General features: G+C 38.3%; 2 protein-coding genes across 2 annotated transcripts in view; one reads left to right on the forward strand and one right to left on the reverse strand.

Moving 5' to 3' along the window:
* The first annotated feature begins 57,970 nt into the window (after positions 1–57,970).
* On the forward strand, positions 57,971–118,446 carry vwc2l (von Willebrand factor C domain containing 2 like). The gene is made up of 4 exons (XM_053234541.1): positions 57,971–58,666; positions 64,199–64,599; positions 88,773–88,902; positions 106,376–118,446. Exons 2-4 carry the CDS (start codon positions 64,216–64,218, stop codon positions 106,522–106,524), a joined length of 663 nt encoding a protein of 220 aa, XP_053090516.1. The 5' UTR covers positions 57,971–58,666; positions 64,199–64,215; the 3' UTR covers positions 106,525–118,446.
* Positions 118,447–124,647: 6,201 nt separating this feature from the next.
* bard1 (BRCA1 associated RING domain 1) overlaps positions 124,648–144,179 on the reverse strand; it is a 37,900-nt gene continuing 18,368 nt past the window's right edge. Inside the window, exons 7-11 of the mRNA XM_053234523.1 lie at positions 141,786–141,912; positions 140,924–141,056; positions 138,691–138,783; positions 128,330–128,427; positions 124,648–126,058 (exon numbers count right to left, since the gene is read on the reverse strand). Of these exons, the coding sequence (XP_053090498.1) occupies positions 125,723–126,058; positions 128,330–128,427; positions 138,691–138,783; positions 140,924–141,056; positions 141,786–141,912 (787 nt within the window). The 3' untranslated portion in view covers positions 124,648–125,722. The remainder of the gene's footprint in view (positions 126,059–128,329; positions 128,428–138,690; positions 138,784–140,923; positions 141,057–141,785; positions 141,913–144,179) is intronic.

The raw sequence follows: 144,179 nt of genomic DNA on the forward strand, positions 1-144,179 counted from the left end.
CAGCATTAAAGCTACACTGTAAGCACAGAGGGATGGAGGTGAGAGCCGGTGAGGTAGCTGCTGGAGTTCACTGCGAAAGAAAAGTGTCATTTTTCCCTATTATAATAATAATAATAATAATAATACATTTTATTTATAAAGCACTTTACATTTTAAAGAAAATCTCAAAGTGCTACAAAAAACAGCAATTAAAACCAGCTGCCAACTGAGATTAGCACAGAAATTTAAACTATATTAAAACACTTTTTTAAAAAGGTACGTTTTTAAACCCCTTTTAAAACCATCAGTCATTTGTGGAGCCCTCAGATGTTCAGGGAGGGTGTTCCACAGGCGAGGAGCAGCGGCGCAAAAGGCTCGATCCCCAATGGTGCGGGTATTAGTCCTAGGGGGGAGGAGACGATGAGTGTTTGTGGAGCGGAGGGGACGTGCTGAAATCTGTGGGGTGAGGAGTTCTTTAAGGTAAGTGGGGGCGTTGCCATAGATGCACTGATGTGTGAGGAGGGAGACCTTGTATTCAATCTGAGCGGAAATGGGAAGCCAGTGTAATGATTGAAGAATTGGTGTGATGTGATATATTATATTATTAATATGTTATTTTAATGATTTTCAGTGAAACTGTCCTAAAGATATTTTACGGGTTCATTATTCCATAAAATATTCATTATTCATTATTAATATGGAAAAATTAATAAATCTTAAAGATTGTTTGAGAGTAGACTGTGCCATAAATGATTAGATAACAAATTCTACTGCTGTGACGTTCACCTGAAATTCACGAGTGCGTCACACTTACTTTAATTGTCACAATTAATTTAATTATACAGATTAAAAAAAATATGATTTTGTATATTTCCTCATCCCACTGAAATTAATTTCTGCTTATGCCACTGCCAGCACAACTCATAACGTGCTTCTGTGTTTTTTTAGGCACGAGTGTGACTCACATCAAGTGCAGCACGCACGTGTTAAACTACATTTCAGACCATGATTAAGCCACCTACTGTTCAGATGGAGGAAAAATGCTATTGCCCATTAATGTGATTAATGCATTAATGTGAGCTTATGCGTGCAATGACAGTCGCTACACTATGGATCTGCTGTGAAATCTGGATAGTGTGGAAAAAGTTGAGCAGTAGTGTACTACAGGCCATTTCAGTGTCATTTTTTCCAGGTTCACACGGGCCAAATGAAGTGAAATGGCACATGTGGATTAAAGGATGTACAGCTCTGTACATAGCTATACATATACATAGCTCTGTATAATCACAATCTGCCTGTTTGTTTATTCCATTTTATATTGTTTTAATGAATTTGAGAAGGAACAATAAGTTTGATAATTTTACGCTAGAGCTTGGCAGCTCTTTTAAACGGTTAAGGACCTTGGTGTAATCGTAGATGCTGGTCAGCAGGGTGCATTTTTACTTCATGTTGCACAGCTGGTATGAATTTAAACAGTGATGAAATAGAAGCATACGTGCAACTAAAAGACGCTTCATAAAAGGTTTCAGTGTAAATGAGTCTGACTGCTGAGTTGTTTGTTCTTATTTGTTATGGTTAATTTAATGAAGTCACCTATTAGAGCTAAAAATGCTACTGTTTCAATAGATATCAAATGTCAAACACACGTCAGTGCAGTGTGTTAATTTATGACCACGAAGATAGCAACAAATAGCAATAATAATAATAATAATAATAATAATAATAATAATAATAATAATAATGGCATTTGTCCAGCCAAAATAGCAACATGTCAGTGTTATCCAGCAAATTATGATTGTGTAATTAAATAAAATGAAAATTTTGTAAACAAAATTAACAGTGCTATATTTAATGTTTGGGTGAATCATATATTTTTAAAAAAAATCAGTCATAGTGGAACATAAATCTTCCATTTCTAAAATCCCGAGCAAGCAGTCCTTCTCTGGGATGTATTAATATTAAGCTCATATTCTCATAGCAAACTGTATAAATTGGTGTATTTGTTAGAAGGAAACTGAGCTTCTCATTTAGTTTGCTGTGGAAGCTGAAGTTAAAGCTGAACTGTTCGAAATTAAAATTTGCCTTTCTTAATTTGTCTATTCATCATGTAAACATCTCAGATATGTATCTGTCACTGACTCCTGAACCTCATATATGACAAAGGAACGCTGCTTCTCGGGAGAAATATGACTCAATAGCTTTATCCATTTATATTTTGTGGCAATAGCTCAGAGTAACGTTGTCTGAATCAGATAACCTGCAACATTTATCATCTAGTGTCTCCTTAAATAGCAGGCATCCAGACCAATTCAATACACTGGACCAGGTGTCGCAGTATAACGTGACATATAATGGGAAATATTTGCTCAGGTTTCATAGCTAAGATGACTACGATGATAATTTTGTCATCTCATCTAATCACATTTGTGCAGAAACGAGCACAAAGGAATGATGGATCTTAATTTGAGCACAAATGATAAATCAGATTCAACTGTGTGTACACAAGCTAGTCTCTTATTTTACATATTATATGCATATGAAACACCATTTCCCTTCATATACTGTACATCTCATTTACATGAAATATGCCATTATTTTTGCCAATAAAATAGAATTTATCAGGATACAGTCATATCTAAGGAAGACGTTCCATTTTAAGGTAAAGTGAAAAGGAAAAAATAAATACAGTGAAGTTAGAGGTGAAAGGTTATCATGAAAGTAATCAGATATAACGGTTTATATGTGCATTATTCTTCTATTTATCAGATTATTGAAAAGATTACCAACTAATCAGTAGTATATTCTGATCTGGCAAATGCAGACTCGATGCTAGATATGCGAAAGCTAACTAAACTTCCTAAACTTAATATAATTATGATAATATTTAACTGAAAATCATGATGTTAAAATGCTTAACTTTACACACTTTACAGTTAAACATGTTTAGATATGTATTTATGATTAAGGAAACATATGGTGGAATTTGCGTACACATGTTTTAGGATTTAATTTGACCGTACATAACTTTGTTGAATAACAGCCATTGTCCAAGGTCTTTGTGTCACAGTGTGTCTATCAGAGATGGGTGGAGACTGTATCTAGTAAAGCTTTAATGTGTTTAGTGGACGCTTTATTGTAGCCCTTAGAATAATGTTCATGAAGGTTGTTAAGATGTTCAGATTTCTGCTTAAAATCTCCAATGTTATGATAGAAATGAAGAATGACCTTATTTAACCTCTAATTTTATTCCAGTCCTCAAAACACACATTAATGTTTATCACTATTTTTCACAACAAAGCAGTTCAATGCAGGACCGTTGTGTGTGTTGCACCGAGCCTGCCTGCCATGATGGAAAAGCAGTTTACAGACCCTTAAATTAAAGTTAATCAAATCAGGATTGTAATTGGATCAATCTGGACTATAATTAGTAGATCCAGTTTGTTAATCACTCAAAAGAACATGCACTCCTTGGCCTCATTAGCCGTATACCCTAGCCTTGGAGATAATTCAATAGCTGTGATTTATAGCAATGTTTAACTTTTATTGCTAACATAGAACTCCATAAACACGGGGAGACAAAAGCAGAAAAACAGTGAAACGCTACTCACTAAGAATCTTAACACGAGCCCTCCTTTAGGACATTGTGTAAGGATGCTTTTATGTCTGACCAAGAAATATTAACTGGTGGCCCCAGTATGTTAATTCACTGCCATGTCTTATTAACAAATAAAAACGTCACCTCAGCAGCTCCGTAAATATGCCTTTCTGTCCTTAGAGACTACAAGATAATAAATTAGCTGTCAAATTTAATGAAAAAAAAAAAGACTTGACATGAAATAGGACTACTGTATGAAGATGTAGCTAGCAAGCCCAGTGGTGACAATTTCATCAGTTTATGCAAATCAGGCTAGCTAGATTTTTTTTTTCTGCTACAACATTATGTGATTTTCTCAGCTTGCTCTGGAATTACTTCAGAGAATGTTATAACATGAACAAAAAACCCTGACGGCAATAATCTCTGCAACTTCAAAGTTGAAGTATCATGAATTACGCCCTGTTGAACATGGAACAAGAGGAGATGTAATTATTATTAAAAGGAATCAGATACTGTAACAATTAAGGAGAGTTATAAGGTTTAAAATTGCTATGGAAGGAGAAGAAGAAAGCCTATATTGTCACATACAAATGCAGAGGAGTAAAGTTCTTTTCCTAGCTTGTTAGTAAGCTGGGGTTACAGCAGAGGCAACCCTGGAGCAGAGAGTGGGTTAAGGGCTTTGCTCAATGGCCCAAAACTGGCAGCTTGACAGAACCGAGATTTACTCTCACGACTTTCTGATCAGTAGTCCGGGGCTTTGCCCATTGAACCACCACTGCCTGAAGTGAACAAAAGTGTTTAATGCGAGCTGCTTCGAAAACTTTTCATAACATGAAACATAACATGTGTCCTACGCAGGTTACTACGTGCTAGATAGGCTACCTTAATAGCTTTTAAGACCATTGGTGTACAGACGTGGTGGTATAATATTTGAAACATTATTATATGTTGTTTTTAATCCTGAATACATTATTCTTATAACCTCAATATTTTTGATCCTCTTTTATTCTTTTATTCTGTATACTTTATTCTTGAAAATTCCCACCAATTCAAAGCTGACAGATCTGACTGTAAATTATTATTATTATTATTATTATTATTATTATTATTATTATTACAGGATTTCCAAAGCAGCTCACAGAAGCTCAGAAACATAATTTCCCAAGTTTTTCCTCAAGACAAAAGAATTTCGCACACTGTAGAGTTAAAATTTGGTCACATAAACCAATGACCTTCGCCACCATGCTCTTCCACCTAAATTAACCCCTTGTTAATTTAGGAGACTTTATTAGAGCGCAGCTAATTTCTCGATTCTGGTTGGTCAGAAGATTGAATTGATTAATTCTCTGTAACAGCAGCTCTGATAGTTTATATGTCGGTTTATATGAACATGCTTATTCTAATATGTTATCATTTCTATAGTAACGGCTCATTCATCTGGACTTATATGGAGGTTTTCTGAAAGAATATTTATGGAAGGAGTCTCCAGTGTCAGTGCTTTGTAACACTCTGTAACATTACAGTTCCACAACATTAAATCTAACTATATATAGGTTAAAAAAATATTATGTGCTGTTATATACATGGAATAAAACACTTCAGGATGTGCTTTTACAGGAAAATAATCAAGTTTGGTGTGGAAGCAGTAACTCTGCTTCATCACACCACCCCATCTTTAATTATTTTACTATAATATCCACCCCATCTTTGATTATTTTACTATAACAGCACAACATGGAGTGCTTTATAAGATAATTAAATACAGTTTTCAATGAATGGTCCCGTTTTCCCTCTAGTTTTCTTCCATTGAGTCCTGGCATTTATTTTGTCATCAGTAACATATAGACTCGAGCTCTACTCATTATGCTGTGAATGAACTTCTTTGGGGGTGTGTGAGCCGAACAAGGCTGGAAGAGGTCTGGGATTAGGAGAATTGAGAGGCGATAAGTGTTAGAGGTGACTTTCTAAAAGGCTTTTCACGCTGTGAGCAGCAGAATCTCACACATTAAAACCCTGGAGTCCCACACGGGCCTGTCGCTTTCTCCAGCAGAGTCACAAGAGTGGTTTATGTTGTTTGTTTTTTTTCCTCCCTACGCGCTTCCTCCAGACTCAGACTTTATACTTCATCCACATCAAAATAAAAAACACTCGATGCAGGAGGTTCTTTCTGTATACATAGTGCCCTCCATATTTCTGTTTACAAATCCGATCTTATCAGTTAGTGAAAATATGTATGAAAATATGTAAATTCTGTTTATGTAAATTGGAGAGTCGGAAAAAGCATTTCACTGCACGTCGCACTGTAGATGGTTGTGTGCATGACCAATAAAATTAGATCTGAATTGATTTGAAAGGGACTCTCCTTTTTTATGAAAAAATCACTTATGTAACTTAACGTATCTAATTAGAAGTGAAAAACATGAAAATGCATCTTAAGCTGCTTTCCCATGAGATTGCCCATCTGACATCATACAGAATGTATGGATATATGATCAGATGTGGGGAAAAAAATGTGAGAAAATCTCATCTGAAAAATTAAAACACATGCCCTACATGTGGAAAATGACCATATCAGAATAAATGAATTACGTGTAAAAATCACATAAAATAAACAGATCATTATAAAAAATCACATGTGAAATAAATTAAACTTGGAAAAAAAATCATGTGGAAAAAATCATGTGGAAAAATGCATGAAAACAAGCGAATGATGTGGTAAAAGAATCATTAAAACATCATTACATGTGTAAATAAAATAAATGAGTTATAAATAAATTATTTCATGTAAAACAAATGAATGATGTGGAAAAACATTTGCATGTTAAAAATTAATTGAAAATAAAAATAGATGTTGAATAAAAAAGTATCATGTGTTATGTGAAAAAAAATCATGTTTGAATTTTTGAATTATTCGAAACAATGTGAAAATAAATGAATCATGTGGAAAAATCGTGTTAAATAAATGAAAAAGTGAAAATGAATGAGTAATGTGAAAAAATCACGTGAAAATAGATAAATCATGTGGGGGGAAAAAATCACAGTTGAGAAATAAAAGTACACTGAAAAATTAAGATGTAATATAATATAAGATGAAATGTAATGAAAATAAATGTATTGTTAGGGGGAAAAAAACACACGTGGAAATGAATCAAATGAATCAATGGTGCTTTGCCCCATTTATTTTACTCTAATTTATGAAAAGCTTTGTTATCTAATCACATCATAGTGTAAAGTGGGATCGCATGAGCAGTTTTCAAAGCAGATAAAGCTGTCTAGTTTAAATGCAACATGAACCAATAGGAAAAGGTCCAGGAAGTGAGGTCATGAGACTAAGCACCATGGTCATTATTTTAATCCAGTTTTGATTCTGGTGCAGCAATCAGAGTTCACACGTGTGTGTAATGTCTGTGTAATGCCCCGTGTTGTGCTTCAAACAGCTGGGTTTGTTCCTCACAGCTGTGCAGAGAAGGAAGAGAAGAGGAGGCGAAAGGAAAGTTGAGAGAATGAATGCAGAGGAGAGGAGAGGAAGGAAAAGAGGAGGAATGGAATAACAAGGAAAGGAGAGGAGAGAAAAGAAATGGAGAGGAGTGGAATGAAGAGGAAAGGAGAGAAAATGAATGTAGAGGAGAGGAGAGGAGAGAAGAGAAGTGGAAAGAACTGGAGAGGAATGGAAAGCATGGAAAAGACAAGGAATGGAGAGGAAAGGAATGGAACTGAATGGAATGGAGAGGAATGCAGGAAGAACGGAAGAAGAAAGGAAAAGAATGAAATAGAAACAAAAAGACTTGAAAGGAGAGGAATGAGAGGAAAGGAAAGAAATGGAGAGGAGTGAAAAGAAGAGGAAAGAAAGGGATAGGTATGGAATGGAATAAACTAGAACGGAGAGAAAAGGAGAGGAACGCAAACGAAATTAAAGGAAAGAAATATACGATATAAAAAAACGATAGAAAGATAATGAGAGAAGAAAGGAATGGAATGGCAAGCGTGTAACAGGAAAAGGAGAAGTAAGGAAAGGAAAAGCAGAGGAAGGGAATCTTAAGAAGCAGCAGCCTGTGACACTCTTTTGCATCTACACTAATCCTGACTCCATAAGCTCTTTTTTTTTTGGCATACATTGCTCTTTTCTGTTCTCCTTCTGCACAACAAGACTCTCTCGTTCCTCCCTGAGTGCTTTCTCTTCGTGTGATTCGATTACTGCCAGCTCACTGATCACAGAAGAATGCGAGGGAGTGAGTGACTCAGGGGCTAACTTTCAAAGCAATCAAATCAAATCAAAATGAAATCAGTCGTAGAGATTTGATTTTGAACACAGCCGCTGTCACAGGACACAGCCGAGTCGGAGGAGACTGGCAGCACTGAAAACAAGATGCTACTTGCGTTTTCTTTGGTGCTTACGCTGACGTGAGCTTTGGGAAAAAAGGACCAGTGGGTGCAGATGAAGATCAGGAGGGGTGCGTAAACAAACGAGCTGCTGCTGTCAGGAAACCTGTACTATTTAACACACTTTTTGCAAAAACCTCAGTGAAGATTCTTTCATTGCTGGCAATAATAGTCTTTTATATTTCAAATAATAACAAAAACAACATTTCTTTAATTTCTTTATTAATCTTATATATCTATATGACTTAAACAACTTTACATGTAATCAGACTTTCTATCAGACTTTCACTCTCACAGCCAGGGAACGAAAAAAAAAGAACAAATTTTTAATCATAAATGTGAAGAAAGTCTAAATCATTCCGGAGAGAAAACATTATTTTTAAAAAAGAAAACTGCTCAACCGGTTAATAATGTTGTTCTTCTGTTCCAGTGTGTTTTCAAGAAAGTATAGCCTAAATATAAACATTTTCCCAATAGGCCTAATTTCCTGTCCAGAACGCATCACTTCCTGCACATCTGGCAACATCTGATGACAGATAGTGGTTTTCGAAGATGGGACAATGACACAATCCGTGCAGGGTATCTGTGGGTTTGAGATCATGAAATTTAAGGCAAAATAAAAGAAAAATTAATATCAAATTCACAATTTAAAAAAGGTTTTAAAAACGCACATTAAATAATTAATCAGTCGGTTTATAAAACTGAAGATACCAAAAATCAATACTACCAAATCAAGACCGCTAAGGCTAGCTGGATGCCACTGGACATGTTTTTTTTTTTATTATAATGTACACATATGTATTTTCTTTTTCTTTTTTTTTTTTTAAAATGTACTACATTTATTATGGATATAGAACATGCACACAGAACATACAGTATGTTTAATATTTCAAATAACTGCATTAAAATACAGGTGAACTACTTAAAATGCAAAGCATCGTGTAAACCAACATATTGAGTGTTAAGATTTAATTAAATTTAATTAGATTTAATTAAATAAAATTTTAAAAGAACGATCCCTATAATAATCCCTATAATTTTAAAGAATCTTAGCTTGGACTCGGTTGTTTTTTTTTTTTTTTTTTAGACTCTCGTCAAACATGACCACAAACACTCCCTTGTTTACTGCCCTGACAAGTGGTTTTTTTTTTGTTTTTTTTTGAGTCGGGGAGCATTGCTTTAAAAACTGAGTCGCTGTTGTCGTTAGAAGTGCATGAGTGATTATTCGCCACTGTCCCTGATACCCAGATAACCTCCGCTTTCAGTGTTGGTGTAGAGGTGCAGATTGATTGAGTGTCAAATGATTGCTGGATGGAAGTTGTTGCAGTTTCAGTAGTAACACTGCAAGCTGGGTCGGCTTCCTGGGAGCAATAGGGAGCGATAGGATTCTGCCGATGAGCTCGCACATATTGCCTGTGCTTCTCTCCTTGCCTGTGCGATTCCACGGCATTAACACCCACAGAGCCAAGTTTAAAGCATTTCTTACAAATGCTACAGCAGGCTTCCAAACCATTTCCCAGTACTGGTTTTAACCAATTTGAGAATTGATTATTTTCGAGCCACTTGCTTTTAAATTGACATTTCCCCATTACTTCACGTCACCTCAGCACATCCTGTACAGCTCTAGCAGCTCTGTTAGCATGCAAACCAGTTACCATAATAATCACCAACCAATCAGAAACACATTTGCTGTTTCAAGCATCTCCTCTGTTTGCGCTTCAAAATTTAAGACCGCAGTGAATGATTTTTAAGACTTTCCCCCCATTATTTATGATATTTAAGACTTTTTATGGCCTTAAATTTATTTGTTGAAAGTGAATTTAATGCTTTTCCAGGCTTTTCGAGGACCCCCGGATACCCTGCTGTGTAGAAAGTAATTTTTTTCTTCTTCAAAGTAGACAGATGCTCTGAAAATGTTAAAAATAAATACATATTTCTGGATATATTCAGTGTTTGGTTTTATTTATACCCTAGGCTTCCTATAAGCAGAGTAGGCGAATAAAATCTTTATTGTTCACATCCGTGTGATTGTCATATTGGTTGAGAATTTAGTACGAGAGTAAAACTTCTTAGTACTTAAGAGCTTGTCGTTTAGCTAGAGAATATACTAGTTACTGTAGGTTAGGTGCTGTTTAGGACTTTCTAATGCACCAGTACATGCTGGCAGGTCTGCTATTAATCAGACACTCACAGTTAGAGCTAACTATATATATAATATAAGCTCTGGTTAAAGGGGAAAAGGTTGTTCTGCTGTAATCTCATAGCAGGTGAATTTACAGGCTTTTCTCAAAGATATGTGCATTTTCAAGCCCAGTGGTTGTAAGTCAGCCTGAAAACTCTAGGTAAAATGTCTGCCTGCTAGCAGATACAGATCAGCGAATGAAAAAAAAATCACAGAGACATACTGAACACAATTAGTTCAATACTCGATTGTTAGCTAAAACAGCTTTGCAACTGGCTAACAACACAAATTCCATAATGAGGATAAATCAGATGGCTATCATTCACTAGCTTCCGAAATAATATTAAAGAGCAAGTAAAGGACGTGTGCAGCAAGAGAGAAAGCTAAAAATCCTTCACACCTGAACCCTTTTAATTGTATAATACTGAGCTCCACTGACTGGCTGCCAGCTCTTGCCTGTCACCATGTTGTCACTTCTTTCACGCCTAAATTTGGGGTATGTTGACGCTTGATATATCTGAGCTGGCATATGGTATATGCAAGCACATTTCCTGCCAATTCCAACCCAAATCTCATGACACAGTGCTGACTGTGTATTACTATTACAAGACTGTCAGAATTTGACAGGAAGAAGGAGGTTCTCGATTTTATCGATTCCACTTGCCTCGAAAACCTGCAGACTAGCACAGACTCGGCTGGACTCTGAATCGTGGTAAAAAGAAAAAAATCTAAATCAAAATAAAATCAAATAAAACATGGCTTATCGGAGTTATCTTAGCTGTAGTGTGCCTTGTGATTTTATTCTTGCATAATTACAAAAATCCAGATGTAAATTTAGATCCCTGAACAAGCCAGAGATGACAGTAGCAAGGAAAAACTCCCTGAGAGGACATGAGGAAGGAACCACACTCACAAGGGAACAAGCTGGGCTAAGCGTGTTGAAAAAAGTTCAGTATGAAGATTCGGCTTTATTCAGAGTCGGCAACTTAAGTTCAAAAGTTACATCACGAGTCACACAGGGGAAGTTACACATACTCAGAGCTGGGTTGTGCACACACTTAAGTTGATTTTCTGCGTATTTCATTCAGATTATGCAAATTATCTGCATGTAATTCATGCCTTCAAGGTTTCCAGATTTTTCCTGAGTAGAATTGTCCTCAGACGGGGTTTTTCAGTTGTGTCTAGGCAACCGCCTTTAAACACAAATACTCGCCTTTAAACCTTAAAAGAAAAATCAGGGGCTAAAAAATGCGGACTGAAGAAGGAAATTGTTTCTTTACTGCCAAATGTAATATGATGTAACATAAAAGCAAGAGACTATTTAAATGAATAAATATTAAATTAATTTCTTAATTTAAAAAAACACTCAAATGATGATATATGAATGAGAAAATGACTAGCATTTAAATAAACATGTTGATTGTAATATATTGCCTACATACTGTATTGTTACATGAATAGTCTGAGATGTAATTATCACATTAATTGCTGCAAATTTTGATTTAATTTTAAAAAATTATTTTGATCCAGCACATTCTAATATTTTACATTAATTTAATATATCTTACACGACCAGTTAATTGTGTTCACAAGTTATTGAAGCCATGCGATACTACATCAAGGTCATGAAATTGTAATGTGTGCACAGGATGTATCACAATTTTAATTCATTATTTTGTGTCATATGTATGTATTTAATGTCAGCCTTGAATGGCATTTCATATTTCTTTACTGTATGTACAGCCAAAAACACACATTTCATGATGATATACATTGAACGGTCAGTCAGTGGTGCTGTCAAACTCTCCCCACTCCGCCCCATTGTGTAACCTTCATCTAAATTCTGACTACCAGAAGAGGTCTGAATACCAATGTGTGCAGTTTCAGTGTTAGATCCTCATCCCGGTCCTGGAAGATTTAACACCAGTACACAGGAAGTATGCACAGCATGTAGCGCTTTATTCTGCAGGCCCGCCGAGTGCTAACAGAGACAAACACACACACTAGGCTTGATTACATACATTTGACCATCCAGTTTGGCTCTGACCCACTGAGTCACTGTTTCTGTCCAGGCTACAAATAAGATCGTTAGTGTGATTCATGCAGTCAGACCCTCTGCTGCTCTGAGTCACACATGACTAACTACCGCCTGATCCTCACGTAATGAAGACTCATTGCTTTGTGACGCCTCGCATGAGATACAATCGAGTCTCCATTATTGCTTACATAAATTTGTTATTCAACATTTTCTCATGGTTCAATTTTCACCGGCAAGTAGAGCATCTGGAATGCTGTTCTTCTTTCTTTTTTTTTTTACCCATAGGAGGCACTTTTATGGACCGTCATTAAGCTTCGTGGAGGGATACGGTCCAGGGCAAATGATGAATCACACTGAAAGTCCTACTTGTTGAAAGTAGAACTCTGTTAAACAGTTCATGGTTTCTTGCTTGTCCAAAAATGGATAATGGTGGCAGAAAGACCACTGAAGTCTGAAGTTTTACTAAATCTTCACTGCTGACAGTTCTAATAGATAAGATTTAAAGGCTGGATTCAGCATTCAGTGTGTGTGTAGTGAGGATTTAATACCAAAATTGTGCATTCACACTCAGATGTAACTACAAACAATTCGTAAGTTGGACATGTGTTGCACATACAAGGCATAGTTTTCTGAAAACAGATGCATGTGCTTAAGTTATGCTTGAGCAATTTTTTTTAATGGTTAACATTATGAATGATCTTAAAGTGAGCTCTAAGCATGGCAGATGAGTGCTTGGTCAGCTTATCCTTCAAACCATGGGCACGTTCTCTTTACAGGACAGTGCATAGATTAACAGAAACATTAGCTTTATTTTATTAATTCAACAACTCACAATAGTGAATTAAAAGTGTGATAAAATCGCCTACATCCCATACATACACTTTTTATGATTCCTTGTCCTTGATTTAGTATCTCATGCTTTCATTAAGTTGTGCATGGAGTAACATCAGAGCAGTTGCAATAATAAGATGTGCTGGATCGAGTGCTCTTCTATGTTGAATAATGAGTGTGGAAGCCATATTGTTAAATTAAATGAAATCAATTAAACCAGTGATTAATGTGATAATTATAACTAGGACTATCTACGCACCAAGGTATAATCTACCTCTTTTGGAAGGTGGGAGGAAGAACCTGAAGAATCTGGAGAACCTGGAGGAAACTACAAATTAGAATTATCAGTATGCTTTCATTAGCTATTCCTTCACACCATAGAAACTGAAGTGACTTCTTTCACACTCATTTATATTTAAAATAACTACATAAATTATAGTGTATGTAGTTTACATATAGATAATGTAGCTTGTTTTTTAAAGCTGTGAAAGAAACATAAATCTTCACCTAGACATCAACCCTGAGTGCTTTAAAAGGAGGCATCTGGTTAATTATCCTGCAACTGCTATGCCATGTGTGATAGCTAGCAGTTTAATGCATGGGTTGCAGCAATCAAATACACACAAAGCTCAATTTTAGCTTAAATTTGTCACATCTTGCAAAGACTATATCCCTGGAAATGTGAAAAAATATATGTACATTAGTGACGTGTGTAACAACAAAAATGTTCAACAAATTGATTTAAAGGATGAACATTTCCCAGGGATAAATCAAGAAATATATACTGTATATGGGTGACAGATTTGTAGTGTCAAAACAATTTTTAATGTTAGAAAGTACATTAAAACAAAAGGAAATTCATCTTTATTTTGAATTTTGATAAGAAAGTTTGGCCTTAAAATAACATTAAAATGCCTATCACTTACGCAATTTACTCAAAAACCAAAGTGAATTTACAGGTGCTATGAATATTCTGAAACACCACGAAATTTAGTATATGCAGTGGCTTGCATAAGTATTCGCCCCCTTTGCACTCTTCCACATTTTCTAGTGATACAACCTGGAACTGAAATGGACTTAATTGGGATTATATGTCATGAAAATAACCCAAAATATTGTCTACAAATAAAAGTCATAAAAGTTTCTCCTTGGCACAAAGCACTGCATTTGGTGGAAACCTGCCACTGCCTCACTGTGATGCATGGTGGTGGTAGCATCATGTTGATTAGTTACCTCTCTAGTAGGAGGCAGATGGCCTCCTCTCTGCAAAGTCACAGTTGTCCCATATTCTTTCCATACTTTCCATACCAAAATTATTTAATGCAACTCTGCAGGGAGGTCCAAGTTTGGGATATTTTTGTTATATAACCAAACCCTGATTGATCATTTCCAGAACTTTGTCTAGGATTTGTTTTGATCGCTCCTTGCTGTTCTTGATGCTGTTTGTTTAGGAATGTTCTCTAAAAAAACTCTGGGTTCTTCCAGGAACAAATGTATTTATACTGAGGTCACATGACACTTTAATTACACAAAGTTGGACTAATTATATGACTTCTGATGACACCAGAACTAATTTGGGGATTTCACAGCAAAGGAGGTGAATACTTCTTCAAATTATATGACTTTAGTTCAATAACAAGTGCTTTTCACACCAGTATCAGTCTTCATTAGGCAAAGTTTTATTGCATTTAATCAAATTAGCCTTCCAAATAAGACTTACAGAATTATAGCGCAACAAGTTTAGCTCTTTTTGGTTTTTCACCGCCGTCTTTGCTAAACTAGTTGTGATGCTGCTCTCTCCTTGCTTTGTCTGACATGCTTTGATACTTCTGCTAGTCCACAGCACCTTTCAAAAAAGAAGAATTGCTCCAAGAATCCTAATTTTCTCCATGTCTCTGCTGAGAAACAGTTTTGACTCCAAGGGCATTGCTTGAAACCAACTCAAGCTTGAAGGCAAATTAGCCCATTGCAAAGAGCACGCTGTTCCTCATTTTCCATAAAGGCTCCCAACAACAAACAAACAAAGCAATTTGATTAAAATTCATTCATTCATTAAATATGCTCATTTTATCTACAGGTAAAAGGCATGATGAAGGAATGGATTGTGTGGAAAATGATTAAATATTTAAAGAAGATTATCAAGGTAATTCACTGGAATGTGCCATGTTTTTGGGGGTCACTAATTTCACTGGTGTTCATATTAGACGGAGCAGTGTTGTCTTCAGCTCCTTCAGTAATAAGACAGTCCCTTCCTGTCTCACCTCCACCCCTCCGTGTCCAATAATGAGACTGTCAGTTTGATTTAGGTGACCCGGGGCTGAGATCTCAGATTCATATTAATTCATAAATCAGAGACCCTGAAAAGCAAATTGATGTGTTAGCAGCGCTGTGGGTTTCATTGCCCGGGGTTTAGTTTGCTCTCTGAGGATTGTATGATGAGACAGAAATGTCCTTGGGCATGTTGTTGGTTTATCTAAGATACATTTACAGTAGCAATAGGAAGTTTGAATCCATTTAATTTGATTTGATTCATCTGTCTAGTTCAATGAAATGAATCTCTCATTTTACTGATTCACTTTTCCCAGATGCATCTGTGTGGCTGTGGGTTTACATAATTTTACAACATTATATGCAAATAGTAAAATTATAGCCCAATTATGTGGTTTTAAGCTTATACGTATAAGCATCCCACAGATGCTCGACCGGATTGAGATCTGGGGAATTTGGAGGCCAAGTCGACACCTTGAACTCTTTATCCTCTTCCTCAAATCACATCAGTGAGCCTTGGGTGCCCATGACCCTGTCTCCGGTTCACCGGTTGTCCTTCCTTGGACCACTTTTGGTAGGTACTAACCACTGCATACCGGGAACACACAAGACCTGCTGTTTTGGAGATGCTCTGACCCAGTCGTTTAACCATTACAATTTGGCCCTTGTCAAGGTCGCTCAGATCCTTACGCTTGCCCATTGATTGTTAACTTGCTGTCTAATATATCCCGCCCCTTGACAGCTGCCACTGTAACGAGATAATCCATGTTATTCACTTCACCTTAAGTGGTTTTAATGTTATGGCTGATCGGTGCATGTTTTTAGACGACTGTATGATAGACCTGTGTACACACTGACAATGCTCCAAGCAAAGGGTTCATGATCTCTTAATAGAAATGTAACACTGTATTGTACAGCTTTGGATATGACCTTAAAGCTTTGATTAGTTTCTCTTTTGTCTTCTTCAACATTGTCATGAATGACTGAAGCCCCTCCCAGACCATCTTCTATGATCTGACGCACATATACATCTGTATAAATTCCATCAAAGTCAGCTGAAATTTTTCAATGGAAGATGAAGCGTAATCTTTTATACATGAGTTGGTGCATGCTATCTGGAGTTTTTGACCAAAATCAGAAAGTCATTGTTGATGTCTAGCTGTCTGACTGCGCAGATTTTACTTGTCCTGTTCAGATAATGCAGAAAAATTGCTTTGTTAAGAATTATTCACTGTGTGCAGATGTTTCATGTTGTAACATCTCTGTAAGAAATAAGAGAAAGACACCTCCAGAGCATGTGTATTTCATATACTCATTTATAAAAATAAAAAAAAAATCATTAAGATGGATGACCATCTTGAGTTCATTATTATCTAAGACAGATGACTTATGAGTTCCTAAAGACTCCTAAAGTTGTGTTTAAGTGTTGTGCTGTGTTATGTCTGGTACAATATAAATAGGAATTAAATATTAGATTTGCACAAAAGAAATTTAGGGGCGTCAGTAATGATGACATGTTTTTAAGAAAATAAATAAAACACTACATAGCACTTACATAAACCCTTCATGACAAATGACTTCAATCTTCATAATCATTTCTACAAGCTTATTCCAACAGATGTTGGCGGTCCTGAAGAATGCTTTTGTCAGCTTTTATGTGTTAAATGATATACTTGAGTGAACTCACAGGTTTAAGTTTGTTATATTTTCTGGCTTGACTGTGAGTGAGGGGCAGCATGCAAAATTAAGGTGAACACACTGTACATAAATCTGTTATTATGGGTGCGTGATATTGTCAAGTTTTCACAACTGTGACATAAAAAAAGCAGCAGATTCAGGCATTGTGTCAACATTGTGTCAACTGTAACAAACTTCAACAAATGGGCAAGGAGGAGGCGGGAACCGACTGAACACAAATGTAAACTTTAAGCATAAACAGAACGTAAAACACAAACGTAAGGCAAACATAAAACACACATGCATATCTCTCTCTCTCTCTCTCTCTCTCTCTCTCTCTCTCTCTCTCTCTCGCTCCTTCAGGCATTTCCAGCCACTTCTTTATCACTCTCTCCCACTGATTAGACAACTCAGTGCCAGCCGTGTGTCCTCACAGCCTGGCCCCTCCCTCCTTCTCGTCACAATGACCTCAAACTTGTTATAAGGTTTTATAAATCTGTATGTATGTGTATGTACCATAATATAGTGTAACCCTATGAACACCATTTATTCAGCTGTACTGTTCCCTATGAACATCACTTATGCAGCTGTACTGTTAACCCTATAAACACTACTTATCCAGCTGTACTGTAGCCCTATGAATGGCATTTATACAGCTGTACTGTAGCCCTATGAATGCATTTATACAGCTGTACTGTAGCCCTATGAATGCATTTATACAGCTGTACTGTAGCCCTATGAATGGCATTTATGCAGCTGTACTGTAGCCCTATGAATGCATTTATGCAGCTGTACTGTAGCCCTATGAAGGCATTTATGCAGCTGTACTGTAGCGCTATGAATGCATTTATGCAGCTGTACTGTAGCCCTATGAATGGCATTTATGCAGCTGGACTGTAGCCCTATGAATGCATTTATACAGCTGTACTGTAGCCCTATGAATGCATTTATACAGCTGTACTGTAGCCCTATGAATGCATTTATGCAGCTGTACTGTAGCCCTATGAATGCATTTATACAGCTGTACTGTAGCCCTATGAATGGCATTTATGCAGCTGTACTGTAGCCCTATGAATGCATTTATGCAGCTGTACTGTAGCCCTATGAAGGCATTTATGCAGCTGTACTGTAGCGCTATGAATGCATTTATGCAGCTGTACTGTAGCCCTATGAATGGCATTTATGCAGCTGGACTGTAGCCCTATGAATGCATTTATACAGCTGTACTGTAGCCCTATGAATGCATTTATACAGCTGTACTGTAGCCCTATGAATGGCATTTATGCAGCTGTACTGTAGCCCTATGAATGCATTTATGCAGCTGTACTGTAGCCCTATGAATGCATTTATACAGCTGTACTGTAGCCCTATGAATGGAATTTATGCAGCTGTACTGTAGCCCTATGAATGCATTTATGCAGCTGTACTGTAGCCCTATGAATGCATTTATACAGCTGTACTGTAGCCCTATGAATGGCATTTATACAGCTGTACTGTAGCCCTATGAATGGCATTTATGCAGCTGCACTGTAGCTCTATGAATGGCATTTTTACAGCTGTACTGTAGCCCTATGAATGGCATTTATACAGCTGTACTGTAGCCCTATGAATGCATTTATACAGCTGTACTGTAGCCCTATGAATGCATTTATACAGCTGTACTGTAGCCCTATGAATGCATTTATACAGCTGGACTGTAGCCCTATGAATGCATTTATACAGCTGTACTGTAGCCCTATGAATGCATTTATACAGCTGTACTGTAGCCCTATGAATGCATATATATAGCTGGACTGTAGCCCTATGAATGGCATTTATACAGCTGTACTGTAGCCCTATGAATGCATTTATACAGCTGTACTGTAGCCCTATGAATGCATTTATACAGCTGTACTGTAGCCCTATGAATGCATTTATACAGCTGGACTGTAGCCCTATGAATGCATTTATACAGCTGTACTGTAGCCCTATGAATGCATTTATACAGCTGTACTGTAGCCCTATGAATGCATATATATAGCTGGACTGTAGCCCTATGAATGCATTTATACAGCTGTACTGTAGCCCTATAAATGCATTTATACAGCTGGACTGTAGCCCTATGAATGCATTTATACAGCTGTACTGTAGCCCTATGAATGCATTTATACAGCTGTACTGTAGCCCTATGAATGCATTTATACAGCTGTACTGTAGCCCTATGAATGCATTTATACAGCTGTACTGTAGCCCTATGAATGCATATATATAGCTGGACTGTAGCCCTATGAATGGCATTTATGCAGCTGTACTGTAGCCCTATGAATGGAATTTATGCAGCTGTACTGTAGCCCTATGAATGGCATTTATGCAGCTGTACTGTAGCCCTATGAATGGAATTTATGCAGCTGTACTGTAGCCCTATGAATGGCATTTATGCAGCTGTACTGTAGCCCTATGAATGGAATTTATGCAGCTGTACTGTAGCCCTATGAATGCATTTATGCAGCTGGACTGTAGCCCTATGAATGCATTTATACAGCTGTACTGTAGCCCTATGAATGGAATTTATGCAGCTGTACTGTAGCCCTATGAATGGCATTTTTACAGCTGTACTGTAGCCCTATGAATGGAATTTATGCAGCTGTACTGTAGCCCTATGAATGGAATTTATGCAGCTGTACTGTAGCCCTATGAATGGCATTTATGCAGCTGGACTGTAGCCCTATGAATGGCATTTATACAGCTATACTGTAGCCCTATGAATGGCATTTATACAGCTATACTGTAGCCCTATGAATGCATTTATACAGCTGTACTGTAGCCCTATGAATGCATTTATACAGCTGTACTGTAGCCCGATGAATGGCATTTATACAGCTGTACTGTAGCCCTATGAATGCATTTATACAGCTGTACTGTAGCCCTATGAATGCATTTATACAGCTGTACTGTAGCCCTATAAATGCATTTATACAGCTGTACTGTAGCCCTATGAATGCATTTATACAGCTGTACTGTAGCCCTATAAATGCATTTATACAGCTGTACTGTAGCCCTATGAATGCATTTATACAGCTGTACTGTAGCCCTATAAATGCATTTATACAGCTGTACTGTAGCCCTATGAATGGCATTTATGCAGCTGTACTGTAGCCCTATGAATGCATTTATACAGCTGTACTGTAGCCCTATGAATGCATTTATGCAGCTGTACTGTAGCCCTATGAATGGCATTTATGCAGCTGTACTGTAGCCCTATGAATGCATTTATGCAGCTGGACTGTAGCCCTATGAATGCATTTATACAGCTGTACTGTAGCCCTATGAATGGAATTTATGCAGCTGTACTGTAGCCCTATGAATGCATTTATACAGCTGTACTGTAGCCCTATGAATGCATTTATGCAGCTGGACTGTAGCCCTATGAATGGCATTTATGCAGCTGGACTGTAGCCCTATGAATGCATTTATGCAGCTGTACTGTAGCCCTATGAATGGCATTTATGCAGCTGTACTGTAGCCCTATGAATGCATTTATGCAGCTGTACTGTAGCCCTATGAATGGCATTTATACAGCTGTACTGTATGGCAGATGCCTTTATCCAGAGCAACTTACATTTGTCTCATTTTATACAACTGAGCAGCTGAGGGTTTAGGGTCTTGTAGTGGAAGCTTAGTGGTGCTTGGATTCAAACTCATGACTGTCTGTTCAGGAGTCCAGCATTTTATAATCACTGAGCTACAACTGCTCTGTAACCCTATGAACACCACTTATGCAAACTCTTCACCCTCCTGCCGTCTGGCAAACAGTACCGAAGCATTCGGGCCCTCACGGCCAGACTGTGCAACAGTTTCTTCCCCCAAGCTTTCAGACTGCTCAATATTTAGAGACTGAACTGACAACACACACACACACACACACACACATACTCAACTGAACACCATCCCACTCCCTTTGCAATTTTTGCACATTTCTATATTTACTACCTGCATTTTTTTTAAATAAAAATATTGTATATAACTTCTTGTCATTACTATACTCTCTACCTGGCTGCTACCCCAGTAACTGCTATGTCCCTATATATTATAAGTTTATCTGCTGAATACTATGCCAGTTGTTATGTTTACATTCACAGCAAACTATTATATTGTTATTCTTTTGCACTACCTGTTGTATCTGACACTTTCATACTAGAATTGTGTACTGGTCAGAGATGCACTATCTCTTCCTGTGCCTCCTGTATTGTCTTGTTTTAGTAGCCGTTGTACTGTCTTGCTGTTTGCAAATGTCTGAAAATGCACTTTATGTAGTAAAGTGTAGTCTCTTGTAGTTCTGGGTTGTTTTATTTAGCACCATGGTCCTAGGGGAATGTTGATTCATTTCACTTGTACTGTACTAGCTATATATGGCTGAAATGACAATAAAGCTACTTGACTTGACTTGTTCTTACTTCTGATGAAACCGCAGTGTTTTGATGGTCATCTAGAAAGATTTACAACAATTTTGGTGACTCCGGTGGGACAGTGATGTTCTCCGTCCTTGCACTGTGACAACCCAGATGACAGACAACATCAAGACCTAGCTGATCTGATCCAGTGATCCTGTTCCTATGGTCTGGACAAACATATTCCAGGACGGATGAGTGAGTGAGTCATCCTGTCAAAGAACTTGCTAGATGACAGAATCAATTTGATGATAAAATAAGAGCTCCACTGATAGGAGTTCAGTCGAAGTTTCTTGGTATGGAATGAGTTAGCGCTGTTTTATACAGTAATGCAACGAGTAATCAGGATCCTAAGGGTGTTGAAGAGTCTTCCACACTAGTTTGTGAGTCATCCTTGCCTTTTTCTGATAATCTCTGTTTTGAGAGGGAGCTAGGACAAATGTTAGATAATATGTGTGGAAAAAAAAGGCTAAGTTATGTAAAGAGCTAGGTATTCCAGAACAAACAAAGTGGAGTAGAGAGCAAAGTTTTTCTGCTTTGGATAAATGCATCAAGCGTAAAGACCTTGAGGCAGAGGTGCAGGTGTTCAAGCAGTGGCATGCTTTCCTAATACAAGAGAGGAATGAGAAAAAGTGTGAGCATGATGAGATGGCCGCTAAGCTGGGGCAGGAATGTGCAAACTATAAATGCACCTCTATCTTCACAAAAAAAAAATAAAAAAAAGTGAGCAGTCTCAACGCTCCATTAACTCCCTCCAAGCCAATTCAGCTGTAGCCGTCTCTTAAAAACCTTAACCGCCGATCAAAGACACGGTCTTCAGATTTGATGGTGATGATTCAGATGACCATGGCTTAGATCCTGCAGCCACTGGAGTAGCCCTGATGGTGATTAAAGAGGTAAAGTAAAAAAGGACGAGGAGGCAAAAGCAACAAGAAAATATCAGAGTCCTGAGCAAGTAGATCGCATGGCAAAAGATTTTAAAGATCCCAGAGAATTGGACATGGGTCCATTCCTGACTCAGACGACACGTAAAATTCAGTTATACAATTTGCATCCTTTGGATATTATTTCCATATACTCTCTGATGTTCTTGGAAGCCACGTTTCCATCAGTCAAAGGGCTGAAGGTTTAACCCTTGTGTTGGTGCTGCTGCTGGCGGAGTATTGAGGGTTCAGCCTGACTTTGGATCTCCCTGACAATGGTCACAGCTGGTTGTGATCTAAGAAGACACTTTCTCCTCTCTATTTGAGGCTTCACAAGGGCCTGACCCAGCTGTTCCAACAAAATTCTCCTTTGATTCAATTTGCCACTGTTCCAATCACTATTAATTTCACACCAAATGACAAAAGCATTGTAAATGCTTACATTAATGATGTTGAAAAAAAATACCATCCAGCAGGAAATACTGCCCTATCAGTATGTGTATTCCAATTCCTTGCTGTTGCTTCACCTTTGGAAATGTATATTCCTGCCAGAATTAGCAGCCCAATGTAGGTTTGCACGAGTGCCACATCTATATCTTTTCATGTTTCTTCACACACCTACCTCTTCTCTATATTTGTCGTCTCCAGAATGATGTCTCTTATTGGAGGTGTGGTATAACTCAAAAGCTGATTTGAGGCGTGTAACACGGCTGGCAGCATATCTGCTGGGGCCTGGAGGCATGTTGATTGTATTTTTCACACTAAGTCTGCCCTATCTCTCAGGTGGAGATACAGACCATGACAATTTTCCATTTTTAGATGAGAAGGTATCTGATCTACATAACCGAGAAACAGGTTCTTGATGGGTTTGAAATGCTTTAGAAGGGTCAACCTAAAAAAAAATCACTCTCAGAAGAGGATCCCTCATAATCAGTGTCCTCTACACTGTCATCAATCTCAGATTGATCACTTTCCTGATCAATTTCACTGCTACGAAGGTACATTTCCAGAACCTTAGCAATAGAAGATTTCTTTCTGCTTGTCATTTTCACAGTAGAGAGAGTACAAGCAGAAAGAGAAATGATTCACAAGGGCTAAGGATGACTGCGGGTTACTAGACATGGGGATTTGAATTTAATTTATTTTAATTTAAGATCAATTCAATTTAATGTGATTTCTGTAAGTTTCTTTGTTCTCTCAAGATCACTCATGATGCACACGTTTGTTCTTTGGCTCATGATGTTTTGTCCTTGCTTATGGTTTTCTCCTATCTTAGCCTTGGGCATCATCTATATGGTCTAGCATGTGTCCTCTTGCACACACACAACTGTATAAAAGGCAGCTGTTTCCAGTTTTTGTTTAGACTATAGAATGCCCAGGCTGTCTTCATACATGCAATAAACCATCTCTTTTATTATAACCTGGTTCCTGGTCTCCTGGTTCTTCAGTCATCTTACTACTGATGAAACTGCAGTGGTTTGATGGTCATCCAGAAAGATTTACAACACCACTTCTGCAGCTGTACTGAAGACCTATGAATACAACTCATGCAGATGTACTGTAACCCTATGAACACCACTTATGCAGCTGTACTGTAGCTCTATGAACACTACTCATGGAGCTGTATTGAAGCCCTATGAACACCACTTATGCTGTTGAACTGTGATCCTATGAATACCATTTATGCAGATGTACAGTAACCCTATGAGTACCACTTATTCTGTTGTACTGTGACCCTATGAACACCATTTATGCAGATGTACTGTAGCCCTGTGAAGTCCTATTAACACCCTTGACCTCAGAACAGGCATCTGTTGCAATAAATGTATATCTTGGTTTATGTCAGTTCTCAAAAAGGCTTATGAAGGTGTTCTGAAGCTCTATAATCACCACTTGCCCTGAAAATTTACAAAAGTGGTATTTATGATGGCTAGCACGTGTAATAAAACTTATATGTTCATGCAGGTTTATGTCAGTTGTCATAAAGGGCTGATATAGGTAGGTGTACTGTAGCTATATGAACACCACTTCACCTCAAAATAAGCCTTGATCTTGACATAAGGCTTTATAAATGTTATATAAAGGTTTCTGTCAGTTGTCATAAAGGGCTTATGTAGGTGTTCTGTAGCCCTAACGCCATTACTATTAGTAAAATATTACTAAATAATTTTATCTTCAGAAAAACAGTTGATTTCTCGCACATCTTCAGTGCAAGATTAATCTAACCAACAAAGCCATTTTTCATAGTCGTGTTATTTCTTTTTTGCTCATCTTTACCACAAGTGCCAATAATTCTGGAGGGATTCTGGCAGCTGAGGGCATTTTCTCCAGCCTGATCAATCACGCTTAAAGCGACTCATCACAATCGCTCTGACAGGCCTGTCCCATCTGCTCGTTAACATTGCTCCGCTCTGACATTTGTGAGAACAGGCGACTGTTTGCCTCCGTCGTCCTTCAGAAAGAAACATGACGGGGCACTTTAGCAGAGGGATGGAGCGAGTCAGTGCCAGAGTTATGCAGCATGTGATGGATGCAGTGTGAAATGCTGAATGTCCTGCCAGGCTCCGGGACGACTGCAGAGAACACACCAGCATGACGTCAGATCACACATCCGCTCCAATCCAGCTACTAGTGTTGATAAACTGATTCATTTATCAGAAATCAATTAACTTTTATAAACCTTCATAAACATTTCTACAAGCTTAGACCAACAGGTGTCAGCTGCCAGAAAGAGTGCTTTTGTTTCATGTTATATGTTCATATCATGTTATAATGCATTCATAAGGTGCTGTATGCATTGCTATAGTTATTTCTGGAAACGCATTGCACTTTTTAGCTATCCGTATTATGCATTATGAATTGTTAACATCATAAGTAGTGTTTATAACATGTTATATCATCAAGCCTCACGTTGCAAAGTGTGTTATGAGAAGATATAATGTGTTATAAGCACTACATATAATGCATTCTTCTAACAATTTAGGAATGCTACAAACTGTAAAGCCTTTTTATAAATAATTATAACAATGTGTATAATGCCTTGTGAATGCATTACAACATTTTATATATACACCCTTCATGGTATATTTAGTGTAATGGAAGTGCCATAGCTTGCCAAGTGAGAGTTAACCTGGGACATTAAAGGTGAGCATTTCCAAAATTCTCTTTCACGCTTGCATATGAACATACATAACTCTGTTATTAAGGGTACATGATATGGCTATAGGTTTTCACAACAAAGCTTTGACATACAAAAATAATAATAATACTCAGCGGATTCAGGGGCTGTCCTCGTGACTACAAAAGTGAGGAAAGTGGTGTTTATAGCAGTCTGCTGAAATGAGCCTTTATCATGCAGGCTTATGTCAGTTGCCAGAAAGGTCTTATGTAGGTCTTGTGTAACTCTATGAACACTATTTGACCTCAGAATTAATGAGCATAGTCTTTAGGGCTGGTTTTTCTATTAGATTTCATCATTTGTGATCTTCTGTGTGAGAGAAGGGCCACTGCATTATTACTGACAATAAATAAATAAATAAACAAACAAACAAATAAATAAGCAAGGAAGCAAGAGGATCATGTATTTAAAAGACAAATAGATGTGTTTAATTAACAAATGATTCAGTGTTTTTGAATGAGTCACTAAGGTGAAATAGCATCAGTAAATTCTATGCACCGAGTCATTGCTTTTGCGAAGTCATAGCTTCACAACCGCAAACCGCAAAAATGGAACATGAGAGCCAAGTCTGTCTTACATTTCCATAAACGACGTCTTGATTATCAAACATATACAGTTCGCAATATATGTTCATCTGTCTGTGATTTTAAAAATCTATGAATTATAATTGTAAATATTTGTAATATTTAATATTGTAATATTTTGAATTAGATCTATGAATTATATCATATAATTATATATTATATATAACTGTATGCATGCCAGATCTGATATGGCTCCTTGAGTCAGTGAATCAGTTCTGTCAAGACTGAGATTCACTCCTCTCTTATTCAGCGAATCGGCTGAATCAACAGTTTCAGTGAATCAGTTATGTCAGTGAATTCAATGAATCATTCAATCAGAGCTGGAGATTTCCAGCGATTCCAAGCATTATTCTTCTAAGCACAGACATACAAGCACATTATAAAATAACACAAAATTCACAATGAATTTTAGCTATTTTAAACTACTCACACTTTTTGTAGATTGCTTTAAATGGCGACATGATCAGACTGCACATTTGGGCAAAAAAATCTGAAGGAATCAAACAACTCATGTCACTGAAAAGACTCAAAAATTTCATTTCTAATGACAGAGGTTTGGGTCATAATGACTTTGGAATGCATATTCAAATGAGCACAGGAGATTTGAGAAGGACAAGAAAAAACTTAAATCAGTCTATGCAGGTGTCAAAAATCTTGTTATACACAAAAACTATGAACCATTTATCTAATAAAGGTGTATTTAATGTAGCTTAGCATAATTAAGACAATTCTGCAAGTCCATTCTCTAAATTACAGTAACATAATTTGCAATGGTGAAGGGAAAGCATGGGCTTTTTACATTTATGTTAAAAGTTAGAAAAGTTAAAGTTAGTGGGGTTAGCTTTCACACTTCATGCATTCACACACATTTTTCTTGTAGATAATATTTTTTCTCAAAGTAACTGGAATGTACAGTAGGAAGGAACAGATTCCCTAAAATGCCCTTAAAAGATACTTGAACAGTGTAATCAAATTTATTTATTAATTAGTTAGTTAGTTAGTTAGTTAGTTGTAGTGCAAGATGTATTTTATTACTTTCAATCCGTAATATGTGAAATTGAAATATGCATTATGATACAATTAGCTAGCTAATTTTACTGTAATTGCTTTCCACATATCAGGAACTTCAGGATGTCATTTATATAAGATTCGTCTAAAATTAATTTCCTCTTCTGGGTTGGTGTAGATGACTAAGCGACGAGTCACGACGAGTCCCCACACTCGACTTACTGCCCTGATGTTGACTCATCAATCCCTCTGTCTTATTTTTGCATTTCTGAAGTCTTTGATTCTCTTTTGCTCACTTTTGTTGTGGAATAAACGGTGTGTGCTGTGAGTGGCAGTGTCGTTGTTTTGCTAGCGTATGTTACTGTACTGTACACCTGTCCAACTAGATGAGCCTCTGTGTCTCCTCTTCCGTGGAGCAGCGAGAGGGTCTGCAGTGAGAGATCTGCCATACACCAGATCTGCATTGTCCATATTCATTACACTAAACACAGCTAAGCCGTTACATTTGTGCAAGACATATCCATATCAGTATTTGGATTTAAACCCAATGTGGGCGTGGCCTGAACCAGAAGGTTTGAATTAAATTCAGAATGCATTATAAGGACAATCACCAATTCCAAAGAAGTTCAGCCCATAAGGCATTATGTTTAGCCATAGATACAGATTTTTTTTTTCAAACAAGTAACAAATTAAGTTTATTAAATCAACTTTTTTATTGTTTTGATTTTGTATCATTTAGTATGATTTCTTAATATGGTATTAATCTTTTATTAAAGAAAAAAATCAATGTGCAGCTGGATTTCTTTGGTATTAGTGATATAATGTGTTATTAGTGATATCACTGTACTTATAATGCATCATGTTGACAATTCCTACTGCATAATAGAGATAGCTATAAAGTGTAATGCAGTTTCATAAATAATTATAACATGTATAGTGCCTTTTGAGTGCATTATAACATGATATGAATGTATTTATAGTTCATTATGAATATGACCTTCACAGAAAGCATTACCATTGTATTTCTAACAAATTTATTAGCTCCTATTTCCCAAAATATAAACAAAGAAATAGCCACATTTAAACCATCACCACCCTGACCAGGCAGTTACTAAAGATGAATGAATGAACGAATGAATGAATGTTTGAACCATTGTTTGTCTTGTGAGTTTCATATCTAACCATTCGTTCATGGTAAAAACTTCTTTATGATTCAGAGAAGTAAGACACTATATATAGATCCATCTGCAGAGCAATTGATTCAAGAAATATAAACAATACCAACCTACAGAACAAAATGGTGTTCTGTGTTAGAAATTCTGCAACAATGAGTCAGGAACCAGGAGACTGGTGTTGATCTTCAGACTCTGATGTTTATAGCAAGCAGATTGAACATTCTTAGTACATGTAGGAGACAGAGGAGAAGGGACGGGGTAATGGAGAATGGACGCCTGAGTCTGGGAGAACCATCACCTCTGACGTGTTCAGTCAAAGTGACATATTGTACCAAAACACAAGAAATCAGAAATACAGCATCTTTAGAAACAACCTAGGCATAACTGCTCATGAATAATATGAAATAGAATTAATGACTGAACATTAGTTTAGCAATTGATCATACAGTCTGAGACAAATAAGTAGAAGCAAGTATTTCCTTCATCAGAGACTTGGGCCAAACCAGGAAACCAGGCTAGAAAAAGACAGTACTCTATGTTTGTTAATGCTTCACCAAGACTAAAGAACACTAAAGGACTAAAGGACGGTATATAACAAAAAGCCAGTCTCAGCTATAACACAAAACACTTGAACATAATGAGACTATAAATTATAGATTATGCACACTGGTCACGTGATTGTGTTCTTTACCAAAACGGGAATCATCTGCAGTTGTGAAGTGACTGATAGCCCAGTACCTCTGGACAGCAATAACTGACACATGCCACTTTAAAACTGTTAAGAAGACTAGCTTTCAAATGACACCAGCCCCTCATCTCTCAGATCTACAGTGCCTATGATAGAGGCCGCAGAAGAGAGTCATTTTAACCGATTTTGGAGCTCTATTTCGTAAAATGACGCCTCAGGTGCTGCCACAGAGCTCATTATGTCTCAATCATTTTCAAATTCCCCAGTTTATAGACTTTGTTCATTCAGTTGATCAAATTGTTAGAAACCCGGACCACAGGAGCCTGGGAGCTCAGTTTTTCCACAGCGTGTACACTGCCAGCTGTCTATTGTACACATACAGGCATAGGTTAATGTTTCCTGTTTGGGAAATCAACCAATGACAAGACTAGGCGGCAGAGGCAAGACTCTGTGTAAGCACAACCCACATGGAGAAAAAGTTCAAAAACAAAATGAGGGGAATACCTTTCGTTTGTGCGATTTTTTTTGTTTCATCTCATGGGATCTTAGTCCAGTGGACACCTCTAGTCTCAAACAGAATCAATCTTTAAAACAAAATCAATATTCTTAACTGTTCATTCTAAATAATGTTTTCAAGTTCAGTTACATCTTTGTCAGTCTTTTCTCTGTACATGTACATTATGGAATTTGCAAGTACAAACCACTTTGATTGCCTTGAGGATTTAATGCGAATATACATACAGAAAGAAGAAAGAGCCTTGAGAACTTGAGCTGAAGTTCATGGTTGCTTCTGTGTTGCACTAAAAGGTTGAACTCAAGAGGATTCAAGGAGAGAGAGCAGCTTTTCACTGAAACTTCACCTACCACTCAGAGAAAGGCTGCAAATGGCATGATTTATATACAGTCAGGAGCAATGTATTCTCGTCCACCTTAACCTACTTTAGAGTGAGTATTTTGTTCACTGGGAAATTCAGAGAAATGTAGTTTACTAACATCTACTCAACAATAAAATGAGTGGAACATAGGACACTGTGTGAACATTTATGATAGCAGTGGAAGGGATCAAGCCATTTAAATTTTGTCCCAAACCAAACACACTATTTGCATAGAAGGTCACGTTAACACCATCATCAGTCCACTGTGGGCGTGTCCCAAACCACACACACTATTCGCACAGAAGGTCACGTTAACACCATCATCAGTCCACTGTGGGCGTGTCCCAAACCACACACACTATTTGCATAGAAGGTCACGTTAACACCATCATCGGTCCACTGTGGGCGTGTCCCAAACCACACACACTATACGCATAGAAGGTCACATTAACACCACTGTCGGTCCACTGTGGGCGTGTCCCAAACCACACACTATTCGCATAGAAGGTCACATTAACACCACTGTCGGTCCACTGTGGGCGCGTCCCAAACCACACACACTATTTGCATAGAAGGTCACGTTAACACCATCATCGGTCCACTGTGGGCGTGTCCCAAACCACACACACTATTCGCATAGAAGGTCACGTTAACACCATCATCGGTCCACTGTGGGCGTGTCCCAAACCACACACACTATACGCTTAGAAGGTCACGTTAACACCATCATCGGTCCACTGTGGGCGTGTCCCAAACCCCACACACTATACGCTTAGAAGGTCACGTTAACACCATCATCGGTCCACTGTGGGCGTGTCCCAAACCACACACACACTATTCGCACAGAAGGTCACATTAACACCACTGTCGGTCCACTGTGGGCGTGTCCCAAACCACACACACTATTCGCATAGAAGATCACGTTAACACCATCATCAGTCCACTGTGGGCGTGTCCCAAACCACACACACTATTCGCATAGAAGGTCACGTTAACACCATCATCGGTCCACTGTGGGCGTGTCCCAAACCACACACTATACGCTTAGAAGGTCACGTTAATACCATCATCGGTCCACTCTGGGCGTGTCCCAAACCACACACTATACGCTTAGAAGGTCACGTTAATACCATCATCGGTCCACTGTGGGCGTGTCCCAATCCACACACACTATTCGCTTAGAAGGTCACGTTAATACCATCATCAGTCCACTGTGGGCGTGTCCCAAACCACACACACACTATTCGCACAGAAGGTCACATTAACACCATCATCGGTCCACTGTGGGCGTGTCCCAAACCACACACACTATTCGCATAGAAGGTCACGTTAACACCATCATCGGTCCACTGTGGGTGTGTCCCAAACCACACACACTATACGCTTAGAAGGTCACGTTAACACCATCATCGGTCCACTGTGGGCGTGTCCCAAACCCCACACACTATACGCTTAGAAGGTCACGTTAACACCATCATCGGTCCACTGTGGGCGTGTCCCAAACCACACACACACTATTCGCACAGAAGGTCACATTAACACCACTGTCGGTCCACTGTGGGTGTGTCCCAAACCACACACACTATTCGCATAGAAGATCACGTTAACACCATCATCAGTCCACTGTGGGCGTGTCCCAAACCACACACACTATTCGCATAGAAGGTCACGTTAACACCATCATCGGTCCACTGTGGGCGTGTCCCAAACCACACACTATACGCTTAGAAGGTCACGTTAATACCATCATCGGTCCACTCTGGGCGTGTCCCAAACCACACACTATACGCTTAGAAGGTCACGTTAATACCATCATCGGTCCACTGTGGGCGTGTCCCAATCCACACACACTATTCGCTTAGAAGGTCACGTTAATACCATCATCGGTCCACTGTGGGCGTGTCCCAAACCACACACACACTATTCGCACAGAAGGTCACGTTAACACCATCATCGGTCCACTGTGGGCGTGTCCCAAACCACACACTATACGCTTAGAAGGTCACGTTAATACCATCATCGGTCCACTGTGGGCGTGTCCCAATCCACACACACTATTCGCTTAGAAGGTCACGTTAATACCATCATCGGTCCACTGTGGGCGTGTCCCAAACCACACACTATTCACTTCGAAGGTCACGTTAACACCATCATCGGTCCACTGTGGGCATGACAGTCAAAAAAAAAAAAACACAAGGCCTTTGACATGATTTAAGCCTCAGCCTGGATACACAGGATTTAACACTCACTTTATGAACATGACGTGCTGGAACAAATCCATTTCATTTCCCTACTCCTCCTCCTCTCAGGGTTTTTTTTCCCCCGCTGGTATCATGATGTACGTTCAAGAGTAGATGAAGTAGATGATGAAAGTTGAAGCTATAAAGATGCAGCTTTAGCGCTGGTGTCTTAGAGGGCATCAAATCTCTGACTGCCAGAGAGACAGAAGTAGAATTGGGCCATAAAGATATATAGATATGTTCCACTGTTGTGATTACAAATAAAAAGCCATACAGTAAATCACAAAGATGGCTCAATGCTACTCAAGCTGACTAGAAATGATAACAGCTCCAGATAAAAGGTCATTTTATTTCAGAATACTGCAGCACAGGAACACAGAGAGATGTGTGGAGCACCAATAGGAGTTTCTCCAGTGCCTTTAAAGGAGAGTGAAGCATTTTATTATGTAACCTTCGATAACCTTGCGAAAGAGGGAGAGCAAGAAGTTCAAGAGGATGAACACACGAGGAGATGTAGATGTATATCATACCAGTAAATAGTGTTGGGGAAAGGACAGGGAGAAAACAGATGCATTTTTTAAATTTCCTTTCATAATGGTGACTGGAATTGCCAAGACTGAGCGTGTCAGGTGAAATGTACAGATGTAGCAATTGCCACTCCATTGACCTGAGCTTGGAATGTAGTAGGCTTTGTGAATTTTAGAATACATATTTGTAAAATGCAGCATTTATAAAATTTGAGATGCATATTTGATCTAAACTGGGCAGCTGAAGACTGAATAATGACTAGTAATAGTAATGATAATGAATAATGAATAGACTACAAATACAGACAGATCACAACAAATAAAACAAAATTAAAATTGATAAATTAGAAAAATTCTAAATGCAAGAGTGAAAATACATGTTCTTCATTTTGATTTGAAAATGGAAACTGATGAGGCACTCCTGATATCGAAGGGTAGACCGTTCCACACGTGGTGCAGAAACCCTTTAACCATGAATAGATAGATAGATAGATAGATAGATAGATAGATAGATAGATAGATAGATAGATGGGTTGTCTCATGGGTTGATAGGATGATCCACGAATGGATGGATGGATAGATAGTCTTAGATAGATGGATAAATTCATAGATACATAGATAGATAGATAGATAGATAGATAGATAGATAGATAGATGGGTTGATTCATGGGTTGATAGGATGAATAGATGGATGGATGCATAGATAGATTCATAGATAGATGGATAAATTCACAGGTAGATAGATAGATACCAGGCAGGCAGTCGGTAAAAGGATAATATTATGGCTCATGAGAATTTCTGAACAGATTAGCCGATGTGTAACACTTTATAGGCCTTATATACTTTAGATTTATCTGAATTATCAGCAATATATAAACAGTACTAAAGGAAATGGACATGATTCAGAGAGATGGACAGATGAAATCATGAATCTTCAGTGAATCACGAATCTAAACACTGATTCAGATTCTTTTTTATTCCTGAGGAAGTCAGACAGAGAGTTCAAGCGAGTGATGAAGCTAAATGGGTGAACATTTTGCATGCTGCCTGAGGAAGTGTGTGTGTGTGTGTGAGTGAGAGAGTGAGAGACAGAGAGAGAGAGAGGGAGACTTAGCCTTTCGGCCTGAGGGCTGATGGATGAGGAGATTTATGAGAGAAAGTAAATATGCATCACATTAGCAGCACATCGATAAATCTCTGGCCAACTTCAGAGATAGGTGTAAAAATTTACTCCCCGACTTTAGAAAAGCGTCTCCCTGCGTGGGAAGAACGTTCATTACCTGCTCTGTGGAAAAAGACGTCCCGCAGGTACATCATAGGCCATGAGCAGACCCTCTAATTTGTAGCTCGTTAGCACCACTTTTACACTTCACATTCTTGCACTTGCAGAAAGAGTCTGTTGTGTGTGTGCGTGTGTGTGTGTGTGTTGCTGATAATCCCATTTTGTAGAATAACACACCCTGGACTGAGGGATGATGTATGTAGCAGAGAGGGGAAGAGTGACAGTAGGTTTTGGATCAGGTCTCTCCTGAGAGGAAGGTCTGGTTCTGTTAGTCAAGCAAAGTGTCCCTCAGAGACTCAAAAAAGCACAGCACAGGAACACCGAGAGATGTGTGGAGCACCAATGGGAGTTTCTCCAGCGACTGTAAAGGAGAGCAATGTATTATATTATGTGACCTTCAATAACCTTGTGAAAGAGGGAGAGCAAAAACGTCAAGAGGAGGAACACAGGAGGAGATATGGATGTAGACCTTACCAGTAAATAGTGTTGGGAATGCTTTCTCATATGCAGTGTGTTCGAATGGTGTGTTTTCAGCCTCACTGTGGTTCCTTACGCAGGTGTGAACACAACAGTCATACTCAGGACCGAGATCGTCTGAGCGAGCGTCGCAAGTGAACACTAGTGCAATGAGAAAACGATTTGACTCTGAATCAACTCACCTGCAGGAAGCGAATCAGACACGGTGCCAAAGGACAGAGCTGTAGCACTGCAGAAACGCCATATGCTCTAGAGCTTTGGAGCAACACACAAAAATAATCTCTGGATGTGATATGCAAAATATTTCAAACTACTTTTTTTTATATAATTATCTAATCATTTATGGAGCACCGGCTTAGAGTTCCATGTGCCTGGGTGAGTTTTTGTGATTTCTACACTCACTTGATAAAGGCTTGTTTATGTTTTCAACCATTGCTGTATTTTTGACCAATGAAGGAAAGAGTTTTACAAGGACGTTTTGAGCCATATACGTCACTCAGATAATGGTGTTTGCTTTTTGTTTTATTTACTTACATGTAGTATGAAACCAAACCAAATGTCAAACAATCCAAAAGAATCAATTTTGCTCTGATTCGGACTTGACAAATGGACTAATGTGGATGTGTACAGCTCACCCAGAGAATCAGGGACATGTGGAAAGAGAAGGGTTAATCTGTAACAGAGAGAACTTTTCAGTCATAAAGGAGGGAAAAAGTGACTATTTAATGTGGTAATATGTAACAAACACCTGACTAAAATTTCCTCATGAATCAATTTTTACTGTCACATGTCAATTTTTACATGAGAAGTGATTCTACAGAAATGCATTCTTAGTTCAAAAGCTATTTAGCACTCCAGGACAGGCTGTTATAGGAAAATAATCAACGACATGGTGGTGTGATGAAGTAGAGCTACTGTTACCACACCAAAGTTGATTATTTTCCTATAACAGCACATCCTGAAGTGTTTTACTCCTTTTATACCACAGCAGTTTCTCAGCACTTACATTTTTCATCTTTATTAAAGAGTTGTTTATAATTATGTTTAATGGTGTAATGTTACTTCCTGTTCTCACTTATGTTCTAGCAGTCGTTCCTGTTCTTTTTTCCTCTTTTTTGAAGTTAAAGAGACCAAAAAACACAGCTTGTCATGTTACTGAGAAATCATAACAAGTAAACTCCTCTGTTCTGAAGATGCCAGAAAACAAGTGCGTTCATATAAACCTGTGATTTGAAGCCGCACTGCTGTCAGAGTTCAACACCTTCTGACCAATCAGAATCCAGAATTCAACAGCGCTGTAGGATAAAATATTGTAGATTTAGGAGCGTCCTGATTTGGTTAGGAATATCTGAACACTCATCATGATCATGAGTCATTATCTATAAGTCAGTGCATGTGGCATTTAAGCGACCGGTAATAAGGTCTATTTGGTCCTCTGTAAGAGCTGCAGGCTGAACGTTGATGCACAGGTGATGAGCCTGTGTCATTTAGAGGCTGCAGTCAGTGTCGAAGAAAGCGAGATGCCAAATTAGAACTGACAGGTCCTGGATGACCTTTGACCCTTGTCCTTTATTTATTTATTTATTTATTTTTGTAATTCCTCCACCTCTCACCTACCTGCTGAGAAACACTCAGCTGTATCATCCTGTTCAGAGACTCACACTTGCGGATGGAGCTTTTTCTTTTCCGATGGAGGGTTGAGTGAAAGCTGCTTTGATTCTCAGCTACACTGGATTCACATCAACAAGACCATGTCCGCATGATGCTTAGGGAAGGTTCCTTTAATACTGAAAATGCTTCTCTCAAACGGGAACATCAAAACACAACACGCGAGCTCATCGTCATGTTTATTTCTCGCCACCCCTCAGGGTTTAATGTGACACACAGTTTGCATGGAGTGTGTTTTGCCCGCGGCTGGCTTTATTTTCAGATTTTTCAGCCATCATCGTGCAACAACCTGACGGGCCGGGCAGAGATAAACCTCCCACTACTCGAAGCTCATCTTCTTTTCCATTCACACCCACTTTTTTGACAGCTGGGTCTGAAATCAAAACAAGGAGCTTGTTCTGTGAAGCCAAACAGTGAGTTTACAGAAAAAGCTTTCGTAAAAAAAAAAAAAAAAAAAAAAAATTCACACTGCGTCAGTCTCAGTCAGAACCTTCTAACAAAATAGATGTTGGCAAAGTGAAGAAAACCTGAACGTGCTATTTACACTAAACTGAAATAGTAAGATGACAAAGTGTAAACTCGTCTGTCCTAAAGACATGAAGTTTTATCTAAGGAGACGTTTATTTAATGTTTATGGAAGGAGTCTCCAGTGTCAGCGCTATGTAACAGTCAGAGGTAAAGCTCTAACTTTAACTTTTCCGACATCTTCAGAACAGAAGAGTTTACGTTTTATGGTTTCTTGGTAACATGACAAGCTGTTTTGTGTTTTTGTCTTATTAACTTTAAGAGAGAGAAAAAGAGAGGCTGGTGATGGAATAAAGTTCTGTTTATAGCTGCTATAACATAAGTGAGAACTTGTTTCAGATGTTTTAGATATTAAACGACAGTTAAATGTAACTATAAATGGATAAAAAGTAAGACATCATTCTTTTGTTGTACATTGTTGTGGTATGAGAGGAGTAAAACACTTTAGTATGAAAATAATAACATTGAACTAGTAACTCCACTTCATCTCACCATTGATTATTTTCCTACATCGGCACAACCCCATGTGTTTTATTCCTTACACGTTCCATTGAATACTTCAGTAGAAGTCATTAAGTCTATATAAGAAATGATTTCCATTTCCAGCCAATTACAATCCCCGATCTAAGCCTCGTCCAGGTTTAATTGCATTGACAGATTATTTAGTTCAGGTTGTTCACCTTGTAAAAAGAATGTGATCTACAGAGATACGAGTACGTGCTCTGGGTTTATTTTTATACTCTGGATGATGAGAACAGCTCACTTAATTGGTCACTCTGTCATGTTGTTAATTTCCATTTCTTTCTTTTCATGACCTTGCCTGTATACAGAGTATAAGGCTATAAGGTTCTGCAAATACAAGCTTTTTGTGTGAATTTCAGGTAAGCTTGTACAGAATATTTAATCTCGGATTCGTATATATATATATTTGAATTTGTTTAGGATGCATAATGTTTTCATTTTTGGTCACATTCATACTGCTTTCATGACGTTTTCTTTTAAAATCACTCCATGTGCTTTTGTTTCCAGCTCTGTCCTGTCACTGGTTGACTACCCTATTGTGGTCACCTGTTCTGTGTTCTGTGTTGATTAGTTTGTCTGTTTATGCACTGTTGTTTCCATTCATTATTGCGAATCATGTGTGTTGCTTTGCCTTATTTCCTGTTCCTGTTTCTTCCAGTTTTCCAACTCGTTCCTGGTATTGTTTATGATCATGGATTGTCCTGTTCTGGTGTTGCCTTCCTGTTTATTGACCCCAGCTACGGACACTGACTGTGAATTTTGGATTGCTCGTAATAAAACACATGCTGAGAATATGCACTCGCACACAGAGAGAGGAAGAAGAGTGGATGCAAACTGAGGGCAAATTTCAAAATGGCTCAGCAGGGATGGTGAACAGAGCTCGTGTTATGAGAAGTTCATTGTGAGGGCCAAGATGGTTCCGATTATTGGAATTTGTCTTTAGTAACCCTACATGCTTTCTGAGTGACGTATTAAATAAATGAGTATTGTTAAAGTAAAATTTAGCACCCAGATGTTACCCAGCTGATACATCATGTGACTGATTCCATGATTGGGGTACCAATTAGCTCCTAAAACTCTTAAACATCAAACTTATTTACTTATCATTAAAATTAGAAAACAGTATGGTATTTAACCATTAAAAATGTATTCACCTCTCTCAAACAACAAGACCTTGTTTTTTTGTAAAGTAACTAAAAGGCTGCATTTTGTTCTTCCGTGAGAACCAGGCTTGAATTTTTAGCATTGAGTTAGCAAATAGTCAAAATGTGGTTTACTAGCATCCACGATGACATTAAGGACATTTTAATGATTTACTTAAAATGATTATTTTTAATTAATAATTTACTTTCAGTCTATAATTTGTCATACTTTCAAAGTGGCTTAATCAGCCAATGTCACAATACCACTGAAACTAAAGAAAAACGAATGAGAACTTACTTTTCTTCTTCCTATGATCTTTCAGAAATTCAGATGACGCAACTATCTGTTGAACATGTGACTGCTGCAGATGATGATGTTTAATGACGATTAATGAGGATAATTATGATAATTGCTGCTGCTTATATTTATAATAATTAATTCAGGGTGATGTTTATGATGATAAAGTTGATAAATGTTGATGAACGATGGCAAAAGTGGATGATGATGGTGATGATGATGCTTTGTATCTGCACAGATTTTGTCTGAACTGAAAAAAAATGGCTTCATATCATGTAAAAATATCTTGAATATAGTCAGATTTATATACTATTTCCTGTTATAAGATTACAATAAACCAAATATGATTATTAAATCTATTTCTAATTTCAAGCCTGAAATAATCTTGTCCTATATGCTTAATAATCCTGTATTTGATTTATAATAATCTCATAATAAAAGTGTTAGATAGATTTGCTCATATTCAAGATATGTTCACTTGCTTAGGTATCTTTTTTTGTTGTTGTTGCAGTGTGTTCTCTTATACACTGGATTTGTAACAGAGCAATGACAATGCGGTTAAAGTCCAGACTTCTGACATTAATTAAATGTTTTGTACAGCCATTATGAGGAAAGTGTGGAGCTATTTTTAAACGCAGTCCTCCTCAGGGGGCAGTGAGTTATTGGTCGCTGGGCTGCTCAGTTCTTTCTTGTGACATTGCATCATTAACGCTTGCACAAATGAGGTACCAACAGGTCTAGAGTTATTTATAAGTTTGGCCTTCAAAAGTTTTTCGACATGATTAATGCACATAAAGCAGGTTACCATGAGAGGAAAAATTACAATACACCAATCAGAGACAGAGCAATAACATAAAAAAATTAAGCATATCAAAATGAGATACATGAGACATACAGTGATTAAGAAATAAAGAATTTCCTCCTCAGTAATGGATGACCAAAAAAAAAAAAAAACACCACTTCCTGCCATGAACAGAAACTGCAGCACAGAATGAACGGTTATGGTTTGCATAAAAAGGTTTTATAAACGCATATACATGTCCTGGAGATATATGACACAAAGGGTAACCTTGCAGAGTGAAAAGCACAGCACCAATCCTGGGAACCATGGGGCTACAGGTAGAATTATTGCCACCCTGCGATTGTATAAACATTAAAACAATGGGCATAATCTATCATGTGGTGTGTAAATGCTTTTGCAAGCCAAACCAACCTAAAAATTCCCACCAAATTCTCAAACATTTCTCATGTTCTTTGTACTCCTGTGAATATGTTGACAAATGCTAATCATCCATAAATTATCAAGCCCACTTATGGCACAGCTGATTTACTCTTAGTGACGGCCACAAAACTTCATAAAAGCTCACAGAGAGCTAAAAACAACAAAACGGTGAAAACGAGTTCCAGTAATGCAGCTCAGCTACCACAGACACACACTCGCGCCTCCTTTTATAGGGCGCCATTACTTTTGTCCTAATTGAATTGCTTGTTTTGTTTGTGTTCGTTTATGGATTTGTTTTAGAATCACTTTCTTTCAGGTCAGTTCCATAAAATGTTCATTCCATTAGTGTGAAATAAACTCGACAGCGTTATCCATATATAAAATCACCGTAACTCAATTATACGATATACGACAATTATATGATTTGAACCCAATCAATCGAGGTTCACTTTAGTGAGTCTCTTTATATGTAAATTTACACAAACTCAGGAGCGAAATGTAGGATACAACATTTTTTTCCGAGCTAACTGGATTTTCATGAAAACCACGTTTCTGGTGTAAACGCGCCTGCAAATGACTTACGAATAAATTCATTCGGATCCAGTTTGATAAACAAGGTCCACTACTCTGACAGCTGGAAAAGAATTCGCACAAGATTATTTCAAATGTAACGTTAAAATTTTTACAAAAAAGCACAGTATGTGTAAAAAATATTAACACTGCTAAAGAATATTTATATAAATGAAAACAAATTGTTCTCCAGAAACTCTGTTGCCATTGAAAATACCATTAGACACAGTCAGGGGCGTTTGTGTGTTTGTGTGTGTGTTGGTTTTTTATTATTAGGCATTATCACTTTCTGGCCAGTGGTATATGGGAGGGGAAAGCAAGGCACACACAGCAGGGGAACTGTAGGACACCAAAAAAAAAAAAAAGGTTTAAGCCAATATCACTGACAATTTTTAGGTGATTATACTGCTGTTTACATCAAGCAAGAAGAGGTATTTGGCTAGAAATTTTTGAAAATGTGTTTGCACTAGGTGAGTGAAAGCTTAAATATTCATAAACATGGTGGTGAATCATTATTGATACAAGCCGCCATCTCATGAAAGTGGTTAGGTTCGATAATAGCTTTTCATGAATGAGGCCGTTTTACAGAACAAAGTGTTCAATAGACAAAATGTCCTTACAGTTTCTTTTTATTTTTTACACCACAGCGCTGTTAAAGTCTCAATTATGATTAGTCAGAAGGTGTTGATTAATTTTCAATAATAGCAGCTGGGACACTAATGTAGGTTCATATGAATACGCTCGCCATAAACATTGATTCAGTGAAGTTTTCTGTAAGGGGATGTTTATTTATCATTTATGAAAGGGGTCTCCAGTGTCAGCAGTAAAGCTGTAACTTTTGTAAGTTTCTTCAAGACATCTTCAGGACAGAGGAGTTTATGCTTTACAGCTTCTCATCTCAGTAAAATGCTTCGTGTTTTGACATATTAAGTTCAAATGCAGACATTCTACACCTAACTAACTTAACTAGTAACTACTAATGGATAAAAATGCACAGTGTGTTGTTCTATAATAAATTTTTAAAAATCTAATCATTGGCAAATTGTTGTGGTATAAGAGGAATAAAACAAGTCAATATGCCTTCAGTTCGAGTCTCAGGTCCGGCAGGGATTGTAGGTGGGGGGAGTGAATGACCAGCGCTCTCTTCCACCCTCAATACCACGACTGAGGTGAGACCCTTGAGCAAGGCACCAAACCCCCAACTGCTCCCCGGGCGCCGCAGCAAAAAAGGCTGCCCACTGCTCCAGGTGTGTGTTCACTATTGTGTGTGTGCACTTGGATGGGTTAAATGCAGAGCACAAATTCCGAGTATGGGTCACCATACTTGGCTTCACTTCACTTCATCCAATTTTTACATATACTTGATGTTTATGCCTAAGTATACATAGTAAACAGTGTTTTTTTTAACTGAACTGAGATGGCAACCAAACTGGGGCCCCACCCTGGAGCCAGGCCTGGGGGGGGGAGCTTGTGAGCGAGCGCCTGGTGGTCAGGACCTTACCCATGGCGTTTGGCAGAGGCCCCTGTCTGCGATATCTTCAACTCTCACCTCCAGCAGAGCTTCTCCTGCATTCTGAGGATGGAAGCTGGAGACACTGAACCTGAATTGGTGATGTTCCAGACCTCCATTGCTGAGGAAGCTTAACGAAGCTGTGGCTGTAAGGTGGCTGTAAGGCAGTAGTCCCCGAGCCCGTTGGTGGTAAAGGGATCCATCAGGCTGAAGAAGGAGGCCTTTCAAGCTTCAGAAGCAGCTGACAGATACCGGCAGGCCAAAGGGTGTGCAGCAAGGGCAGTTGCGGAAGCAAAAACTCGGGTCTGGGAGGAGTTCAGTTAGTCCATGGAAAATGACTTTCATTCAGCTTGGAAGAGATTCTGGCAAACCATCAGGTGACTCAGGAGGGGGAAGCAGGGACTTGCCCACGCTCTTTACAGCTGGAATGGAGAACTGTTGACCTCAACTGGGAACATAGTCAGAATGTGGAATAAGTACTTCGAGGACTTCCTGAAGGCATGCCTTCCATTGAGGAGGACTTGGAGGAGGACATGCCCATCACTAGGACTGAGGTCACTGAGGTAACACTCCTCAGCCTCCCTGGGAAAGTCTATGCCAGGGTACTGGAGAGGAGGGTCTGGACATTAGTTGAACCTTGGATTCACGAGGAGCAATGCGGATTCCATCCTGGCTGTGGAACAATGGACCAGCTCTTTGCCCTTAAAAGGATAATGGAGGGCTCATGGGAGTTTGCCCATCCAGTCTACATGTGTTCTGTGGACTTGGAAAAGTCATATGACTGTGTCTCTTGTGGGATCCTGTGGAGGGTGCTTCGGGAGGATGGGGTGCCAGACCTGTTATTATGGGCCATTAGGTCCCTGTATAACCAGAGCTAGAGCCTGGTTTGTATTACCAACGTCAGGTCAGACTTGTTCCTGGTGCACATTGGGCTCCACCAGGGCTGCCCTTTGTCACTGATTCTGTTCAATTTTCTTGCACAGAATTTCCTGGTGCAGCCAAGGGGTGGAGAGGGTACAGTCTGGTGACCTCAGGATCGAATCATTGTTATTTGCAGAAGATGTGGTCCTGTTGGCTTCATCTAGCAGTGACCTCCAGTGTGCTCTGGGGCGGTTTGTAGCTGAGTGTGAAGCAGCTGGAATGAGGGTCAGTATCTCCAAATCTGAGGCCATGGTTCTCAGCCAGAAAAGGGTGGATTGTTTCCTTCAGGTCAGAAATGAGATATTGCCCCAAGCAGAGGAGTTTAAGTATCTCTGGGTCTTGTTCACGAATGAGGGTTAGAGTGGAGTGGGAGATTGACAGATGGATCGATGCAGCATCAGCAGTTATGTAGATGTTGTACTGGTCTGTCATGGTGAAGAGAGAGCTGAGCTGAAAGGCGAAGCTATCAATTTACTGGTGAATCTACATCCCAATCCTCACCTATGGTCACGAGCTTTGAGTAGTGCCCGAAAGAAGAGGTCACAGATACAAGCAGTGGAAATGAGCTTCCTTCACGGGATGGCTGGGCTCAGCCTTAAAGCCTTAAAGATAGGGTGAGGGCTCAAAAGGAGCCAGTTAAGGTGGTTCGGGTATCTGGCTAGATGCCTCCTGGACGCCTCCCTGGGGAGGTGTCTTGGGCATGTCCAATGGGGAGAAGACCCTGGGGCAGACCAACGACTAGATGGAGAGATTATATCACAGATTATATTATACCCATGGAGGAGCTCGAGAAGGTGGTTAGGGAGAAAATGGATGGATGAATGGATGGATGGATGAAGACAGCAACCAAATCATTCATGGAGAAAAAAAAAATACAGAGCATTAAAAAGCCACTATAAAGATCTATTTTTATTTTTGCATATTATGTAATTGAACATGGCCACAACCTACTACATTAAGGTCATATATTAATACTTAAAATATATTTTTGAGTAGGAATGCTCTTTCATGCCAGTGAGGCTGCAGGTCGATGTTTTTACTTTCCACTCCAGCGTTTGATGATTTCGACCTTTATGTATGAGTCTTATACATTCATTTATTCAGTTATTCAGTTATCTTCAGTCAGCGCTTTATCCTGGTCAGAGTATAATGAGATGCCAGTCCATAGCAGGGCACCTCCAACACACACACTTAAAGAAGTCAATTTATGTCTCCACACAGACAGTAACCTGAGCTCAGAATCGACCTGCAGACCCCATCTGTGACACATCAGCTCAAACGTCATACTACATTCCAAACTAATGGGTTTCTATACATTTCACAACATCACAAACCAATCCTGTGACAAGATTCACCAACTGAGTGTAAGCTCAGAGTGTAAAATCAGGGCTAATCCAAACTAGCATTGGCCACAGAGGAGTTACATTAAGGCTAATAATCGTAGGTTTGCTTTTACATAGCAGAATTGCTTCAGGAACCGTAGAGTGATTGTACAATTTTTTTGCTAACTGTAGTTCTGCACATTTACAAAAAAAAATAAATAAACAAACTAGGCAAATATGATGATATAATATTGATGTTGATTATAATAAATGGTCATAATGCACTTTTTTGTAATTGAGTATTGACATTTTTTTTATAATGAAAATATATTAGTTAAAAATTGGTTAAAACCAAGTGATTAAAGTTTTGGAAAGTTTTGAATCTTTAACACCATATAATGTTACATTTTTTTTATAATTTTTAAATAATTTATTTTGTTGACTTTTGAATAAAAGTATCAACTTCTTTTTTACTTTTATATACAGTATAACACTATAATGGCAGTTTATTAGCAAACCTTCCTATACTATATATCATGATGCATATCATGTATCGTAGAAACGTCTTGAAGTAGCTTGATATGACATTTTTGTCACATTGCTCAGCCCTAGAACAAAGTAACACTAACTCTAACATTCTTCCCCACTATTGCTATGAAGTTTTCTTAACCAGTAGTCACCAGATTGTAGTATTTGTTTGTTCAAATGAGTGCTGAGCGCAATATCAAGCATTCTGTGCATGCTAATCATGTATTATTGTGGAAGATGGAGAACCCTGAGGTTTCTAATATAACCAAAAGGCGTTTTGCAACGGAATGAGAAATTGAAGAGGATTTTTTTCCCTAGTCACAAGGTGATATTTGAGGACAAAAACAACACAAAAATAACTTCAAATAATCTGTTTTCCCCAAGTGTGTTTGTGAGAGTAGCTGATAATAAACAGCATACAGAGTAGTTTTTTGCTCCTGATTTTTTTAGTCCAATGTGCTATTTGGGAAGAAATACTTTCTGCTTTTTGCCAACCCATAACTACACTCCTCTGTCTGAGTTTAAAATGGTGAAATTAAGCTGTCACTCTGGTAGCAGTCTGACAGCCTGTAGGCTAAATGAGGAACGCTGATGTGGCATGAAGACGGTTCTCTCTCTGACAGTCCTCTGCAGTGGTGGAAAGAAATCAAAACACACTGACTTGAGTGAAAGTGCTGCGACTGTCGTAATGCTTCACTTGAGTAAACGTAAAAGTAGTGTTCAGGAAAATTACTCAGCTAAGAGCTTGTAAGTCGTCCGGTGACAAACTACTTGCATAATTACTTTACAAATTACTTTTAATACATGTTTGACACAACTAATTTGAAAATGTTTTATTTTATCTTCTTTTATTGAGCTATGCTAAATTACACAACTCTATTGTCAACAGAATATAGAGGAAACATTAGCTGGCTAGCTAACCTAGCCAAATGCTATTGGGGTTTCTGTCGCTTGCTAGGTTTGTTTCCTACTTTTCAGGCCAAAAGTTTACATATACCTAGTTTAAATTCAATGTACCACAACTCCACACAATGCATGCTACCACATGTTTCCTGTCTTAAATCAGTTAGAGTATCTACTTCCACTATTTCCATAAGAGATCCTTTCAAAATAATAGCTAAGATATGTAGCTTCTACGTATTTAATATATCAGATTTTCAGTTTACATACACTTTGTTAGTATTTGGTTGCATTGCTTATCGTGAATGAAACTCTTGTTGTAGCTTTCCAAAAGCATCTCATGATACTTTGCTAGAATCTTTGCTCATTCCTCGTGTCAGAACTGGTGTAACTCAGTCAGGTTTGTGGGCCTCCTCGCTCACACATGCTTGTTCATTTCAGTCCACAAATTTTCTCCAGGATTCAGGTCAGAGCTTTGTGATGCCACTCTAACTCTTTCCCTTTGTTGTCTTTAAGCCATTTTGTTACATCTTTGGAGGTATGCTTAGGATCACTGTCCTGCTGAAGACCCAGTTGTGACTTTCTGGCTGATGCCCTGAGGTGTTGCTTAAGTATTTTCTGAAGTGCAGTGCTTTTTCCAGCAAAACACCCCCACAATATCATGCTGCCATCCCCCATGCTTCACAGTTGGGATTAAAAGCTTCATCCTTTTTCCTCCATGCACAGCACTGATCATTATGGCCAAACTAATTTATTTTTGTTTTTGTTTAATTTGACCAGAGAACACTCCCCAAAAGGCTTGTAATCACCTGCAAACCTTCTAATATTGTTTATGCCAGTCTTGGAGTAGGGGCTTCTTTCTTGTATGATAGCCTTTCAGTATAAAACTTGGTGAGTTTTATATTTACATACAACTGTTTGTACAGATGCTAATATTGTTTGGAAATTGCCCCTAAGGAGGAACCGGACTTGTGGATGTCCACATTTTTTTTTTCGGCGGTCTTGGCTAAGTTGCTTGGATATATTCCACGATATCAATGGCAAAAAGGCACTGACTCTAAAGGTAGGCCCTTAAGTACAGTCACATGTGCACTCCCAATTAACTTCTAATTATGACAATTGGCCAATCAGAAGCCTCTAAAAATCATAACAATTTCTGGAATCTTCCAGACTGTTTAAAAAGAAAGTCAACTTGATGTATGTAAACCTTTGACCCACTGAGATGGTGAATTAAAGCTGAAATAAATCTCTCTCTATTCGACTGTTTTAAAATGAGCTCTGATGTGAACAGCAGAGTGCCCTGATTGACCATGTACGGTAACATGAAACTTGTGGAGTTGTGGAAAATTGCTAATCAGGAATGAGGGATGGAGGATGCTCGTCTGTCTCCACTTGTCTCAGACATTGCTCCAAAGCATGTGGCGCCCAACATGTAGACTTTCAACTGGTTTTTATTATGATTGGTTCTTGAAATGTATTTAAAATTCACACATAATGTCTTTTAATTGGCTTGCAGTCTTTCAGGGATACATGTTGAATATTTTATTTAATTAATTATACTCAAAAAAGGACCAGTAGAGTGAACCATGCACTCAACTACAGTAACTAGAGTACATGTAGTTTGGTACTTTCCACTCTCGGCCCTCAGCGAGTTAAACTGAGGTCTGTAGAAGGCCAGTGATGTCTGAAGAAGGCCAGTGATTTTCAATCCTTTGAATTCTGACACATAAGAGCCCAATTTGAGCTCATTTGTCAGGATGGAGGATGAGGAGCTGCCTTTTATCCAGTGAATTGTGTGAATATTTGAGGGAATGTCCAATTTACAGAGGCAGGCTATTATTTCTCTGCTACAGCACACGATCATCTTTGAACCCTGAGAATTTATTGTAATGTACTGACAGTGTTTACAGCCTACAGTTTTCCCTTTTTTTTTATCTTTTTTCTATTTATATATTTAGTTATTTGGTTAACTCATAGTGTAATGCACCATTACAAATCCAAGTTGAAATATATTTGTGCACTTCCATATGCTTCTTTTTATTTCTTTTTGTTGTCACTGGTGTTTTTTAATAATGATTTTCATGATTCTTCTTCAAAATCACATGTATACATTCTGTTATGAAGAACAAAAAACGGAATATTGTGATTCTGAAAACTATGTTATTGTATGTAAACTGACAATTTCTAATGATGTAATGTTCATTTAAGATATATTTTAATTCAACATGCATTACATAAGTAGAGGTTGTTGGACTAGGCTTTGAATATGTTATATTCTACCTTAGATTTGTAATTTTTTACAAATCTAAGGTAGAATATATTTGTAATTTGTATATTAAATATATTTGTAATTTGTAATTCTACCTTAGATTTGTAGTTTTTTCATTAAAGCTGCCTGCTAATGGCTTTATGCTAATTAGGCTGCATGCTAATGGTTTGTCATGTTACCGGGAAACCACAAAGAAGCATAAACTCCCCTGAGAACTTAAAGTTTCAGCTTTACCTCTGACTGTTACAAAGTGCTGACACTGGAGACTCCTTCCTTAAATGTTAAATACACGTGTCTGTACAGAAAACACCATATCAACAATTACACTTTTTTTTTTTTTTAAAGGTGGAAAGTGCGTGTGTTTAAAGGTGGTGTTCTAGACACTACTGAAAAACTCCGTCTTGGATGCTTCTACTCTGGAAAAATCAGGCAACCTTGGAGGCATGAACTACACACAGATGATTTTAATAATCTGAATGCTACATCCTGAAAAATCACCTTAAGCAGGTGTGTAACCCAACTCTGAATACACATAACTTTCCCTGTTTAAATAATGACAGAATTTCTGACACAAGTCACCAACTCTGAATGCATCCCGATGTGGTCCTTCATCGAGCAGGTTATCGCTGGATCCTATCCTCATATGCTCCAATGTGGGTAAAATTCATGAGGTTTAACTTAAGCTTCCAGCTGAAGCATTTTGACAGTGATGTTAAAATTTAATGTGCTGGCTCGTCAGGAAAGTCAAGATCAAAACAGCATTAAAAAACAAACACATCTGTCTTTCTTGGAATGAGTTTGGAATCCCTGTGCCAAATGATATGTAAAATACTTTTTTTTTTTTGGTGAATTATGAGTTATCTGAGAGAGGCTTTCGGAAAGGCTTTTGATGTCTCTTCCTGTGGAGATGCCTCTGTAGCCGAAGAGTCTTTTTTCATGGGGAAAGAGAAAAACATATAAAGCACCTAAAATGTTCTGCCTGCTCTATAATTCATGGTCTTACTTAATATTTCAGATAGATAGATAGATAGATAGATAGATAGATAAACAGATAATGGATAATTTAGCAGCAAAACAAGTTACATAAAATTACTGCATTAACAATTGCAGTAATAAAATAAACCAAATATTAATTTAAAAAAACAAGTAAACAAAAAAGACAACAAAAAATGGTCTTGGAGTAGTATCTAAAATTGCTATATGCTGGAGGAAAATCGGAAATCAAAAATATATAAAATAAGAAATCAAATAAATTCTATAGAATAAATTTTATTCTAAATTTTAGAAATTATAAAACAAGAATAAAAACTCGGTAGCAGTAGAACCATTAGCAATTCACTAACACTTAATTAGGATAGTATAGAAATAAAACACTCTATGTCATGCTATTATAGAAAAATAATCAAGGACATGGTGGTGTGATGAAGTGGAGTTACTGTAACCACCCCATAGTCCACACTTTCCTATAACATCATGTCCTGAAGTGTTTTATTCCTCTTATACCACAGCCATTTGCCAATGATTACGACTTTATTTTTATTAAAGAATGTCATCCTTTTTCATCTGTTTATAGTAATAGTTAATGTTGTAAAATAAGTTAGATTATTTAAGTTACTTACAATATAGCAGCTATTCCCATCACCAGTCTCTCTCTTTTTTAATAAGACAAAAAAAAACTCCTCTGCCCTGAAGATGCCAGAAAAACTGAAGTTACACTGACACTGGAGACTCCTTCCATAAATATTAAACAAACAATTACAGACGTTTTTAATCTGTTTATAATTAGTGAAGCATCTGCTATATACGTTCCTGTGAATGAGCTGTTAATATAGAAACAATAATGTATTGGATCAAGCGCATAAATATAAACCTGTGATTTTTTAGCTGCATTACTGTCAAAGCTTCTGTTGCAGAAAATGAATCAACACCTTCTGACCAATCAGAATCGAGAACTCAACAGCACTGTAGTACACTGTAAAGTTTAAAATAAGACTACATACTGTATTCTGCAAATTAATACAAATACATCATATACAGTACATAGTTCATAAGATCAGGTTCATCATGCTGATGATGAAGCAGCTTTACAGAAATTGAGGCCCTTCATCATGATAGAAGAAGGCATTCCTCATTAAATCCTCCTTAACTTGCTTCTACTAAGCGTCAGCTAATGTTACAAGAAACGATAAAAAAAAGATATGCATGATCTGCTTCCTCGTCACGGTTGCTGCACTCGTGGTCATCAGCATCTCAGTGAAAAACAAACTGCACGCCTTCACAGCATGGTTTGCTAAGCTGATGGGCATGAGCTCATGTCCTGGTGTTGAGATTCTCGTAATGAGGAAGGCTGTGACCCCAGACAGACGTGAAACGCAAGGAGACCGAGGCCAATTAGACTCGCATCATTTTCAACAAAATGACATGCTCTGGAACCAGAGCGTGAGGAAACACAACCTCATTACACAGAGACTGTGTCATGAACCTAACACTCGATGTGGCTGAAAGTAAGTGACTGCTGCCTCAGGAAGAAGCCATAATGTCTGCATCTGTGCTACGATGACTGCTCATGAATTAGCCAATGTATAAGCACAGATTTTAATCCTGTCACTAATGAGGCATGCTGGGAACTTCAGTGTAAACACTACTCCTAATTTTAAACACAGCAGTGCTGACACACAAGCCAGGATGGTTGTGAGTGTTTGATGATGATATTGGATTTGCCTTTCTTAATTGTTGCATTTATTTTATTTTTTATAAATACGTCCTGAATTTGCATCCATCACATGCCATATTTCTGATCTGCAGAGGTATGTAGATCCTTTTAGCTCCACTTTTGTGTTGGAGTTGCTGGGATTTATTTGATAAGCCGAACCTTCTTCAGACTCAAATGCTTCTTCGAGCGCAGCCGCCTCTGCAAAAGCTCCTTCTCTCTTTTCTTCTTGCACTTCTGACTCCGCTTTCAGTAGCTTTCTCTACTTCACGATTCTCTCTCTCTGTACTTTGATTTCTATCGCTTTTTTAGAAAAACTTTAAAAAACATATCTTAGACCATTTTCCCCTCCTGCTCTATTAAAAACATCCTCAGACTTGCTCCAAATGCAATCTGTTGCCAACTTGCGGTGAAACAATACGGCTGTAATTACTCCAGGAACATTCAGAGAGCGTAACTTGAATTTCAGAGTATTCATTCGTTCATCTTCTGTAAACTGGCCCTAGAATGCTCTGTTTAATTCATGCACTTGCCTTTTAGCTGGACAAAAATTGGACAGACAACTCAGATGTTTTTTATATGATTATTTATTTATCAATGAATTAAGCTCAGCTGTATTCAGAATAGTGATGAGTTAATACTGAAAATGTGCACATCAGTATTCAGAACTCAGATGATTTTTTTCACCCTTGCTTAATCTTCCCACTTTCTGCCTCTGCACTTCTAGTTCAGCGTGCATGTGCTACATCAAGTGCTATTTTATCAACTGTTGAATAATGAGGTGATATTGATCAATTAAGACACATTTGTAGTGATCAGATTTACTTTTACAGTGCTTTATTTGAATGCTTGCTATCTTCCCATTTTTATACATATACAGTATAATCATATTAGTCTTCCTTTTAAAAAGAAAAAAAAAAACCTTTTGATTTTATAACACATTGCACTTGACAGCAAATAAATGAATAAATAAATAACCACCACCTACTTTTTTCTATCCCCTGATTTTTTTTCAGTTTTAAAGGTAAGTGCTTGTGTCTAGGCCGTGGTCGAGGCGGTATTGATAAACCCCGCCTCGGATGCTTCTACTCAAGACAACCACAGAAACATGAACTACACTCAGGTGATTTTAATTTTAATTTTACTGGAAAATCTGCTTAAGTACCTGTGTAACCCGACTCTGAATACAAGGAACTTTCCCACCTCACTAACTCCGAAAACAGTCCTTTATTTTTTTGCTATTATGATGTAGCATGAAAGCAAAAGCTAATATAATGAAGCAATAAGCTACCAGAGGGTGTGTGTTACACTAACTTTATCATGTTCTTCAGCATGATGTTACATGGACTAAAACCCCATACAGATGATCATATCACTGTTACACACACACACACACACACACACACACACACAAGTGGCTTACTGCTTTTATAAAATGCCAACAAAAACAATACGATAATATCCAGGGTTTGATAAATAATTCAATTTATTATGAATAATATTTGCAATAAACAATTTTTCTGCCCTGCAATGTAGTCTGTTAAGAGTACACTTTTTTTGCTAAGCAACGTAAAAAGCAAAGTTTGGGTTATTCTATGGACAGAACAATGTCTTCAGTTTTATTGGTTTAAAACTTGGTGCATTAATACTTGTGTGAATATATCAAGGATTGTACAATGGCTGTAAAACACAGCTCAGCCAATCAGAGTTTAAAACCCGAAATGCTTCTAAATTTACAGTGACAATAACTGAAATCGAATAATTACAAATATTTAGAGGTTGATTATCAGGTGTAGTCATATGGATAATAAACAAAGGGGATCATAGCAAGGATTTTGCTATTATTCAATGACATTGGCTTCATCCCACATTAATTAACTACCAGATGATAAAATAGCACTTGATGCAACAAATGCTCTTTATGCCTGATGAAATAATCATATTTTCTGGTCTAAGCGGAAGAAAGTTTGACTGTAGAGGTGAAAAATGTTGCTGTTGCGATTTGCAGCAGAATTGACTAGACAGTCCATGAAAAGATACTTATTTTATTTATTAGTTCTTGCACCAACATAAACCAAATTGTGCATGCAATTTTAATAATGTGGCCATGAGGTCCTAAAAGCGGTAATGAAATGCTAAAGTGGTTTAATGGTTTAATGGTCAAGCTGCTCAAGTTTGTCCATCTTCTGTAAGTTTTTATAGTTTACGTGTTACGTTGAAGTTTTTAAGTGTTTTTCCGAAAGATTATCGTGCCATGGTCCTCAAGAGATGAATTGTGTCTGATTAAGATATGTCTCTGAGCTCATCCATGCTCTTAAAAATTCTTTCAAACAGCGATTCATACAAGAATGATTTATAAGATTCAGCCTCAAGTTCAAGATCAGAATCAGTTCTTGGAAAGGCTGTAATTACATCTGAGGGCTGAATACCATTGTGTACAGTACAGTTTCAGAGTTAAATCCTAACTACGCACTTATCTCTACTCTGATTACGGCCCTGTGAGAACTACATCAATTTGAATTTATTTGAGCATATTATTTAATATCACAGTCTATTATATTATCAATTACCAGCACCCAATTAATACATTTGTAAAAAGGAACTGAGAGGTAATATCTCATCTTTAATTTTGCAAATGTCTGCTAACAGGTCTACTGCATCTTTAGGGGTATTTTAATTTTAATTCAGGCATTTTTGTGGCACAGTCTCTCTCTCTCTCTCACACACACACACACACACACACACACACACACACGCTTATACCTGCTGATTCATTCTTTGCTCATTTTTCAGGAGCCTGAAACGAGCGTCTATCGCTTTGTCAATATCTGTTCAGGCGATTTGATTGTTTGTTTGGTCCCGGCCTTAATTCATAAAGTAGATCTTTAAAAACTCACTGTATTTTTTCCCCAGGAAGAAATCTAAGTATTTAAAGCAGCCCAGAAACCTCACCTAACTGAATACAGATTAAGGGAAATTAAAGACTACGTATAGGATCATGAAGCACACGTCAGCGAGTCATTGGCCTACGTATGTTTCATATGTTATGAGCTCTGGTGCTCTGTCCTCACATCACATGGAAAATATATTACAATCTAGCATCTCTATTTTCTCTCCACATGTTTAACCTCAAGATGACTGCATGTTGTGCTAGCAGGAGAGTTATATGTATACATTGGCTTTTATTTTGCTCAGTTCCTTCAATGTTTCCACAAACCTCCATGTTCTTGATTCTGAAAAGGTCATGTCATCTGTGTATGCTAATTAATTCACATAATAAAAATAGTTCTACCACCAACCAAATCAGGCTTAGCTGATGTGTGTAGTGCAGCAGGTGGCTGTAGCACAGGTAAGTAAAGTAATTCACACCATAATAAAGATCAAGTTTAAACAAAGCTACACATCAAATGAAAACTTTTTCATTTTGTTGAAATTGTTTTGCTAAAGTCAACAAGGAGTATTTTCTTTTCCGTTTGTTGAATCTACTTGTTCGGTGGCCAACTACAAATAAAAAACTAATAGCCTGGACATGAAATCTGCTGGACCCAGGCACCTGGGCTACTGATTTGTCAAGTTCTGTACTAGATGTAAGTCAGTTTGTCCAAGACAACAGCTAAATCTTTAACACTTGCCAAATCCCAATAATATGCCAAATCCTGTGGCTATGCAGATCCTACAAGATGTTGGTAAAGGGGCAAAGAATCCAAGGAACATCCGTTGATGCCTGATATACCTCATGTATCTGCATTTGGCTCCTCCTATGCCTATTATAAACTACTTTTGATAAGATCAGTCAAGTCTTACAGGTGATATGTTGATGCTCATCTCTACTCATCCTTCAGTCCAGATCACACCTCAGTCTCAACATCTTACCTTACAGATCATCGCCTCTGACTTAGCTTTTCGTCATCCTGGCAAGGCCGTCAATCAAAAACGGTTGATGTCAAACTTGGTTCATTAGCAACATTACCATCAAGGACCCCTGGGGTAACAGTTCTGTTATGTTCTCTGGACTGAAGGATGGGTAGAGCTGAGTATTATCAATATATCAGGGAATAAGGATAATCTTGCGAATCTTGATGGCTGAGCCCAACACTGTGGAGTACATCAGGAAGAGGAGAGGATCCAGCACAGATACTTGAGGTACATCCAGGGTGTATTCCCGGCTGGTGCCCAGTATTCCTGGAATAGCCTCCAGATCCATTGTGACCCTGACCTTATAGGTGTAGTATTACTTAATCTAGTTGTTCCATCGGTTCTTGATTCAAGTGTCTTTTACTTGCTTCTAGTTCCTTGGTGGATCCTCAGTTCTGCAATACCTGTATCACTGCAACGGCTAGACACTTGGATTGTCAATTCTTTTAAATGAAACTGTCTGCAAAATGAATAAATGTAAATGTAATCATTCGATCCTGGATCTGCATTGTTCTTTGCCTTCAAAGACCCAATTTAAGCCTTTTCTTTTAAAAATCAGAGTTAGTCTATTTTTTTTCCCAATTATCTCCTGTACTATTATTCACTGCTCCATAAAAAGGAACCTTACATTTCCTCCAAATGCAGTAACGCAGTGGCCCCTATGGGCCGCCCTCTCTAAATCAACTTCTTTTAATTTCTCTGCTTTCACTCATTGTTCCACACATGGTCTGTGTGCACGGCATGTTCAAACTGATTGATCATGGTCTTTAAATTTTATCTAAGTGTTATTAAAGTATCTCTGCTCATAGGGATTGGATTTTTTTGTTCCAGAAGCATTTCGTCCTTTTTTTGTTCTTTAACCAAAGCGCAAAACTGGGATGAATGGTGCACAAGTGCACAAGTACAAGTTTCCAGCAGAGTACGCACTTCTGTAGCTGTGTGTTCTCCTCGGTGGTTTCCCAAAGACAGGAAAGACTCCCTCATTCAGGCTGCACTGTTGGCCGGGTTGCCAGATTTCACACTGCTGCTTCTCTACCTACAGCTGGTACTGAAGAGACATTTCTTTTTCAACAAATGAAATATTGAACAATGAACTTTTCACAGCATATTAAAATCAATACAGAGGGAATAAACAGTCAGTAATTAACCATACAGATGAAAATAAACCATCACAATAAATGTCAAAATTTTAAAAAATATTATTTCTTTCTTCATAAAAAGACATCAGTATGAGGTTTCATTTTTGGCGTCAGATTATTTACTGTTAACAAATGTCTTAAAGAGGATCATTCCCGATTTTTTTGACACTGAGCACAAGAACACCACCAAAGTTTGTAAGAAAAATACACAGAATGGAATGAAGAAGTGAAAAGTGAGGCTGTGGCTGATTTCTTTTTAGCCCAGAGTGTACTGTAGATTCAATCAGCCTATCAGTGACAGTCATGTCAGGTGATTATGCAGAGTGACACGCCCCCATTTGCGGTGATATTTTTCACACATCCAAAATATTTCATCAGCAGTGATTGAGAAGGTGTGTATAAATCTATAAAGTCTTTATACATTATGAATTCTTGTAAAAGAATTCTTTGTTTTTAGATTGTGGTCTTAAAACGCATAATGCGACGTGTTCACCAGCAGCAGATTTAGTGCTTCTGTGACCAAAGACAGCCGACGTCAAATTTCTGGCAGTGTGAGAAACGTTTGATTAAAATCTCAGAGTCTGAGCGCTACCACGATGCTTATCTAAATGCCACCAATAGGAAGACGGAATAGGATGATGGCAAACTTATGGAGCTGCTACAAAAAATACGGTGGTTGCCATGGTGAAACATAAAAGTGACAGGATTCAAAGAACAGCAGTTTGTTGAATTGTGGCGTCTTTAATTTCTCATCACAGAGCAAAGAGGGACACGGCATAAAAAGAAATAGCGGAATTACAGCTTCCAGAAAGCTAATTAGCAAGCAAATGCTCTGTTTATATGTAATGAGTTTATTTACAATTGACAATGTGAAATTATTTCATGCTTCCCAGTTAAAGAGATACAAATTCATGCTGTTTCGCTGTGCACGAGCCTGGATCATGCTGACTGATGACGTAATCATTTTCTTTAATCTCATGCCTATTGTTAGCAGATCTTCATCATATATAAGTCAGAGTTTGGGAGATTTGAATAACTCCAGGTAGTAGTATATCTATATAAAATTGTATATAAAATAAAAATAATTGCATTATATCCTGTGGGAAATGAGGTTTTTGTTAGTATAAAGACACTCCAGGAAGAGCTCACTGTTTTCTAAAAGGAAACTGAGTCAAACTTAGAACAATAAACATCATTTAGCATCGTTTCAAAGGAAGAGTCGGAGAAACAGGGGTTTTTCAGTTGAGTTATTGAGTTTCTCACAGCTACACGTATAGCTTATATACATGTCAGGATCAAGTGCATCTTTTGAGTGGCCACGCCCCCTCAAAATAACAAGTGTTCAGAATGAAGGACAGAACATCCATCCATTTTCCGTACCGCTTTTCCTACACAGGGTCAAGGGGGGAATCCTGGAGCCTGTCCCAGGAAACTCAGGGCACAAGGCGGGGGACGCCCTGGCACAATCGCACACACACTCACACACTGCAGACAATTTGGAAATTCCAGTCAGCGTACAATGCATGTCTTTGGACTGGGGAGGAAACTGGAAGAAACCTCCAAAGCATGGGCAGAACATGCAAACTCCACGGACACAGGGAGGAGGTGGGATTCAAACCCCCTAAACATGCTGTGTGTGTGTAGTATGTGTAGGATTTTTAGTGTGATGGAGACACTCCCTACTCTGCGATTCATATAGAGATCACTGATTCCATATGAATTACAAAAGTCCTCTGGCAACATTACCAAACAGACATGTCCGGAAGTTTTATCCTGTAGTATATACACTATATGGCCAAAAGTATGTGGACACCTGACTTTAACACCGATATGTGGTTCTTCCCCAAACTGTTACCACAAAGTTGAATACACACAATTGTCTAGAATGTCTTTGTATGCTGCAGATTTCCCTTCACTGGAACTAAGAAGCACAAACCTGTTCCAGCATGACAATGCCCCTGTGCACAAAGCGAGCTCCATGAAGACATGGTGTGTGAAGGTTGGTGTAGAAGAACTCGAGTGGCCTGCACAGAGCCCTGACCTCAACTCCACTGAACACCTTCAGGATGCTTTGAACTGATGAATGCACACCAGACCTTCATACAGACATAACATCAGTGCCCGACCTCACCAATGCTCTTGCGGGTGAATGAACCCAAATCCCCACAGCCACGCTCCAAAATGTAGTGATGTAGCTTCCCAGAAGAGTGGAGCTCATTAAAAAAACAGCAAAGTGGCGACCAACTCCATGTTAATGCTTATGATATGTGGTGGTCAGGTGTCCACATACTTTTGGCCATATAGTGTGTAGAAGGTACAATATATTTCACATCAGACACATAAAAGAACAGTCTTTATTTAAGAAAAAAAAAAAAGCCCTGACATGACATATACATGACACACAGCCAGTCGTGTGAATAGGGTTTGAGGAAACACTTGAGCAAGGAGTGTGTTATTTAAGCCAATCTGGCAACCCAGGCTGCTGGGCTACAGTGCTGAATTGAAGCACAGAGTGATGAGATGAAACTCTCCATCATCAGCACGGTGTCTGAGCGCTGCGCGCGGCATCTCCACTGCACAGCCAACTTTATCTCTTGTTTCTGATCAGAGGAAGCGGAATGACTGCATCCGCTTCCCGAGTGCACGAGCCGGTGCAGAGCGGCAGACATGAGACCTTTCTCCTCTTCTGGGAAGAAGGTGATTGAAATTCCGCGGATGGATGGCGAGCTAATCGGAAAACACCACAGGGAAGTCTGACATCTTTTTTTTTTTTTTTCTTAAACACGCACGTTATTCTGGATCTTTTTGGCTGTTTTTTTTTATTATTGTTATTATTATTATCCCTTCATTTTTTTCTCTCTGCGATATGAAGACGGAAAGGAGGAATAATGTTTATGCGGAACGTGTTCGTGGATCTTTCCTCATCCTCCTCATCCTCATCCTCATCCTCCTCATCCAGGTCGATGTGAACCGGCTACATGGAGCATGAGCACTAATCCTTCCTGATTTTATTTCCAGCTTTTTTTTTTTCTTTCTTTCCTTTCTTTTTTTTTTTTTTTTTTTAAAAAAAACCCAAGACGGATTATTTCGGAATTGGGATTTTCTTTGAAACTCCACTGAGGAGCATCAGGAAGGTGTTTCCGACAAAGTGGAAGCAGACATCTCAACCTGGTGAGTTCAGAAGAAATCAGAATAATAATAATAATAATAATAATAATAATAATAATAATAATAATAATAATAATAATTCACATTGTTAACGCGACTGTGGAATAAAATGAACCCGAAGTTAATCACACTGCCACCATGACGCGCTGTGAGGCTGCCTGAGAGCTTCACTGCTCATTATTACTCCTTATTATTGTTGTTTATTGTTATTGTTTATTATTATTATTATTATTATTATTAGAATTGTTTTTAAATGTGAGGCAAATGAACAGATGTGTCCAGATGTGTTCAGGTGGCTGGTGGTATAGATGGTGAAAATCCTCTCCAGCAGCTGTACGGCATTTTTCCGCGAGCTGCTGGAGTTTAGAGAGAATTTCCATCTCTCTCTCTCTCTCTCTCTCTCTCTCTCTCTCTCACACACACACACACACACACTTCCGTCTCTCTCACATATTTCCATCTCTCTCTCTCTCTCACACACACACACACATTCTCACACACACACTTCCGTCTCTCTCACATATTTTCATCTCTCTCTCTGTCTCTCTCTCCCTCTCTCTCTCTCTCTCTCTCTCTCTCTCACACACACACACACACACATTTCGGTCTCACACACATTTCCATCTCTCCCTCTCTCTCACACACACACACACACACCCACACACATTTCGGTCTCACACACATTTCCATCTCTCCCTCTCTCTCACACACACACACATTTCGGTCTCACACACATTTCCATCTCTCCCTCTCTCTCACACACACAAACACACACACACATTTCCGTCTCTCCCTCTCTCTCACACACACACACACACACACACTCACACATTTCCGTCTCTCCCTCTCTCTCACACACACAAACACACGCACATTTCCGTCTCCCTCTCTCTCTCTCTCTCTCTCTCTCAAACACACACACACACTCTCTATCTCTCTCTCTCTCTCACACATACACACACACACACACACACACACACACACACACACACTCACACATTTCTGGCTGTGGTGTGTGTTTGTGATCCTCTACAGAGCAACATGTTGCTGCGCAATGCGTGCTCAAAGCTGCGAGACACGGCGGTGCTCACGGTCTATCCTCTTTTCATCTCTCCCTCCATCTCTCTGCCTCACCCTTCCCTTCTTCATCCGTCCATTTCCCAATATCTCTCTCCTCCTCCTCCTCTTCTCTCTCTCCATCTCTGTCTTTCGCTCTTGACATCTTCTTCTGTCTCATCTCTCCTAATCCCACCTTCTCTACAGACTCTTCCTTGTCTTCTGTCTCTCCAGTTCTTCACATTCCTTTTTAATCTCTCCATTTCTCGATATCTCTCCCACTCTGCATCCTCACCTCCTCCTCTTCTTCTTCTTCTTCTTCTCTCTCTCTTTCTTGTCTTCTGTCTCTCCAGTTCTTCACATTCCTTTTTAATCTCTCCATTTCTCGATATCTCTCCCACTCTGCATCCTCACCTCTCCTCCTCCTCTTCTTCTTCTTCTTCTCCTCTCTCTCTTTCTTGTCTTCTGTCTCTCCAGTTCTTCACATTCCTTTTTAATCTCTCCATTTCTCTCTGTCTTTCTGTCTCTCCCTATCCTTATTAATCTCTCCATTTCTCAATATCTCTCCCACTCTACATCATCACCTCTCTTCCTACTCTTCTTCTTCTTCTTCTTCTTCTTCTTCTTCTTCTCTCTCATCCTTGTCTTGTCTCTTCAGTTCTCCACATTCTTTTTTAATCTCTCCATTTCTCTCTGTCCTTCTGTCACTCTCCTTTCCTTATCCTTTCCTCTCTGTCTTCACTTCCTCCTCCATCTCTCCTTATCCTTCTCAATCTCTCCATTTCTCGAATATCTCTCTCTCACTCTGCCTTCCTGAACCTACTCTTTCTCTCTCTGTCTCTCTCTCTCCATCTCTGCCTTTTGCTCTTATCTTCTCCCATCCCTCTTCAGTCTCTTTCTTGTATTCTGTCTCTCCAGTTCTTTTCTTCACATTCTTCCCCTTATTCTTTTTTAATCTCTCTGTCATACCACCTCTCTCTTCATCTCTCTTTCACAGCTCTACCTCTTTATCTGTGTCTCCATCTCTGTTTCTTGATTTCTCCATCGCTCTTTCTTGATTTTACTCTTTTTTCATCTCTCTTTCTCTCTCCTTCCTTTTTTCTTGAGGTCATTTCATTTCTCCCTCTGTCTCTCAATTTTTGTCCTGTTCACCCCTTCTCACCCTCTCCTTTTCTTTCTATCTTTTAATTTCTCTTTCTTTCTCCCTCCATCTCTTTCTCTTTATCTCTTTTTTCCTCCCTGTTTCTCTCTTAATCACTCCTTCTCTGTCATTCTCTTTGACAGCTCTCCCTCCCTCTTGATTTCACATCTCTCTATCACTCTGTCTTCTGCTCCCTATTGCTCTTTGTCTCTATCACTCTTTCTCAGGGTCTCCTTCTCCATTTCTTTTTTGATCTCTCTATTTTTCTTATTCTCTTTGTCTCCTCTATGACCATATTTCTCCATCTTCCTCTCGTGATTTCACTCCTTCCTCATCTCTCTTTCTCAGTCTCCATTATATTTTCTTCGTTTCTCTATTTCTCTTTCTGTCTCTCTGTCTCAATCTCCCTTTCTTTTATCTTTCCATCTCTCCCTCTCTCTTTCTTCATATCTCCCTATTTCTCTTTCAGCCTCCCTCTCTGTTCCTTTCTATTTCTTTTCATCTCCCTCCTTCTCTTCATTTTTTTTCACTCCTTCTTCTCCTCTCTGTCTTTCTGTCTATCTCCTCCTCCCTGACTTTCTTGTCATCTCTCCATCTCATTCTAATCCCTCTCCTGATATCTTCCTCTGTCTTTCTTTCTCATTCTCTCTCTCCATCTCTCTGTCGTTCCATCCTAATATCTCCCTCTGTCTCACCATCTCCCTCTTGAATTCACATCTCTACCTCTCTTTCTCTCTCTTTCTCATCAAACTCTCATTCTTCATCTCTCAATTTCTCTCTCTTGCTCTCTGGCTCCCTCTCCATTTCTTTGTTAATCTCTCCATTTCCCCATCCATCTCATACCTTCCTCTGTCTTATCATTTTGTCTTCTCTCTCTCTCTCTCTCTCTCTCTCTCTCTCTATCTTTATATCTCTCTCTGTCTCACCACCTCTCTCTTAATTTCACACTGTGACGTCTCTAGCTCTCAGTTTCTCAATCACTCTCTCTTTCTCTGCCTCCATCATCCCTTCTTTTTTTGATCTTTCCCTTTCTGTCTTCCTCTTTCAATGGACACAGTCTCTATCCTCTCTCACTCCCTCTTTCTCTCTGTCTTTCTGTTTTGATTTTCTGAACTTCTGTCTCCTTCTTTTGGTCTTTCTCCCATTTAATCTGTCTTACTCTCTCTCTCTCTCTTTCTCTCTCTCTCTCCATCTCTCTCTCCATCTCTGTCAGTGTATCTTGGTATCTCCCTCTGTCTCACCATTTCATGATTTCTCACCTTGTTCATCACTCTTTCTTTTTCTGTCTCTCTCTCGCATTTCTGTCTCTCCCTTTCTCTCAGCCTCTATTATGCTATTTCTTTCTCTAGATCACCATTTTCTCACACCCTCTCTCTCTCTCTCTCTCTCTCTCTCTCTCTCTCTCTCTCCCACTGAGAGAAAATAAACCCCCATTATTCATGGTGAACACAGTAGCTCTCTCCTCATTTAGCCTCATATTCAGGAGGATTATAGATATTATAGATATTATTAGTCTGATTGTTTAATACGTGACCTTTTCATAGATAGCATGGACAAAGTAACTCTACTGTAAAATCACACTTCTATTAATAATAAACTAACAATGGTTTGAGAAATATATATACTTAGATATACATGCTTATATAAACTTTGCTTTAAGCATTTTATGGTGTAGAGTGGGGATCTTTGGGTAATGTTTTTCTTACTGGCTCCAAAATAATTTGGGATGTATGGAAAATACATTTTTGAAAAAAAAAAGGTAAGCCTCATGTTAATTTCTTGCTTATGAATATAAAACAAAAATAAGCAGCAGGGGTGTCCCAATCCCATTTCTTTCCATTTTGATACTGATATATTTTTGTGCCTTATCTTACAATCGACTCACCTTCTATCATGGGTGACGATATTATCCAAGTATCCAAGATACTGATGCTCCCCGACGTTTACGCGCAAGAGTTTCCCAAAAATATTCACTACTAAATCCGCCTCTTCCTAAATGGAAGAAAGTACTGATATTTATTAATGTCTGCATGTTGGATATCACAGTTTATACCACGGCGCTGTTGAATTCTGGATTCTGATTGGTCAGAAGGTGCAGCTGCAAATCACAAGTCGTTCTAATACATTATCGTTTCTATAGTAACAGCTCATTCACAGGGTCTTGTACAGCAGATGATCCACATCATCTAAGACTAATAATAAACTGATTACAAATGTTAAATCACAAAGAGGATGTATATTATGATAAATAATGTGCAAGGAGATGTTTATTTAACATTTATGGAAGGAGTCTCCAGTGTCAGTGCTTGTAACCAACAAAGTTATTATTTTACATTTTAAATATATTTTAAATATTTTACACATTTAAATTTTACATTTTCTGACATCTTCAGGACAGAGGAGTTTTAGCCTAGCATTTTTTTTGTTTATTAACTTCAAGAGAGAGAAGAAGGAGAGACAATGAGTCTATATAGTGTTAGTGATGGACATTTCACAACATTAAATTTAACTCTGTTCACCTTGTTTCTATCACATTAAAATGACCTGAGCATGACCTCTGGAGTATGAACCTGATATTAACCGCTTCAGATCTTGCGCGCATCTTAAGGACGACATCACCACGACATCAACTGGTAGATGGAAGAGAAAAGGACGTCCACTACTTGGGTGTTAGAGACCTAATCCTAACTGAGCTTTACCGTGCTGTCACATGCAAAATAGCATAACTTTTCTAAATTGTTTTCTGGACAGTCTGCAAAATTAAATGCAACTATAAATGGATAAAAATGTATGACTTGACATTCTTTAATAAATAAAATATTGTCATTGTTGGCCAATTGCTGTGGTATAAGAAGAATAAAACGATTCAGGACATGTTGTTATTGGAAAATAATCCACTTCAGGGTTGTAACAGTAACTTCACTTTATCACACCACATTATTGCTTGGATTGGTTGGATCTTCATGCAAAGTCGTAGGAAATGGAACAAACTCTAACAATGCTCGTAAGCTTTTTTTACAGTAACCTTCATAACTTTGTAGTGTGACAAGAGTTTTGACAACTTGCGTCTTATACTTGGGTACAATATTCTCCATTTCACATCAGCCAGAAAATATGTCAGTGTCAAAAAAGTACAAATCCAATATTTCAGGCCAATCTCTGCTCAATATATACCAATATACCAATACTCAGTATCAGTGATAACCAGTTACATATCCCAGTACTTGTACAGTTAGGCTCATAATTATTATGTTAGCCTCAACACCATGTTTAAGGACATCCAGAGTGTAATGGACATGGAATAAAGAAACGCTTCTGCTCTGCTCTGAATGCTCCAGGCCTGGCGTGGCGCAGGATGGGCCGTCTCCTGGGAGTGAGCTGCATGCTCCTGCTCGCCCTGACCGCCTCTGTGTCTTCAGCCTCCCTCGTTCCCGAGGACTACACAGCCGACGAGGCCGAGCGCAACAGCAACGACGTGCTGTTCGATGACTACCGTGGGAAAGGTTGCGTGGACGACAGCGGCTTCGTCTACAAGCTCGGCGAACGCTTCTTCCCCGGCCACTCGAACTGCCCGTGTGTGTGCACCGAGGATGGACCCGTGTGCGACCAGCCCGAGTGCCCCAAAATCCACCCCAAATGCACCAAGGTGGAGCACAACGGCTGCTGCCCCGAGTGCAAGGAGCTCAAGAACTTTTGCGAGTACAGGGGCAAGACATACAAAATACTGGAGGAGTTCAAGGTGAGATGCTGGAAATTGGCTATTTTCATTCCTGTTTTTGTGTTAATGCGGCGTGTGTGCTTCCAAAATGCTTCCTTTTTAAAAAATCTTTTATTCCTTATATCACCTCTGTTTACAGTCTGCTTAATTTTATATTGTAGATGGTCCATTTGAATACTTTTCACTTTGTTATCAAAATGACCATGACCAATGCATTATAATGGTCACCATCTGATATGTAGATTTTGTATATCACTCCATGTATATAGCACCTTTCTAACACTCAAGGTTGCTATACACATGTACAGTATATATTTAAAAAATGGCATTCCATCGTCTGGGGACTATGGCACTAAAGGATCTGCCCCCATCGGTCTGGTCATTGGCACTGCCAGCAAACCAGAATTGGTGGATCTGAGAGTAGCAGCTCAGAAGGAAAAGGTGGGGCGAGGTCATGTAGTGCTTTCTAAGTGAGAAGCAGGACTTTGTATTTCATTTTTTTGCGAAACCGGTAGCCAGTGTAGCTGATGGAGTATGGTTGTAATGTATGCTGAAAGTTGCTGAAAGTTTTTTATGAGTGAAAACTCTAAGCGTTTAAGGTTTAAGTCTGAGGTTATGAAAGCATGAACCAGGGTTTCAGCATCTTTCAAACTAACCATAGATCAAAGTCAGAGAGTGTTGCAGAGTTTATAAAAACTGATTTTCATGAGTGACCTGATATGGGATTCAAATGAAAGTGTATTTTCAAAGATTACGCCTAGATTTGCGAACATTTGTAGAGGGTTTAACAGTGACAGCATCAATATCATCTGAGAATTCTGGAGTTTTCATGGAGACAAGTAAGATTTCAGGTTCGTCAGTGTTAAGGAAGTTGGTGTCCATCCATGATTGTGCATTATAAAGAGGTGGGAGGAAGAGCTGTGGTGAAACTTGGTGTAATGAGATAAATGTGAGTGTCATCCACATAGCATTGGAAGCTAAGACCATCTTTTGTAAATGATCTGGCCAAGGGAAAGCATATATACAGTGAAAAGAAGGGGACCAAGGACTAATCTTTAAGGGACACCTTGTGTGACAGGCAAGTAGAGGATTTGTGTTTACCAGTTTTTATACAGTGGTGTCTATCTGAAGATGTGAGATGCAAACCAAACATGGGTCAGGCCAGAAATACTGATCAAGGAAAAGTGGAAGAGCAGAATGTCAGAAAGTGTCAAAATCTGCACTGAGATCTAAGACAATAAGAATAAACAAGGCACCAGCTTTAGCAGAAAGGAGATCATTAGTGACTCTTAGAAGAGCAGTCCCAATACAACGAAGGGGATGGAAAGCTGATTAAAAAGGGTGAAAGAGCATGAGGGAGAGAGATTCTGGTTCTCTGGGTTAGTCCCACCTCCCAAAACATGCCAGTAGGTGGATTGGTGACCCTAAATTGCCCCTAGGTGTGACTGTGTGTCTATGGTAACCGGGGTCCCATTCAGGATGTAATACTGCCACACACTCAGTGTTTGTGTGATAGGCTCCAGATCTACTGAAACCCTTACTGAAGATGAATGAATGAATGAATGAATGAATGAATGAATGTGTCCATACAACTCTACAATAAAAGCCCATTTTAGAACTCCTTCAAAATCAATCCCCCTGAAGAAGCTCTGTCTGTGTACATCCAGGCATCTGAACACAATGTGAAAATGACCTCCAGCTCCATTAACGCGAAACACTTAAAACTGATAAAGTAATGGCATTGATAAATCTGAATGGAAACACTAGGATTGGGAAAAAGTCACTCCCGGCATTTTTATTCATTAACAATAGACGTTAGCACACAATTAAACCTAATGCGGATCCTGAAAATGGTCCAGACACTTTGGCCTACCTGATTAAATCGAGTAAATATGGAAGTGTAGCATCTGTGCCATGTGATTTGGGCAAACACCACACTGTCAGAGTAACATCACGCGATAAATGAACTCCTACGTCGTCGACTGCCCGTGCAGTGTGCCCATATGTGAAGCCTATTTAAAGCTCATCCATCACCATAAAAAGCAGCTCTATCATGTCCATGCAATGAGCAACAATCCGCCTGACAAACTAATCCATTTGCTTTCTATGTGCATCAGTGAGCATATTTCTCCTTGTTTTAAATTTAGCTTGTTTATATTGATCTCGTCGAGATGGCAAGCCAATCAATCATGCAAAGAAACACTCTGCGTATCTAAAGAGGCCTGTCAGTCTCGAACAGATGCCTCAGCATTCAGAGTGTAGCTTTGATGAATGGTTTTCCAATCTGCCAGAAACTCTTCAGAAGTCCATGTTCATGCATTAATGCCCTGTGAATGAATCAGCTGAGAGCATCCTTCTTCTACTCTGCACGACTTTCTCACTGAGCTAAATACCTCTTTTCATTAATAACACCTCCATCTTCATGCTGCCTAAAATCAAAGAGCCATATTCAGAGTCTGCAACTTAAGTCCAAAAGTTATATCAATATTTACATGGGGAAAGTTCCTTGTATTCAGAGTTGAGTTACGCACTTGCTTGGTTGATTTTCTGAGCTCTCTGTTCAGATTATTAAAATCACTTGCGTGTCGTTCATGAGACGTTTTCAAGAGCTTTGTCATTCATTTAACTCATTATTTCAATGAGTAGTTGAATAATAAAATAATGAATAATTACTCATTATTTATTATCTCAGTGTTTACACTCAATAACTTGTTATTTTGACGTTAAGTCTTTATTTCGATTTAGTATCTCTTTATATTACTAAGTCAAAATAACATTCATTCATTCATCTATTCATAACAATATATCTTGAAATAATGAGTTAGTAAGTCAAAATAAGATACTAAGTAAAAAATACAGACTAAAGCAAAATAACGAATTACTAAGTCAAAATGACGAAAAACTAAGTCAAAAATAATGATTTAGTAAGTCGAAATAATGAAATATTAAGTCAAAGTAATGATTTAGTAAGTCGAAATAATGAAATATTAAGTCAAAGTAATGATTTAGTAAGTCGAAATAATGAAATATTAAGTCAAAGTAATGATTTAGTAAGTCAAAATAGAAGGATAATATCTTGTCAGAATAAGTCAAAATAATGACTTCGCACTTGAAAAAAAATTTCACACCTTACAGTTCAGGGCTTCTGCAACTGTTACAGCTTGCACATTTTTTGTGGATGTTAACAAGCTTGCACATATTTAATATGTATGTTTTTCAGTTATATTAGCCATTTACACGGGCTACATTAGACTGGTGATGAATTGTGCAAGCTTTGAATAGTACACGGATCTTGTCCATAAAATCCCAGACTTTTGACCATTACTATGCATCCATGTGCTCAGGATCCATTCTGAGACCTCGACAGCATACCACAGATATACTGCGTGCTGAATCTCTTCAACACCCACGCTGGATTGTAAATAATGTCAATGTTGTACGAATTAATCGGTGGATCAGCTGCGAGAAGGAGCGAAGCTTGATACACATCAATGATCAGTAGCTTCTGTTTCTACAGACATAATCCAACACTCCTGCTCTAAGATAATCAGTCTACATGATTAACCGCTCTATCAGCTCTGTTAGATTAGAGCAGGAACTCAAGAAAGGAGTCTAGCAACAGGGTTAGTGATCACATATCAGATTAAATAAACACCACTTATCAGTACAATAGTAGTAGTAGTAGTGTTGTGTAGCCAAAAAAGTTGTTGTGGCTGGTTATCAGAAAGATTAAAAGGAGCAATAAGACGAACACCCCGCTACAAAATGTTTCTTTTATAACACAACTACGCACTCTTTTTCTGCATAAAGTTAAGGAAAACAGAGGAGTTCTTGCTTTGTAACATGCATTTTCTTGTCTTCAAGAGAGAAAAAAGAGAGACTGGTGAGGGCATGACTGTTTACAGCTGCTATAAATGGATAAAAACTATGATAAAAATAAAACATTGTTAGTGTTGGTGAATTGCTGTGATAGAAGAGGAATAAAACAATTCAGAATATGCTATTGTAGGAAAATAATCAGTAAGAGTAACTCCGCTTCCTCACATCACCCCGTTGTTGATTATTTTCCTAAATCAGCACGACACAGTGTCTTTTATTCCTTATATATTGACTAGCCATTCATCAGTGTCTAATCTCATGGGAAATTCATACAAATTAGAACAAAAACAGCTAAATACCTCTTTTCATTAATAACACCTCCATCTTCATGTTGCCTAAAATCAAAGAGCCATATTCAAAGAGTCTGCAACTTAAGTCCAAAAGTTATATCAATATTTACATGGGGAAAGTTCCTTGTATTCAGAGTTGAGTTACGCACTTGCTTAGGTTGATTTTCTGAGCTCTCTATTCAGATTATTAAAATCACCTGCGTGTCGTTCGTGAGACGTTTTCAAGTGCTTTGTCATTTATTTAAATTAGTAACTCATTATTTCAAGATATTATCTCAGGCAATGTCACGGGGTTTTATTTATTTATTTTTTGCTTTCAAATGAAGTCGTAAGAAAAGATACAAGCGCTAGCGTAACATCATAACAATCTTAAACTTCATAACTTTTCATAATTAAGTTGTACTAAGAATTATGATAATCTGTGTCTTATATTTTAAATAAAATATTCGTCATGTCCAAACATCACATCAAATATGGATCAGAAACCCAATATTCCGAGCTAACACGCTCAATACCGATACACTTTGTTGATTATTTTCCTACAGCAGCATGACATGGAGAGTTTTATTCTCAAGTTAACTTTGCTATTGTGAATGAAAAATGCCAAGTTAATATTTCATACTGATGGAATTTCCCTTGACATGACACAGGATTTCATTTTGCTTTGCATCCATCTAAAACGAGGAAAACTATATTGCGTGTATTAAAATATTAAAAACGCTCAATAGCGCATCAAGTTTATGCATTATTAATATTGTCTGTAGTAGCTTTACAAAAACTTGGCACAAGCAAATATGTGTACATGTGACCCGAGAGTAAAACTCAGCCGTGTAGGTTATTGTCAGAACATGGCGTCTGTTAATGCATTCAGGATGCGGAAAGTGGAATAATGTGAAGAGAAAAAGCCGGAGGGAAGTCGGAAATGGAGTTTCACTCTGCGAGCCAGTACACAACCTACACACAAATATACAACAGCTAGTGCAAGGTTCAGTGTCTGTTCAGATTACTTATTTATATGCCGTAAATTTCACTTCATCAACATTAAATGTAACTAATTCCACGAGGCAAGAGACGCTTCCCAAAGTTAATGAGCCTCTTGGCAATCACGGAGGGAGAATTTTCATTCCTTTAAGTGCTTTTTTCCCCGTGCTGAATAATCTAACAGCAAATTTTACTTCTTTCAAAATTATAATCTTTGATCAAAGTGACATGTTTGATTACATTAATATTTCAGCGTTGACACTGACAAACGCTAATTTTTCACTATGTTACACTTAGAGCTGAGTGACATTTGATCAGGTTTGTGTCATGATAAACACTTGAAAGTCATGCTCTGATTTGTGTTTATGCTTGAAAAAAAAAAGAAAATCCCAATGTAAGGCTGCATTTGAAGCCTTTTTTTAAAATAATTTCTGCATTACCATCTGTGTTGGATGCAAAGAAGTGTTAAGAAGTGGGCGGGGCTTATATTTGACGTTGTTAATATCAGGGTACAAATCAGAATTAGCAATAAACACAGAAACTGTGCTTTTCACAGAAATCAGCTTTTTCCTATTATCGAATTGTAATAATTATATTTGAAAAGTAATCGAAGCAGCAACTAGCTAGTAGTTTTAGCCTTTTACTCATACATGTATGTTTGGGGTTTTTTGTGGCAAAAGGAACAAAAAGTGGCTATAGTATGACTGAAATAATAAGAAATTTTAAGCAATGATGGCTGCGGAAACCAATCAACAACTCCAATGGCAACAATCAACAACTCCAATGGCAGGATGGAGTTTTTGACAGAATTTCTTTATGTATTAGAAGATAAACTAATCTCAGAGAAAGAGTTTCTATTGTTGCACATGTCAACAGATCAGTTCATTTAGATTTATATAAACAAGGTAAACCTAGCTCATATTCTCTTTTATCCTTTGGGGGTTTGTGTGATTAATGGGCTACTTGCACAAACACTTCCTCGGTATAACCAAACCAGCACTTCTTTTGGCACAATGGTGTTTAGTTTACACCCGGTGTCTGCAGGAGCTCCTGAAAATGAACATCCATGTCAAAATGAACGTTCCTCATACATGTAAGAACATTCGTAAACCTCCTTTTAGTAAGCCGGAGAAAGGCATTAGACTGTGTGATTCATCATACATAAACAACTATGAAGCTAAGAAAATACCTAGTAATAGAGACAAACACCCAAGCTAACGTTAGCCCGGCACTATGACGTCACTGTAAGACTGAAAAAGCAAACAGTAGACATTGCTTTCTCGCTGTACTGCTGGATGTAAACAGTGCTACTGGAAATACGTCACAGCCCTGAGTCCAAAAAACTGTGAAATTAACTTTTTTTTATGTTGAGTTTCGATATTTTTTGACCAAATTTGTGGTTTCTTCCTGTTGTATTTTGCCTTAACATCTTAAAAATCATAGAATTAAAATGTTTATGAAATGACGGATATTTAACATCACACATATATCTTTTTAAATATTTAAACTCACATTAGCAGAGGCATTATTAACAAGGCTTTTAGCTGGCTAACAAGAACTGCATTAAATAATTAGCTTGAATGGTGTGGCCAAGTGAAGCACTATTTTGTTAATTAGGGGCTTTGGGATCAACTTTCTCAATCTAACACTTAATTCATCCTGTGGTGTATAACCTGAGGCTGATTAGCTGTGTGTTATGATGCATGCCGTGATTTCAGAATTTTCCCGTGTAACCCGATACAGATCTGTTGTAACCTGGACTGGGACTTGATTGCTGTCCTGGTGCCAGGAAGGGACATCCCAGCTCTGTTGAACTTCCTCACAGAAAACGTAGAGGAGAATCGAAAACTCCAGTGGAAAAGAGCTGTAAACAATAGCAGATTTTTTTTATAATAAAAGAAAAAAATAACTGATGGATTGGATTACTGGTTTTCTGGTATTCCCATGGGCTTTTGGGCTTTATTGGTCTTGATATCAAAACTAAAAATTTAATCTCTCACTAAAGACACACTGACGTTCCCTAGTGGACGTTTATCATCCGAAGGGGTTTCATCAGTGCAGGGTTAAACGTGTGTCCAGAATGATGAAAAACGGTGCTTGCTGAAGTCACCGCTACATTTATATACAAAAAATGTACTTGGAGCTACCTTTCAACTCCAATTCCCATTTGGAAAGTTAGCATTTCTCAAGAGTTGGAATTCTGTGATGTAATTTCAACATGGCCGCCCTCATAGTGCAAAGTAAGAACAAGAAGAGCAGCGTGTTTACGTACTTTAAATAAATTTAAGTTTCTGTTTATATGTTGCTGTCACAAAATGCAGGAGGATAATTGGATATTGAAGGGTTAATTTATTTTTGTGGAAGATTTTTGATCAAATTGCATATTTTTATGTTTTTTGTATATATCCTACAGTGTGTATAAAGCTACAGTCTTACTGAGTGCCTTTTTTCCCCCCAACGTCAAACATTTAAGCTTGATGTGGGAAGTAGGAATTTGGAAAATGTAGAATTTATAGTTTTCCTGAATGCAGCATGTATTCACACACAGGAAGGCACTGAATCATGTCCAAACTGAATTTTTACACTGAATGTTGCTCTCCATCTGGATGATTTTAAAGGTGTTGTCCTGCATGTCCTATAATCCTCAAGTGTATCAACAGCTAAAAAAAAACAGTGGACAAAGTAAGTGGTTTTGACTAAAGATTTGATTTTAGTGGCCAGAAATTTGGTGAAGTCACAGAATATTTCTTCTCTTATTTCCAGTAGTGCTTTATTCCATTAAACCTTAACAAACTTTTGGGATTAGTGACTGTTAGCGTATGTTGGTATTTTAGAAATGCAGTGACATATTGCTGCTTCCGAAGCCAGTTTCTCTACAGGAACCTTCACAGGTATCAACACTCGGCCTTCTAAACCGCGGACTGTTAACACAGCAAGGCAGATCTATACAGAATCAAGTTACCTTCTATTTTCAACACAAGTGCATGCTACACTGAAAACCCTAACAAGTTGACTGTGCTCAATCGATTGAGTAAACTCTTTACCTTAATTTAACTGAGTAATGGGGTCTCCCAAAACTTGTACATTTAAGTTCACTTAACTTGATCCTCATGTAGACTGGACTTAAATTGTTAAGTTCACTTTACCTGGTGTTCATATAGAGTATTTTATTGTTTACTGAGCGTGAATCGAACCCAGGCCATGGCCGTCGCATGCTAGCTGCTAGTCTACCAGGGAAACAGTGTACTGCACTAAATAATTTCATGTTCAGTTCAAGCGTACTTAAATACAGCATGTCCCAAAGGTTTCCATAAATAGGGGAAATTAACACTTTTTAGCAAAATGTAACTTTATTTACAAAACACCCTCTACATGATTGCCATTTCTTTGTAAACACACACTGAGTCGATGGGACGAAGAGGACTGCCTTTTGGAATTATCTACCAATCAGTGCATTTGTTTTCTTGTTGAACTCCTCGCATGGCCAATCACATCAATGAATCATGATTTTGAGTTCATAACACTTGACATCTTAGGTTTATGTATTTTGTAGGTAAATAAGTTAAACAAACATAGATTTTTGATTTATGGGTACAAAACGCAACATTTTAAGCAAAGTTTAGTCATGATTACTTGATTGTTTAAGTAAAGGCAACATTTGGGTTTACAGTGTAGGGGTTGCATGGACTGGTGGACGAAATCATTTACTAGTCGTTGCTGTGGGAATGTCGACTGGTCAGGATGGTGGACGAAGCAGTGAGGCAGACAGTAGAGGAAGCAGGAAAGTTAGTCGGAAATTTCAGATTTCAGACTGGATGACGCCAATTCTACAGTCAACTGCGCATTGTGTAAGACTATGCTAGGAAAAGACTTTTAAGGTTCTGCCTTAAATTATAAGGAGGTCTCTGTTGATGGACATGAGCTTCCATGCTGTGTGCTGTAAGTTTCAGAATCAACGATTTCAGCAGAGCTGTCCATACAAGGCCATTTCAAGAACTGATATGCCCTTAAATACTGTAATATTATAATTCTTGAACACTTATTGGTCTGATTTATTTATCTCCATCATTAACAGTGTAGGCTAAAGAAGCCTGTGTATGGATGTTCATTGAAATGCAGTTTGATGCTTTCTTTGCTGTTGTTAATAAGCATTTAACAACACTAACAAAGTAGGCTAAATATAACAATGTCAGGTTTTGCTTTAACTATGGAAAATTATTATTTTTAAAAAATTACCCATCAAATGATGCTTTCCAGAATTCCAGATTATCAAGAAATCTTCTCAGTCTTTGTTGCTATGTAATCAGTTCTCTCTCTCTCTCTTTTCATATATATATATATATATATATATATATGTATAGAGAGAGAGAGAGAGAGAGAGTATTGCCAGTACTTCCTACTTTTCTGAGCTCTTACCTTTCTTCATAATGAAACTAAAACTCCTACTCTGTTGGCCTTCTCATCCGTTTTTTTTTTTTTTTTAAATCAGCACAGCCATAATTCAAGGTTTCACTATAGCTTTATATGCCTCTACATCAAACCCAGCAGGAATAACGAACCTCCAGCACAAGCCGAGTTGAGAATACATTTCTGATTCGTCCATTTCGCAGACGGTTTGTGTCAGGAATTAAGTATGCCAGGGGTATTGTCTGCTCATTTGTGTCAAGAGAGAATGCCGATCTGTCTCTTTGAATCAGTCACAGAGAGCACTGAGGTCCAGCTGTGAGACAGGAAACAAAACGGCATTGCGGATCCCGAGAACGGCTCCAATTAAGACGAGCCGACAGGGTAACCTTTGGCGAGGGCCAAACTGGCATTTTCTTTGGCGTCTCTCGTCCAGGGCCAGACTGAAAAAAAAAGGATGGTAGGCTTCTGATGTGTCAGTAATTACTGCAGATTACTGTGGAGGAAGGGAAATTGGATTCAAAACACAATACCAGGGAATCTCTGTATTCGTTTAAGCGTCAGGAAACGCACTGAGGCCAAGCTTTCATTTACAGTAATGCTGATTATAGAAATCAAATTATGATATATGATATCTAACAGTTACGTGCATGTTTGCCAGGAAATTCATAAAACATTGGAACATACAACATACAATAGCTTGACTTAATACTACACTCTTGGAACAAAGGGGTTCCGCACCCCTGGGTTCAGCCTTATGTAAATCATTCATTCGTTTATTCATTTATTCATCCTCAGTAAGCACTTTATGTTGGTCAGGGTCGTGCTGGATCCAGAGCCACTCCTGCGAACGCTGGGCATGCGGCAGGAATACACCCTGGATAGGAACAGTTTATCGCAGGACACAAACACACATTCACACACTCATACACACCTAGGGGCAATTTAGAGTAGCCAGAATTTTTATATCAAAGATGAAATTACAAATATCCCATCACAGGTGTGGACAAATAATAAAGGTATTAACTAGGCCACTCGGGAAGTAAAACGCCAATTTACAGAATGGAAATGTAACTGACCAGGCTAAAAAATGCTAGCTATAGCGTATGGCGAGTTAGTTAGCTAGTTAAGTGCAGTAATGCAGACATATAAATACAAAGAAAATAAAATTCCTCTATAGAGTGTGACTCGCAAATTACGTCAAGGACGTTACTTTGATATTATTGTGAATCCATCTGTATTTTCTGATGTTATGTTTAACCTTGAGGTCAGTGCATGTAGTAAGCAGGAGAGTTATAGAGTTACATGATGGCTTTGAGGTGCGCTTTATTTTGCAAAGCTGCATGGTTTCCTGAAAATGTTGTCTGTTGTATGCTAATTAATCTGACTAATAAAAGACACCGGGCCTCGTTTATCAGTCTTTTGGTAAAGTTGTGTGTAAATGTTTGCACAAGTCATTTTCCACCAGAAAATTTATGAAAGTTTTGTAAACGCTGATTTTCTTCATACATGCGTGCCTATGTCGTCCCTTAAAACGCCCACAAAGTCCATAAAAGGTAAAGTGCATAGACAGCTGGGAGCACGAAATGAGCAATTAGGGTAAAGGCTGAAAAACAGAAGTGGTAGTTGTTTTGACTCACGCCTAAGCCAATAAAAATATTTAATAATATATAGTATTAATGACAATAAGCAAGGGCTAAAGTTGATAAAGTCGATGTTTACATGAGTTAGTGTTCTTATGCGTAAATCTACACACTCTCGGGAGCACGATGTTTTTCCGAAGTTACACGATTTTCATGAATACCTTCATGAGAACATTTTCATGAAATTTGCTGTGTAAACGCATGTACAAATGATTGACAAATAAATCAGTTCATATTCAGCTTAATACCTGAGCCCCGATGTGCGTAGTGCAGCAGCTGGTGGGATTCAGAACCAGTAGCTCATGCTGTAGTTTGATTGCTTATAGTACATTTGCTTTAAATATACGTATCACAAAAAAAAAGTCAGTAGTGAGTTTTTTTTTCTTTTACTGGCTGTTGAATGAGAGAAAAAAAAAAAGTGCTAGTCTACTGAGGCACCAGGTACCCGGGCTGCTGAATCATCCCCAATGTCATGATATCAGGAGTGTGAAAGTGAATTTGTTGACTGCTTTCTAATATTTTGCATGATCTTCCAATATCCTCACTCCTATATCTATCTATCTGAGTAGTTTTAGTGTTGTAATTGGCGTAGAAGTCAGTGTTAGCGAGCTCAGATCTCTGGTTGTTTGCTATTTACTTGTTAAAGTGTTGTGTCACTCAGGAGCCCCAGTGGAGCCACTTAACACCTGGCCAGCTGCAGTGAATAGCCTGAAGCTTTGGGGCGAGTTCAGATCCCCGAGCCTGTGAGGGAGGGCTGGGATGTGAGCTCTAAACGATCTGAGCCAAGCTCGTGGGATCTCCAGACTGAGAGCGGTGGTGATTAGAGTCGATGTGCATCTCACAGCATCTCCACCCACAGACAAAAACGAGACACTGCGTATAGATCTACAGCTCGGGGACCTCGGGGCATTCAGGCGTCGGCTGAATCGGATAACTCCTGACGTTCTCGAGCTGTTAGAATCATCTCATCTAGAGTTATTGCCTGATTTTCCATGCTTGCAAAGTTAAGCCTCCATGGATAGATGGCTGCGCTTCACATGAATGATTTTTCAATCAAGGGGCGCGTCCACACCAGCACATGAACTTCAATATGAAGCATAGGATGATTTGTAACAAAAAAAATTTCAGCCAGAAATAAAGCTTAATGAGGAGGCTGATGAATTACACCTGAGTGAAATGATGGATGGCTCTATGCTCAGCTTAAATGTCAGCGTGCGTCCACATCGAATACACAAACCTACACGAACACACCCACACACACACTCACACACAGCCTCTTTCTTTTTTACCTCTTTACTCACTCATTTGTAAAACACACTCACCCTCACCCTCACACACACACTCACCCTCACACACACTCACCCACACACACCACATTGTGTTTGAGTCACTACTTACTGCTCAGATACCTACAAGAGATACACCTATAAAAAGCACCTGAAATTAAACGCTCCAAATGATGTTCCAGTCCACTCGCCTGAAGAAACATTTTAATTTCACACGCTGATGAGAATCAAACAAGTAGGCCAACACCAAAACTGGAGCTGTGAACTGGTTTCGATGAGTTAAAATCCCCAGCTACCTGTAAGACAAAATAAAGTAAGTCAGAGACTAAACACTTTTATGATAGAGCATTAATACATTTCAGAGGCTGGAAAATATAACAAAATATCAATATCACAATGTATTAATACAGGATACGTTTTTCTGGGTGAGCAATATGATATCATAAATATCATATCATGATATTTCAAGACATTATGATCCACGATATGTGTACATGATCGTATATAGGTTTAGTAACAAACTGCCTGCAAAACAGCAGCGTTTAATTCAATATATGTGGAAAAAAATTAAAGATTCAATACAAAGTTATAGCATCAAATCAGTTGCCTTCAGTCAAGATGGGTTATAAATAAAAAATCATGATACACATGATATTATAGAAAATACAGTAGATTGGGTATTGTGAGAATTTTTCACAATATCAATATTAATGTATATGACAAATAAAACTTTTACCAAAAGTTTCACCAAAAATAAAGGCAATATGTCAAAAATATCCCAAAAATATTTAAAAATATCACAATACACAGTATGTATCACAATATATATTTGCTAACAAACTGCAAGCAAAGCAGTAGAAAAAATGAGTTTGATGACACTTTTATTTACATGCAAAAATTAATTATTTAACATTGAAAAGTAGGATTTTTTTTATTTGTAAAAAAATTACAATTTTAAAGACTGTGTAGAAAATGTTAGCATTAAATCAGCTTCGTCCAGAGTGTGTTAAATTAAAAAAATACAACATTATAAAAAGATATAGTGACACTGACAATATTATAGAAACGTGTATTATGTCATATTTTATCACAATATCAATATCATCATATTTCCCATATGACTCTATTGTAAATGATTGGATATTAAATTTCATTTTTGTATTTAGTTTTTTGGTGAATATTGAATAAAAAAAAATCTCTGTTTGTTTTGTTAAGCTAAGCTAGACATTGTGATATACAGTATTTGTATCATAACACCATCTATAAGGATCACATTTTTGTCTTATATCACAGCGCTGTTGAATTCTGGATTCTGATTGGTCAGAAGGTGTTGATTAATTTTCTGTAACACCAGCTGATAGTAGTGCAGCTGCAAATCGCAGATTTACATTAATGCTAATGTAAATTAGCATTGTTCTAATACATTCTGGTTTTTGTTTTTGTTTTTGTTTTTGTTTTTGTTTTTGGGGCAGTCGTGGCCTAATGGATAGAGAGTCGGACTTGCAACCTGAAGGTTGTGGGTTCGAGTCTCAGGCCCGGCAGGGATTGCAGGTGGGGGGAGTGAATGACCAGCGCTCTCTCTCCCACCCTGAATACCACGACTGAGGTGAGACCCTTGAGCAAGGCACCAAACCCCCAACTGCTCCCCGGGCGCCGCAGCAAAAAAAGGCTGCCCACTGCTCCGGGGGTGTGTGTGTGTGTGTGTGTGTGTGTGTGTGTGTGTGTGCACTTGGATGGGTTAAATGCAGAGCACAAATTCCTAGTATGGGTCACCATACTTGGCCACAAGTCACTTCACTTCACTTCACTTCTAGTTACAGCTCCTTCACAGGGTCGTAGATGGTGGACGTACTTATTATTTCATTGGATTATAAAGTACCTAATAGGTTCGTGTGAAAAGGTGTGTAAAGCAAACACTCTTTAAGTCATAATCAAATGGAGCGTCAGAATTTTTTTTTAAATCAAGTACTAAAATTACTGTAAAATGGTAGAACAAGCATCATATTGAGCACTCTCTCTACTAGTTAAATCCCAGTGCTTTTGGGAACTAAATGTAGCTAGATAACATTAGCAAGTACGTGATGTAGCCGTTTCGTAATTACAACTTGCAGGTGGGAAACAGGGCTATCTGATCATCTGAGCATGTAAAGATTCACGTAGGAGGCTCAACTTCAGGAAAGTTTGGTGCACCAGACAGACGACCTCATTTTTTTTAATAGCACAGAGTTTAAATCTGTATCATTACCACTATAGAGTCAAAACAGCAGTGCAGAGTCCACGAATCAATTAGAGATGCTTACCACGGCGGCACCCTTCTTACATTTTCCAGAGTCAGAAACGGAGAACAATAGATACTGACTCACAGTGATTGTAAATTAACCTGCTCTTGCAGTAAATTAAGTTATCTGCATTGTAAGACAAGTGTATTAGAGCTTCCCTTCCTGGTTAAAAGTTTTCCCCAGCACTCATCGCTTTGCTACTGAAGTGTCCCAGTTTGGAATTAGCTCCCCGTATACAGGAGTAGAGTGGGGCGTCCTGGCACCCTCGGGGAATACGAGCCATTTTGCGTTACTAAGTGTGTTCTGCTTACAGCATGTCTGAGCCAAGTAATCAAGAGCTTGATGATTACTTCACAAATTGGTTTGGGAGTGGCTAAAACGGGAAGTGAAACATGTAGCATAATTCTCTTCTGGACTGAAACGGGAGCAAAATGACCAACTGCAGGAGGATGTGTAATAAAGTAATAAAGTGTCATTGATGATTTGATTTCAGAACGATTGTAAATATAAAATGAGACTAACTATATAAACCCACACTAGGTACATCATGGACTGCAGTTGGAATCTTCTGGTTTCTAAAGTAGTGGTTCTCAAATTGAGGTCTGTGAAGCATGGTGGTGGTAGCATCATGTTGGACATTTCTTTCACTCCACTGGTTCTCTGACTAATGCCCTCCTTACCTGGTCACTGACTTTTGGTGGATGCTCTCCTCTTGGCCAGTGGTTCTCAAAGTCAGGTTTGTGAAGCATGGTGGTGGTAGCATTGTATTATTGTATTACCTTTAGCTTCTTGGTTCACTGACTAATCCACGCCTTACCTGGTCACTAACTTTTAGTGGATTGCTGTCTCTGAGTTTGGGAGTATTCATGAAATATAGCCAAGGGGGCTGTGATTTTGTTACAGTGGTGGAAATCACAACCCACCATTTTCAAATTAATATTTATTAATTTGTCTCAGGCTTGTAACCTGAAGGTGAACCTGGTGAACCTGAAGGTTGTGGGTTCGAGTCTCAGGTCCAGCAGGGATTGTGGGTGGGGGGAGTGAATGACCAGCGCTCTCTCCCACCCTCAATACCACGACTGAGGTGAGACCCTTGAGCAAGGCACCGAACCCCCAACTGCTCCCCAGGTGCCGCAGCAAAAAAGGCTGCCCACTGCTCCGGGTGTGTGTGTGTTCACTACTGTGTGTGTGTTCACTACTGTGTGTGTGCACTTGGATGAGTTAAATGCAGAGCATAAATTCCCAGTATGGTCACCATATTTGGCTACATGTCACTTCACTTCACTTCACTTCATATAGTTATTAGCCTATTGGACAGGTCACTTAAATTTAATGGGTTTAATCCAAAACTCAATAACTCAAAAACAATTAGGTCTATAAATAAGTTCAATGTGTTCTGAGAGGGGAAAGTTCAGGATTTAAAAGCACCAAGGCTCCAATAAATAAATAAATATTTAAGTAGTTGGATTATGTTCATTAAATCTGTAATCAATCTCTGGAATTGTTTCACAGTTAAATGGGTCCCTTAAAGTTTGAGAATTCCTGATCTAAAGCAGCACGTGTGCAACCTTAATGACTGTGAGGATTATCTGGATTCAGATCTCTATGCTGCTTTGTAATATATTATCAGAATTATCAGCAACCTTTCACAAGAATGAGCAAATATAAAATATTTATGCAATGACTGATATTTTGTTCTTAAAAATATGAAGTATATATTCTACAGTGTTGAAACTGTATTAAATATGCACATTTTTTTGAATATCCATTACTTGACTTGTGCATGTTTGTGCAAGCTTTGGTGGTGAAAGCTCAGATCTTTGGTTTTTCCCTTGGTGATGGATGACAAAAGTATTTTACATGCTTATGAGCAATATAACCCAAAATCGGTCAAAGGCAAGAAGAAAGTTTCTGGAGACACTGGAGAGCAGTTTAAAAATACGGTTTTAAAGGGTTTGCATTTATTTAAAATATTTTTTTAAATGGAATGATGGCCATCCACCAAAAGGTCCAACAAATGGCAGTGACTGTTTAAAGAGGGCATTAGTCAGAGAACAGACAGCAACCAAAAGGCCAAGAGTAGCACGCAACATGATCCTACCAGCACCATGCTTCACTGTGGGATGGCATTCTTTTGGCTAAGTTGAGTTTTTGCCAATTTGAGCTAATTTGAGTTTTTGCCAAAAGTAGTGCTTTGTATCAAGGCGTGAAAGTTGGATTTTGCTCTCATCAAATCAGATAACCTTTTTGCAAATGTTTTCTGAGTCTCCAACAGGCCTTTTGGGAGACTCCAAACAAGAGCTCGGCACTTAGCCATGAAGCACAGCTTTGTGGAGTGTCCAGGCTATGGTTTTTCTGTGAACAGCTTGTCTCATCTTTGCTGTGCATCTCTCCAGCTCTTTCAGACTTAAGCTTAGCCTCTTGCTTGCTCCTTTGACTCAGTCACTGAATTTTGGTAGACGACCTCCTCTAGGCAGATTTGCACCCATTCTCTTTCTATTTTATAAATAATGGATTTAACATCGCTCCATGCATGTTCGAAGTGTGAGATACATTTAGAGAACTTTGCCCTGGACTTGTTTTGATAGTTTCTTTTTCAACATGATGGTGTTTGTTTGGGTATGATCTAGAGAAGTCATAAAACATTGATATATTGATTATTGATTGGCACATTATTTTCTCATTGCGTCTTTGAGACATCGATGGTTTAATATTACATTTAAATGGGTAATTAATATAACTAGTAGTTTCATATTGTAGTAAATTAGACTACCGTTTAATATTGCCTGGCTTAATAGCTTTGGGGTGGGGTGGGGTGGGGTGCGGGGGATATAATAGATCCTGTAGATATGACTGATCTCCGTCACTCCTCTGACACATAATTATGCTCTATCTGGTGGGTCTTCCTGATATGACACTGTATACATAATAATATACATTTAGGCCTGCACTATAGATTTAAGGATGTGCTGCAGGAGCCAGTATTTATATTCATCTGGATAATCATTGGGAAACTTTCCTGATTATTGATACATGAAAAAGCCATCGATCGCAAGCCTAGTATGTTCTCTAACAAGCTCTGGGTTCTTGATATTTATATTGATTATACTAATATATACAGATTGACTCCATTCAGCTAATTATGTGACTTTTGATGGAAACTGGCTGCAACAGAGCTAATTTATGGGTTGCACAACAACCACTTCAATATTATGGGCTATTTTGTGTAGACTGATGACATAATCTGAATTAAGTCCATTTCAGTTTCAAGTTGTAAAATTACAACGTGTGGGAATGTTCAAGGAGGCGTGAATACTTATGCAAGCCAATAGCTAATGCACTTTTTTGTAAGCAGACAGGATTTAGGGAGCATGACTTATAGTCTGAAAAATACAGTAAGTAAAGCAAGTGCAGACAGCTCTGATACCTCGGAGCCTGATATGAGGCTGAAAGCTGGTCTTCTGCCCTCACTTGAGAATTATGCTTTAACAGCTAGACAGATAGATAAGCTTTTCCAAACATTCCGTATTTGAATGGATTTATTGCTTTTCACCGTTGAGGGGAAATGTGTGGAACTCGGTGAAAATATAATACAAAAGTAGAGTAAAAATAAACAGCAAACTTGACTGACAAACAGTAAAGCGTGTGTCCTAACGGTCGTATTCAGAAATAAATGAATACTGAATTTGCATGATATTATTCAGACCTCAGAGATAAGCTCTACTCTGAGAGTTACATGTTTTTTGTACAGACGGTACAGAGTTTGATTTGTATCAGTTATGTGTGATTCTGCCGATCTTATGCCTTGTTCTTGCACATTTGCTATGATCACAAAAACAGGGCTCTTAAAAATATATCACCTACATTGTGAGTTATATAACCAACATGTGCATTAAGATTTCCTCAACAACCCTTGTCTTTCAATTACATAATGTTAGAAAAATAAACGTAGGTTTAACAGCCTGCACTTAATATTTTCAGAGTCATTGACTCTCCAGAAAGATTTGGCAGCAGATCGAGTACACTCATCCAGAGAGCACCAGTCAGCAGGATCAACTGTCTATTCATGTGTTAATAACGTTTGGGATTCATGCTGCGCTACAGGATGACAACCGTGACAAATCCTTGATTGCAAGAGTGCCATCAAAGCACAAAGAGAGAGAAAAACATCTCCGCCGCACAGTTAAGCTAATTGCCGACTGCTTGCCAAACAGGATGTAATTACTGGTAAACTCCTTCCAATAGATGCGGTTATGACACTATGACAATTTTCCTAATAGACTGATACATGTATGGTGTAATATTTGTGTCTTTCAGTTTAGTGATCGTAGGAAGGCAGGAGAATGAGGCACCTGAGCAGGTGGAAAAATTCACCACAAATATTGTGACAGTTATTAGGAAAGTCATTTTACAGAGCTCTGTATTTGTGAGCATGCTCTGTAAGCACACTGAGGAGTACGTCAATCATGACTCCAACTACCCTTACCTGCCCTATCCTGCTCCTCTACAGTCCATCTCCACCCCACTCCTAGCCCTCCCTACCCTGTCCCTCTCTGTCCTGCCCTGCCATGGCCCTCTCTTACCTTAGCCATCCCTGTCCTACTCTGCCTCATCCATGTCCCAATCTGCCCCATCCCTGTGCCACTCTGCCCATCCCTGTCCCAATCTGCCCCATCCCTGTGCCACTCTGCCCGTCTCTGTCCCAATCTGCCCCATCCCTGTGCCACTCTGCCCGTCCCTGTCCCAATCTGCCCCATCCCTGTCCTACTCTGCCCATCCCAGTCTTACTCTGCCTTGTTCCTGTCCCACTCTGCCCCATCTCTGTCCCATTCTGCCCCATCCCTGTCCCAATCTGCCCTATCCCTGACCCACTGTCCCATCCCAGTCTTACTCTGCCTTGTTCCTGTCCCACTCTGCCCCATCCCTGTCCCAATCTGCCCCATCCCTGACCCACTGTCCCATCCCAGTCTTACTCTGCCTTGTTCCTGTCCCACTCTGCCCCATCTCTGTCCCATTCTGCCCCATCCCTGTCCCAATCTGCCCTATCCTTGACCCACTGTCCCATCCAAGTCTTACTCTGCCTTGTTCCTGTCCCACTCTGCCCCATCTCTGTCCCACTCTGCCCCATCCCTGTCCCAATCTGCCCCATCCCTGACCCACTGTCCCATCCCAGTCTTACTCTGCCTTGTTCCTGTCCCACTCTGCCCCATCTCTGTCCCATTTTGCCCTGTTCCTGTCCCACCATGCCCTATCCCTGTCCCAGCATGCCCCATCCCTGTCTCACTCTGCCCTGTCTCACTCTGCCCATCACTGTCCCACTCTTCCCCATCCCTGTCCCATTCTGTTTAATTCCTGCCCCACTCAGCTTCATCCCTGTCCCACTTTGCACTGTCCCTGTTCCGTATTGCCCCGTCCCTATCCCCCTCCCCTCCCCCCGTCTCTGTCTCACCCTGCCATGAACTTGCCCCTCCATACTCCACCTTCATCCATCCTTACAACACCCCTTTCCCTCCCAACACCACTCCCCATCCCTGTCATGCCCCTTTCCCACTTTGCCCCATCCCTGTCCCATCGGTATATATTTCACTTGTTGATTTATAAGCAGTTGTGCTGTTATTGGAAAATAATCAACTTCAGGGCTGTAACAGTAACTCAGCTTCACTGCACCACACCGTAGTTGATTGTTTTTCTCTAATAGCACACCCTCAAGTGTTTTATTCTTTACTTAACCGTGTGTCAGGCGCAGGGTGAACAGTTAGTCAGGCAGGACTCAGAGTCATGTACATACCCTGCATATCCTCATGGCACATCACTGAGTCTGGGATTTAATATAAACTATTTAGACCTGTTTATTGCTGCAATTATACAGTGACTCGTTTGCTACATTATTTGTGCACTGAACTGTGAATCGGAAATCTTTCAGAGCCTAAACGTGTTGCCTGTTTTATAGCCGGTTTTACAGCCTACTTTATAGCCCACTTAATGAGTGTTGAAGGTATGGAGCACATTAGCATGGCAATATTTAATTTGTGTGTATAGCAGGTTTTGTGTTCTAAACCTACTGGCTGAGAGCTGCTGAAGAAAAAAACTGGATGTTAAAGAAAAAAAAATGTGCTGCTAATCATATTATTTGTATTTAAGGAATAACACGCAATGGGTGTGTTATAGGAAAATAAGCCACACTAGGGTGGTGTGATGGAGCGGGGTTACTTTTACCACCCCAACGTTGATTATTTTACTTTAACAGCTTGTGCCAAAGTGTTTTATTCCTCATATACAACAGCGATTTGCCAGTGTTTACATCACCACCCCCACACTACAGTCACTAAGGTTGCTACATCCATGCACTGTAGCCTACAAATCATTTATGTAAATGAATAAAATAAATAAATTCATTGTTCATTCTTCTTCTTGTCATTTAGATACAAAATGGAGAAGACAATAACATAGCATATAGTCTATCCTGAATCTTTATTCATGCTTGTTGTCATGGTGACAACATCCATAACTCGCAAAAGCCGTGATTTTAAACATTAGACAAAAACAGGTGCCAAATCTGTACTTGCTAATAGCTAAGCCTATCATAATTAAGCTAGCTTCCACATAGGCTTTAAATGTTTTATATAGACAATTTAAAGGCAGTCTGTGCCGACTGCCGAGTATTTCTGAAATACTTCAACCAGCTCATCTGGCACCAACATCCACGCTGCCACACGATTGGTACATGAATGAGCAGTTATACAGGTGTTTATGGATATCATGGTATGAAATTTAGCATTGTTATATGTCTAAGCTCACACAGAGCTCAAATCTGGCTCAAATCTTCAATAGTTAAAATCAAAATATGAGCTTTCCATAGGATTAGCATACATTTTTTCTACAGAGGTCAAAACCAAAGATGAGAATGTCTGTCTAGGGGCAGACGAGCTTATGTGAATGATCCAGTTTGCTAGAAAGGTCTTCCTATAACAGATAACATTCTTGGCACAGGCTAAAAGCAGAGACCGCATGTTAAGGCAATACTTGATTGATCATGAGAATTAGCGTACTTGCGGTTCTTTATTTCCTTTATAGCATTGCCCTTTGGTGGCTGTTTTATTCTCGTGACCTTTCACAAAGCGGAGTGTTTAAGTCTTTCTTTAGAGACTGCTACTCGAGGCTGTAAAGTATTAAATGTGAAACATTATATGGGCAGAAACTCTTTCATATTCAACTCTGCCTCGGTGCACTAGCGTTCTTTAGCCTCTGAAATGAGCCTCACACAGTTAAAGGGAAAGTTCACATGCCCCGATTCCCGCCGGACCAGCTGCCCTTATCGACGCCGAGCAGAGGTTTATTAGCACTCGGGCTTTGCTTGGTGCCAATTACACAGTGTGTGAAGAATGAAAGCCATGACCACTGGTGGACCAGCAGGCCGAGCTCCCATAATTCCCCAGGACCAGCATAGTGACCTTTTTTTGACGCCACGTCCCTGCTGCCGGAGCGCTCAACATAAACACACAGCCATATCGCGATCAGAGTAACTGGCATGCCATGACACACAGATACACACCTGAAACTGAAAAGGTCATCACATAGCGGTGGTGTTTAACACAAAACTCTGTGAAAGTGAAGAAGTCATACACTACATGAGTTGTGACATCAAAAAGATTAATATGATGCTTATGAAATAGTTACAGCTTTACCTTTGACTAAAGCACTGACATTGGAGACTCCTTCCATAAATGTTACACAAACTTCTCCTTACTTTAGGAAAACGTTAATATAGATTGTTTTTTTAATCCATTTATGTGGAGCGAGTCTCTGTGAATGAGTTGTTACTATAGAAACGAGACTCCATGATGGGGTTAATCCTAATAAAATGGCTCAGATCTTTCATGGGAAGACGATTTGGAGATGTGTGTGAGTTTTTAATCACTCTGATTCAGCAGACATGTACACAGCTGAGCTTTACTCAAGCCCTGGTGTGAAAGGATTTTTTTTTTTCCACCAGAGTATTGCACACAGCACATCGATAAACAACATGGTCGGCAAACAAAACCATTTTCACATTCACAAAGTTGCAGCCGGCTGCAATTGAGAGTTGTTTACCCTGATTAACTCGCAGGGAGGATGTTTTATTACAGCAATAAGTAAATGTGCTCTGAACGCCGATGGGGATTATGTTTGTCGAAGATTTTTAATAGGATCTCGAACAAACACAATCACAGTGCTGTGTTTCTTTGTTGTTGTTGTTGGGGTTTTTTTGCAGATTAGATGGTGCTGATCTTTCAGATGGAATATAAATGACACTTTTGTGAAACACCTACACGGTGGAGTGGAATAATATTGACAAAATATCAAGATCTGATTGCATATGACTAATGATCTGATTTTTTTGTCTAATGCAGAAGTGTGGATACTTTATCAGAAAACCATGCTATTCATTAGAATATACACTCTTAGGGGAAAAGCAATGTAAAATATCTAGAACTGTTTAATGTCCCTTTATGAAAACGCTGTAAAGCTCCTGTGAAGAACGTTTTTAGGAAGAGAAGAAGCCATAACTCTCTGAAGAACCCCTGAAGAACTCTTTATCTACCAGTGTATTCACAAAGCACTTACTGGAAATATGTGCGATTAGTCCGAGGTCTAATTTACAGATCCCTAGTACAGTTGAGTGCAAAAGTTTGCACCCTCCATGTTTTTTTGTTATTGTGTGAAAAAAATATAAGGAAAATTAAAAGAAAAATAAAGACGTTAAAAATGAAATAGGGATTCTGATCAGTCAAAAGATGTTGATTAAGTTTTTGATTAATTAATTTTGATTAATTGATTAATTAAGTTCCTATAACAGCAGCTCTGACAGTAGTCCAGCTACTAATCACAGTTTTATATTAACGCACTTGTTCTAATACGTTATCATTATGTGTGTAACTGTTCATTTATGTAACCTTTATGGAAGGAGTCTCCAGTGTCAGCACGTTGTAACAGTCAGAGGTAAAGCTGGAACTTTAAGTTTTCCGACAGTGAGTTTACTTTTTTATTATTAACATAAAAAAGAGAGGCTGGTGAAGGAACAGCTGTTTATAGCTGCTATAGCGTAAGTGCTAACCTGCTTCATGGACGTTCCACAACATTAAATGTAACTATAAAAGGATAAAACGTATGACATGTTCCTCATTAAATAAAAATTGTAATCGTTGACGAATTGCTGTGGTATAAGAGGAATAGAACACTCCGTGATATGCTGTTATAGGAAAATAATCAACATCAGAGTGGGAACTGTAACTCTGCATCATCACACCACCCTGTTGTTGATTATTTTGCTGTAACAGCATGACATGGAGTTTCTTTGGAGGTGTGTAATCATGAGTGTGTATGGAGTGTAATGTCCTGTGACGTTCTCTCACAGCTGTGTGTGTGTGTGTGTGTGTGTGTGTTTCTCTGCAGCCGTCTCCGTGTGAGTGGTGTCGCTGTGAGCCGAACAGCGAGGTGCACTGTGTGGTGGCCGACTGTGCCGTTCCTGAGTGTGTTAACCCGGTGTACGAGCCGGAACAGTGCTGCCCCATATGTAAAAACGGTAAGATCCACTTCCTGTTTCCTGTCGCACATAACCACACAGGATGGATACACAATTCCCAGCGGAATACCATAAAGCATTATGTTTATGCTCGGATCACGAAATCCATGTCGAGTAATTGTATGTAAATATGTTTACATTGTACAGCATGTACTGTATGGTCTAATGCTGCATATACTGTACATGATGTCGTTGCCATGGTGACACTGCCATGTACACAATGCTAACATGTTGGAAATGATTTCACCTACACCACAGAGCTTCATATGTCATAGCACAAAACATATCAGGACAATTATTCATATTAAATCAGGGTACTTTTCATTGTAGGTCATAATTCATCAAGTAACATCACCAGTGGTTTGCTAGCTAGCTAAAAATGCTTAGCTAATGTTAGCATAGTTGGCTTGTTCAAGCTCGTCCATGGAAAATGTCATAAACTAGTAGATTTTCTACACCTAATATGTCCATAATTTAAGACAAATTCATAGACTATTCATTCTGTTAGGGCAAAAGAAATAGCACCCTATAAAAAGTCGAAGAGTGAAGGCCTATTCAGATGGGATTAGTTTTACATTGGGTGGGGGAGGGGCCATGTAATTATTACTGGAGTATCTCTAGGTTTTTGTCTCATCTGAATCTGTCATTATTATTATTATTTTTTTATTATTGACTGTGTATGCATGTGTCTGGAAACATTATGCTGTATTTTACATTCTGTAATTGTACGTAAAAAAATAGGGAAGGAGTCTCCAGTGTCAGCACTCTCTTTCTTTCTTTGTGGTACAGCATGTTCACAAAGCTGTAACTTTTCTGACATCTTCAGGACAGAGGAGAGTACACACTGCAGTTTCTCAGTAACATGACAATCTGCGTCCAAGAGAAAGAAACAAAGAGAGTCTGGTGACCGAACGACCGATTATGGTGATATAACACGTGAAAACAGGAACTAAATAACTCGCACTGATGTATAAATGTAACTATAAGGGGATAAAAAGTACTAAAACTAGAAACTGTAATTCTTGGTAAATTCTGCTTCATTACACAACCCTGTTGTTGGTTATTTTCTTATAAGTGCATGATGCTAAGTGTTCTTAATAGTAGGCTCCATAATAGTAAGATTTAAAGGTTATGAAGGTTTGACATTTAAATGGCACACAATAAAATCTATAAAGACAAAGGAAAATACAATCTAAACATCCCGAGACATTATGTGATATTCTGCATGTTGTGTTTGTGTAACACATATCCTCCTACACAACCCGTGAATGACAGTTACAGATATACAAACAGTTGGATGTTAATGTGGTGTATTGACGAAATGCACCGCTGACAGATACAGAGGGAAATGAATAAGATGGCCTTGAGCAGAGGGAGAGAGAGAGAGAGAGAGTGTGTGTGTGTGTGTGTGTGTGTGGGTGGGCGTGTGTGTGGGTGTGTGTGTGTGTGTGGGTGTGTTCACACAAATCTACACAGTTGACCACAAGCCAGAGAAAGAAGAGCTGTGGTTAGTTCAGACTAAACAGAATACTATATATGCGCTGAATTATGGCAGGAATCATTACGCTATCGAGCGAGGCCGTGGTGAGTGGGATTAATTAGCCTATAGAGAGCGCTCCATCTCTGACGTCCTTGTCAGCAAAGGTCCAAACCCAAAATTAGAAATATTGGATTCCAATGGTCGGTTACACAGCAAGGGCATGTGAGAGAGAGAGAGCGAGAGAGAGAGAGAGAGAGAGAGAGAGAGAGAAAGGCCTGAGTCAGCTGAGCCATTATCTGTACACGAGGAATCGAATAAAAGAAGCACAAAGAGCTTAAGGTTGTTTCTTTAAACAAGCATCATGTCATTGGAGTGACTAAATTTCACACCTGAAAGGAATCTAGTAAATCTGTAGTTATGTGATATGACCATATAATGTCAATATTGTGATGAATTAAGTCTTGATACACTTTTCTGTGATATCATTGCTAACTCTTTTTTAACCTATTTTTTAATATTTATACATTTTTTAAACTTAATCTTTTCAATTTAACATTTTTTTTTTTTTACAGATTTATTTATTTTTTTCTCTTTACTTTTTGCAGGTATTAAATAAACCTACCATCAAACTAGCTTCTTAATTCTTACGGTTTTAATGTTACACTGTTTTGCCGACAGCTTGTTACTTAAATTGTATATCATGATATATATCATGTATCGTAAAAATGTCCTTAAGTATCATGATATGATATTTTTTGTCATATCACCCACCCCATTAATACTTATATGCGAAAAAAAATGTCATTGATTACTCCATATGTAAATAAACGATTCGATTTTATGTCTATAACACTTTTAACAGTAGCCTTTGTCACAAAGCAGCTTTACAGCTTTACGCTAAAAACTGTACACTAAATAAAAATCTCAGTGAATTGACTTAATTCAAATGTGTGCATTGGTTCCTGAATTGAGTTACATTACCACAATTTGTTTTTTGTATCTCATGATTTGATCGTGTTTTTTTCAAAGCCCTAAATCAGGGGGGTCAAACTCAACCACAGAAGGAGCCAAAATTTAAAACATGGTCTAAGTTGCGGGCCACACAGGATTAACATTTATTCAACGGTTTAAAACTGACTTATGATTTAAACAGAAATGTGAATTTGAACAGCCAGACTACAATCATTTTTCTCAAAAAATAAATACAATTTAAAATAATTGTGTTTTTCATTAACAATACCTTCAAGCAAAATGAGAATGTTTGAAATATGAACCAGCTGCGTGTCCAGGTTCTTGTCCTTGTCCTGATGTTTCGTCTCATAGTGCCGTCTTATGTTATATTCTTTAATTACAGCCACATTAGCTCCGCAAACAAGGCACACAGGTTTACCTTCAATGTCAACACACAGGTACTCCAAGGCCTCCTACCTGTTTTGAAAGCCGATGTTTTCAAAGTCACTTTTCGTTTGGCATGTTTTGGGGGGCGGCTAGCTTAAATGTCACTGTATAGGCGCTGACCCACGCATTCACCGCTGACCACTGATGAGTGTGTCATTAAAGCAGCAGGGAGGAGGGGCTGAAGCTCACAGCTCTTTGCTGAGCAGCAGATGTTGCAGTGCATTGTGGGATTTGTAGTATGAATGGTGTGAGTGCGATTTACCAGCGGGTCATTAATCATAGACGTATGAAATTATCTCGGAAGCCGGATGTAATTGTATCAGGGGCCGGATGTGGCCCGCGGGCCTTGAGTTTGACATGTCTGCCCTAAATAAAATCAAATTCCTCGCTTTCACCTGAGCTGAGGATCAAACGCAGATCACTGGCATTCTGCAACATTTACATTGCCACTGCACTTTTCTATCACACGCTCTAACTGTGTTGATTTACTACTGTAGTTATTTCTTCCCGTCAGTGCCAATGTCCTCGTCAGATTTCATAAAGTAGCTGGTTTACGTTAATTCTACGTGAATTGATCACGCTAGTGATTAGAAATATGTTTAAATTAAATTTAGTAAGCAATGAAATCATGTTTTGATAAGAAACTGTGTTTTATGTAAAATATGTGTAATACGTTCTCTTAAATCTGACTAACCATATTTTTTTTCAGTTTAAGTGAAGCTATAAATTAACGTAGCGTAACGCTAGTACAACATCATTTTGGCAACCACGCTGAAAAAAATGTCATCTTAGCAAGTGGATCTCTTAAATAGAGTTACATTTATCTAGCATTTCTCTACAATAAACCAAATATAAGATTATTAAATCTGTTTCTAGATCTATTTTTTTTTTTTTTTACTCATTTCAAGTTTGAAATAGTTTTATTATATTGGGAAATAATTTTGCTAATTTTAAGCATTTATTTCTAAAATAGAAGTAACATGATTTGCCAATAGAATAAATTTTGAAGCTTGAAAAGAGTAAAGAATGTCTAGAAATAGGTTTAATAATCTTATATTTGGTTTATTGTAATATTACAGCGAGAAATATTGGATAATTTTGATTACATTCAAGATATTTTCATTTGATGAGTAAATATGTCTCGAAATATGCTTAATGATCTTATATATGTGGTATATAATAATTTCATAATGAGAAATTCTAGATAACTTTTCTTTATGCAAGATATCTTACAGTGTGCCAAGTACATTTGAAGTCTTGCATGGAATCCGGGACTTTGTTGGAGGTATCATTTGTGAGAAATTTGAGTCGATTAAAAAAAAAAATCCTGCTCCAGGAGCTGCGTTTAAAAATAAAGACACGAGAAAGCCTCGTATGCTGTAACTGTAGACGTAAGATCAATCAGATGCTGCCTTGGAGCACAGTTTGACCCCTGAGTTCTTCTACAACAATCATCAGAGTGCTGTAAGGTGTGGAAGCTAAACAAGACATTGTTGGCCATGTAATCCCACACACACACACACGCACACACACAAGTAGCCTGCAGCTAGTTGCGGGAGCTAATGCGGGCAGACAGGACACAGTGACACACTCACGGCGGTGGCATTCTGGGAGAACGTATTAGAGCCGCTGCCTGAGGGAATCAGTCAGTTCACGGATTCTCACAACAGGAAGAGAGATGAGTATTCAAAGCTTAACTCTAAAGCGTTCCGGCGTGTCGACGGGCCTTTACCGGAATTAATTTCCCACATCTCAGATAATCTTATTAAGTCTCGCATCGCTGCATCGTGAGAGGAAAGAAATGTACATCCGGTTAAAAAGTACCTGTGAGGAAATGAAATATCATCTCCAACTTCATCAGTACTCGATCTATTCACGTCTGAAGAAGCATTGCTCTCAGACGGCTTACCGCAAGCTGTCATTTAATCAGGTGGAGATTGCGTTCATGAGACAGCGAGACAGACACAGAGAGAGACACGTCGAGAGTCACTCATCACTGCAGCGGCGGAGATGACAGAAGATCGACACTGACATGGAGGATGCCAAGCCTCAGTCAGTCAAAAGAGTCACACATGGCAGCGTCTTCTTCTCCAGCTCGACTCCTCATTTCCTGCTGTGTATCGCTCACATCACGCCACACACACACATTCACACACACACACACACACACACAAAATTGTCATATTTAACATGTCTTATTTAGTCCCGTTTCAGTTTCTTCATACTAAAGCACTGCTGAATTCTGGACTCTGATTGGTCAGAAGGTGTTGATTCATTTTCCATAACAGCAGCTCTGACAGTAGTGCAAATCACAGGTTTAAATCAATAATCAATGCCCTCATTCTAATACGTTATCGTTTCTATAGTAACAGCTCATTCGTACGATGGATCCTCCACATAAACGGACGCACTGATGTTTCTATACTAACTATAGTGTAGTAAGCAAGTATGGAACTTGTGCAGAGATAGTATATGAAGCAGTACTTGTAGACGTACTGTATTTATGTTATCTATACTTTATATACATATATATATATATATATATATATATATATATATATATATATATATATATATATATATATAAAATACTGCATTCAGGTTCACTGACAAAGTTATTGTTATTTTAGCTGTCTACCTCTGTATATTGGAGTTGAAATTAAATAAAGAATCACAACTAATTGGACAAACTAACAATCATAAAATTAAATGACATTTTTAATACTTGTTTGCAAATCCTTTGCAGTTAATGACAGCCTGAAGTCTGGAACCCATAGACATCACCAGAGGCTGGGTTTCTTCCCTGGTGATGCTCTCCCAGGCCTTTACTGCAGCTGCCTTCACTTCCTGCTTGTTCTTATGCCGTTTTGTCTTCAGTTTTACCTTCAGCAAGTGAAATGCAGCTCAGTTGGTTTCAGCTCAGGTGATTGACTTGGCATTGCAGAACATTTCATTTCTTTGCCTTTAAAAAAGTCTTGGGTTGCTTTTGAAGTAAGCTTCGGGTCATTGTCCATCTGCACTGTGAAGCACCATCCAATGTGTTCTGAAGTATTTGGTTGAATGTGAGTACATAATGTAGCTCTATACACTTCAGAATTCATCCTGCTGCTTTTTATCAGAAGTCACAACATCAATAAATCACTTCTACTGGCACCCAGACACACCCACACCATAAGATGAGGTGGTACGCTTCAGATCCTGAGTGGTTCCTGACCTTTTCCATACTCTTCTCTTCCCATCATTCTGCTACAAGTTGATCTTAGATGTTGTTCCAGAACTGTACAGGCTTTTTTTGACATTTTTGGCAAACTCTAATCAAGACTTCCTGTTTTTGAGGCTTACCAATGGTTTACATCTTGTGGTAACCCTTCTCTATTCACTCTGGTGAAGTCTTCTCTTGATTGTTGACTTTGACACAGATATTCCTACATCCTGGAGGATGTTCTTGATCTGTCCACCTGTTGTGAAAGGTTTTTCTTCACCAGAGAAAGAATTCTTCTGTCATCCACCACAGTTGCTTTCTGTTGTCTTCCAGGCTTTTTGGTTTCCCTGAGCTCACCAGTGAGTTCCTTCTTTTTAAGGATGTGCCAAATAGTCGATTTGGCCACACCTAATGTTTTTGCTCTCTCTGTGATGGATTTGTTTAGATTTTTTTAGCCTAATGTTGGCTTGCTTCACTGGCAGTGACGGCTCTTGGACTTCATATTTTTAATAATACAAAATAATTTAAAAAGCACCTGTGTCCCTGCATTTCATATCATTAGTGTTAGCTAGTATAAAAAGTCTTAATTTGAAAAAGTTGTGGTCAAATGCTTCCAAGGTTACTTCCAAAGTTCAGATGAATGAGCCTCAATTTCAGCCAGAGCCACCAGATTTTCCCACACACTCTATGACTTATTAATTTAGTTGTAAATACTTTTTTTTTCTTGTGGATAATTTAGATATGCCATTGGAGTTACACCTTTCAGTCTTCCTGTAAAATCATTTTTACAGACTAGAAAAAGGATTTAATAGAAATGTTTATTTATGCTGGTGTGATTAATGATGTGTGCTGTTGATGCCATCTTGGAAAATACATTTTTAATAGATGTTTGTTATTGGTGCAACAGCCTGTGCTTGTGATACCAGTGGCAATTAATAACTCCAGTGACTTCAGGAATATTGTTTATTCAGAATGAATTACAGTAATAATTTCCAAATACAATATGAAAACAATTCAAAATTTGAACATTTTCTGGTCAGTAAGTTGGCATATTATAAATATATATATATATATATATATATATTGTATATATTGTATATATTGTATATATGGCATGCAGACATTAAATGCAGACAAATAAACAAGTAATGATCATTATTTGTTAATGAAAGGTCATTTTAAAACACTACAATAAATGGTTTAATCACATTTTAATGAAATATCAATGAATGTCTACTCTTGGTTTGAGATCTGGGTTTCATCTGGGAAGACTGCAATTGTTGTTAAAAAAGAATAAACCAACATGGAAACCAGAGAGCTGTCTATGGGAGAAAAGCAAGCCATTTTGAAGCTGAGAAAAGAGAGAAAACTGATCAGACATTGATCAGATCAACCAATGACAGATGACATGAATTGATGACAAACATTGTGAGAGCTGTGAAGAAAAACCCCAAAAACAAGAGTCGGTGACATCACCAACAACCTCCGCAGGGCAGGGGTGAAGGCATCACAATCCACCATTTGAAGAAGACTTTGAGAGCAGAAATATAGAGGCCACACCACTAGATGCAAACCACTGATCAGCAGTAAGAATCGAAAGGCCAGATTGGAATTTGCAAAGAAATACAGAGATGATCCACAAAAGTTCTGGAACAAAGATTAACCGCTACCAAAGTGATGGAAAGGCCAAAATATGGAGAAAGAAAGGATCTGTTTATGATCAAAAACATACAAGCTCATTGGTCAAGCATGGTGGAGGCAGTGTTATGGCTTGGGCTTGCATGGCTGCTTCTGGAATGGGCTCACTAATCTTTATTGATGATGGAACTCATGATGGTAGCAGCAGAATGAATTCAGAAGTCTACAGAAACATTCTGTCTGCCAATTTACAGAGAAATTAATCCAAAGTAATTGGGAGGATCTTCATCATGCAGCAAGACGATGACTCAAAACACACTGCCAACACAACAAAGGACTTCATCAGGGGAAAAAAAAAGTAGAGGGTTTTAGACTGGCCAAGTCAATCACAAGAGCTTAATCCAATTAAACATGCATTTCACCAATGGTGCCATGTTGTAAGTTGTTTAACACATCTAGAGGTAACTATCAGGAAATTCTGATCTGTCATCTCACATTTCATCTTTCAATCTCAAACCCAAATCTTCAAAAACAAAATAATTGGCTTTGCCGTTCCAATACTTTCAGAGAGGACTGTAAGTTCTACTGCACAGCTCGCAGAGATATTACAGTATAATTGTAAAGTCTGATACTACGTGACCATCTGTTGCTCATTAGCTACAAAACAAAGCATGCACAGAAAGCTGGCAGGTTCATAAGCGTGACACATGGAGTTAGCGCCGAGCAATCGGTTCTTGAGTACAAGCCAATATGATGCACTGTCCTCGTTTCTCGTCCCTCGCGTCCCAGGTGATGAGTAAACAGGTTTGGCAGTGCTGAGTCCGTCACACATCCTCACACCCACCTCCACTGCCATAGTGCTACGCATCTAACTAGTCAGTTTTTTAACTGGCAAAACTGAAGACAGGACTGTAAATAAACGTAATGAGTTATTAGGTGTAACTAGTTTCATTATAAAACTTAAATAAAATGATACAAACTACATATTTATGTAGAAATAGCCCTGATAAACAACACAATGTTTCATTTTCTTAATGTATTTACCCATTCATGACATTCACGACGTTATCTATTCATCAGCATGGACAAGGAAGGCTAAGGTTCTTTAGAGAAAGATGTTTTGTTGCCCTGAAGTCAGACAGCAGGCTATTAAGGTTCGTATAGGACTAAGCCAAAAGGAAATACATATTATGAGCTACATGGCAATTTGTTTTTGTCGATCTTTAAGCTTTCCGACAGACATTTAACTGTTTTTACGAGAGGCCAAAAAATTTAATCTGCGCCTGTTTTGGGTTTGTCCAGGTTCAGCATTGAATTTATTTGTGATGTCACACTCCACAATAGTGATTAATGACTCATATGTATGTAGACATATGAAATATGGGCTTTAAGAATTTGCAATTTTTCCTAAGAATTATTTTTACCTAGCCTATTAGGTTCAAATGTTATAATTTTATTGTGTCAGCTGTATACGGTGTTTTACGATCAAAAATTGCTTTAGTTGTGCTGTCCATTTATCTCTGTATCAGTGTTACTGTGGAGAGGTGTGTATCGTTTGCCCAGCAGGCAGATCATTTTCCCATCACCCTGCTCACCAGCAGCTAAACACAGAGTCACGATACTCTACACACAGAAACCCAACAGTGTCCTGACTAATCTTATATCAGAATTGCGCCGATAAAATAATTCCTCTGTTTATACTGATTGAGTCATTCAAGTCTATTTCCATTCCTCCAGCAGAATGGAACACCAGTGTACTGCAAGAAAGGGTTAAATCGTCCAACTCAATAACTATCACGATAGTTTGAATCGAATGGTGATTCCTAATAAAATCCTCAATTGTCCTAAGCCAAGAGGTATTAAAGTAAAGTTAAATATAGGCAGTTAATGTTAGAAACTGAACTTGCTTTTTCAAATTAGATGGAGTTCATGCCTTCTAGGGAAGCAAACGAGACGCCTTGTTTTATGTATGAGTCTTTGCTTATTGAAACATTTTATTGAGGCAGGGCCAGAGATGCTCATCCTTAAGTTCAACACTCAGTCTAGTGGATTCTCCAGCTAGTGCGAACTACATTCTGTAGCAAGAGAAGGTCACAGCAGATGACGAATTGGCACAGTGCTTTTTTTGCATTGATGAATAAGATTGAATGCTAAATGCATTGACGTATAGAAGAAGAGAACTTTGCAATTTGTAACGAGTACTACAAGTACTGTCTACAAAGTATTCAATCTCAATAATACTCAACTACGTATAAATATTCCAAAATAATACTTAAGTATAGTAACGAAGAACCATTACTCATGTATTTATACTCCTGACTCAGAGAGAGTGAGAAGTGAACTTTCTGGAAAAAATCACTGCACCATTGGATATGCATTGCTTTTTAAAGAGCGATTTGTCCTTAAGTGCAGCTCTAAATGTTCCTTGAAAGTGTAGCGTCATAAATAGTGAATTTATATTAGGCTGAAAGGACAGTGAATGCGCTCCAGACCTCAGCCGTTTCACTGGATTTTAAACAAGTGGCTAATGGTTTCTGTAAGCAATATGAGGGGAAAAAAAAAAGAAATAATGCAATTTATCATGTTTGGCCAAAAAAAAAATTTCCCCTTCCTTGAGACTAATTACCAGGCAAAGTCACGGCAAGTTTACAGAAAAAGTGCAGCAGAAGAATAATGCTAAAAAGTTGGAGTCAAGGCCTAGTGGACATCCTCTGGTTTTTCTACAACACACACACACACACACGCGCGTACAGCACACGGTGTAACTCATTTCCAAAAAAAAAACAGACACACACGTCTATGACATGCACATGATAACTTTTTTTAATATACCAATGATCTGGAAGACAGCCTCCATCTGTTACTGATTTAAAAAAAACTGCTAAAAATATATTTTTTTCACTTCAACATTTAACTTTCATTCTTTGCTTTACTTTTACACACGTTACTTTTACACAATTTTTATTTTTATTTCAACATTTTTTACTTTTAACATTTTGATGTTTTATTATTAACATTTTTACTATTTTTTTTATTTTTTACTATGTTTCCTTCTTTATTTATTTATTTTTTTATTTCACACTGTAAAGCACATTGAGTTGCATGTTAAAACAAAAACATGCTATGTAAATAATTTATAAATTATTATTACTGTTATTATTATATCAGTGTTACTGCACCTTATCCATTGATGGACAGGGTAGAGGGGTGCCAATACTTTCTACAGCGCAACACATGGACTGCAGTCAGCATCTGTACACCTATAAAGTGACATATATGGCTGATGGACCTTATAAACAGGCCAATGAGTGTCTAAGAACTCAAGTAATAAGAATTATCCAGGATATAATGAATCCTTAAGGAATAAAACTCTCCGTGTCGTGCTGTTATAGGAAAATAATCAATGACATGGTGGTGTGATGAAGCAGAGTTACTGTTACTAGTGCAGAATTGATTATTTTCCTATAACAGCACATCATGGAGTGTTTTATTCCTCTTCCAACACAGCAATTTAAATTTTTCATTAGTTAAAGATTATGCTGTACTTTTTATTAGTGCTATCAAAATGAACACGATTATTTTGAAATATTTAACTTGTTCTAAAAAATTAACGCAATTAACGCAGCTGCGTTTTGTTTACTTCCTGTGACGGTTGACCTATGACCTATGACCTGTGACTTTGGATGACGTGTGTGCCGCCAAACTGAACCATCTTGGCTAAAGATGGATATGGATAAGGACAAGGAAGGAGTTTTAGGCGGAACGATTCACTTTAAAAAGTTGGATCTTTGGAGAAAACAAAAGTAATGTGCCCAGTTTGCAAAGCCGCATTTAATTACCACAGCAGTAATTTGTCTTTAACATATCACCTCAAAGCAACACACCCTACCGAAACGATCTCTACGGGGCCTCAGAAGTCTATAATAAAGAAGTGCGGTAGTCGTGGGCGAATAATGAAACCTGTAAGTGAGAAAGTAACTAATGCTTTGACTAACTGGATACTTTTAATAACGTAGTAGAAGACGATGGACTGAGAGAAATCATGGAACACATTTTTTATTGTTAAATTTCATTTATATTAGTGCATATAAAAATGATTGCCTTCTAAGCTCATTTTACTGGCCTTATAGCTTTGAAATTCAACTAGCACTTTAACATAGAGGCCTGGGTTTGGTTATTATTTCTGTTAATGCATATAAGAAATATGCCTTTCAAGCTGACAGTCAGTTTTGAGCGCTTTGATGGTTTTACTGGAAATCTGTTGTTCGCAGGAGAGAATCTGTGTTCCAAGTTAAAAAAAAAAAAAAGATGCTACTAAACAATAGTATTTGAATTTAAATATACTTCCTATCTATTGATTCTACAATAATTCTGTGATCTTACATTTAAATATCCATTATTACGAGCTTCAGTCTTAAGTAGGAAAAAAAAAGTGATTAATCGCAATTAATCACAACAAATTATGCGATTAATTAGTTAATTTTTTTAATCAATTGACAGCCCTACTTTTTATCTGTTCATAGTTACATTGAATGTTGTGAAATGTGTTAAACAAGTTAGTTCCTGTTATAACGTGTTGTTAGAGAAAAATCATAAACATATGGATGGTAAGACTATCTCCGCTTCATCACACCACACCATTGTTGATTATTTTCTTATAACAGCACAACACAGAGTGTTGTGGATCCACACAGTGTGGATCAGATTAGATCAGACACCTGATATCTGATTGTGTCCTGATATCAGGCTTTTTGAAATAATACAGTGATAATAATAATAATAATAATAATAATAATAATAATAATAATAATAATAATAATAACAATACACACTCGGTATTGCTTTGGCGAAGCCAGCTGTGACTGTGCATTCTTTTGCAATGCAGATTCACTTTAGAAGATCGTTTATTAGCAATTAAAATGATACATTAACAATGAATCTATTAATGAAGTCAAATTATTCTCATTCATTAAGCACTGATGTCTGTAGATCAATAGGCCCAGTTATGCAGATGAAGGCTCACAGTTATGTATTTTACTCTACTAATAATGTGAATCTAATACTTTGGAGATTTGCAGTGGCTTGAAAGATTGTTAGCGTAATTTTGCATTTAAACCACAGCCTAGTATGCTAATATGTTAATATGCTAATGTTTTTTTTTTTTCTTACACGGAGGATGCATATTAATCAGAGACATTGACTATCCCAAAGTCTGAATATAGGATAAAATTATGAATGGGATAGAATTAGGATACAATTACAAACTTAAAGTTTCTCCAGAAGTGTAGCAGGTAAGTGCTTGGTCAGCTTATTCTTCAAACTATGGACATGTTTTCTTATCCAGAGTGACTTACAGAAGTGCTTTGAAGTCTCTATCAATAAAGACATCCTGATACTGGTTCACTAGGTCACAGACTAAGAATATCAGTCTAAAAACCTCTGTGGGGAGGTAATAGAGTAAGAAAAGCTCACAGACAGCACCATTTTTTTTAAATTAAAGTGCTAATTTAAGTACTTCAAGAAGACATAGGTCTTTAGTCGACATTTAGTCGACTGCCAGTGACTCAGCTGTTTGGACGTCTAGGGGAAGTTCATTCCAGCACCTAGGCACCAGAACAGAGAAGAGTCTTGATGCATGACTTCCTTGTATCCTAAGAGATGGTGGGACCAGTCCAGCAGTGCAGTGCAGGGTGTGATAAGTGTTTTGAGATAAGTAGGAGCTGGTCCATTTCTGGCTTTGTATGCAAGCATCAGTGTTTTAAATCTGATGCGGGCAGCTACAGGAAGCCAGAGGAGGGAGCGTAGCAATGGGGCGGTGTGAGAGAACATAGGAAGGTTGAACACCAATCATGCAGCTGCATTCTGGATCAGTTGCAGCGGTCGAATGGCGCTCAGAGGCAGACCTGTCAGGAGCGAGGTGCAGAAGTCCAGTCTCAAAAAGACAAGGGACTGAACAAGCACCTGAGTGGCCTGTGTGGATAGAAATAGACAAATCCTTCTGATGTTGTAAAGGAGAAGTCGACGTGAGCGTGTCAGATTAGCAGCGTGAGAGGAGAAGGACAGTTGATTGTCCATGGTTACCCCAAGGTGAGATCTGAGAATTGTCCAGGGAGATCATAAGATCCTGACATGGGGATGAATCACCTAATTACAACCAGCAATGGATCGGCTATATTCTAGACTCCTTTTAGATTTATTTCAACGCACACTGTCTTCTCGTTCATATCATAAAATTAGTCTTTTTTATTTTTTCAATATTATATTATTTTTCTGTTACATGGCTTTACATTTGACAGCAAAGAAAAGTGACAGTCTTTTCAAGGCTGTTTTTTTTCGCAAAATAAAAGATATAAATCATTATCCTGATTTCTGTTTCTGTATAGAGCTGTGTTCAATGTATCTGGCAAATTTTTACAAAGTTTCTAAATAAAATCCTAAAATTAACCTCTAATATTAGCTGCATCGTGTAACAGCCTAAGCCGTGTAAATTTTGTAAATGGCAAGAATGTTGCTATATTTCCTTCAGAAATGCTTATTTTCTATCATTTTGGTCATCAACATTAAATATTTTAGATCTGAATGTTAACAATTTTTACAAATTTAAACAATTACAAACACATTGGAAGAATTTTTTTCCAGGTATTTTTTTTCCATAATGTTTTACCATTTTTCCCACTCATGGTATTCCTATACAAGCGCAACTTAATTTAGAAAATTTTGAAAAAGTCAAAAATCATAAGACATGCAAAGTAATAAAAAGTAAACTAAAGAATCTGGATATGTTTTTAGATAGTTTAGACATGAAAGGATTAAAGTTGCTTTTGAAAAACCTCGTCTCGGACGCTTCTACTCAAGAAAAATCTCAGAGAAGTGAACTACACACAAGTGATTTTAATAATCTGAATGCAGAGCTCAGAAAATCAAATTAAGTTAGTGCACAACCCGACTCTGAATACCAGGAACTTTCCCTGTGAAATACTGGCCTAACTTTTGGTCTTAGGTTCATCTATCTATCTATCTATCTATCCATCTATCCATCTATCTGTCTACCTACCTACCTACCTACCCACCATAGATCACAGTGTTTTTGACCAAAATTTCATTTCCTTAAAAGAATACGTTCCAGATGAGAGGTGAAATTAAACCAGACTGGACTGCACATCTATCTATCCAGTCTTCCTGTCAGACCCTGAAGCCGTGATTAGTCTGAGCTCACAGCTGAGCACTTACTTTAACATAGCCATTAAAAATCACCTTTTTTTAAATAACAGATGATCTCTGTGATCTGTAATCAGTTTTATTCTCTACACACACCTTCTCATGCTGTATGCAACCTGCAAAGTTCCACGGCTTTTAAGAAAGTAAAATCCCCCATCAACTGACGTTACTGCTTTAACTGTGAAAACTTGCCGCAAACCACTAATGTCATCAAGCGCAGACCGTTTAGAGCTTCAGAGCCGAGCAGTAATGAATTACACTGAACTGTAGATGAAAGACCTTGAACGCAAGCATGCTGTATCATAAACACGGCCTTCTGTCATATACATACATACATGTATACATATATATATATACACAGTGCTCTTATGGTGAAGGTCATTCCATGACCGTGGTGATTTAGCCCTTGTAAAACATTTAAAAATTATAATTTTTTATATCATTTTTCAACATTGAATCTAAGGAAAATGTGTTCAAGCAACAATATCTCATATTTGCAAGGTTTCTTTGCTGACAACAAGGATGAAAGTAGCATTGCATTAGCAAATATGAAAAATGTGGCAAACTAGCATCCATGCTAATGGCAATAACTTCAAGGACTTTCTCATTTTCAACTTACAATGTACTGAAATGTCAGAATAGTCTATCTGAAAAAGGAAAAAGGAAAGTTTCCCAAACACAACGCAAGGCCATGAGCGCATTTAAGTTCCCTCCGTGTAATAAATATAAACTAGCAACGTTTTGACATACAAGCTTTCTGGACAACCGACAGACGCACACACACACCTACACACACACACCCATTTCCACCATCTCCATATCTCCAGATATACACACCACTCATCATCATTATCATCATCTCCACCAACCAATCATCATCAGCCACATCACAACACTAAATACAGAGGTGAAATAGCAAGTGTATGTTGCTGAGCACTGAAGGCTCTTCCAAAGAAAAAGAGCTTTTCATTTTGTTTTTTTTTTCCATTTCTTAAGAGGAAAAGAAAAGGCAGGAGATGAAGGAAGCCTTGAAGAAGCAACGTGGACGTGATGTATGAGAACAAATTCATATCTGACAAATTCAGCCCTGTTCCAACAAATGTGAAATCCAAACGTAGATTAAAAAGTCGACAGATCACATTTCAGTACTTCAACACAGATAACTTTTTCATTTGATTTAAAAATAGACCGCAGATGTCCGCTGGGAGGGCGACTCCGACTCCGACTCTTCTTCTCTCTACCGCCCAAACACACGTCTGAGATTTTAAAATGCTAATAACCCCAAGTCAGTAGATTGTTCATGTAAAAGCTGCAGGACTAAATGCACCCAGGACGCACTGAAAACTGATTATACCTGCTGAGTCTAATTGGTCTGAAGGTGTTGATTAATTTTCTAGAACAGCAGCTCTGACAGTTGTGTAGCTGCAAATCACACATTTATATTAACTCGCTCATTTTAATATGTTAATTTTATCATAAGTGGATTAAATATGTAAGCAATAAAACACTCAGTGTCATATTGTTAAAGGAAAATAATCAGTGATAGCCTGGTGTGATGAAGCGGAGTTAGTTAGCACTCTGAAGTTGATTCTTTTCCTATAACAGCACATTCTGGAGTGTTTTATTCATATATACTTACACTACAGCAATTTGCCAATGTTTTATTTATTAATAAATGATGTGTCGTACTTTTTATCTGTTTATGGTTACATTTAATGCTGAGACAAGATCGTTTTGTTTACACGTACTGTATGTTTGTTCCTTCCCCAGCCTTTCTTTTTCTCTCGCTTGAAATTTGAAGTTAATAAGACAAAAAAAAAAAAAAAGTGCAGCTTGTCATGTTAGCAAGAAACCACAAAGCATAAACTCCTCATGGCATAAAACTCAAAGTTGCAGATTGTTACAAAGTGCTGACACTGGAGACTCCTTCCATAAATGTTAAAGAAACATCTCCTCATATGAACAGATATGAATCTGTTTATATGGAGCATCCATCGTATGTCATTGTAAGTGGTTACTATAGAAACGATAACGTATTAGAACGAGTGCATTAATATAAACAGCTGCACTGCTGTAAGAGCTGCTGATACAGAAAATTAATCAACACCTTCTGACCAATCACAATCCAGCATTCAGCAGTGTATAATAAGCGCTGTTATAGGTGGATGTGCGTAGGGTAGACTATAGTTTTTTTGTACTGAGAGAGTGTAAGAGTGTGTGAGAGAGACAGGGCTGAGTTTATACCACATTAGAATTCAAAGCATTTGTGCGATGAATGTACAGAGAGAAAGAAAGAGAGAGAGAGAGAGAGAGAGGGAGAGAGGGAGAGAGATAGAGAGAGAGCACTCAACAGAGAGATGAAAAACAAGCCCGTCAGTGCGTGCCCGTGAAATGGATCTGTGCGTCTGTTCCGACTTCAAACCTCCCCTGGGTGTCTCGAGTCACTCCGCCATCTCGTCCAAAATAAAAGTCCTCCTGAGAGCTCTGTCTCATTACTGTCTCTCTTTCTCTCTCTCTTTCTCTCTCCCACGCGACAGGTCCGAATTGCTACGCCGGAACGACGATCATCCCGGCCGGCATTGAAGTGAAAGTGGACGACTGCACCATCTGCCGCTGCCACAGTGGGGACTGGTGGAAGCCGGCGCAGTGTCTGAGGCGCGAGTGTCTCAACGGACAGACTTCATAAAAACTCTTACGAGTAAAAGAGAGTGATAGAAACGTGATTGACAGCAGCACCCAGACATGGGGCCCGCCCACCTCGAGGACAGGGAGGGAGGGACTGACCGGCACGAGCACAATACGGCTGGCTGAAGTGAGGCTGCTGAGAGACACACACACTCACACACTTTACACCTCGGAAGTGTTGGAGTGGCGGAAAACATCAAAAGACACTGATATTTTTTTCTAATGGCTTCATTGTAGGTTTATTTCTCATGTATGCTGCTCAAACACAGAGTTTATATATTTCATGATTTGGAGAGGGATGATATTTATTTATTCAATGCAGTTTGGTGTGTATTGGGACTGGATACGAGTGCATTTCAACTGTCTTGAGACTTGAGGGTGGCTTTATCTTTATTGCATCCAGATGAATGGGGTTTGAAACTTAAAGCCAGCTGTACACTGTGCGATTCTGCTGGAAAAAGGAATTCGTTGATCGTGAGTCGAGATCGGTGGTCTTTCTTGCAGTGTGAGAAATTTTCGATTAAAATCTCGGAGTTTGATCGCTGCTACGACGCTCGTCTAAAATCCACCAATAGGAGGACGGAATAGGATGACGCCAGACTCACAGGATAGCTACAGATACGGAGGTGGCGATGCCGAAACGTAAACAAAATATGCTAACGGATGGAAAAAATATCCTCCTAAAAATATCCTCAAGCTCACTTTTTCAGCACGAGCTGATTTCTAGATCGCACCAATTCCCGACGTTACGCAGAATGTAGTTATTTTGTTTAAAGGCAGGATCTTCATCGTATAATCTGACAAGTTATCGCACATCGTCTGTTATAGAAAATGAAGATTTTATTGAGATCTCGTACAAGTGTGTGTGAGAAGTAATCATTTTAAAAGACCGCTGAAATCGCACAGTCTAAACCGGGCTTTAGTGCCACTGTGGTACTGTCCGGCTCAGACACAGCACCACATCGCCAAATATCAGTTAGAGCGCTGCTCTGATGTTCTGCTGTCTGTAATTCTGTCAGCGTTATTTCATTTCTTTCTTTCTGAACAAGCGAGGCTTGTGTGAAGAGCTGGTACTGAGCTTTATCGCTAAACATCTCTGATTAATCCTGAAACGCTGAGCTGTAGGTGGAGGAATAAACCAAGAAAGGAGTGTCATAGGTGCTACGCTGTAAACTAGTTAAGTAATTAGTCTCATTAAATTACACACCTTATGATTGTAACTGTATACATTATTATTATTATTATTATTATTATTATTATTATTATTCTTATTAACTCGATTATTGAGAAAGACACCCATAATGGTGGATCCAACTTTGATCTCAGTCCGTAGGTGAGCAATTTGATTGGCAAGGAAAATCTGGAGGGCGGGACATAGGGTTGGTCGATATGACAAAAATATCACATCATGATACTTCAAGACATTTCTGCGATACATGATATGCATCATGATATACAGCCTAGGTTTCATAAGAAACTGACAGCAAAACATTTGTGCTGCATTTTTTTTTTTTAAATTAATTAATATTTTTATTTGTCACCTACAAAAATAATTTAACACTGAAAACACTGAAACTATTTCTATTTTATCTATTTCTTTTTTATTTTAAAAGTTATCAAAAATATCATGATAGCCACAATATCTGGGAAAAGTGTATTGCGACAGGATATATATATCATGATATCGATATTATGTTGTCATATTGCCCAGCCCTAGTGAGATATTAATATCGCAACAAATCTCATGAAGAGCTGTTGTACGTGAATAAAGTGGAGTTTTCAATCAACACAGATGTTAGCAAATGTAAACGCGTCAGCAAATGATGTTATAGCGTTATATCAAATTTTATAATCTCCTTAAAATGTTTATGTATTGGAAGTGACATACATTTATATACAGACACAAGAGTGGTTAACAATCCAGCCGCCATCTTGAATTCCATTTTCACTGTTGGTTAGTTTGAGCTGCAGTGCAGTCTGGGATACGCTTGATGAGTCACACGTGCATCATGTCCCAACGTCTTCATGTCCCACTCTTTCAAGTTCTCATGAAATGATTGCGTACGCTGATGCGTTTCCTTCTGAAAGTGCCGTCAACACACTGACGTTCACACGAGCAGCCAGTAGCGTTTGAGTTACGCTACACTTCCGTCCAATCTAAACAAACCTGACAGAAGCTTAGAGAGCTCGCTGAATACAGAGGCCAGAGGAGAGATTAGCGAGAGCCTTTAACCGATTCCTACTGACGGAGAAGTCTTAATGTTGTGTAAAGATGGAATTGCGTCTGTAGAAGTGATATATTTCAGCACTAGAGTTTGTAAAAAAGTGTCTGAAAAGCATCTGTTGTACAAATTCCACCTTCTTTAAAACAAATGAATCCTATCCATTTTTTTTTGTGATTGGAAAAGTGAATATTTTGTGAGAAGACACACACCAAAAACACACACTGACTAATGAGCTAATGAGCTCCTACTTTAGAGCAAGACACACCCCCAGGGGCGGGACATATACATACGGTTCTAGAGAGCATTTAGTTGGACGATCATGAAGTTCTACCTAGATATGTATCATCAAAAGTTCTTTATCATTTTCCCAGAAGGGATGAACTATCACTTCCTATGAACGATAAATGACAATATCTCTATAACTATTTTTTTTTTTTTTACATACAGTATTAATGTCTGTAACACTAACCAACAGGTACGAAAAGCTCTGAAAAACACTTTACTGTTGAATGGGAACTAAACAGAGGCTGCGAGAACAGAGAATTGAGGAAAGTTGGAAGAAATGCACGATGAGAAATAATGAGCCAATCATTTCAATTTTTTCTCTGTCCATCATTGTAGCTAATTTGCATAAAATTGAGAATGTCCCAGTTGTTGTCTGGTGCTTTGCTGCCATGTTGCTTGGTGTTGAGCAGAATCACAAGTCTATGATACAAAATTACATTAAAAAATGGTCACTTAAAATAACGTGTTCATAACATAATGCCGGGGTTTTCTGTTTTCATATTTACTTTAGCATTTAGCAGACGTCCTTATCCGGAGCATCTTAACTATAGAGGAGACTTTAGTCTCCATCGAAAAACATTTTCATGCTAGCACAAATAAATCAGGGTTTAAAGGTGCTTTTACATCTATTGGTCCATTTGTCCAGTTGGAATCAGAGCTAAATTGTCACTTTTGGTTCGTTTGCTATTTAGTTTGATTAGTTTTCACACCGAAAATACGAACCTAAATGCAAAATAACTCTGTCTGAGGTGTGTGTAGGGCTGAAAAAGTTCTCGTAATATCCACTGGTCAGAAATACAGCAATGTAAACGAATTTAAGATAAAAAAATGTAAACAAATTTTTACCAAGTGCATATAGGAATCACAAAAATCACCCAAGCACACAGAACACGGAGCTGGCGCTAAATAAATGATTAGATCATTTTTAAAAATAACTAGCTTTGCACGTAGACTTGATGTTTGTTTAGTCGATCGAAATCTCCAGAACACATGGGATTTCTGCAGCGCTACAGCTCAGTGCTTTGGCTCAGTTTTAAAAGAAGAAACGCTGCAACCGAAAACACAACGCATGTTTGATTCACTTCCTAGAGTTGAGTCGATTCAGAGTCGAATCACTTCCACACTGAGTTCACTTGGAAGCAGACTGAGACCAGCTCGCTCAGACGCTCTCGAACCCGAGTGTGATTGGAAAACACACCAGTGTGATTGGAAAACAAACCGATTCAACACAGCGTATGAGAACAAACCCTGAGAATATCATAAAGCTAGAACCCTGTTAGAGTGGCAAGAACGAAAACAGAGTACTATCCAACTGAATTTTCTTCTTCTTTTGTAGATTTAGTGCTCATGTTAGTGTTTAGTGATGATTTTCATTCCAGGAGCTGCACGTGGTAATTATTTGATGAAGATGAGTTGATTAAACTTTTGATGTGGTTGGAATGAAAACCTGCAGCTACTCCAGATCTTTGCGGATGATACTGTAATCTTGTTGCACGGGCTGAGTTCTGACAATGACAGTTACTCTAGACTTCTTTCCTTATTCCTATTAAAAGGTTTGGTTCATTGTTACAGACCTGGCTATGCCATTATAGTGTGTAGAATGCATTTTATTTTATGGTTCATTTAGTCCAATGACAAGTGGGCCGGACCATAAACCAATAACACATAAACAACTTCTCTAAAACATTTATCTGAAAGGTACATTCTGAATGCAATAACAACCAATTAAACACACACACACACACACACACACATATATATATACGCAAGTATTTGAACAGTGACACGGTTTTCGTAATTTTGCCTCTGTACACCACGACAACGGATTTGAAATGAAGCAATCAAGACTTTCAGCTTTAATTCAAGGGGTTTAACAAACATATTGCATTAACCGTTTAGGAATTACAACCATTTTTTACAGAGTTCCTCCATTTTCACAGACTCGGATGCAAATCCTTTGCAGTCAATGACTGCCTGAAGTCTGGAACCCACAGACACCATCAAATGCTGTTTCCTCCCTTGAGATGATTTGCCAGGCCTTTTTACTGCAGCCGCCTTCAGTTGTTGCTTGTTTGTGGGTCTTTCTGCCTTCAGTTTTGTCTTCAGTAAGTGAAAAGCAGCTCTATTTGGTTGAGGTCATCGGACATTTAAGAACATTTCATTTCTTTGCCTTAAGAAGCTTTTGGGGTGCATATTGGGTCATTATCCATCTGTACTGTGGAGAGCCATCCTATCAGTTTTGCAGCATTTTATTGAATCTGAGCAGAAAGTATAGCTCTATATAGTTCAGAATTCATCCTGCAACTTCTATCAGCAGTCACATTATCAATAAACACCAGTGACCCAGTTCCATTGGCAGCCATGCATGCCCATGCCATAACACTTCCTCCACAATTTTTGACAGATGATGTGGTATGCTTTGGATCATGAGCCCTTCCTTTCCTTCTCCATACTTTTCTCGTCCCATCATTCTTGTAATCTTGCATCAGAACTGGTCAGGCTTTTTTAGAGGTTTTTTATTTATTTATTTTTAGCAAAGTCTAATCTGGCCTTTCTGTTCTTGAGTGTTACCAGTGGTTTGCATCTTGGGGTAAACCATCTGTATTTACATTCATGAAGGTGTCTCTTGATTGTAGACTTTGACAAAGATAGGCCTAATTCCTCCAGAGTGTTCTTGACTTGGCTAGATGTTGCGAAAGGGTTTTTCTTCAACAAGGAAGGAATTCTGCAATCATCCACTTTAGTTGTCTTCTGTGGTCTTCCAGGCCTTTTGGTGTTGCTGAGCTCACCAGTGCATTACTTCTTTTTAAGAATGTACCAAATTGTTGATTTGGCCACTCCTAAAGTTTCTGCTATCTCTCTGATAGGTCCATTTTGTTTTCTTAGTCTAATGATGACCTTCACTTGCATCAACACCTCTTTGGACCGCATAATGAGAGTTCCCTCTATTCCCTCTAACTAAATGAACAGCTACCAGATGCAAATTCAACACTTAGAATCAACTCCAGAGCTTTATCTCCTTAATTTGTCATGAAATATCTAGGTAAGAGGCCACAGCTGGCCATGAAACTGCTTATCACTCAATTGTCCAATTACTTTGAGTCTGTGAAAATGGAGGGACTCTGTAAAAAATGGCTGTAATTCCTAAACAGTTAATGTAATATATTTGTTAAGCCACTTGAATTAAAGCTGAAAGTCTACACTTCAACATCTTGATTGCTTCATTTCAAATGATTAAGGCTAACAATTTATCCAGCTAATCTAGTGACCAATTAGCCGTTAGGTCTTATATACACAATGTAAAGACAGTGGAAAGCGGAGAGAACCATTGAGAAAAGACACTTAGACTTTTCCTATGGTGTATAAACCTCCATATTGGGTCATGAACTCAGTAGAAATATTTTGCCTTCTGAAGTGTAGATCATGTAGAATCTTCTTGTTGGCCCAGATCTGGACCTTTATCAGGCTGTATGTTTGACCTCCCTGGTCTTTACAATCTCCAAATTTAACTTTCTATCTCGGGATTCATTGTATTTACCTTTAGAAGATCAGCTTAAGGGAAATGGGAAGAAGGTATTAACAGCCTGTTAGCAAAAATATGCTGTTGGTGAGATGAGGCTGAGCTGCTCGTGTTCTGAACGTGTTTGGTAATTGGAATTAAGCCTATTAAGTCGACAGTGGCCCAAAAGAATCCCAAAGAGGAAATAAATCTCTACTGTACCTTTATGGAAGCCTCCAGGCTGGGATGTCATGTGGCTGTGGCACAAAAGCAGAATTAAGTGAAGAAGATGCTTTAGTGTTTGAAAATTTTCACAATTTTCACCCATAAAAAGTTGCCAGCATTAACTCTATTCTGTTTGAAACATCCTTGTTTTGCTTCCCCTGGTACCACATGAACAAATGTATTCTCCGAGACCAACAGCTTGAACTCATACAAGCAATTAGCACCCCCAAAACTGTCTGCAGTAATTCCCCTTAATCAGAGCGTATTCGGTGATAAATTAGCCGTCCTCGTTCTCAGCGGTGCGGCCCAGCGGGCACAGAGCTGACACAAAAGCAGGAATCTGCATACACCCGCTGCTTCAGAGCCACTTCGTTTCATCCTTCACACACACACACACACTGCAGACACACCACAATTCCTAGTCTACCGAAGGCTATGTCTCAAATCAACCCCTAATTCTGAACAATTAGTGAATTAGCGTGACTGATTAGCTCATACAGGAGATTTGATTGGTGGAATTTTGAGACACGTACGGTTCAAACACTCAGTACATCCATACAAATTGTAAGAGCATATGAAAATTTGGATCCCGGGTCTCATTTTTGGTGCTGAATAGAAATGAATTTATTCATAATTTTTTTTCTAGGAGAATTTATGCAAGAAATGTGGTGTTTATGAAAATCCAGTTAGCTGGGGAAAATGTTTGTATCCTGCGTTTTGCTCCTGAGTTTGTTTAATTTATCTATAAGGAGACTCAATAATGTGACCTTGGACTGATCATCTTCAAATCGTATAACTGTCGATGAGTTCTTCCGAATTTATATACAGATGACTCTGTCAAGTTTAAATCAATTATTTATTTCAGTTACACACATCAAAGTAGTGAAACTTGGTCTTTTCATATTAATGACTTAAAAGAAATCAACCCAAAACAAATCAATAAATTAAGAAGAAGAAACCTTGCCATTCAATTAGGATAAAAGTAATGGCACCCTATAAAAGGAGGAATTGTTAGTGTGTATCTATGATAGCTGATGCACTGCAGTGGCTGAGCTGCATTACTGGAAGATTTAGTGCACACTGCACTTAGGAGGTGCTCTTTCACCGTTTAGTTGTCGTTTTGTCATTTTGAGCTCTCTTTGCCTTTTGTGGAGTTGTGTGAATTTTGTGTAAATCAGCTATGCCATAAAAGCACTTGGTAACTAATGGGTGAATGATTTATCAACACGTGAGCATGAAGTCAATCAGCGAAACATTTGTAAATCTGGAGGGAATTTTTAGTTCGGGTTGACCTACGAAAATTTACACACAACATTACACAAAAAAGATTGATCAATGAGACCCACTGAGTATAAACTACTGTAGCTAATGACTACACTAGCTAGCAATCGGCCATTAAGTCCTTTATACTAAAGATGTAAACAGAGAATGATAGGAAACCAGACAGAACCACTGAGAATATAAAACTATTCTCAAATGGTGGCGAATTACTAAGAAAACACACAATATGACTAAAATTACACTTTAAGTATTACACTGAAATTGTGTGGTGTCTGTATCTAACCTCTGTATCAAGAAAGTTTTGAAGCACTCGATTTCGATAGCATATTTCAAACAGCAAATACTGTATGTTAGCAATAGACCTTACAGATGCTAGCTGTTTATAATGTCAAAATTTATAACGTGTATAAACTGCTTATGTACTGGAGGGTACTTCCATTTATCTACAAAGTCCAGAATGGTTAATTACCCAAGTCACCTCATTTTTAGCCAAAGTAACTTACAAGTGAGACAGAATATGACTGAGCAGTTAAAGGTTAAGAGGCTTGCTGAAGGATCTAACTGAGACTGGTGAGGGATTTGAACTCACAACCTTCCAATCAGCAGCCTTAACCACTGAGCCACCATTTCCTCTGGATGTTATTACACAACAAACATCTCTGAGGGTTTGCTTTTCAGGAAGCGTTCAAGTGGAACCCATTTAGGAAGCGTGAAAGCCTACCTTTCCAAACACTCTGTGAAGAACCAGAGAGCTGCTCACTACATAACACACAGAACGTAACTTCTGAGAGCTCACATGTTGATTCACTGAACCACCTAAAGCACCCGAGCCAAATAAAAAGTCAACTCCCAGGACAATACGATGGATTTTCCAATTCGGCTTGCCTCTAAATATCTGCATACAATCCATCGACTCGAGTCTTTATTTAGAATAAGCTTTCTTATAGATTTTCTCCAGCCAGCCTTCACAGAACCATCTCCCAGCTCTCTTCCTTAGATGATAAATTACGAATCATTAATTTGAACATGCCATCCACCCGGCCCATGCGATTTATCACAGGTATTTCTTACCCACAGAGAAATCATCCCAGTTAACCTTTAAGACCCCGGTCCTCAGCACTGATGGATGAACTGTGCAATGAACGATCCATTGGGGTTGGTAATGAGATGAAAATGGATTCAGTAGTGTGACCCCTAGAGAAGGGGTTGGAAATTTCCGTGCATTTCGCCTGGTCGGATACTTGTATGTTTTCTATTTGGATTCAATTTCAAGTTCAGTGTGAAATCAATGCCAGAGTTCAGTCATTAGTTGCAGTTAATGACTTTCTGACATGATTAGAGAAAAAAATGAATAGGGAATATCTCTTGCTGAAGAATTTTTAATCTTTTTATGCATTGATACTGTTTTTTTCAGGCCAGCTACAAGTACAAGTACGAGTTTTTTGGTACTTGTAGATACTGAAACTATAATGAAATGAGTAACTTAGTATTAATTGGACAATATTTAATGTTTAATTAAATGAAAAGTATACACAAATACGTTATTAGACTTGTTCTTTATAATGTTAGCAAGTTGACTTGACATGAAGTCCATTAGCTAGCTACATTAGTTAGCTTGGATCAGGTGGAGAGCAGCTTTTCTTTCACTTTGAGTACTTTGAGCAATTTTTTATTGCCATCTGAATCTCTCGTTGTCAATGACCGATAGCGGCTCATCGTCAAGAACAACATACTGGATAAGATCTGTTATTTTTTCTCACCAAGCATCATCTGTAGCCATTTTTTTTTCTCTTGAGTGTCGAACACATGACTGAGATTTCTGTTTAAGATGTTTTCACTTCTATTGTAATTAGATGCTGTAGTTCTTCCTCTTGTTATTTTTAGAGAGCACAGTTATGCAGTCTGCTTTGCTTTAATTGTTATCATTAATTGTGAAATACCTTCAGATCTCTGTCATTTCATGTTGTCTGTTCATTAGAGCGACAACATACATTAAACTTATGCCACATTGTATACCCAATACCACTACTGATATCGAAGCATCCCTATTTATTCGTATTAGTATACTCCAGTATTTAATGTTGTCCATTTCAGGCCATTGGGAAACTAAAGCCACCATGTGGTCATGTTTTATTCCTAGAACCTTAATCGCAAATCCAAATCCCCAGGTGAAGCTCTGATGATGCTCAACTAATCTTGACTATTCTTAAACGTGGCCAAAATCAGTGCATTAAAGCTGAGAGTTTTTCGGAGCAGTGATCATAATCCCGGCTCTGTGCAGGCTTTAAAGCTGGTCCTCCGTCCCAGTCTGATGAAACCCAATGCACATTTTGTGTTAGCCGTGTTCTAGCACACAAGAATCTTTCTAAAGGTAACTTTTCAGTTGAACTACGTGTGTTGAAACTAAAATCCAAACGTGTGCAGTTCCAGGCTGGGTTTAGATACGAGGGATAAAAGTCCTGCTGAGTCATTCCTTCACAAAGCCCAGTGAGGGTTTTTTTTGTACCATTATTTCTTCCCCAATTCCCAAATTCTTATCTGATACACCGAATTTTGCTGTAGTAATCAAAGTTTACATTACTGGTGAGAGTCTTAGCATCACTGGAACTCACTTGGATAACACTTTATTTGAAAAACTTCATCATAAGACTGATATAACCATGTCATGACAGCATTAAGTAATCTAATGTCATGTCGTCACTCCAGGTAACCCTACCATCCAGCCTCAAAGTGACCGGTGAGCGTTCATTTTCTAAGTACGTGCGTGACACAGAGATTTTCTCAATTCTATGCAAATTAGGCAAGACGCTGTACAGAAGTGACAAATCCAAACGATTGGCTCGAACAATTCCTCGGACCAATCCTATGATGCTTGAGGTCCGAGCTTTCTTCAGTTCCCCCACTCAAAACTTTATTTCCTACCTGCAAATTGTTTTGCTTGATGCACAAGAATGGAGGAAAAGCTTAAAACTTAAACTTAAAATCTTATCTTGTCATGTACGACCTCTAATTAAATGTGTATAGAGACATTACCAAGAAAAATAAAGCTTGGAAGGAAGTAGCAGAGATCGTTGGTGCCTTGTATGCAGCTAGTACAGTTAGCTCGCTTTGCTAAACTAATCTGAAAACGAAGCTAGGAGGAAGCCGAGCACGGAACATGTAAAACATGCAAACAACCAATTTTCACACTGAGTAGTGCGTTAGTTAATTTGTGTTTAACTAGTTAGCTTTATAAATATATATAGTTACTACTGATTTTCAATGAAACTTTCAATGAAAAAAAAAAAAAAAAAAGCTGGACAGGCCACGCCCACAAGCGACAAACTATAAGTGTGACTATAGGGTAAGAGACATGAAAGCTCATATAATGTTAAGATGCTAATTTTTGCTAACATACAGTTTATCAAAACTGTCGCAACATTTCGCAGCACAAGTAGAGGAAATACTCACCTCTGATTGGCTGACATATTTAGCTATATGTTAATCTTTCTCTCTAGTTTATATATTTTATAGCAGAACAGTCATAAGATAATATATTTCATACTATAAATCTACCGGGACAATACTCATTTCTGATTGGCTGTCAGTTGTGGTTTTTTTTTTTAATTATTATAATTAAATGACAACAATTACGATGTGCCGCATTCTAACCTTTGCTAAATATACTTTAGCTACGATGTATACAAGAACTGTCATAGCCTTTTATACCATGAATACAGAGTTCATTTTATTCTGTCAAGCAACGACGGTTTATGTTACATGCTAATTTTTGCTACTTTAGTTAGCGTAACGTGAATGCAGAATATAGTCGTTTCTGATTGGCTGCCTGGCGATTGGATGCGTCATAAAGCTTTAATCTATCCTAAATTGTGTATTAATACTAATCATATGCAAAAAATAGCATGTAACGTAAGCTATCGTGACAATTCCCGAGAATGTTAACATGACGCTGGTATGTTATGACATGTTTACGATGTGTTTATGACACCCACATGTATGTTCTGTATGATTTATTTATTAATGTAATTGTTAAAGTGGAGTATTTTTTTCTTCCATCTAATTCTGCCTTCAAAGGCATTAAATGGCGCAGAACTTTGGGAACACCGTCTTTTAGATTGTAACGTCGTTCATACGTCATACATCATTTTACGTTGTTTTTTGACCTCCGCTGTGTGAAACGTGAAAGCTCGGAGAAGAAGCATCAACATCCATCTTCAGTTTTTTTCCGACAATCATTAAGGAAACGGCAGCCAAGGACTTTCAGAAGGAAGCCAATTTTGTTTGTTTTGTTTTTTTAACGCTCCTCATTTGGTGCTTCATTCTGACATCTACGCGAAGATGGATTTTTGCATCCACAAATAGTCTAGATTGTTGTGAACATGGTGTGTGTGTGTGTGTGTGTGTGTGTGTGTGTGTGTGTGTGTGTGTGTGTGTGTGTTTCCGGTCTCCCTCATCATCCAATGCTGAGTTTTTGTAAAAGTGAACCGCAGCCCTTTTTCTCGAGACACCAACTAACTGTAGCTGGAAGAAGAAGAAGAAAAAAAGGGGGGAAAAAAAGAAAATTGTTCTTTTTTTTCTGAACAAAACTGTTATATAAATTTGTGCCTGAAAACTGAGAAATGGTATCTATTATTCTGGAAACATACTGTTAAACAAGCAGCTTTTATTACACACGGGGCACTGAGGGTCATTCTTATAGCAAACGATCATTTCCTCTAGCTATCATTTAATATAGTAATGTTTATTATTCCAGACAGATGTTGTTACTATACTCTGTACATTCACAAGCAGATGAAGATATTTAAGTGAAACGGAAAAGAGACCAGAAGTGTTTGGCTCGTATTTGTCACGAACACTTGTGTGTTTTTTTTTTTTTCACGAAGCCCGAGGTGCCCTTCATTGCGTACAGGCGTACAAATGTAAATATCCAAACGTACAGTGTGTATCCTGAGGTTAAAACAGAGGGAAAGATGTGTATTATTTATGGAGACAAAAATTATTTTGTTAAATAGACTGAAAAAGTGGTATCCAGAAAAAAAAATAAGTGTGTGCGCGTGGTGATTTATTCCTGGTGGTGTTTGTTTGGGAAGCAGATCACACCTGATGATGCCTGAACACTCACACACACACACACACACACACACAGATGGTGATAACAGCTTTGAGCACAGATACTGCAAATATTGTCAGCATTGCTTCTCTCTCTCTCACACACACACACACACACACACACACACACACACACACACACACACACACACAGTCTCTGCAGAACTGAACACGGAAATGCAATCTCTGGAATTTTTGGCTGAGAGCATCTAAGGATTAACACTCCATGTATCATGCTGTTATAGAAAAATAATCAACAACAGGGAGCCGAGTTACTGTTCCCAGTTTATTATTTTCCAATAACAGCGCTTCCTGAAGTGTTTTATTCCTCTTACACTACAACAACATGTCAAGGATTTCAGATAATGTTTATCCGTCTATAGTTACTTTTAATGTCTATGAAACAAGAGCAGTTCCTTTTCTCACTTACGTTATAGCAGCTAGAAACAGTCGTTCTCTCACCAGCATGTCTTTTATTCTCTCTTTTAAAGTTTAAAGTCAAAAAGATGCAACTTGTCATGATACTGAGAAAAGTGTAAACTCTTCTGTCCTGAAGATGGAGAAAAAAATTTCCGACTGTTATACAAAAGCGCTGACACTGGAGACTCCTTCCATAAATGTTAAACATCTCCTTAGAGAAAACTTCACCATATTGATGATTATACATTTTTCTTTGTTAAATAACAGGACATTTTAAATCAGTATGTTATTATTAGTCTTAGATTGTGTCGAGCGTCCAACATGCAAGTCCCTGTGAACGCTGTTACCATGGAAACGAAAACGTGTTGCTAATATAAACCTGCTGTTATATACAATCAGAATGTAGAATTAAAAAACGCAGTGGTATAATCAACATTTCATGCATCATTTAACCCCTTAAACTCTCAGCTTATTGTTTAGTTATTTATCTTCAAGCACTTTGTTCAGTAACCAATAAAGATAAGCATTATTTTTTCCATACTTCCGGAATTCGGTACGTTTGGTGACGTGTGAAAGCAGAAAGACGTTTAATACCTTCACTGTTGATGCTGTGAGCAGCCATGTTGATTTGACGTCACTTGCTGAACTCTGGGTTGACGAGGCCAGTCATAGTAGGAATTCCAACAGGAGGGGGCGTTTTCTTTAGTTTTTCCTAGTCACCTGTGATTATAACACAGCCCCGCCCCCAAAACAAGCCCAGAATCAGTTCTGAGTGTGGACTCGAGTATTCAGACCAACACACTAAGCTGAAGAACCTGATCCTGGCTCTCAAACCTTTTACAGTTGAACAGCATATTTAGCCGAATAAATAAGGTGCTCACACAAGCCAACGAATGAAGTGTTAACTGAGCTTAATAACATTCCGAGAAAATGGAGAGCCGTGGAGCACAGGGCCGGAACGTCGAGAACAGTATTAAGGCAATTCCACAAGCACAAGAAGTGGCATGTTGACTGAGTGAGCTGAAGTTGCCTGCCTTTGCAAAGTGAGTAAAGTTTCTAGCATGAGGTGTTGAAAACACAGCTGTTCCTCTCCCTCTCTCTCTCTCTCTCTCTCTCTCTCTTTCCATCATCCCACGGACTCGCCTCCTATTAATCAGACCTCTGAAACCTGGTGTGCAACACTAATTGCCTCCTCCACCTCCCCGCAAGACGAGGGCCAAGAAATCGAACACAGCTCCCTGCAATCAATAGCAATTAGGAGCATCCTTGAGTAATCCCATTGAAAGCTGCGATTTGGGAGACGGCCAAAGACGACCTCTAAGATTGAGAGCCAGAAATCTTCTCTCTTTTTTCCCTCCCCCAAACAATCCTTAAATCTTCAGCAAAGCGAACAGCAAAGAAAACTTATTTGTTTCTTCAGAGAGAAAGTGCCGACTCGGTGAGTGGAGGATTAATTACTCGCGTCTATTCCAGTTTAGCTCACTTGGGCTTGTTTCCCTAAATCAATCCACACACTGCTGCATTTTAGAGCAAGCTCATCCACCAAGTGCCTTATGGCACAAAGAGAAAATTAAAATCTTTTTTTTTTCGTTCAAGAAAATTAGTCATCGAAAGGGAGAAAAAAAAAAAAAAAAAACACCAACCCACTGCAAAGGTTAAGTAATTACATCGTACATGGCCAAGATCCTTTCATGGTTTTCATACAAGCTGTAGAAGAAACACAGTGTTCAAAGTGGGTCACGCAGCTCGAACAATAGCTGAAGCAAACAATAGCTCGCTCCTATTTTCTCTGCTTTCAGAGAGTATAATTCATCCCACAAAAAGAACAGACACAATAGATCCCCGGAGCTGCTCAGCAATATTTACCGCCGCATTCTGCAGAGCGAATCAAACCACTTGGACATTTCTTTTTCTTCTTCACGTTGCTTGATAAGAATATGGATGAGATTATAATCTATTACACCACAGAGCTTTTCAATTCTCAATGATCAGAAGATGGTGATTCATCTTCTAACTCATGCACTACTTCCAATAAGTCATCGTTTCTATAGTCACAACAACAACAGGGACTTGTACGGAGCAACACTCCACATAAACAGACTGGAAAATGTGTGTAATTGTTGATGTAAAGTTTTCTGTAAAGAGATGTTTAGTTCACACTTATGAAAGGAGTCTCCAGTGTCAGCGCTTTGAAATAGAAGCTGTCACTTTACGTTTTCAGACACAGGAAAGTCCTCAGGACAGAGGAGTTTGCGCTTTGTGGTTTCTCGGTAACATGCAACCTGCATTTTTTTTGTCTTATTAAATTCAAGAGGGAGAAAAAAAAGAAGCTGGTGTGGTATAAGAGGAATAAAACACGTGCTGTTATTGGAACACTGTAACTGCTTCATCACAAGTCTGGAAATATCTTTAGATTCCAGGTCTATAAAATTTACATTCCACAGTTTTCCAAATCTCCATACCTCTCTAGGTCTGGAAATCTCTTTAGATTCCATACCTCTCTAGGTCTGGAAATCCCTTTAGATTCCATAGACTTCCAGGTATGGAACTTCCTTTAGATTCCGTACTTCTCCAGGCCTGGAAATCCCTTCAGATTCCATACTTCTCCAGGCCTGGAAATCCCTTCAGATTCCATACATCTCCGGGTCTGGAAATCTCTTCAGATTCCATACATCTCCGGGTCTGGAAATCTCTTTAGATTTCATACATCTCCGGGTCTGGAAATCTCTTTAGATTCCATACATCTCCGGGTCTGGAAATCTCTTTAGATTCCATACATCTCCAGGTCTGGAAACCCCTTTAGATTCCATACATCTCCAGGTCTGGAAATCTCTTTAGATTCCATACATCTCCAGGTCTGGAAACCCCTTTAGATTCCATACATCTCCAGGTCTGGAAATCTCTTTAGATTCCATACATCTCCAGGTCTGGAAACCCCTTTAGATTCCATACATCTCCAGGTCTGGAAATCTCTTTAGATTCCATAGACCTCCAGGTCTGGAAATCTCTTTAGATTCCATACATCTCCAGGTCTGGAAATCCCTTTAGATTCCATACATCTCCAGGTCTGGAAACCCCTGTAGATTCCATACTTTGCAGGTCTTGAAAGCCTTTTATCATTTTAGATTGCATTCTTTTCCATGTAACAGGGTTGATGTGTCTAAAATAATTTCCAGACCTGCACAGGAATTTTGTCGCTTATCCAGTAATCTGAGCCAAACATGGCTGAAAACTCTTGTAGTTGTAATGTTTTGATCCAGACAGCTGGTCAAAGCTGACCCTCGTGTTTGACCCCCATCGCCAAAGCACTTACCTCAACTCAATCTCTCAAAGCTGTTATAGTGCAAATAAACACTGTTATTTTCCTCGGCAGATACAGCTACAGGTCTCCTACATCCCATCATCAGAAACCACCATCTTCTGCTTTTCTAAATCACAGACCGTAATTGTAAATTTGTGTTAAGTTAAAACTGTGTTATGTGTTTGTCTACAATCTCCTTGGTGTTACTTTTCTACAGACCCAAAGATTATGAAATATAGTCCAATTGTCAAACTACAGCTAGCTTCAGAATTATTGGCACCCTTTGTTATGAGGGAGGAAAAAAAGATTATGAAAAAATTTTCTTTGTGGTTAATTAGGTTAATACCACAGAAAAATATGAAATATAACCTTTAATAGAGGCAGATTTGTTCTTAGAAAAAAACAAAAATTACCACTGAAGCATGCTATTCCTATATATTACATTCTGAGCTCGTATGAGTTGGAACTCTTAAGCAGTTATCCATGACTTCCTGTTTCACCGGGATATAAACATGAATTGATACAATAAACGTATTCATTCATCAACATGGGGAAAATTCAATAATATGCAAATGAAATGAGATGAAAAATTATGCCAATATCTCTGGAGCTGAGTGTACTTCTACCTAAGCTTGAGTTTGTCAATTATATTATGAATAAAAAAAACACCACAGGGATTAAGAGGTTATGAACTGTATGTGTATGTAAAAGGTTAACTCTGTTTATCATAGAATGATGGAGATTAGTCTTTAAAGGAATCAGAAATATGGAGCAAAGCTCAAACAAAATGGCTCCGATGCACACTACAGAGCACTGTGCAAAACTTTTGGCACTCTATAATATACAGTATGTAAGAGTTGTTAGAGTTAGTCACAGTATATGATCACACGGTTACTTCACCGCTGACTTTTTCATAATACTGAATAAAAATGCATTTCCTCACGGTCACTCTTTCATCTCATAACGACAATGTGATCAATACTGACAACGTAAGAGGTTTTATAGAAAAGTTGTTCTCAAAAATTATTTCAATTATGGGACTTGATCTTTCTTTCTTGATCTTTCTTTCTTGATCTTTCTTCCTTTCCTTTTGCTTTTGGTTACTACTAAACTACGATATTTATGGGCTAGGTTATGTAAGGAATAAACCACTTAGACGTGTGGACAGTTGTAGGAAAATAATCCACAACAGGGTGGTATGATTTGGTCCAGTGTGAAGCGTATAACAGCATGTGTTTTATTCTTCTTACACCACAGCACTTTATTTTAGTAATGAATGGCACTTTGTGCTTTTTTTTAACCCAGCCTTTAATTTTTTGTCCACACTTCTGCAGGAGAAATCTTACTGATTTCAAACAATATCAGGTTTATTATTCATGTTAGATTATGTACATCTGCCATACAAGTCACTGTGAATGAGCTGTTACTATAGAAACGATAACGTATTAGAACGAGCACATTAATATTAACCTCTAATCCGAATTACAGCTGGAACTACTGTCCAAGCTGCTGTTATAGAAATTTATTTATTACCTTCAACAGCGCTGTGGTGTAACATATAATGTAACAGCCCTGATGGTAATTTCGAATTGTTACAGAGGAATGTCATTAAAGTATGTAATATAGCGCTTTTTCAGTTGAAACCATCATGGCGGCTGTTCTGGGATTTTACCTGCAGAGACAAACACAAGTGAGTGAAGCACTGAGGTGAGAAAAACCTACAAGCCGATTCTTTTATGAAATTACACCACCCGAAAGAACAGATGTTCACGCCCTAGATCAGATTTAGACTTTTTTACTCTTTACTGCTCTTTATAGTCCATTCTTTAAACGTTTCATTACATACATTTCATTTTACAGAAGTTCTTTACATGTGCCTAAGACTGAATGTGGCTTGAAATAATAGCTATAGTAAAAAAAAAAACAAAAAAAAAAAAAAAAAGAGAGAGTTCATACAGATACTTCATCTACAAACTAACAACGGGCCTCATTTATCAAACTGGATACGAACAAATTTATTCGCAGGAGCTTTTACGCAAAAAAATGTGGTGTTCATGAAAATCCAATTAGTTCAGAAAAATGTTCACATCCTCCTGAGTTTCTGTAAATTTACATATAAGGAAACTCACTAATGTGAACCTCGAACATGATCAACTTTAAATCGTATAATTGTTGATGAGTAAAGGCGATTTTCTATACAGATTACGAGCATTTAAATCACTTATTTATTTCAGTTACACACTAATTTATTGAACATTTTAGCAAACTCAGACACTTCGTATTAATGACTTAAAAGAATGCGATCCAAAACAAATCCATAAATCAAGACAAATAAGACTCGCTCTACAATTAGGACAAAGTAATGGCACCCTATAAAAGGAGGAGGACTGAGTGTGTGTCTGTGGTCGCTGACTCGCTGCAGTGGCTGAGCTGCATTACTGGAAGATTTAGCACACACTGCACTTAGAAGGTGCTTTTTCACCATTTAGTTGTCATTTTGTCGTATTTAATTCTGTAAGCTTTCCTTTTATGGAATGAGTTTTGTGGGTGTGGCTAAATGAAAATCATCTGTGCCATGAAGACACTTGGTATTTTACGGCTGATTGGAGTTTTTCATACGCACATGAGCGCGTAAAATTTTTTTAATAAACCTGATGAGAATTTTTTTTTTCTTTTTTTTCTTTTTTTAACGAAAATTTCCACACAAATATATGTAGTAAAAGACTGATAAATAAGGCCTGGTGATTTTTTTATAGTGATGCCATGAAAAGAGCTCGGAATTTGCGTCACGCTGTTATATTCATGATTTGTGTCCTGTCAGTCAATCTTAAACATATTCGAGGCATGAAATGAGTCAGAGCTCGGGGACAGGAAGGAGGCTGAAGGCCCTGATGCAGTCCAGCAGCCATGAAGAAGGAGCTGACCACACTTTGCCCAGACGGACCGGCCCGGGTCTGCTCGAGCTCTGCGAGTCATACAGGACGTAGTGAGTGCAGAACGCCTGATCCGAGTCGGGCTGAGCGTGATACGCCGCCGCCATCACCGTCTGAGTCACGTCGCTGTCGGCTTTGGGCTGCCGGCTGAGCAGCTGGCCTCCTCCTGCCCTCACCAGCCGCACCAGCTCGTCTCTCGGAGGCTTGTGGAAAGAGCCGAGCAGGTAGAAGAAGCAGCCGTTGAAGAGAGGAGGCAGCTAGGGAGAGGAAATAAAGCAAATAACTGAATAAAAAAAAATCAGCCACACTGCTATCACCTGAATACTTTATTTTGTGGTATTACCTCCGGGCAGAAGATGTGAGCAGAATGGCGGCACAAAAGAATGGAAGGTTGAACATCGGTCAATGCATTATTTTTTACTTAAATGACTGTGCTCTTTTCTTTCTGACCCCATTCCCCGTTCAACACATGCCATCCAAATCGTCTCCCTCTGGCCTCGCTCTTCTTTTCACTACAAAAACCTTTCGCAGTCTAGCAGAGCAGTGTGGGAGGCAAAGTGCTCAGGAATTACCTGATCCATCTCATACAGCAGGGAAGGATGCAGACCCAGCAAAGTATTTCAGCTCATCGAACCGAGCACTTGAAAAAGATTGCAGAATCGATCAACATGTGAAAAAATTACTGCCTCAGCGAGGCGTTTTGGAAAGCTGAACCTTTCTGTAACAGATCCTGTGTTACAGCCAATCACGTTCATTTATGTAAATTATTTAGCTGAAGGCAACTCATCAGACCAGACACTAGCTACAGGGCTAGAGAGATTAGCTCAATAAGGAAAGCGTTTTCACAGAATATTATACATTTTTAAAATCTGATTAGTGAAGCAATGACGTGGCTTCTTTGGAAAAGAAAAAAAAAAGTTGATGACAAAAAAGAGCTGAAGTACGTGTTTATTCTCTCGTCTGTGGCTCTAGTCAAAAGTGGTAACGTTGTCTTATTGACACATAGCCATAAGCTAATCACTAATGTTTAAGCATTAAAAGTTTCCATTTCAGCACCATTCAGTCATGTTAATCGCTTATCTTAAATTTTTACCTGAATAACCCTGTTCTGTCCTATTTGTTCGTTTTAACATCCTACAAGTTTGTCAAGAAACATCAGCATTAATATTAATCAGACAAGATCAGGCGTTCTCAGAGTGGTATGGCCGTAAGCTCACCATTAACATTATTAATCCTTTTTAACTGCATTACGAGATCAGTGTTCAGCTATAATTATTCTTTCTTTCCTTCTTTCGGAAAAGCTCTTGAGATGGGGCGGAGGCAGAGTTGCTTTAATGCTACATTCGACTCAACTTGGAAGTCGGAGCTCAGAATTGTGTCATTTTCGATCTCCCTGCATTCGAACTACAAAGTGGAAGAAAAACTTGGAAACCTCCATGTTCATTTATGTTAGCAACAAGCTAGCCAGAGTCAGTCTTATAGATTTTACAAGTGAGTACATCTGTATGTTGATTGATCTAAAGCTAATATTTAAAGGTAGAGAAGTGCTACTTTACATGTTGAACTCGATCTTGAGGAGACCATCCCGAGCTCCTGAGTAGGAATTCCGAGTTGAGGAGGCATTTGCATTCGTTTTTCCTAGTCGGAGGTCGGAAATTATGAGTCAAGACCTTTTATTTCGAATGCAGTATACGCCAGTGTGCTACCAGAAAGCCACTGTATAACAACATAAAGCCAGTAGTGTCATAAAAAACAGAAAATATAAAATAAAGTGATATATTTTATCCGAGTGGCTTTAACACGAATTAGGTGCTTACATAAGGCTGGAAGATACAGCCAAGAATCTTAGCATATTTTCTCACGGCTTGTATTGATGATTATTAAGTGTATTTCCTGATGTCTAATTTTAAGTCAGAAATAATGTGAATGCTGAAAAGGGCTTATTCTGGTTTTATATCATATTACATTATAATAATTGTTAAAAAAAATAATAATAAAAATGCATAAAATAAAAATAAAACAAATGAAAAATGAGAAAACATTGTCTTAATAATCATCATTTTGTATCAGTTTGTATAATTTACAGTATAGAGCTTAAAGACTTGCCAAATTATAATAATAAACTCAGCTCTAGACTCGGCCTCTGGGACGCCGCTCTCTTGTGTTCAACATGGGGAAAATATTCCTTATTAGCTTAAACTCCACAGGCACTAAATTTACACTTTAAGTACAGCGATGATCTAAATCTCTCCACTGAGAAAAAAAAAAAAGTGTTCCTCTTGTGAGGCAACAGTTTCCTCCATGAGCATCATCTTCCCTGAGGGAGGAGTGAAGCTTTCTAAATGACCCACGATCCATACAGCAGCAGTAATAAAAGCCGAGACGCCCGGGGGACATGAGGACGGAGACGATTCACGCTGACGCGAGATGCCATTAAGAGAACAGGGACAGTGTGTGGTGGCATTATTACAGCTCTCTGAGGAAGCTCACGGCTGTCAGGGGTTCACGCCTGTGTCAGCGTCACTCACCAGACTGACTCTGTTCACTCGAGCCCGCTGTGGACCCTCGCCCGCCTCGAACTCGCTCTCCTCTAGCCAACGGCCCTGCTGCAGACACTCGGCCAGCCCTGAGACGGAGACACACATCCTGAAAATGCATCCTGAAAATGAACTGAAGCTCCAAAAATAATAATAATAATAATAATAATAATAATAATAACCAAGCAATTGTTAAAAAAAAAGGGGGAAAAAAAAGAGTTTTTTTCCACTTGGGTGAGACTGCTGAGAGAAAAATTCAATTAACAGTAAAACCACTGAATAATGACGCCACAATGATATGCTCCAGAAATAACTGCAAATATTATTTTATTATTATTATTGTATACTTTTTATTAGTGCTTTCCCATGTGGCGGTTTTTTCCCCACAAACATGTAATCCTATCAGAAGAGGAATGCAGAGAAAAATACGGAGATGTATTTTACAGAAACAGATTGCACTGAGTTATTATTCGCAGCGTAAACACAACCAGCGTCAAAGGACCGTCGAGTCACAAGCATTGTCAAGTTCGGCCTGATTGTGCAGATTCCAGCTACCAAAGTTGAAAAAAGTCGTAAGTTGGGGTCAAGCAATAAAAACAAACACAGATAATATGCAGATTTATGACATTTTAAACAGAAAATATTTCACTGCCAATATTCCAACATTATATCTAAATAAAACAGCGTGTCTATTTTTTGGGACGTTCATTGACATTTTCAGCGTCCAAAGCTAAAGCAAAGGCAAACAACCTCCTCACCAGAGTGTATATATCTAATCTAATATATATCTATCCCCCTCTCTCTCGTATATACAGCACTGTGCAAAAGTCTTGGCACCCTATGTTTTTTTTGTTTTTTTTTTTAAGTACAAACTTTGTTATAGATGTTTATTTTCTGACTCCTACATTATTGATTCAGTACAAAAACATTTTCGATTCCAGCACAAAATTAAATGTTACAGAAAAATGTTTGTATGTCAGTAAAGAAAGCAGCAGATTCCATAAGAGACACTTTTCAGATAAAAACATAATGAAGGCTGCTGGGTTTCGCTGCAGAAATAAGAAGCGAGTCGACAGTCAAAGTCTCCAGAAGAACTGTGGCTGCTTACTGTTTACTGCTCTTTATAGTATTTTTGTAATGTAGAAACATTTCGTTTCATTACTTTTGAAGGCATCTTTGCTCTACAGCATTTCTTTGCATGTACCTAAGACTTTTGCACAGTACTGTATGTATATATATATATAATGTATAGCACAGGAAGCATGTCAGACTATTTTTTCCCTGAAGGAAAAAAAAAATATGCCAATTCTGAAAGCTAACTAATATAAACATTGCAGAAAATAAATGTATGTTTTATTCTTGGGAAAATATTTAACAGAAATATTGCAGGTGTTGTTCACTTCATACACACACGTCACATATCACGTGTAGATTTTTGTGCCTTTGCAGTGTAAACACTGATGCGTCTCAATGCGGTAAACTCTTGTTTTATTGTACATTTTCCTTTTTTTCTATTGATAACCGGCTTTAAAAATGAAACGTATTTCTATTAAATGATTCACATTCTCTTTTTCCTCATTTTTAGAAATGTAATAAATTGCGTAAAATATTTAGATAACTCCCGAGAAAGTCAGAGGAATCTTTATTGCTCCGGATTAAAATTATTATTATTGTTATTATTATTATTATTATTATTATTATTATTATTATTGCACCACTTTTTCCATTTCCGATTCGTACACTGACCCAAACATGGAGCGACTCTCTGCAACCTTCTCTTGGCAAATTGTGTGTTAGCCAGGCACAATTTGTGATGTGTTCATGTGCAAGAGTTAAGTCACATCCATATTTTCAGACCAATATCAGTTCTACTGAGTATCAAATCGATAGTTGCTTAATTACCGCCCTGTGGATCTGAGGGTAAATCTAAAACCTTTCCTTATCTCACACCTGCACCTTTAAAGCCACACAGCTGCAGACATGCACATCCTTAAAAGATGGTGTTAAATCGTGCTGTATTTACTTATGAACAGCAGGAGAAGGCTTTCAGCACAGACACAGGCAGCACTCAAATGCAGATTACTGGGTTCTTTTCAAACAAGGACAAAGCAGTGTTTTTCTACCTCTAGAGGCAGAGATATGATGCTTTATGGGGGAAAAAAAAAGCCAGGTTTCCATTTTCTGATTTCAAGACCATATGCGGCGGCGGCTGAGACACATTTATTGTACAAGGCCACTCAACAAAGGCAGCAGCTGCGGCTACAGAAAATGGCCATTACCTGCTTTTTCCATCTGTTGTACTCGTTTACAACTATCGGCTAGTGTTATTCTCAGACAGCCCTGGTTACACAACTCTCTGTCAAGTTCTTAAAGAAATGTACACTTTTTAAAATGCAGTGCTGGAAATGGCAGCTTCTGTTCTACTGAGAACGAGGACAGTATAAAAACTGCTTTGCAAGTACTTTTAGAAAAGACACCAACATTTACATACTGGTGGGGTTAATAGGGCAACAACATCATTACATGACTCCGCGTTACCTCATCGTCATTACGTGACTCTATATAAGCCTCATCACTATGTGGCTCTATTTTACCTCATCATCTCTACTGTATGTGACTCAATGTTACCTCATCACTACATTGGCTATCTTATCTCATCATCATATTACCTCATCATCATCACTATGTGAGTCTATATTACCTCATAATCACTATGTGGCTCTATTTTACCTCATCATCTCTACTTTATGTGGCTCTATATTACATCATCATCACTATGTGACTATCTTACCTCATCATCACTATGTGACTCCATATTACCTCATCATCACTATGTGACTCCATATTACCTCATCATCATTATGTGGCTCTATATTACCTCATCCCCAGTATGTGACTATCTTACCTCATCATCACAATGTGACTCCATATTACCTCATCATCACTATGTGGCTCCATATTACCTCATCATCACTATGTGGCTCCATATTACCTCATAATCACTATGTGGCTCTATTTTACCTCATCATCACTATGTGACTCCATATTACCTCATCATCACTATGTGGCTCCATATTACCTCATCATCACTATGTGACTCCATATTACCTCATAATCACTATGTGAGTCTATATTACCTCATCATCACTATGTGACTCCATATTACCTCATCATCACTATGTGAGTCTATATTACCTCATCATCACTATGTGACTCCATATTACCTCATCATCACTATGTGACTCCATATTACCTCATCATCACTATGTGACTCCATATTACCTCATCATCATCACTATGTGAGTCTATTTTACCTCATCATCACTATGTGACTCCATATTACCTCATCATCACTATGTGACTCCATATTACCTCATCATCACTATGTGACTCCATATTACCTCATCATCATCACTATGTGAGTCTATATTACCTCATCATCACTACGTGAGTCTGTATTACCTCATCATCATCACTACATGACTCTATATTACCTCATCATCACAATGTGACTATATTACCTGATCATCACTATGTGACTATATTACCTCATCATCACAATGTGACTCCATATTACCTCATAATCACTATGTGGCTCTATTTTACCTCATCATCTCTACTTTATGTGGCTCTATATTACCTCATCATCACTATGTGACTATCTTACCTCATCATCACTATGTGACTCCATATTACCTCATCATCACTATGTGACTCCATATTACCTCATCATCATTATGTGGCTCTATATTACCTCATCCCCAGTATGTGACTATCTTACCTCATCATCACAATGTGACTCCATATTACCTCATCATCACTATGTGGCTCCATATTACCTCATCATCACTATGTGGCTCCATATTACCTCATAATCACTATGTGGCTCTATTTTACCTCATCATCACTATGTGACTCCATATTACCTCATCATCACTATGTGGCTCCATATTACCTCATAATCACTATGTGACTCCATATTACCTCATCATCATCACTATGTGAGTCTATATTACCTCATCATCACTACGTGAGTCTGTATTACCTCATCATCATCACTACATGACTCTATATTACCTCATCATCACTATGTGACTATATTACCTCATCATCATCACTACATGACTCTATATTACCTCATCATCACAATGTGACTATATTACCTGATCATCACTATGTGACTATATTACCTCATCATCACTATGTGACTATATTACCTCATCATCACAATGTGACTCCATATTACCTCATCACTATGTGACTCCATATTACCTCATCATCATTATGTGACTCCATATTACCTCATCATCACTATGTGACTACATATTACCTCATAATCACTATGTGACTCTATATTACCTCATCATCATCACTATGTGAGTCTATATTACCTCATCATCACTACGTGAGTCTGTATTACCTCATCATCATCACTACATGACTCTATATTACCTCATCATCACTATGTGACTATATTACCTCATCATCACTATGTGACTATATTACCTCATCATCACTACGTGAGTCTATATTACCTCATCATCATCACTACATGACTCTATATTACCTCATCATCATCACTACATGACTCTATATTACCTCATCATCACTATGTGACTATATTACCTCATCCTCACTATGTGACTCCATATTACCTCATCATTATGTGACTCCATGTTACCTCATCATCACTACATGACTCTATATTACCTCATCATCACTATGTGACTACATATTACCTCATCATCACTACGTGAGTCTATATTACCTCATCGTCATCACTACATGACTCTATATTACCTCATCATCACTATGTGACTATATTACCTCATCATCATCACTACATGACTCTATATTACCTCATCATCACTATGTGACTATATTTTACCTCATCCTCAGTATGTGACTCCATATTACCTCATCATCACTATGTGGCTCCATAATACCTCATCATCACTATGTGACTCCATATTACCTCATCATCATTATGTGACTCCATATTACCTCATCATCACTATGTGGCTCCATATTACCTCATCATCACTATGTGGCTCCATATTACCTCATCATCACTATGTGGCTCCATAATACCTCATCATCATTATGTGACTCCATATTACCTCATCATCACTATGTGGCTCCATAATACCTCATCATCACTATGTGACTCCATATTACCTCATCATCATTATGTGACTCCATATTACCTCATCATCATTATGTGACTCCATATTACCTCATCATCATTATGTGACTCCATATTACCTCATCATCATTATGTGACTCCATATTACCTCATCATCACTATGTGACTCCATAATACCTCATCATCACTATGTGACTCCATATTACCTCATCATCATTATGTGACTCCATATTACCTCATCATCATTATGTGACTCCATATTACCTCATCATCACTATGTGGCTCCATATTACCTCATCATCACTATGTGGCTCCATATTACCTCATCATCACTATGTGGCTCCATATTACCTCATCATCACTATGTGGCTCCATATTACCTCATCATCACTATGTGGCTCCATAATACCTCATCATCATTATGTGACTCCATATTACCTCATCATCATTATGTGACTCCATATTACCTCATCATCATTATGTGACTCCATATTACCTCATCATCACTATGTGACTCTATCTTACCCCATCCTCACTATGTGACTCCATATTACCTCATCATCACTATGTGGCTCCATATTACCTCATCATCATTATGTGACTCCATATTACCTCATCATCATTATGTGACTCTATCTTACCCCATCCTCACTATGTGACTCCATATTACCTCATCCTCAGTATGTGACTCTATCTTACCCCATCATCACTATGTGACTCTATATTACCTCATCAATATGAGATATATTATTATAACATATTGCTTATGTTTGGTCTTATGTAGCCCCTATGAACACCCCCTTTATGTAAACTGCACACCCTGAGGAGGAATAATGCATGGTCACAGACACAACAAAAACCCAGTAAACTGTAAAAACACAGTACATTTTCAGCCAGCTGTTTTCATTGTTGCTGCTCAAATATCTCATTGTAGGCCTATGTAATAGCCTTTTTTGTAATAATTCTTTAGATTTTATTCCCAGTTCCATAAAAACTCAAACATTATCCATTTACCATGATAGAGTGCTGCATCTTTCAAGCAAGAAAATCAAACTGGTACGAGAACACCAACCTACAGGTCACTAGTGTAAGATGGGGAAGAGGGAAGGGGATTCGAGAGGTGTCAGTTAATATCGGAGAGTTCAAGACACCTACGTAACTCTCACCCACTCCAGATTCATGTGTCGACTGGCTCATCTGCGGTTATTGTGGGGAAAAAGAAAGACTGCTCTTTTGGTGTATTTGAGTGATAAGCTTATATAAGCGAACGCTGATGTTAACATGAAAGTGTCCGAAAGTGTCCTAAACATTGCAGGTTGAGGTGAAAAGCTTCAACTAATCACTCTTTACACTCCTGAAAGAAATTCCCTTTGCACTAAGCATCTCACTAAGGATAGCCGTGAGTGCAAATGGCCTTCAAATGAAAATTAAATCTGTAAGGTAACCATGCGTCGCCTCCACGTCCCCTACAATCTCTTAGCCTAATGGAAAACTCTGTTATAGACGGACATTTTGCATGCCTTCGTGGCTGTGTGATACTCCGTCATTAGCAAGACAGCAAATTCAGCCACAATACGAGTGTTATCTCCATCTCCAACGCTGCTCCAATGCAACAGTGCGAAAATCACACCTCAGCACCACACACACATTCCTCCACACTAGTCATCAGCTGTAATTATGTTTCTTCTGCCTTTTAATTACAGCTTTCATTTCCAGAAACCCTGTCGGGCTGGAGACGCTAACGCCTCATCCCGGGGTTAATCCGACTCTCTCAGGACATTAGGGCCGGCTCGTTAGCCGAGCGGAAAGGAGCCATTAGCATATCGGCTAATTAGATTCGCCACAATGAGGACTGTGTGTACAGATGACCCCAAAAGCCTGACGTGCATAGTGCAAGCACCTCTGAGCAGTCAATCACAAAACAGATAGCGGATAATCACAAGAGCTGATGCAGTGACGAGGCAGGACAATCAAAACACACTTGACTATGCGCATATTTGGGCTGAAAATCACGTCCTTGTACTCAGACCGATGTGCATTATGGATCTGATACAATTTTTTTCGATTATGAGGTCAATATTCAATTCGATTTTCAATACCAAGGTCAAGCTTCGATACGATTTTCGATCCTGAGGTCAAGACTCAAGTGGATTATCAATAAGTAGTTAAAATATTATTGACTCTACGGATGGCTCAGAAGGACACAAATTATAAAAATATTTTAAAACAAATGATTTTGTTGTATTTTGTTTTGCAAAACAGTTTGTCTTTGCACAAACCAGTAGTCTTCTCCTGTTGTAGCTAACTGAAGCTAATTGAAGATCTGGACTTGTATCTGCATGAAGTTATGCATTATACTGCTGCCACCTAATTGGCTGATTGGATAACTGCATGAACACACACATGTACACATGCCTTAGGTTTCTATATTCAATTGATTATAATAATCAACATTATAAAAGTACTTAATAATGACCTTATCATTGTTTGCGCAGTGTGTGTGATCCATTCCGACTCCTCGCAACATAAAACAAGCATATAAACAGCTTGTGTCCTTGATTAAGTTTAAATGATTATTATTATGATGAATAGCCTACTTTATTAAGCAGTCTGTTTAATGTATTGTTATATATAGGACACACATATATATATATATATTTATATATACATAGACCAGGGAATGAGAGCAGCTCTGTGGGACAGTACTTGGGACAGTAATTGGTTAAGTGCGTCTCTCAGGGGCAGCAGAGATGAGACTCGGAGTGTCGTCAGTTTAATAAATAAGTGCTGATCTGAAAGCATTTGCTTCTCTCCGAAGCTCCTGCTGCAGTTTAATGCACGTTTTTCACATTTTATTTAATACGTCTGATTTAATGTGCGAGCACTCAGCAGGATATTTGGATAATAAAGTGAGTTTTCTAAATATTTCTTTTTCCCTTGCTTATCAGTACATCATTCTTGAGGTATTGCTGCATTGTTCATACTTTTACCTGCACTTGGAAAGCTTGGTTTTCACTCTTTATGAAACTATCTAATAATTCCCTGGTGGTGTAGAGGCTAAGGATGAGGTGCTCTCACCACCGCCACGGCCCAGGTTCGATTCTCAGGCAGGGAACCACCTCAGGCACTGGGAGTGTACTCTCAGACTCTCAGTGCTGGTCCCAAGCCCGGATAAAATGAGAGACTTATATCAGGAGTAAGACCTGTGCTAAATCAAACACGTAGATCAACGGTCCACTGTGGTGACCCCTAAGCGGAACAATAAAAATATCTAATAAGTAAGTAGTTATGAATGGGGAAGATTTCACTAAAAAAAAAGATTTTTTTTTTTTTTTTTTGAAGAGCTGTTCTTTCATACATTTCAGGAACAACAGCTAAACCACCTGTGTGACAAAACAGAGTGTCAAAAAAAGAGGAAAAATAACCAGAACTTCTGAGTTTATAATGTTTTTTTTTTTTCCCTGATAAATCTGTCGTCCACGCTCGACTCATGAAAGACTATCAGGTGAACGCTCGGGTGTGCCGAATGTCTCGGCTCGTGTGGACCTCCAGTAACAAATCCCACGACTGCCGAAATTCCCATTCAGCGCTAACAGCTAACAGGCGCGACAGGTCCAAATGAGAAAATATAGCGAGACTGAAAGCATTATTCAACAGGGGGGAAAAACATGACTCACTCTTATTAAGCGGAAAATTGTTCCACAGAGCTGCTGTGATTTATAGGACACTAAAGGACATCAAGGTCCACAGTGAACCTGGTACGTCCCTGGATGTATTTCAGCTCTCTCTCTCTCTCTCTCTCTCTCTCTCTCTCTTTCAAGATGGAGGGACTGTGGTCTGTGCTCTCTTTGGTATTTTGCATATTTCGTGTCACAGACAGGTCAATAATAAAAGCACACAGCAAAATGGCCCAAGAATCACCGTTTAATATTTTCTTTCAGTATGAAGGCTTTCATAATTCTTTTTAAATTTGTTTGACTATATTTAGAATTTTTTTTTGCTCCTACTTGGGCAGTAAAAGCTGTACGATTTGTTTGATATTTTCCTCACGTCGTTCATAAAAGTGTAAAAAACACAGATGGAGAGTTATACCGAGAGAAAAACATGACCGTGAAAAGCAAAAGGAAAAAAAGGGGGGAAACAAAAGCCACTTTTCCAATATTCTTTGCAAATCCATCCATCCATCCCCTATTAAAGAAACAAGGATAAAAAAGCACTTTTACAATATTCTTTGCAAATCTATCCATCCATCCATCCATCCATCCATCCCCTATTAAAGAAAAAAGGAGAAAAAAAAAGCACTTTTCCAATAATCTTTGAAAATATCTATCTATCTACTTTTAAATCCCTTCTCTCTCCTCACACATTTATCCATCTACCTACACAAATATCAACCTCTCATTCTGTATATAAATATCCATCTATCCATCTATCTATCTATCTATCTACATTTGAAAAATACTCATATGTATCAACCTACCTATTAAAAAAGGGGCAAAAAAGAAAAAAAAAAAGGAAAAGGGGAAGGAAGAGAGAAAAGGAAAGAAAAAAAGAGGGGAAAAGTGAGAGGTGAAAAGAGAAAAAGGAGAAAAAGGCACACCACTTTTCCAATATTCTCTGGAAATCTATTTATTTTCTTATCGATCTGTCTACCAACCTACCTATATTAGAAATAACAACACTCTTCCAATATGCTTTGCAAATATCTATCCATCCATCCATCCATCCATCCGTAAATAGTTTTATACTTGAACTGATGCTCAGATCTACAAATGGTGATATAAATAAGTCAGCTGTATCATTCGATACGATAAATTCGACAGACTGCATAATAAAGTAAGTTATTTGCATCCTTTCTTTCTTTATTTAATGCGGATTCTCCACCTCGCTCAAATTTACACATTTTCTGATTTCTCTTCAGTGTAATGAAGGTCGATATGATAAAAATATCATATCATAACACGACACTTAAAATATTTCCACAATACACAATATGTATCAGGATAAAAGGGACCTCTAAAGCAAAAGTGCTGCATTAAAAAAAGGGAAAAAAAATTAGAAATAAGAAATACCAGTGTATTGTGCCACTATTTATCAGGATGCCAGTATTATATTGTCGTACTGCCCAGCCCGAATTCAGTTTTGCTTTTCGGTACGAACTCAGTGCAGAAACAGATGGACGGTAGTGTTACTCTCCTGATCTTACATGTGAATGTTAAGACCCAGCAGCCGTTCAGGATTCCCTGCAGGACGGTGAGGGTGGAGGGCATGGCACCATCCGGCACTACCACATGTGTGACTAGACAAAAAGAGAGAGAGAGAGAGAGAGAGAGAGAGAATATCACAGTTAGAGATGAAATTATCTAAAAAAAATGTTATGATATAGTTTAAAATGATCACAGTATCGATATAACGTAATATAACGTCCCTACGATTGCACAAGGGCCATATTAGTTCATAATAGAAAACATCTCCCTGATCTGGAAAACCAGGAAAACTCTCAGACTCTCACTCTCACAAACATGATCTGCATGGAAGAGTCATCAGAAGGAAACCTTACCTGCAAGCTCATCAGTAAAGTCAATGTCTGAAGGACGCAAAAATCCCAAAAATATCAAGATATTCCAGGGGTATTTTGGAAACAAATGCTATGGACTAGTGGAGTAAAAATGGAACTCTTTAGCCAAAGGTATGTTTGGAAAAAAACAAAAAAAATGAGTAGCGTTTAGTGACAAGAACACCTTGCTAACTGTTAAGCATGTGGGTGGGTCTATTATGCTTTGGAGGTTGGCACAGGAAACACCGCACAGGAAGATAAAAGACTAGATTCCAGTAAATATCAGCAAATAATCCGTAACCATAGCAACAACCATATAACCACAGCCTACGCAGGGTAGGGTGAGGCTAGAAAATTAGCTAAATAAGTTCGTTGATATTACAATTATTTACGAAGCCTCTGTTTTTCCAAACGCTGGTAAGGATTCATGGTGCAAGTGAGATTACGGTCCAGAGATCTGAAAATAACGTGACGTTTTTTTTTTCGTGATGCTTCCTTGGGTGTTAGCGTTTCATATCATGCGCTAAACATAACGACAAGCATCATGACATGCTGCCCTAGACTTGTCATACTGAGACAGAACTCCCCTAACCATTCATAACAAACTGTATATAAGTAACTAATTTCTGAGGTTGGTGCAGGCATGACAGGTTGCGAAGCATTATGACATTTATCATGAACTACCGTTAGATGTTATAACTAGATCGCACTCTTCCATGGGATCAAACATTATGGTAGCATCTCTGACAGATAGTTACACGACATAACGTTGTTACACAACTGATTGTGAACTCTCATGACAAATTTAAGACATCATCTGCTATAACATGGTTATGTAAGTCTTATGACACACGGAAACCAAGATCACGTTATTCTCAATATGTCGTGATATTTACTGCAGTATCACTGAATGCAAACAGTGACGTGACAGTGACAGCTTATGACACCTTTATGTCATGGGATTGCCCTCATTCCTACATTTCTAAACTCTTCAATAGGGTTCTCTTTTTCTTAACGTCACCTTAAAGCAGATCTGTAATTCCAGAGTAGGTCCTATATTATTTAAAATGTCACTGAAAATTAGCAACTCATTTGCATATCACAAGTAAACACGGTGACATGTAGCACCCGACGTGACAGCTATTAATTAAAAATCACACGTTTTTTTTCTGCTTCCTGAGCAACAAAGACTTTCCGCTCGCTAATTATTAAAAAGCGCTTCATTATTTCTTGAAGCGCAAATGTGTGGAAGTTCAAAGAGATTTTTTATTATTTTTTTTTTTAAATAAACCATCAAACAACTAACGAAATGGAAGTACAAAAGGCACACCATCTTTTCTGGCAGACGTTGCATTTTGTGCTTGTTCAACAATACGATACAAACGAAGGGCTTCGGTTATTTTAATTTCACCGCTTCTCGAAAGTCTGACGCTCCCGGATGATGAGACTCTGCACTTTTTTTTTTTTTTTTGAGTTTCATCTAATGCGAATGTGAATTTCAGAGCTGTGTGAAACCTCCTGAGAGGAACATCATAATAGGGGCGTCGTGTATGAGGGGAAAGTTTGTAATTATCCTCGTTATGCTCAAAGTGGATGGCTTACACGCTTAAAAGTTCAGTTACAGGGAAGAAAAGGAAAGAAAAGCACTCTGAAAACTTCTTATGCAGCATCTTTTTCCTCATGTGACAGAGAGAAACACTTAGAGTTACACTTAGAGATGGAAAGATGGAAAGAGTCCTCTAACAGATAACCGTCACATGCCGATAAGCAAGAAATAAACCACGAAAAAAGGGTTTTATTCCTTTTACACCACAGCAATTTCACAATGATTCATTTTTTTTTTTTATTTATTAAAGAACTGTTTGTCTGTTTAGAGCCGTACCTGCGCTGGAGAAAGTCTCGACTCGTTTTCCTCCCAGGACTCGAGCTGCTTTGGTGAGCTGGTTCTGCTGAGCCGCTGTCAGTTTACTCCCAATCAGAGTGGCCTGAACATCCTTCCTCATCAGCGCTGGAGACTAAAGCATGAGGAAATACATACAGGACATAAAGGACGTAAACATACACAGTTTGTACGAGTCATTAACTTCTTCATGCTCGAGTGCGTATCTTGATGAATGCTAATCAGCCGTAAATTTTCAACGTGTTCACAGCATAGCTGATTTACATTCAGCCACGCCTACAAACTCGATAAAAGGAAGAGCTCAAAAAGAGGTGAAAAAAGTGAAAGAGCGCCTCCTGAATGTGACTTCCAGTAATGCAGCTCAGCCACTGCAGCTAGTCAGCTAACTCAGACACACAGTACCTCTTCCTCCTGTTATAAGGTGCCATTACTTTTGATCTAATTAAACGGCTAGCCTGATTTGTCTTAATTTATGGATTTATTTTGGAATCGTTTTCTTTGAAGCCATTAATATGACGCTTATGACTTCGTTTTGCAAAACACTGATTAAATTGGTGTGTGTTTGAAATAAATACGTGCTTTAAGCTTGACAGCGTAATCTGTATATAAAATCGCAGTAACGTATCGACATTTATATGATTTGAAGCTGATAAATCGAGGTTAAGTGAGTCTCCTTATACGTAAATTTACACAAACTCAGGAGCGAAACGTAGGACACGAACGTTTTTCCAAACTTCTTTCCAAAATGACTGCATAAATGATTTATGAATAAATTGCTTCGTATCCAGGTTGATAAACGAGGCTCGTTGTGTGTGTTAGAGCGACGTGTGTGTCTTGTCTGTACCTTGGACAGATTTGCTGGAGAGCTCACTGGCGTGGTTCCCAGATGAGGTGCCTCAGGAACCAAACTTAGGACCTCTCGCATTTCTGGAGTCTCAGCGTAATCAACAGGTCGAAGGCCAAATGTATTCCTGTAACACAATTTCCTTCATGTAGTACCATTAACTATATACAGTCATGGAAAAAAGAAAGTACACCCTTCTTGAATTCTAGGTTTTTATTGATCAGGGCTCAATAAGTTGATCAGTCCTCACCAGCTTCTATAAACAAACCTCAGGTGACAAAAAAAAAAAAAAAAAAAAAAAAAGAGAGAGATGCTGTGGTGGGATCTTAAGAGAGCTGTGCATAAACGAACGTCCTCAAACAGCAACGAACTGAAGCGATGATGTAAAGAAGAGTGGACCAACATTTCTCCAAAACAACGTGAGAGACTGATAAACGTTTACTTCAAGTTAATGTATCTAAAGGTGGTTCTACATGGTACTGAATTATAGGGTGCACTTATTTTTTCCCAACTGGTTTCTGAATGCTGGTTTACTGTTTGGGGGAAAAAGAAAAAAGAATAAATATTGAAATTTGTTGTTTTTTTACTGTCACCTATGTTTATTTGTTTGTATGTAGAGGTTGTTGAGAACTTCACAATTGTTATTTAAACCTTGAGAAATAAAAGCACAGAATTAAAGGAGGGTGTACTTTCTTTTTCCCCATGACTGTATATACTGTATATCCATAATTACTTTGCCCTTTCCGGTACTGAAACCTTCAGTATCAGTCGATATTAATATCCATTCAGCATTTCTACTATAAAACGACTAACTACTGAGCTTTAAATGATTTGTTTTAACTAAATCACTTCACTTAATAATTCATAAACACAAATAAAGATCACTTAAACTGCAAATATGAATGTAATGAAATCAGACCTAACAAAAACACAATTAAATCATTTCCAGAATAAAAAAAAATAATAATTTTTTCCAAAGAAAATGCATCCTTTAGTGTGATACAATAAAAAATATATACAATCACCACATTTCCAGTACAAAAAAAAATGTACTGGATGATTTATGTTTCCAAACTGTTTCCAAAGAAAACACGTCCTTTAGTGTGAAGTATTTCCACACGTTCTCACACAACTCACACGCATTAAAGAATATCTCACTGCATGTTGTCGTTGTCGTCGTTGTGGTTGTTAACATCAGGCCACGTGGCTACTGTTGTTATTACGTGACTCTTTAATCTGATTTATGTTCATACGCTATAAGCAGTTCTGTGATTTGTTACAGTATTAGATTGAATTTGTATTTTTTTTCCCTCCGATATCTAATCAGATGTTTTGATAATATCAGCCTAATACTGATCCTGGGTATCAGATCAGAGCTATCTCTAATAAATAGGGCTGCAACTAATTGATTCATTTGATAATCAATTAATCTACAGACTCTTATTAATCGATTAGTTGGATTCATTTAAAGAAATATATATTAAGTCCGAAAAAAAAAATATTTGTAGTATTTTAATCAACTAATACCACTACAGAACTCCTAAAGGTGCGTTAGATAAGGTTAGTCTTTTTTATTTATTTTTTAAGATTCAGTCTCTAACAGTTAGGTGAGTTCGACATTTGAAGTTTTTTTTTTTTTTTTTTAAATTCCTTAAGCCCATTCCCGCCCATGTTCACGAAACTCCGCCCCCAGGATATACAGTGGCCTGTTGAGTGGCTATAAAGTGACTGACATCCAAAGACAAACAGTCCATTTTCGAAATGGGTTTTCTCAGCGAATTAATACACTTTTATCACATTCTACATATCTTCAAGCTTATTTGTTCAAGTAAAAAATAAATTTTTAAATTGACTTTAACTAGGCTTAATTAACTGACAGCTCACTCACTACAACACAACTTAACGTTTATCAGAATGAATCTTTATCATTCAAGCAAATGAGACATAGAAGCTACGCTAGTGATATTATACACACTTTGTTAATAAATAAGCATTTTGCTAACTAAAACACTCCGACGCTGAATTCATTTGGCTTGCCGTGTTTGTACGCGAGGCGAATCATTGGAATCACTCCAAAACTTGACTCAATGAATCAGTGAATCGACTCTTTTATGGGATCGACTCTGATGTGAACTGGAAGCAGGATGTCGATTTGATGACTTGACACACAAGATATATTAAAACATAATTATTGTGTAGTTACATTATTAATGTAGTGTTTATCAGCGCTACCGAGTCGAATAATTTGTTTAGCTACTGATAAGCTACGTGATTCGTATAGCTTCGATGCGCGCTGCTCAACACGGCGTGACACGAGTTGCTCTGAAGTGAGAAAATGTTCGTCTCGAAGATTAATCGTTTATTTGAGACCGAGTTCGCTGTCAATCCGTCGAT

The sequence above is a fragment of the Pangasianodon hypophthalmus genome, chromosome 5, assembly GCF_027358585.1.
Source record: "Pangasianodon hypophthalmus isolate fPanHyp1 chromosome 5, fPanHyp1.pri, whole genome shotgun sequence".
NCBI classification, from domain to species: Eukaryota; Metazoa; Chordata; class Actinopteri; order Siluriformes; family Pangasiidae; genus Pangasianodon; species Pangasianodon hypophthalmus.

Coding starts and splice junctions, on each gene's coding strand:
- vwc2l (XM_053234541.1), top strand. CDS start 64,216: ATGGGCCGTCTCCTGGGAGTGAGCTGCATGCTCCTGCTCGCCCTGACC. Junction 64,600..88,772: donor AAATACTGGAGGAGTTCAAG/GTGAGATGCTGG, acceptor GTTTCTCTGCAG/CCGTCTCCGTGTGAGTGGTG. Junction 88,903..106,375: donor CTGCCCCATATGTAAAAACG/GTAAGATCCACT, acceptor CCCACGCGACAG/GTCCGAATTGCTACGCCGGA.